The 144,179-nt window shown below is 40.7% G+C and overlaps 1 protein-coding gene across 1 annotated transcript; it reads right to left on the reverse strand.

Moving 5' to 3' along the window:
• Window positions 1–17,645: 17,645 nt before the first annotated feature.
• Window positions 17,646–94,989, reverse strand: LOC126094644 (histone deacetylase 11). The gene is made up of 8 exons (XM_049909139.1): window positions 94,662–94,989; window positions 75,420–75,570; window positions 75,197–75,307; window positions 73,713–73,804; window positions 69,805–70,009; window positions 42,842–43,008; window positions 25,478–25,586; window positions 17,646–18,389 (listed from the first exon to the last, which is right to left on the reverse strand). The coding sequence occupies exons 1-8, from the start codon at window positions 94,709–94,711 to the stop codon at window positions 18,225–18,227; spliced, it is 1,050 nt and encodes a 349-aa protein (XP_049765096.1). The 5' UTR covers window positions 94,712–94,989; the 3' UTR covers window positions 17,646–18,224.
• Window positions 94,990–144,179: the final 49,190 nt, after the last annotated feature.

The raw sequence follows: 144,179 nt of genomic DNA on the forward strand, positions 1-144,179 counted from the left end.
GACTGCTAGTGATACGAGGCCGTTGGGATCCAGCACGGCGTTCCGTATTACCCACCGATTCCATATTCTGCTAAAAGTCATTGGATCTCGACCAAAGCGAGCAGCAATGTCGCGATACGCTAAACCGCAATCGCGATAGGCTACAATCCGACCTTAATCAAAGTCGGAAACGTAATGGTACGCATTTCTCCTCCTTACACGAGGCATCATAACAACGTTTCACCAGGCAACGCCGGTCAACTGCTGTTTGTGTACGAGAAATCGGTTGGAAACTTTCCTCATGTCAGCACGTTGTATGTGTCGCCACCGGCGCCAACCTCGAGTGAATGCTCTGAAAAGCTAATCATTTGCATATCACAGCATCTTCTCCCTGTCGGTTAAATTTCGCGTCTGTAGCGCGTCAGCTTCGTGGTGTAACAATTTTAATGGCCAGTAGTGTAATATTGGTGACTTAAAGTCTTTATCATGTATGACTCGCGCGAACAAAGTTGACACTCGGCGCGCTGGCTGATGGGAGCGACTGTAAATGGGAAATGCCTTTACAGTCGCTTCAATCAGCCACCGCGCCGAGTGTTAACTTTATTTGCGCGTAGAATACATCTGTTGCGTTTACTAAAATTATGGAGAAACGCTACGGATTTATGCATCAACCCAATATTTTTGACATATCTTGGTTCCGCGCCTCGATACCAGGTTGGCTGTGTCATATAGAATACGGTTGATTCCTTCATTGCTTCTTGTCGATATAGATTAGTGTGCTATCTAGGTGTGGACCACACACACCAGACAAAGAAAACGGAGCTGTCGTACAAGAATAGACATGAATTCGTGCAACAGCATCATCTCGCCTGCCTTGCTAGTACGTCGATCTCGTTGTCTGGCGAAAAGCCAAAAGTCATAGCCAGGTTTCCTTACCCGCGCGTGAAAATTGCCCGTACGTAGTCCAGAGTTTTCTTTGCTTTCATCGCTCTCTCTTCACTGATGCTCTGTTCCACGTTACTTCTTTCATACACACCCCCTTCCAGGCTTTCACTTACGTAATGCGTAATAGTTCCTAAATAGTTCCATGGCTTCCGGTGATCTACTTAACAAAGCGGCTCACGCAGCTGGTATAGGCCGGCCTGCTTTGTCGGTGCACGTACGCGGAATCACGTGTTCGCCGTGAACTTAACGGAAAGGGGAAGACTCATCCATAAGTATACTGATGGCCTTCGCGAACGTCAACTGTAACTATCTGTCTCTCTACTAGCTAAAATTATGAAAGCTTCGTGGCGTATTGGAATCCTGACGTTTGATATCGATTTACATTTCGTTAATATCCAAAAGTATACACCAACAATCCAAAACATAATGACCACTGACCACCTAGACTGAATGCTGCCTGCTAGCGATGTGGGCATGTGACGGGGTGATAAGTACAGTACCCTGTATTCATTACACAGATGTTAATGAATCGTTGTTTCTTATTGTCGCCGTCAATCATCTACAGGAGTTCTTATATCCTTAGCATAAAATTCTTCCCACCAGTGAGACTCGCTATGCTCATAGCCAATGAGTGGCTTCATAGCTACAGACCTTCTGTAGCATGAGACCCGTCCGCTGTGGCCGAGCGGTTCTAGGTGCTTCAGTCCGGAGCCGCGCTGCTGCTACGGTCGCAGGTTCGAATCCTGCCTCGGGCATGGATGTACACACATCCGTGACCTTAGGTTAGTTAGGTTTAAGTAGTTCTAAGTCTAGAGGACTGATGACATCAGATGTTAAGTCCCATAGTGCTTAGAACCATTTGAACCATTTGTAGCAGGAGAAGCTAGCGCCGCGCTCGACTTACTAGTAAGTGATGTCAAAATGACGTGTCGTCCGATGCGTCCATGCTTTAGACGCTAAACTGATTTATTGGATTTCGCAGTTTTGGTTTTATAACCTGCAGTATGCCATTTCAAGGCATCACAATATCTGCTCGATTTCTTATAATAAAATGTCAATAATAACGCATCAGCTGTAAAAGCCTCAGCAGACAAACTTGAACGATAGTCTACTGAAGCTCCAGACTGGAAGTTCTCGGAGATGTGGCTGGAGATTGTGACTTATGGAGTATAAGGTATTAGGCTCATGTCCTGCTATATGCCAATACTTTTTTTCCTCTTAGCATTTGTAAGATGTTTATCGAATTTCTTTTTCATGATTTTGTGACTCCTGTCTGATAGAAATCACGGATTAAATTGCTGCAGATGACATGACAAGCAATGACATTCGTATTCTTGTTTGTCACAAATATTTGGCCGTTTTTTCCTAAAATGTCACGATTTCCGAAGGTATGATTACGAGGGAACCTAAGAACACAGCTGAAATTGCTGAGAGCGAAACAAACACGTGTGACCTGTGTATTCATTGCTTGCCACAGATATTTGGCGGTACACTTCTGAATATGTCGCAGTTTCCGAGGGTGCGGTTAGGCAGATATTCACTGCTTGTCACAAATATTTGGCTGTTTATTTTCGAATATGTCGCAATTCCCGAGGGTGTATTTATCCAGGAACCTTTTTAAGAGGACAGATTAAATTTCTGTTGCAAATGTTTGAACTCAGAACAGCGTCGTCTGTTAGGCCGTGACATGTTTCAAGATCACTCTTCCTAATGAGAATCTTCGACTGGGAGAACATATTGCTTGGAAAAACAGAGTTTCGGCTGGTTTCAGCTTTCTGCCTCGTAGCAACAGTATCTTTGCCCGGAAAGAATTTGCTGCTTGGGAAATAAGTGTACGTCTGATATACACTCCTGGAAATTGAAATAAGAACACCGTGAATTCATTGTCCCAGGAAGGGGAAACTTTATTGACACATTCCTGGGGTCAGATACATCACATGATCACACTGACAGAACCACAGGCACATAGACACAGGCAACAGAGCATGCACAATGTCGGCACTAGTACAGTGTATATCCACCTTTCGCAGCAATGCAGGCTGCTATTCTCCCATGGAGACGATCGTAGAGATGCTGGATGTAGTCCTGTGGAACGGCTTGCCATGCCATTTCCACCTGGCGCCTCAGTTGGACCAGCGTTCGTGCTGGACGTGCAGACCGCGTAAGACGACGCTTCATCCAGTCCCAAACATGCTCAATGGGGGACAGATCCGGAGATCTTGCTGGCCAGGGTAGTTGACTTACACCTTCTAGAGCACGTTGGGTGGCACGGGATACATGCGGACGTGCATTGTCCTGTTGGAACAGCAAGTTCCCTTGCCGGTCTAGGAATGGTAGAACGATGGGTTCGATGACGGTTTGGATGTACCGTGCACTATTCAGTGTCCCCTCGACGATCACCAGTGGTGTACGGCCAGTGTAGGAGATCGCTCCCCACACCATGATGCCGGGTGTTGGCCCTGTGTGCCTCGGTCGTATGCAGTCCTGATTGTGGCGCTCACCTGCACGGCGCCAAACACGCATACGACCATCATTGGCACCAAGGCAGAAGCGACTCTCATCGCTGAAGACGACACGTCTCCATTCGTCCCTCCATTCACGCCTGTCGCGACACCACTGGAGGCGGGCTGCACGATGTTGGGGCGTGAGCGGAAGACGGCCTAACGGTGTGCGGGACCGTAGCCCAGCTTCATGGAGACGGTTGCGAATGGTCCTCGCCGATACCCCAGGAGCAACAGTGTCCCTAATTTGCTGGGAAGTGGCGGTGCGGTCCCCTACGGCACTGCGTAGGATCCTACGGTCTTGGCGTGCATCCGTGCGTCGCTGCGGTCCGGTCCCAGGTCGACGGGCACGTGCACCTTCCGCCGAACACTGGCGACAACATCGATGTACTGTGGAGACCTCACGTCCCACGTGTTGAGCAATTCGGCGGTACGTCCACCCGGCCTCCCGCATGCCCACTATACGCCCTCGCTCAAAGTCCGTCAACTGCACATACGGTTCACGTCCACGCTGTCGCGGCATGCTACCAGTGTTAAAGACTGCGATGGAGCTCCGTATGCCACGGCAAACTGGCTGACACTGACGGCGGCGGTGCACAAATGCTGCGCAGCTAGCGCCATTCGACGGCCAACACCGCGGTTCCTGGTGTGTCCGCTGTGCCGTGCGTGTGATCATTGCTTGTACAGCCCTCATACAGTGTCCGGAGCAAGTATGGTGGGTCTGACACACCGGTGTCAATGTGTTCTTTTTTCCATTTCCAGGAGTGTACATCTATGGGGATACCAACATCGATAGCGCTGCTTGCAGGCAAAGAGTTGCTGGCAGGGACAGGAATATCTGGGCAGTAAACAAAGAATTCCGTGTGCCGTGACACATGCAGTCACGCTGTTATATCGTTCGATCGCAATAAAGTACTGTCTGCTCACAACCATCTTATCTCTGTTATTGGAACTTTCATTACACCCAGAAGTGAAATCTTCCATACATCAAAATCATGGCTGATGAATCATCTTACACGATGGGGAACAGATCGAATTGAGCTCGTATGCTCATAGATGATACTTTATGGGTAAATCAATGAGAAATATTCAGCATGATTTCACTATAACGTTTCGGAAACCTTTCCCATCGAAACCAACAACTTTTTGGTAGGAGAAAAAGTTTTACTTAAAAGATAAGCTCCGCTCACGACGACCACCAAGACGACTAGAAATCTGTCTGGGAGAAGCAGTGCCTGTCGAACGTTCGCCAAAAAGTCAATTCGTAAGTGGTCACAGGAATTGGGGACTCCATACTCGACATTACAAAAACAAATGAAGAATGATTTGAAGTTAAATACCTTTAAACCTTCCTTTGTAAAAGAAATGAGTGGCAATGACATAAGAAAACGTCATCAGGCTTGTGGGAGAATGCCCAATGTCTTTACAACTCTCCTTTCAAAGGGGAAGTGTTTTTCTCGGACAAGTCTGCGATATATCTTGTGCAAAAGCGAGAAACGTTTGTTTTTGGAGTATGGAAAACCCACAGTTTTATGAAAACCTTGGACACATCCCACCACATGTCGTGATCTGGGTTACAGTGTCTGCAACCCACTTGGGAGGTCCATATTTCCTCGATGCGTATCTCACAATGTTACTCTCAATCTGATATTTCCTGGTAAATGGATTTTACGTTGTTGAGTCCATTTGCCTAAACTTTTAGAGTGCCCCCACCCCCTAAAGTCCTAATTGGTAGTCTTGTGACAAAGCATTATGGGGTTCATTAAACAAAAGGTTGCTGCCACACATCAAGAGAGAGTTGACGAACTAAAGGTAAAGTATGCTGCTCGAGGTGCATCTACTGATCACAAGCACTATTTTGAGGAAAATTTCACATTGTACATGGAGGAGAATCATACGGCGGTGTACACACAAATTGGAACAAAGAGTCGTCAAGCTACTGTCATTATCTCACATTAATACAATGCAGCCTTGTATGAATATGTGGACATGATACAGGGGTTACCTAATGGGATTTTGTGATCATCCGGTATATAACCGGAGCAGAGGCCATTGGTAAATTATTCTAGTGATAACGTGGGACTCAAAGGGGTAATCTGCAGATATAAGTGACTTTGACTTAGCGCAAAATGTTATGGCTTGGCTCCTGGGAATGCCAAAACTGGTTGGCTATTCACGTGCTACTGTCGTGAGCATCTCTGAAAATGACTGAAGCACAATGAAACCACAAGTAGGAGACCAGTTTTTGTTTGTCCACATGCCTCGTCATAGCCAGTGGAGGATGAAGGCTTGCCCACTCCATATATCAGGACAAGAGGCGACCTGTGGTGCTGACGTCATACTACAGCGCTGTGCAGACACGTGTTTTGGACCACACCGTCCTGTGCTCATTGTTGAACACTGAGCCTGCAACAGACAATCCCTATGTATTCCCATGATGATCCAAAGACATAGTCAATAACTATTGCAGTGGGCACAAGATCATCGAGACTGGACTGTGGATCAATGGAGTCATGTCCCCTGGTTGGATGAATCACATATCTTGTTATATCAGGTCGACAGTTGTGTCCAGATATGTCATGACCTAGGCAAACAGTTGCTCGAAGCATGGACCATACCACTGACGGAGGTTGGTGTGGGGCATTCACCTGGGCTTCCTGAGATCTGTGGTAGTAATCGCAGGCACCATAACAACTGTGGGCTACGTGAACATTACTGTGGACACCTGCAACCCTTGATGCTTGAGGTCTTCCTCAATGGCGATGGTGTATTCCAGCAGGATAACTGTTCATGTCTTCACCACACCAAATTCGCTTAATCTGAACTGGGACGCCAATGGGCGCCACCTCTGTAGCTACGAACCACACGCCCATAATATGTGGAAACAGTGTAGCTTGTCCATAGACATCTGTTGCCACACACCTCCGGAAAAGCTGCCAAGAACTTGTCGAACCCATGCCACAGAGAATAGCTGCTGTGTCTGGTTTCAAATGTGGACCAACATGCTGGTAAGCAGGTGGTCATAATGTTTTGGCTCGTCAGCGTTAATTTGAATTATAACAGGATAATCAAAAACTTTCCATTTGAAGGCCGTATAGACTGGTATGTCAATCGAAGAAAATCGCCATGAGCACTGAAGCAATAATCTCAGCAACACACCCGGTTGATACCTAGAAGTCAGTAACTGCTGTTGCTCATACTTGTCAGGCAGGAATCATCGACCCTTCAAGCTTTTTTAAGGGACCCAGGCATGATAATCCAATGAGGAGAGATGAGGACTATAGGGCAGGCACTCGAGTGTCTCCCACTCAAGTTGGTGTAGCTTCTGCGTTACGACATTTGCGATATGGGCACCTGGGTTATCATGAAGCTGCAGCACACAATGTCACAATTTTTCCTTAACGGCATGCCATACTTTCTCCTGTGTTGCGCAGTACCGTTCCCAGTATTGGAGAACGAGAAGGCTGACTCTCAGATTGACTGCCGTTTTGTGTCGAATCGCGACCAGCATGGAACTTGGTGCACCATTCCACAACAGTGGATTTTAACAGACATGTTGCCCCATACGCATTCTTCATTCTCTGATGTATGTCTACAGTGTTTGTCCTTCGGCAGCCAAGAAAAAAATAACAGCACGTTGGTCCTGTTTCGACGCATTTGGTAATAAAATTGCCACAGTTCACGTTTCCGCATTTACCACACGGACGTCGGAAATACATGAGTGCCACAATAATCCTACATGTTGGTGCTTATACACCTGCATCGGATTCGTGTTACATTGCATACAAGCTGCAGCAACACTCTCAAACAGGAACTTTCTGATCACACCTTATATAAATGAAACACTGAGCTGTTAATAAACAGTGCTTAATTGTAACACAGTTTAATCAGAATCTTGGTCATCAACTAATTAAATATGTATTGCAAATTTTATTTCACTTGCTTAACTAGTGACACTGGTAGAATGCTGCACGGGCGAGCGAATAGTGTCTGTCCTCTCGAGCGCTAGTCATATGGGCTGCTGCGATTCTACATGACACTGAGTATGGACCCCAAATCTATTCAATATTTGCATAGCAGTTGCAGGATCCAGACCAGAGCAGTCTACTAAGATTCTGCCGCTGTCGAATTCTGACAAGTTTTTCCTCCACACATGGGGCATAACACAATCTCCTCACAACTAACCAACATTCAAATGCAATTCCTGAATGAGAAAAACTTTGCTTACGGTAATCTTTCTTCGCAAACAGAATGTTGATAGCGTCCTGTTGCACTGCAATACGAATTATTTGTATATCAAAGTATGCCAATTTTAACGTTTCTTGCACGGCGCCAACGCAGCGGTACAATTTTACTGGTCAGCAGTATATATAAGTAAGTTTCGAGAAGGAAACAAGCGGTGGGGTGCGAATAAAAATTCGGATGTGACCTGTACGGAACCATATTTCCACAATCTCAAGTGATCTACCGAAACCACTATAAACATAAATATCACCGAAGGGTATGAACACCACTACTCCTGAATAAAAGTCCACTGTACAAAATTACAGCGCTACTTCATCTGCTACGTGAGATAAAAACAAAGTATTTAGTGTACATATACTTTCATTCAGAATGTACATTTAAAACCAGCCTAGTGTACATATACTTTCATTCGGAATGTACATTTAAAACCAGCCACCAAAGATTAACAACAGGACTCATAATTTGTTGAAAAAATAGTAACACTTAGCTTTTTGTTATTATTTTAGCACTTTTCAGCTTCATACTCGAGTAGGCCAACTCTGGCTAAGGTCTTTATCCTATCCTATTTCCGTTTCCCTCGCTTTTCAACAAATGCAAGTTTGCTAGTGTTAACACCGGTCCCCGACAAATCTCCGAAGTTAAGCGCTGTCGGGCAGGGCTAACACTTGGATGGGTGACCATCCGGTCTGCCGAGCGCTGTTGGCAAGCGGGGTGCACTCAGCCCTTGTGAGTCAAACTGAGAAGCTACTTCATTGAGAAGTAGTGGCTTCGGTCTCTTAAACTGATATACGGCCGGGAGAGCGGTGTGCTGACTACATGCCCCTCCATACCTGCATCTAGTTAATCTGAGGATGACGCGGCGGCCGGTCGGTCCCGTTACCATTCCAAGGCCTGTTCGGACGGAGTTTAGTTTAGAAAATTTGCTACACTGGATTGGGCTTTCTGCCTAGAGAGGGCTTCTGCAGCACAAGATGATAGAAAAAAAAAAAAAAATCTCCTGAGTGGTCTACAAAAGTGAAGTGGATATTATTTTGATACAATACGCGACACTGAATTACGAAACTATTACCCTCAAAATTTCCCATGTTCCTTTTTTTAATTTTTTCTTTAATGTAGGCCTACTCTTTGCCTTTATTAATCGTTCGTCAACAAAATGCAGGCCTGTATACATCTCTTGGGCAAATTTCATTCGCTCTCAATACCTGCAACGTAGTGAACAAAGTACTGAACCATTCAATGTCATTTATGGATCTGCAATTAATGGATATGTAAATATAAGGTGAACTCACTGTTTTAAGTTTTTATATTACGTAATGTCATATTTCCGTGTACTCTGTTACTAAATTATGCCGTACGGTTCTAGGCGCTCCAGTCCGGAGCCGCGTTGCTGCTACGGTAGCAGGTTCGAATCCTGCCTCGGGCATGGGTGTGTGTGATGTCCTTAGGTTAGTTAGGTTTAAGTAGTTCTAAGTTCTAGGGGACTGATGACCACACCAGTTGAGTCCGATAGTGCTCAGAACCATTTGAACTAAATTATGGATGTGTAGAGGGTAATTCAACTGCCCCTCTCTATGCCGTTTCATGCAACCCGCAATGTTAATGTGACCAAAAACCACACGCGAGCGGTCGGTACGTGCAAACTTTTAGTCGTCCAGAAAAATAAACAAGGCCTTTTTGTAGCAAATTTTATGTAGTTAAATTTTGTTTGGGATACGTTTCCGCCAAAGTACAAAAGCGACCTTCAAACGTATCTCCACCCCACATTTCATCCCTCACGAGTCAAAATTTCTAGTATGTTGGTAGCACTCCCTCCTACGACAGTACAAATATTTCTGACTACGCGAACTATTCCCGATATTCGACCTTTTTTGGTCTCTATTGATTGGGCTATTACGCCACCAGCATAGTCGGCTATTTCGTTAACATTATTAATTTAAACGTGTCCGTGAGAGTAATGAAAAAAAAAGACTTTTGTAAACGTTAAGTTGAAACTAATTACATTCACTATTCGTCCAAAATTAACCCTTACAAGCATAGAAGTTTCGAAGTCAGAAGGCCTGACGAATACAACGATGCAATTTAATTTTACAATTTGCAAGTGCTCGATTAAGTCGGTGGCGTAGTACGGGCAATCAATGAAGACCAAAAAAGGTGGAATGTGGGAAATAATTCGTGCAGTCGAACATTTTTTGGAGAGTGGTAGGAGGGAGCGCCATGAGCAACTTATTAGAAACCCTGACCGGTGGAGGCTTTGTGTTGGATTAGGAGTGCGTCTAAAAATAACTTTTGTAAGTTAACTAAACAACTACGCCCCTAGCGAAAACGTCTCCCAGTACAAAATTCAGTACATTAAATTTCCTAATTTTTCTGCAAGACTAACTCTTAGCACGTAGCGAACGAATGAATACGATAATCTCGCGCTTGGTTTTTGAAGGCCAGATATAACATTGTGGATTGCATAAATCGACATCACCAGGGGCATCTGAGTAACCTTGCACACTATTCGGTGACGATACAGTAAATATGTTGAAAGGTAAATAAATTCTATGTGGATTATTAACAGCCATAGAAAGGTGTGTCGCTGGTTTCGCTCCACATTAAATTCAACGTTGTGTTATTCGCTGTAGCTTGATATAATTTCATGCAAATTGCATGTCTTTTTCTTCGCTATGTGTATTGCATGTTCGATATACAATGTCCTGTGTCGTACGATGATTTGCGGTCTCTGCGGTGATGCGGTCATCATGTCGTATCAAAGTCACTATCTACACGATCAAGGACTATATATATATAAGTGTAAAAAAGCATAAAAAGGTAAGATCATTTTACTACTTAGAAGACCCAGCAAAAAAGTTTCTCAAGTGGCGGAGTGGACGTCTCCCGTTCCCACAAAATGCGCACCGCATTACTGGCGGCTAACGCGGCACCGTACGGTGACCACAAAGATTTAGGATTATGAATGTGTCACGAAAGGTGTATCTTGTTTTTGGGAATATGAATTGCAAACCTCGACTACAAAGGCGCTTCTACACGCACCGTATAGTTTTGCGGATCACTAAAAAGTGTATGACAGCGCAGGTGGCCCTGCGAGCGCGAAGCTACCGGCAAGTCTGTATTTTGGATGAAAGACACATTGTTGCAGTCACTGAACGCTTTTAGGGTACAGCAGGGCAAAGCGGCATTATAACATGCGATTTGTTCTTGTAAAGTAAAGGAACCGTGGGCGGGAGTTCGTCGTATCATCATTGGAATTATAGCGTGTTAGCAGGAAAAGATGACAACCAGCTTTATTACAAAACATTAGACACAAATTCTACTCAATCCTGACTAATAAAATTCTTCTGACACTAATAAACGAGAAAACATAAGCACTGTTATGATATGCTCTGCGCGACACGAGTCGTACTGTCAGTGTTTCTTAGTCATGTTTATGAAATAATGAATCGTTTGTTATCCAGTAACTCTTCATTGCTTAATATAATAATAATACCATGGATTTTTAAAGCGAATAGTAAAACAGCAGACTCGTGCCACTTTCTAAACAAAAACGTAACAGCAGAAGAGAGATAGTTACCTTTTCTTCGTCCGTAGGGCCCGGCAAACGTCGTATTCTTCCCAATAACATTTTCATCGATGTATTTTATTAACTTCGATGTCTCTTCAGTTTTCTTTGGTGGGGTGGTGGAGCTAATCTTTCTAGCACGCAACGGATATTCTTCCGGCAAAGAATAAAATCTTCTATTCCCAAATGTTTTCTTAGAAGTCATTATCACACAGACTTCTCTTAAAACATAACACGTTCACTCACAAACAATAGCGCCGCGTTACCACGTCTTGCTTCGTTAACGGCGAACGAGTAAATTAACCTTACACGCGCTTCCAGCGAAAACGCAACACTGTCTGCGAACCCCAGCGCTGGCTACATGCTTCTGTTTTCTGCTCTGCAGTGCTGCCAACACAAACCGCTGTTGTCACTGACCTTCTCAACCTGTCGAGAATATCGCAAAAAGTGCAGCAGCTGTTTTCGGCGCGAAAGAAAAATGTTATAATTGCAGAGTTACGCGATTCTGCAGTAAACAAAATACACGGGATTAATGACGGGATGTCTGCGATAAATAAATGCACTTTAGATAATCGTAAGTAAAATACGATTACTGGAAGTTTAATTAACCCATAATACGTGCATCATCAAGGCAGCTCCCGAAAATAATAAACGGCACTCTGTACTGTTCGTCTATTAACAGATTGTAGTAAGCAGTATTCCGATTACAGTGAACACTACAGTAATTACCGTCTCCGCGATGGATAATCAGTGTTAAGGTAACTTGCGCACACGAGAGCTCACGACTCAGCAAAATGTTTACAGATATCTGCAAAACCATTAGAAACATTATTCGTTATATGGCATGATACAGTTGAAAACTCACATGTTATAACTGAAATAGTCAAATATAAGAAACTCCGAAGAACAGGCACTACACAATATGCATTATAATACTGTGCACAACATGTAAGGAAGCAAAAGTAAAGTTGCATAAAAGTTTGTCAGTGTGTGCAGTACGTTGGTAACAAGAAACTAAAAGCAGTATTCCTATGTGAAATACAATTCATTATGTGCCATTGAACCTGGGCTAACTGAGAGTCAGATATATAATTTGACAATGAAGGTCCTGCCTTGAGATGACTCGGCTTTTGCGTTGCCTTCATCATTCATGCAAGTGGCAAGATTGGACTGAGAAAAGGTTGGGAATTTGCACGAGTGCTGTTAACCGTGCACTTGAGCACCCCACAGTCCAAAACATCATCATCAATGAAAGACTTTATGTTATTCAGTCATTTCTGTAGATCTAAACATTAAGATGGTGGAGTTTGTGTATACTGGATATTAAAACAGAGAATCTCCTATTACAACTATTAAATATAATTTGAATGTATTAGCATTCCCCACAGTAGAGGGACAAGAAAAGCTGTTAGATGGATGAGTAATGAACCACTGGAACAGCTCAGGAAGCTGTAGGAACTGAAATGAATAGGTCTAGGTGAAAACTATAAAATGTTACAAAAAAGTGCAGAACAAACAGAGGCAAAAGTAAGAAAAATTAACACCAATATAATGAACTCAAGAAATAAGGTAAAGGCTTGGGATAAAATTAATGCCAAAAGAAAACAAAAAGATGTATCAAACAAAGAGGCAGGGGTAAGATCAGTGAAAATAGGTAACTCAACGTTTACAGATGGTATAGAAAGCAAACATGCTGAATAATAATTATGTAAATGTGGTAGACAACTGGAACGAAGAAGTCCAAATACAAAGGCAACTAGAATATAAAAAAAATTATACAGTGCCATGTTCTCAGAACCTGTCACAAAAGATGGACTGAATAAAACTGTACAGAAACTAAAGGGAAAAAAAGGTCAGCTGGTGATTATGAAAAATCAAATCACATAATATGGTCAGTAAGTGAACAGATAATCACACTATTGCTGGATGTAGCAAACAGGTCTTTCAGAGATACAATTTTGGCAGAAAAAACAGGGTTTTGCCTTTGTACAAGGAAGGGGAATAGAATAGGTTACAACAGGACAGAATCTTTATTGCCACATGACATGTCATGTACAGTCATTTGATTGAAACATTATGAAAAGGATAGTTGCTACTCACCATATAGCGGACATGATGAGTCACAGATAGGCACAACAAAAAGACTGTCAGAAAGTGAGCTTTCAGCCAAGACCTTTGCCAAACACACACACACACACACACACACACAATCACAGTCTCTGGCAGTTGAAGCTCACTTTCTGACAGTCTTTTTGTTGCGTCTATCTGTAACTCAGCATCTCTGCTATATCATGAGTAGCAACTATGCCTTTAATAGTACTGTTAAATTCCATCCTTGTTTGATAGAAATGTTAATGACTTGTCAGTGAGTTCAGTATATTCCTCCACAGGTATATATAAAAACAACATACTCATATGTTAAAAGAAAGTGTATGCACACACATGGAAGCATGTTACAACATAGAAATGACCTGAACAACTACTGACCAGTTCACAACTACAGAACAGTTTCACTGATATCAAGTTTCTCTAAAATCCTGGAAATGCTTATGTATAAATTTATTTCTTGTCTTTCTGGACAAAGACAACATTCTTGTACACATGGCCTTTTTGAGAAACAATTTGCCACACAAATGCCTCATTGTTTGCCTGTCCTCCTTCCCCTCCCTCCCACTATTTCTCTTGTACATTTTCACTCTGCCACTTTTTCCCCACTAGTGGTGATACATCTTGTATAAAAATCTTGCACCTGGGCACCCCAAGTGCCTCTGACAGTTTGGCACTCCAAGTGGTCACTACTAATGTGGTATACCCTGCACAGAAATCTTACAGTTATGGCACCCCTCTCCGCTTGGCGTCCCAAGCGGTGGATTGCGTCTTTTGAGCCTTAAACTGGCACTGAGTCAGCAATTGCCAGCCTGACAGAATATATTATACAGTCTAATGCCATAATAACTGTTAATTGACTGTGACTGTTTCAAAGGTATGAAAAGGTTTATTTTACAAACTGCTACCAGTCACAAATTTTTTGTTGACATACTTAAATTATTTAATAAAATAATCCTCATCCTGAGGCCATTGGAGATACTGAAACACGACTAGAAAACAGCCATTTCAAATGAACGATGACAACCACAGCACATGCTAACACTGTAAATATTGAGTTTTGCTTGCTTTTATTAAACATTATTGTATTTCCATAGTATTCTGTAGCCTGAAAATGAGGTTTGTACCTCAAAACACATTGCAGTATTAAATCATTTAAGTAATTCACCAAAAATTTATGATTGCTGGTGGTCACTGATAAACCTTTTCATGTTCTACAATCATTAGATGAAAAAAATGTTATATCTGCAATATTTTAAGATCTCTCCAAAGCATTTGACATCACAGCCCACAAAATACTGATTCAAAAACTGGAAAACTCGGCATTTGAGGGCAAATAGGAGAGTGGATACTATCATACCTGTGCAACAGGAAACTCTATATGCCAATAAGGAACTCATACCAATCAGAAATGAAAGCTACCAAATATGCAGTGTTTCAGGGTTCACAAACGGTGACATTGCCGTTCAACCTGTTTATAAATGATATGGGTGTCAAAGAGAAAGAGATTAAAATATTGTATATAGATGTCATGACAATACTGAACAGTGACAAAAATGTGTAACAGCTTGAGAGAAGAGCACATATTTCTACAAATGTTGCAACTCAGTGGGTCATGAAAAATGAAATTATTGTGCACCTGTAAAAGACTTTGTATGTGATGTTTAGAAAAAGAGAGATGTCTCAGCATGTGGATTATGAGGTGGGTGATACAAAGCTGGAAGAACTAGAATCCACTAGATTCTTGGGTATTATTGTGGATAATGAGCTGAAATGGAAACAATATATTTTAATTCTATCTTTAAGAAACTCAACTTGGTCATATTCGTAACGAAGTGGCTATCACACTATGAAGATGAACAGCTGCTGTGCACTGTGTACCAGCAGTATGGAAATGATGATTTCAGAAACTGCTTCAAAAATACCCGCATCTTAACTTTCATATCTCTGAATGTATGAAAAACATAACATGCATCACACAAGATAGTTGGGAGAGGATTACAATGGTAGTCTTTACACCCAGTTGAGGAAGAACAAGATACAAAGCATACCCCACCAACTGACAAACATTGAGGAAGGACCTCAATACTTGGCTATGAAGCTACTAAAAACAAACAACCTGTGAGTGATAATATGCATGACATGAACTTCACAAAGAAATTAAGAGACCATCTGGTGAAAAGCAATTTTGAACACAATATAATGGCATAGAATCAAATAAAATTCAATCCAGTCCAATTCAGTTCAACCCTTACTCATCTACATTTGCCATTTATTACCTGGTCTGCGTCATTCATCAGGTGTGGCTGGACAAACTGTGTCAAATTTACAATATTAGTAAATTACAATACAAATGATATATATTGCAACAAATTTAAACAAATTAAAAATATGCTTTTCACTCTGCACAACACTGTTCATACTGTCAGTGTTTCTTAGTAGTCTCTACCATGTGATGAAGTGTTTGTTATCCAGTAATTGTTCATTATCTAATGTACTGACAATACCATTAACATTTGTGTATATAGAGAACAACACATCCTATCACACTTCCCTGGGGCACTCCTGATGATACCCTTGTCTCTGACGAACACTCGCCGTTGAGGACAACTTACTGGGTTCTATTACTTAAGAAGTCTTCGAGCCACTCACATGTCTGTGAACTTATTCCATATGCTTGTACCTTTGTTAACTACCTGTGGTGGGACACTGTCAAATGCTTTCGGAAATCTAGAAATATGGAATCTGCCTGTTACCCTCCATCCATAGTTTGCAGCATATTGTGACAAAAGGGCAAGCTGAATTTTGCGTGAGTGATGCTTTCTAAAACCATGCTGATTCATGGAGATAAGTGTCTCAATCTGAAGAAAGTTTGATATATTCAAACTTAGAATATGTTCAAGGATTTTGCAGCAAACTGAAGTTAGGAATCCTGATCTGTATTTTGTGTGTCTGTTCTTTTACCCTTCTTATATACTGGAGTCACCTATGGTTTTTTCTAGTCTCTTGGGACTTTGTGCTAAGCAAGAGATTCACGATAATGCAGGCTAGGTAAGGGGCCAATGCCTCTGAGTACTATTTGTAAAACTTAATTGGGATTCCATCCCGACCTGATGATTTATTTGCTTTCAAATCTTTCAGCTGCTTCTGTACACAGGGATGCTCATTATATATCATCCATATGGGAGTCAGTCTGATGGTCAAATGACGTATGTTCGCATGATTCTTCTGTGTGAACAGTTTTTTGAATGTGAAATTTAAAACTTCAGTGTTTGTTTTGCTATCTCCAACTGCCACACCACACTGGTCAACAAGGGACTGAATGGAAACTTTAGATATGCTTAGCAATTTTACATAGGATCAGAATTTTCTCGCATTCTCTACCAGATCTTTTGCTGAGGTGTGATGGTGGTAGTTGTATGCTTCACGCATAGATCTTTTCACATATGCACAAATCTCTACTAACCTTTGCTTATTGTCTTTTGTATATTCTCTTTGAACTGAGAGTGCAACACTTTCTGCTTCCTCAGCATCTTCTGAATTTCATTATTAAACCACGGCAAATCTTTTCCGTCCTTTATCCAGTTACTAAGCACATAACTTTCCAGACCACGTTTTACGATCTGCTTAAACTTTGCCCATAATTTCTCTCCATCCATAGTACCGGAACTAAGTGATGTCAATTCACTGTCTAAGTGAGATGTTAAAATTCCTTTTTGTAATGTTACTCAACTCGCATGACACAATGGCTTGAATGTCAGTTTCGTCATCAGAGTGTTGACCCTTAATGTGAATGTCCACATTTTGTCATTTTGTGGCATGCTCATCACCCATGCTGATTTTTTTCAAGAAAAGAACTGTCTGTTTTGCATTTCAATCAAATCATGACAGGTGTCTGCATGTTGTTTTTGTTTGGGAGTCAAGGTGTACAGGACAAACTTTGCACACACGTTACTCTTTTTCAAAATATCCTGGAGAATGTCCTGAACACTTGATTCAGAAATGTTGCTTCATTGTGATTTATGATACAACAACATTAACACACAATAGTCACGTGTCCACTGCTATTTACAGTTTTTAGTTCAAGCTGCCACCATAGTTACTGCACCGACATCACTTATATACCAGGAATAAAATCACTCATGGAACTTTCTTGATTACCTCAAACAAAAACAAGTTACCAAAGTGGGACATATCAGACAATCTGTACAATTAATTAGTTGTTTTGTATTTCCATTGGCCCTCATAGAATGATCAATCAGGAAATAGATTCTTAACAGATAAGAAAAACAGGTTATGCAATCTACCAACATTTTATTTATTACAATAAAAATACAAGGATTTAAAAATTTGGGCAAGAATGCTATGGCTATTTCACACATAAGGTTTTATAAAATTATCTGTTGATACAGTCTATAATGTGCAATTAAAGTTTTGTCCTAATTTGTTAGGCCCATCACCAATTAGTTTTTTTCGTGTGTGAAACACTAAATACTGAAAATATATAAGGCATCATGTCAACTACAGGTTGGCCATTCCAGCCATGAGCAAACATTATGTTAACAAACTATTTATTGTGAAAATATCTACTACATTTATGAAATTTCACAACCCTGATGTAGATGGCAGAACACTTACTCTTTTATATTCAATAAACAACTAATTCTTTTGGATGATAAAGCTTTTATATCCTTCAATAAATTCTTGCATTTATGTAAACAATTCTATAAACATTAGTTAATATATCTGTGCAAGAGTGAGTTGCTGACACCAATATGTAATAGGTGAATATTAATGAGCCCCCTGGACTTTTTTGAAGGTACGGACTTTGGCACATTAATTACAGGCATAATTGAACAACAGAATGAAGACAGTGGGAACAAAAATTACACAGTAGGCCCTGAAATAAGGCCTTTATCATAGAGATTGATAATGGATTCAGCTATGATACGAGCAGTTCTCTTGAGGTAACCACCACTTGTCAGCATTACAACAGGTATGTGACGCTCATTAGCCTTCATGAATACCAGTTCATCTCTGCGTATAATACCCTGCAAAAAGAGACTGAGTATCACTTATTGCATACACAATTCATCAAGAACATTGGAATACTTGAAAATGATTACAAAACAGGATTATAAGTACATTATGAAAAGAATGCAGGTAGCATGGTGTCTAGTCTCACTGCATCTGAGATTAATATGTTCTTTCACAAAATAGTGCTGGTGTACGCACACCACTATTCCACTGGAAGTTCAATAAAGTAAGAAAGTGATTTTCACTATGGCACTGGAGAAATATAAGGTGGTCAGGAACAGTCTGAAAAGCTTGTAAGAGTGTTACAAGGTAGACTCTGCTGAGAAAAAGTGGCATGAAAAATAAATCCAACACATTGCACTATTTCTGAGTTAATTAGCATCAAAGTTAGCCAATCAGGCTGTTGTGTGTGCAAATTCAAGTGGCCCGCCAGATGCAATTTGTGTCAGTTGTTCACACAGTATGATGAGAATCCATGAAACCGCTCAGCCTTTGGCTCATGTTTGATCCTTTCTACCATACCGTGTCCAATTTTTGTATCACTCTCTTGTTCAGTTTTAGGAAACCAGACAAAGAATGTGTTACAACATTGGCTCTGACAGGTTACTTGAATATGCACGCGCAGCAGCCGGAATGGCCGACTTCAATGCTAATTGATCAAAAAATGGCACAATGTATCAAATTCTTTTCTTAACAATTATTTCTCAGCACAACCTATCCTGCAATACTCTTACAAGCTTTTTAGACTGTTTCTGACCACCTAGTATAAAAAAGGACTATGATAAATATATGTGATTAAAACTATCATTGGAGCCAGTGACCTTATTCAATGAAGAAGTACAACACCCACAGCAACAACTGATGAAGTGTGCCTAAATTTAATATTACTAGTGGCTATAGAAGTTTTTTGTTCATCTAAATTTAGAAGGTGCTACAGAGATGGTGATGTTACAGTACAGGGGTGGTTTTCATGGTTAGGAATGTTGTTCACTTGTTGTGCTTTAAAAAAAGCATTAAATGCATAAAGACATGAACACATTTGAGAAACTGTATACCACAAACGGTAGAGAAACAGTTTTGAGACGATAACTGTTTGTATCAGCCTGTCATTCCTCCAGACACCGACACCTCATTCAAAGTGTCCCAGGCAGAGTTCAAGCCACCAAAAGGGCAAATGGTGGATACAGCTCATACAGGTGTTCGTAATGGCACTGACAGAAAAGTGTGTGTAGTGGCACTCTGCTCTCGTCAAAGAGGCAAAAAATAAGCAGTTTGTTGTGTAAAGAATGTGAAAAGCGAGTGATGAAAGGTATTTTGTGTGTCAAGTGCATCTATTGGTTACATGAAAAGTGCACGAAAATAAACTTAAAATACATCAGTGAGGATTTTCCGTGGACGTATCATGCTTGTTTACGTGATGAAATGGCTGATCTTGTAAGTATAGTGGACTCCAAAAATGAAATTATAAAGTTACTACAAAATGACATTGAGGCATTAAAACCTGAAATACTACGTTTACAGGAAGAAAATGCTAAATTAATACATGAAAAACATTCCTGTGTGGGTGAAATCCATCAAACAAAACAGCAACAAGAATTGAAAACCACATTTGAAAGTGCAACTTCAAGTAGTGTCCCCAAAACTACAAAAAAATAGTCCTAAGGTTAAATAAGCTCAATTTCAGTGTAAAATTAATGTTAAAATTTATGGTGGTAGTCATGCATGCAATATTTCAGACTGTATATCTAACTCGACCACAGAAAACGTGCGAATTTCATCTGTTATTAAACCTGGGGCGAAGTTTGTTGATGTGACAAGCTCTGTAAACAATGACTGCACCGATTCTACAGAAAGTGATGTTATTGTTATTATAGCAGGTTCAAATGACGTTTATTGCAACGAGGCCAGTTCATTTATTAAAAAGTTGATATTTGATCTGCCTGATTGGTCGTGTGTGAACCGAGAAATCCGATCTACAAATAAAAAATTAAAACATTTCTGCTCCAAGTTAAAAAATGTGAGACTGCTGGACCTTAACAGTTATCAGAGAACCAGCTTCAATGTACATGGACTACATCTTAATCGTCTGGGTAAGAATACTCTAGCAACTGACATCAACAGAGCTATTGAGGAAACAAAAAACAATAATTCAAATCTGCTACCTTGTACCTCAGATGTCATACACGTGAAAGACGGAAGTGATAATTATATATGCCTGCAGAGCAAGCAAACGGAAATAATTCCCCACTGCAATGTCACGACTGTTGATTTTTTAGGAGAACAAAGTCCCTCAGTGTTCCTAATTTAGAAACTTTCAATTTGTGTGAAAATATTAACCATGACAAGGATATATCTTCTCATGTTTGTACTAACGTATCATTTTTACATTATAATGTTGACGGCTTGCGTAACAAAATCATTGTATTTGAGGCCTTAGTTACAGATCTAGCTCCACATGTAATCGTGGTTACAGAGCATCAAAAAACTAACCATAATATTCAATATTATAAGTTACAGGAGTATAATCTTACATTGTTTTTCTATAGAACAGAACATAAAGGAGGGGGAGTTGCTTCTTATGTAAGGAAATGTAAACTAATAAGTTCTGTAGAAAAAGTATCATGGATTAATGATTATTGTATTGAGAAAGATTTTGAAGCAGTGATAATTAAGTTAATGACTGTATCCGTCCCACTTATTGTGGTAGGTATATATTGAGCCCCTTCTGGTAATCTCAAGGTTTTCCTGGAAGCGCTGGATAGTGTATTGGGGAAGCTAAACAAGGGCGGCAATACAGTAAATATTATAATGTTAGGAGACTTTAATATAAACACACTAAGCGACAGCCAAGAATGCAAAGGTTTACAAGGCTGCATACGATCCTATGATATTAAAGATCTACTTGGTCATGTGCCCACTAGAATAACTGAGTCAAGCAGCAGTTCCATAGATCATGTTATGACCAAATATGAAAATGTTGTGTTGGCACAGACTGTAAACGGGTACATATCTGATCATCTAGGACAATTATTAGTGATTGGTTGTCTTAATAAACTTAAACAAAACAAAAAATATGAGAATAGAAGATTATTTTCTGAATACATCATCACCTTGTAGAGAAAACTTTGGGTCAAGAATCTTGGGAATCAGTTTATAGAGAAAGTGGAGTTGACAGCAAATGGGAAGTATTTGTAAAAATTTTAACTAGACATATAGATATTACTATCCTGGCAAAGATCAATGTAAATAAAAATAAACCACCAGTAGTCAAACGTGTAAAACTGGATGAAAAAACGAAAAGACTCAAAGAAGGAATGGAGTATATGTATAAGCTACACAGAGAAACCAGTCTTGATTTATATAAAGAGGCTTATAAAAAATATAAATATGAGTATCGCAAGGAAGTAAGGAGAAGGAAAGTAGAACATATTACCAAACAGATCAGAAATTCTGATTGTGTCTCAAAGTCTTGCTGGGCAGTAGTTAATGATATGAGGAACACTGATTCAAAAACTAAAATTAATAATATAGAATTGAGTATACATAATGATAATTTTTATGATCCTTATATAGTTATCAATATATTTAATGATTACTTTATAGATGCTATTGAAAATGATACTTGCATGAAACAGAAGAGGCAGTTTAAATATGATAAGGAAAAGGAACAGGACTCTTGTAAGCTACCTACAGTAACCATCAAGGACGTAACACAGCTAATTGACAGCCTAAAAAATAAAAGATCAGCTGGATGGGACGAATTTTCTCCTTTTCTACTGAAAAAATGCAAAGGTGAGTTAGCCAGACCGTTAGTCCATCTAATAAATTGTGTACTTGAAGAAGGTGTGTTTCCGAAGAAAAAAAGGGGAAAGAAAGCAAACACGGAACTACAGACCAGTTGCCTTAACCTCAGTGTTTGGTAAATTAATTGAAAAAAATAATGCTAGAAATCTTAATCGAGCCCTATAATACGAATAACTCAGTAGGAGATTTCCAACATGGCTTTAGAAGTGGTCGGAGCACCATATCTGCAGCAGTACAGTTTGTACACTGTCTGATGGAGAAAATAAATGAGGGTTACAAAACGGCAGGAGTGTTTTTAGATCTTTCCAAAGCGTTGGACAGAGTCCATCATGGCGCTCTTTTAAGTAAACTTGCTTGTAATGGTGTCAGTGGGAAACTGTTGCTTTAATAGAATCTTACCTTAAAGATAGACAACAATGCACAGAAGTTGTGTATGATAATGGAGAGGTCATCGAAAAAAGAAGATCAAAGATAAGAAATACAAATTTTGGTGTGCCTCAAGACTCTATCTTGGGCCCCTTCTTGTTTATTTGCTACGTGAATGATTTCCCAAAAGTATTAGACACCAGTCATTGTATTACTATGTATGCTGATGACACCTCTGGGGTTTGCTGGGCACGTAGTAATGATGGCCTAAATTCAGTGGTACAGAATTTTGTTGAAAAGCCCAAACACATTTTGAAAAAGAAAACCTGAGAGTCAATATTAACAAAACCAATTTAATTTATTTTAAGACACGTGGCTCAAATAAAAATACTGTTGTAATTGAGGACATTCAGGAAAATACCTGTTCAGAATGTAAAAATCTGGGGATATAGATGACAGACTTTTGTGGAATCAGCAAACAGATGATGTCTGTGTTAAAATAACATCTAGTCTGTATTTACTAAGGATATTAGTTCAATATCTAGATAATGAAGCAATAAAAATAGCGTATTTTGGGTTGGTGTATCCCCATCTATCTTATGGAATTGTATTGTGGGGTGGGTGTAGCCAAATACAATATAAGAAGGGTATTTGTATTGCAGAAAAGAGTAATAAGAACTATGGGAAAAGTAAGACCAAGAACTTCATGCAAAACCTGTTTATTAATTTTAATATTATGACTATCTATGCAGTATATACGTTTCAATCAACATTTCAGTCACAAAAAAGTGACAAACAGGAATATGGAAATCCATGATACGATACAAGACACAAATCAGACTTTCATATGGTGAGCAGAAGATTGAATCTAACAGCAATATTTTATAATTCTCTGCCAAACAACCTGAAACAGCTTTCTGGTAGAATTTTTAAAAATTAGTTAAAAAATGGCTTATACTGAAGTGCCCATACAGTATGGTGCTGACATGATTTGACCACTGGAATGCTATGTTAAATATACTTAAATGATCTTTTACTTAATAGCATGTAATCTATATATATTGTGTATCAATAATCTAAAAGTAATTACTGTAACATTGCCCATGCATGTTAAATACATGTTTCGAGCTGTAAGATAAATAAATAAATCAATTAATTAATTAATGTCCACTAATATGTGTCTGGATACTTTTGATTGGATGGTGTACAGTGATTTATACTTATGTTCAATTTCTCTTTTTCAAACCCCCCCCCCCCCACCATCTCTCCCTCCTATCATGTGTGTGCGCCTGTGCACCCACCCACCCGTGCGCGCGCGCGCCCACACCCACCCACCCACCCACACACACACACACACACACACACACACACACACACACAGTTTTATTCATTCAACCTTCCAAGAAAGGAGCAAGGTGTCTGTAATATTTATGGCACGTAAATCTGGCATGTTTCAGCAAAACATAATTACAGGAAAAACAACTTCTGCCACCTGTTCCACTCATTTTTTTAAAATTTTTGTTGCAAAAAACGCAAAAAATGTGTTTCTCCCTGTAAACCTGTCAGCAATAAATACAGCAGAGGAAAAAGAAAAGAGGGACAAAAACATTTTTTTTTCTTTGAAATAAAGAATTCATTTTCAGGAATGAGACAAAGCATCAAAACATCTGCTGCGACAGATATTTAAATGTTAAACATCCATATAGCCTCAGACATTCTGAAACTGTTTTTGCTCACATCCTGCAAACCATTACAACCTTGCATAATGGTTTGACTAAGTTCACACTCTGTTTGATAGAAAAAGCTCTAGAACTAACACTAAACCCCTAGTTTGTATTAAGGCATTCTCTGCCACATACTGCCTCCACCCCCATCCCCCTCCTTTTCCAGGTTAGTAGTGCAAACTTGGCAGAAGAACCGCTGTCACATCTGGTAGTACACACAAAAAGTATTGCCAAATCGGAGCTTTATGTCAATCTGTAAGATACATCAGCTGTACTGTTATCAGCAAACAAACTGACCAGTGTAAGTCAGAATTCCTAAGTGACAAATAAGCCTTACATGAAATATCAAAGAGATTTTACACGAGACAAGTTTGGTAGCCAGGTACTGACATACATTTAATTAATGAAGAATTAAACACCTGCCTCAGGGTAGTATACGAAGAAGACATTCTTTCCGTGCATACCTTGATTGCCTTCAATTAAATTTAAAAGTCTGCTATACAAGTGATGTAATTGTGGCAGCAACAGAGTGCATACTGAAATGAAGAGTAATTGAACACCGCAAAGTGCATTCTGCATCTGTTTAACATAGTCCTTGACATGGCATTCGTATGACCTAGGCATATGTTCGCAGATGGTTGACAATGAATTTGACAAGGTGTATCTTAAGGTACAGTTATTGCTCCATATTAGAGAAACAATCCTCAAAAACAGTTTAGCATCATTTCATGTATGATTTCTGTTTGGTCATTATTTGTAAATATGAGAATGAGGTGCCACACCTTCTGTAGTCCATTATAAGCTAACCTGAACATTAATGGATAACTGCTGTGAGTTTCAGAACAGATTCCTTCCCCTACAACAGCTAACAAAAATGAACATTGAATCCAAATTCTTCTGAAGAATTCTTGGGTTGCATGCATTCAATATATAGTGAATTGTTGCTGAAACTGTCAGTGCATTAAAATCATATTAATTCTGATTTGATAACTAGCACAGTGCTTCACAGAAGCATGTGCCTCCTATTACCACAAAATTATTGACTATTTCTAGTCTGCCAAATTTTGATGCTTTGTCACTCCACCTGTTGGGTCACTTGAAGTTTTAAATTTCCAAGATGTGTGTCCCCTGACCTTTACATTGTAGAAAGATATTTGCAACAACAGCTAAAAACTAAATAAATTACTGCTCCATTCACTTTACCTTACCTGTGAAGAAACAGACAGAAGACCAAGCCTATCTCCATCAAGGATATCTGTTCCTGCATTATAAACTATTATGTCTGGATGAAATTCTCTGAGTGCTTCCTCCAGATTACTGCAAAGAGATGGAATGTCATTTAGATAAATCCTCTGAACAACGGAACTCTATTAAACTTTACATCTAGTATGCTGCGTCATTCTGTGAGTACCAGAAGTACTTTGTGTACAAGAAGACTGCATATGAAATTTGAATATAATAAGAGAAATGAATAGTAATGCCAGTTGCTGTCATATAGAGTCAGTGTACTGAGGAAAGAAATATACCACTTTCACACAAGCAGACTGCTTGTGTCTGTATATGTGCGGATGGATGTGTGTGTGTGTGTGTGTGTGTGTGTGTGTGTGTGTGTGTGTGTGCGTGTGTGTGTGCGTGTGCGCGCGCGAGCATCTACTTGTCCTTTTTTCCCCCTAAGGTAAGTCTTTCCACTCCCGGGATTGGAATGACTCCTTACCCTCTCCCTTAAAACCCACATCCTTTCGTCTTTCCCTCTCCTTCCCTCTTTCCTGATGAAGCAACCGTTTGTTGTGAAAGCTTGAATTTTGTGTGTATGTTTGTGTTTGTTTGTGTGTCTATCGATCTGCCAGCACTCTCGTTTGGTAAGTCACATCATATATAGTTGGTTCTAGACATGTACAAGTAAACAAATAAAAATGAAGCACCTTATAGACTGATATCTGGTTTTGTTCATTGACACTGCACAGGATTTCAAACTGTTGCACATTTCACATGACACAATAAGTTGTGTGCACATCCTTTAATGTTCAACTATTATAAAGCAACATAGATTAAATTAACACTGAAATTTTTTACTAACACCAATATGTGCAGAAAGGACAAATATTCAACCTACAGGGAAGTAAGATTTTTCATGGGAAAAAATTATTCACAGTTAAACTGATTACATTATTTTGTTTAGTAGTTTCTAGTACATTAATACTTGTAGAATGGCTTTTCTGCACATTTTAGAGTATTCAAAGTTATGTACATAGAAAGAGAAAGAAGAACCAATGAAAGGAGCTCAGAAGCTATCAAGAGAGAACAACATAAGAAACAGGCAATAATTCCTCTCTTACTATTACTTTTTTAGGGTATCTGTTATCACTGGAATTAACTAATTTGTTTTTCTTCAGGTACCAACAGTGTGAAAAGGAAGTAAACAGTTGTATTACATAGTTACAATAACTTTTACTTCTTGATATACATGTCTTCAAGCAGTTGACACATGCACTGTAGGACCTTGTACCTCATTCTGAAAACTTGGAAGCAAGCTTTCAGACTTCCTTGGATAAATTTTTGTCCAGTTTTTTCAGTATAAATGGCCAGGGGAGTGTGATTTATTTCTAAATACGGGAGTGAGATTCTCTTCATTACATTTCTGCTGTGTTCAATCAGCTTTAAGCTATAGTATTGTCCAGAACAACAATTGGGATTGCTTACATTCTTTGGCAAAGGTACTGAGATGCTTTTACTCACTTCTTTGTTACATGCAAGATTGCACTTCTAAGTGTCTGCAAATTTTGCACTAATTCATATCCCACTGCCGTGATGATTTCCCATACACAACCACTAAACAAAGATAAGGCAACACTGATTCAGCTCACTGAATCATAAATATTGGCCTTGAACTTGGAAATTCTATTACTGTTTCAGTAATATAAAAATCATTTTATAGACAGGATGACATATACAATGAGCAGCAGGGTAGTTAATGTATAGCTTTTTTAAAGTACATGAAGGAGACATGTATGAAATAATGTTTTAACTCCTGAATAAGAATTTTGTTGTGGTGTTTAAGGATTTCTAATCATGTTTGTCACTTTTATGTGAAAATATTGGATGTATAGATAGACCAAAGCAGCATGATGGGATCTTCCAGCAAAAATAAACATAATTGCCTGGAGATGATGAACAGATGCTCCATGAAAATATGGGAAAGCTTCAGTGACATCAGCAAACTCAACACCTGGGAGCTTCAACAACACAATACTCGTTATTGCTCTGAATGATTCAGATAAAACTGTTGAACTTGAAACAGCTGGCTATGAATTCTTGGAGCAACTCCTTAACATAGCTTATCATGCTGATCAAAACAGTTGTTAGAGAGTTGTACCTGTTACGAATTTTGATTGGATCATCCTCGGTTATTCCAGGGGTGTCCCTACCTGTCCTCATGACTCGTCCTGTCTTATCCAAACTTATTCTGACTTGCTAGGCGGCGACATGAGATGGGAATTGGTGCACACATTACTCCTGAGGTAAGATAGACTAAATCTGCCTAGCCAGCCAGTCTCTCCCGCTCTCCACGTATAGTTAGGTTTTATTTTTGCCTGAATTAGTCTTTGTAAGTAATCAACTCACCAGCTTCTGTACAGATCTGTGGACAGAAGTCTGGGTGAAGTCAATGTCAGTAAATCTATTACTATGAATGATTCCAAAAAATAGTTTCCTTGAAAGCTGCCTGGTAATTCTAGTCCTAAGTAAATAGGGAGAACCATACCTGGCAGGTGGCGCAGTGGTTAGACACTGGACTCGCATTCGGGAGGACGTCGGTTCAATCCCGCGTTCGGCCATCCTGATTTAGGTTTTCCGTGATTTCCCTAAATCGCTCCAGGCAAATGCCGGGATGGTTCCTTTCAAAAGGACATGGCCGACTTCCTTCCCCGTCCTTCCCTCATCTGATGAGACCGATGACCTCGCTGTCTGGTCTCCTTCCCCAAACCAACCAACCATACCTGGCACATAACTTTTGAAATAATTTCCGATTTCGTGAGAATACCATTCTCACACTGAATGTAAGATAATCGAGTTAAAGTCACTGAAGCATAATTTTCCTAGTAAACTGAGTGGGATATTATATTTTTGAAAAACATAATATTATATGACTAGTTAAATGACTGTGATAATGGAATATATAATTTTATATTTGGTACAGAATATTTTATGGGATGTGACGTAGACAGAAGGGTTTGTATCGATTTTGAAAGGGGGTGGGTAGTGGAGTTAAAAGCATGATTTACACTAACAGATAAATCATGTCTAACACAAAAACACATCACACCTTTCAAACAACCCTCGCAAACAAGTGTGTCTGATTCTTCGCCATTTGCCCTTTCCATAGGGTTGCTAAGATTTTCTTCAGCGACCTCAAAGATGAAGGTGGGAATGTCCATTCTGTAGGAGATGGTTTAACACCATACATCCTCTGGCTTCTCACTCAAGTACTGGTGAGGTAAAGGTCCTGGGGAAGGGGGTGTGTGGGAAGTGTCTTTGGAGATGTCTTCTTTCTCTTCTTCGATCTTAGCAACCACATCTATTTTTTTCCTTTCTTAGTTCTCGTTTGTGGACCTATCTATTTCTCCCTCTTTCCATATTCATCTACTTCTATCGCAGAAGTCCTTCCTGGTTTCCGTAGTTTCCAATAACCTACAACTTATCTTCAGATAACAAGGCCGAAGAATCAGGCTGCACAAACACGCATCAGCATACACACAAAGATACACGGGTATGCAAACAATAAAACTACTGATTAGAAACCTGTCAAAAGGTGAGAACCGCCAAGTGTTGGAGGGGGAAGGTTAGTGTTCATTGGGAAATATGCACACATTGTTGTTTACTGTTACAGTTCTACATCAAACGTATATATATGAAAATATACATATACATATAAGAACTAAGATGATTCAACATCACATTTATATAAGCATATAAAAAACTAGAAGGATTCCATGTCGAGTATATAAGAAGGAGGCGTGAGTAAGGATAGAAAGCATAAACCTGAGAAGAATCAATTGTGACAATTATTAAGGAATGTCGAGTTGAAGCATAAGTAGACATAGTATCTGTTAAGAGTAAAGAAGTCGAAAAGTAGATGACTCCGGGGACTAAATGAAGTATCAAGAAGTGAGAGTGAAGTGTAAAATAGATTTTTATTTTTACTAGGAAACATTTAATTACAGTATACATACAGATGTATACTAGGGCAATGAACCCCGAGGCCTACTCACAAAGGATAAGGGGGGCATCTGCTAAGGATATAGGGCAGGCTACCTACTTAGAGATAGGATGACCTGTGGCCTGATGAATAGGGATTTGTTATAAAGGGGTGTACCTACTGGAATGTAAGAACGTATGGAGGAAGTGCATTCATAGGGTCAACCCACATGTAAGGTATAGGTACTGACCCTAGGGAAAAGGACAGTATTCGTGACAGAAGTCACAAATTTTATAGGAATTATTCTGGTAAGTTTGAATTCTGTATACCTCTAGCATTATTATGTGTTATGAGTGTCGGAAAGAACACTTTCAGTCGCCCAGAGTTCCTCCAGACTACAAACTACTGTGAATAATGAAACTAGTATGAGCTAAAGAAAAAATAGTATGAAGAATTAGAATAAAGGATGAAATAATCAAGTGTCTATGACACCTGGAGTTTACGATTGAAAATCAGAAATGTTGTCCACACGATTCTTAGATATAAAAGAACTTACTCCAACATTAGGTGAAATGCTCAAGTTGTTATTATCAAAGTAGAATTAAAAAAGAAGAGCTAAATAGTAAATAAAAGGATTATGCATGGTTAATAAAAAAAAGTGGAATGTATACTGTGGAAATATGAATTGTTGTTATATGTAATACTAATGTGCATAATGAGTATGTATAAAATATATGTTCAATCTGAGGGGGGGGGGGGGGGATATGTAGTGATTCAAGAATTACTGCGTAAATTCTAGAATCACTTGCCCTTCTACCATCTCAAACACATGATATTTTAAAAAATAAGTGTGAAAGAACGTACATACTGCGCGACACGTGTTTGTGTGTGCAGGCTGGAAAGGAGTCATGAGCACAAGGCAGATGCGACAGCCAAACGGCATCGACAAGTGCTTGCCACTCACGCCATGGAAGCTGTATTGGAAGAACAAGGAGTGTTTATGTATCTTATGGTGTTTTATATCGTTGACTATTGTTACGAGAAAAAAGATGAACAGTTGAAACATTGTTAATTGTACTTCACGTATTGGACTCGCTAGAGGCAAGATGGGCTCATAAATTATGTGGTTGTTAAACATACTTTATTGCAGATGTATTTTATCGAGTCTAATGTGAGATGAATCGGTTGACTTGTATACATTCAAATACTGATGTGAGAAATGGTGAATATATTATTTGTAGAAGTTGAAATATACCAAGACTGAACTAAAAGTATTCTTCGAGTACTAAATTATTTCAAAAGTAGAGAGACAGAGTCTTATAAATTCCTGTTAACCAGAAGTATTCTTCAGAGAAGTAGTTTTTGGAGATCGACATAGCCAGCATTCAAGAGAACAAGATCAGCTGTACATACCAAGTAAGTCAACCTATGAGAGAGAGGTGTGAGTTTTGCAATCCAACTTCACATCACTTCTTATCGTCAACATTGTTAGAGTAGGAGGAAACAAGATGAGTTAGGCAAAATTTCTAGTTCGTGTGATAAATGGTAGCTTGCTCTAAATGTAGAAAAATGTAAGTTAACACAGATGAGTAGGATAAACAATCCCAAAATGTTCGAATACAGCTTTAGTAGCGTTGCAAAGTGATATGAAAAGGAACAAACATGTAAGGATGGTAGTAGGGGAGACGAATTGTTGATTCCAATTTATTGGGTGACTTTTAGGAGAGTATAACTCATCTATAAAGGAGACCATGTGTCGAACACTAGTGTGACCCATTCATGAATACTGCTTGAGTGTTTGGGACCCCCACCAGGTTGTATTTAAGAAAGACATTGAAGCAATTCAGAGTCATGCTGCTAGATTTGTTATTGGTAGGTTCAATAAACATGTGAGTATTAAGGAGATGTTTCTTGAACTCAAGTGGGAATCCCTGAAGGGAAGATGATGTTCTTTTCGTGAAACACAATAGAGTAAGTTTAGAGAACCGGCACTTGAAGCTGACTGCAGAACGATCCTACTGGTGCCAACATACATTTCACATAAGGACCACGAAGATAAGATAAAAGAAATTAGAGGTCATAAGAAGGCATATAGACAGTCGTTTTTCCCGTGCTCTATTCGGGGATGAAACATGAAAGGAAATGATCAGTAACAGTAAAAGGTACCCTCTGCTGTGCACAGTATAGTGGTTTGTGGGAAATGTATTAGAACCAGATGTACATGCCTCATAAAGCTCTGGACTATTCAAACCAACATTCAGGTTGATAAAAGCTTTGCTTTCAAACTTCAGCAATGCAGGATAAAACTCACTAGACCAAATTAGAAAGTAGGACTGGAAACCAATTACAATAAAATTAAAATAACATGCAGTCAACATATCAAAAAGAAAATAGTACAAATCAATGTGAAAGCCACAGAACTAGGTAATGAGTATTTATGGCAGTTGAAGAAAACAACTAGATATGCAAAGAAAGAAATAATAATAATAATTGTAAAAATGACCTCAAAAACATTCGGTAAATTAAAAAGAGTTTTCAAAACCAAACTTTTGATGTACCTATAGGGATATAGTGTCTGTTCTTTCGGACATGTCTGAAAAAACAGACACCATTGATGACCTGCAGTTGTCTAGAACAAAATTAGAATTATATTAATACCTTCAGCTGCTAACGGGCGTTGATATATATCAACGGGGACAGGTGAAAATGTGTGCCCCGACCAGGACTTGAGCCCAGGATCTCCTGCTTACATGGCAGACGCTCTATCCATCTGAGCCACCGAGGGCACAGAGGATAGAGTGACTGCAGGGACTATCTCACACACACCTCCTGCGAGACCCACATTCTCACTTTGTATGTCCACACACTACATTCGTAGTGACCCACCCCAACACACTTATTACTCGTGGAAGACATTCTTACCAGATAGTCCCTTCAGTCACACTATCTTCTGTGCCCTTGGTGGCTCAGATGTATAAAGTGTCTGCCATGTAAGCAGGAGATCCCAGGTTCGAGTTCCGGTCAGGGCACACATATATCAATGCCTGTTAGCAGCTGAAGGTATTAATATAATTCTAATTTCGTTCTAGACAGCTGCAGGTCATCAATGGTGTCTGTTCAGACATGTCCGAAAGAACAGACACCATATCCCTATAAGTATATAGTTCTGGCAACACCGGCCATGACCTTCTTCTTCTGTGCGGATGCACACATATTCCCTGAATTCTTACGGGACGTGGTAAGAATGTCCTCCATGAGTAATGAGTGTGTTGGGGTGGAACACTACGAATGTAGTGTGTGGACATACAGGGTGAGAATGTGGGTCTCGTGGGAGGCATGCACGAGATATCCCCTGCAGTCATGCTATCCTCTGTGCCCTTGGTGGCTCAGATGGATAGAGCATCGACCATGTAAGCAGGAGATCCTGGGTTCGAGTCCCAGTCAGGGCACACATTTTCACCTGCCCCTGTTGATATATATCAACGCCCATTAGTAGATGAATGTATTAATATAATTCTAAAAACTTTAGATGTGTCTGCAATGGAAACTTTACAATTAGTGTGTAATCTGAACTCTGAATTATGCAATGAGATATAGCCTTTTAATATGAAAAACATTAAAAATTATCCAGATAATAGAGCTTACTTGTGGGTCTTGCTAGGAGAGACAGAAAACAAACAAACTGATAAAGAAAAAGAGTAGAGTGGAAGAGGTAATTGTAACAGTAATGGAAATGAAATAGAGAAATGCAGGACATTGAAGTATGTGAGTGGATGGTAAATGAACCAATGAAGTTCTTTTCAGAATTCCAAGAGGCAAGAAAAAACAAAAATTGTAAATCTGGGATCTAGCAACAACAATATGAACAGAGTAGATTGGCTTTCAGGTGTAGTAAAAACACACACACACACACACACACACACACACACACACACACACACACACAGATATGTATTCATATACATACAACTCATACACACTTAGCCACTGTCATCTCCAGGCACTAAGCCCCAACTCTTAACGTCTGGAGGCAGTAATTGTCGTGTGTGTGTGTGTGTGTGTGTGTGTGTGTGTGTGTGTGTGTCTGTGTGTGTGTGCACGCGTGCCTTTCTACATCTGAGAAAGGAAGCTGTCCGATAAGTTAGTCTACTTTTAAATAAGCCTCTCTGCTGCTCAGCACCTCTTCTACAGGGTGAATAGCAGTCCATCCTATTCCATATTGCTAAAGAGATTAGAAAAGACAGATACGATAACCTAGAGGAAAGTGAGCGGATTACAGAAAACACGCAGGATCACAGTGCATATAACTAGAATGTAATCCACTGAAAAATCGAGAAGAACAGGTGTGAAATTGCTGTCATTGGTGGTGATTTTATGCTCAGACAAGAGGTCATAGGTTGGCTAACCAGCTAAAGTGTAGTTTAGTACATGTAGACAAAAATGTGGCATGACTTCCACAATTTTGTAAAATATTTCACATGCTTCTTAAATTATTAAGAGTTGTCAGTCTGCCTGGTTCAAGTAAGTTTTTAGTATGAGATAAGCTGGCCACAATTTCCTGTTACTTTAGCATAACTTTGTCAATCTTGGTTGCAAGTTTGAGTTTGACTGCTTGTATATAGGGTGGACATGGAGGAATTGTCAATGTTCAGTAATATGAGAGGAACAATCATTTCAGGCTAAAAATTCCAGCAAGCATGGTCTCTAAAATGCATATCTTAAAAGGTACGAGCATTTCTTCATCTACATCTACATCTACATCCATACTCCGCAAGCCACCTGATGGTGTGTGGCGGAGGGTACCTTGAGTACCTCTATCAGTTCTCCCTTCTATTCCAGTCTCGTATTGTTCGTGGAAAGAAGGATTGTCAGCATGCCTCTGTGTGGGCTCTAATCTCTCTGATTTTATCCTCATGGTCTCTTCACGAGATATACGTAGGAGGGAGTAATATACTGATTGACTCCTCGGTGAAGGTATGTTCTCGAAACTTCAACAAAAGCCCATACCGAGCTACTGAGCATCTCTCCTGCAGAGTCTTCCACTGGAGTTTATCTATCATCTCCCTAATGCTTTCGCAATTACTAAATGATCCTGTAACGAAGCGCGCCATTCTCCATTGGATCTTCTCTATCTCTTCCATCAACCCTATCTGGTACGGATACCACACTGCTGAGCAGTATTCAAGCAGTGGGCGAACAAGTGTACTGTAACCTACTTCCTTTGTTTTCGGACTGCATTTCCTTAGGATTCTTTCAATGAATCTCAGTCTGGCATCTGCTTTACTGACGATCAATTTTATATGATCATTCCATTTTAAATCACTCCTAATGCGTACTCCCAGATAATTTATGGAATTAACTGCTTCCAGTTGCTGACCTACTATATTGTAGCTAAATGATAAGGGATCTTTCTTTCTATGTATTCGCAGCACATTACACTTGTCTACATTGAGATGCCCTGCACCATGCGTCAATTCGCTGCAGATCCTCCTGCATTTCAGTACAATTTTCCATTGTTACAACCTCTCGATATACCACAGCATCATCCGCAAAAAGCCTCAGTGAACTTCCGATGTCATCCACAAGGTCATTTATGTATATTGTGAATAGCAACGGTCCTACGACACTCCCCTGTGGCACACCTGAAATCACTCTTACTTCGGAAGACTTCTCTCCATTGAGAATGACATGCTGCATTCTGTTATCTAGGAACTCTTCAATCCAATCACACAATTAGTCTGATAGTCCATATGCTCTTACTTTGTTCATTAAACGACTGGGGGGAACTGTACTGAATGCCTTGCGGAAGTCAAGAAACACGGCATCTACCTGGGAACCTGTGTCTATGGCCCTCTGAGTCTCGTGGACGAATAGCGCGAGCTGGGTTTCACACGATTGTCTTTTTGAAACCCATGCTGATTCCTACAGAGTAGATTTCTAGTCTCCAGAAAAGTCATTATACTCGAACATAATACGTGTTCCAAAATTCTACAACTGATAGACATTAGAGATATAGGTCTATAGTTCTGCACATCTGTTCAACGTCCCTTCTTGAAAATGGGGATGACTTGTGCCCTTTTCCAATCCTTTGGAACGCTACGCTCTTCTAGAGACCTACGGTACACTGCTGCAAGAAGGGGGCAAGTTCCTTCGCGTACACTGTGTAAAATCGAACTGGTATCCGATCAGGTCCAGCGGCCTTTCCTCTTTTGAGCGATTTTAATTGTTTCTCTATCCCTTTGTCGTCTATTTCGATATCTACCATTTTGTCATCTGTGCGACAATCTAGAGAAGGAACTACAGTGCAGTCTTCCTCTGTGAAACAGCTTTTGAAAAAGACATTTAGTATTTTGGTCTTTAGTCTGTCATCCTCGGTCTTCAGTCTGTCATCCTCTGTTTCAGTACCATTTTGGTCACAGAGTGTCTGGACATTTTGTTTGATTCACCTACCACTTTGACATAAGACCAAAATTTCTTAGGATTTTCTGCCAAGTCAGTATATAGAACTTTACTTTCGAATTCATTGAACGCCTCTCGCATAGCCCTCCTCACACGACATTTCGCATCGCGAATAACAATAAAGGGAGAGAAACTAGGGCAGGTTACAGAATTTAACTACTTAGGTAGCAAAATAACAGCAGATGGAAGGAGCAAAAGTGACATTAAAAACAGAATACAACTTGCCAAAATAGCATTCAATGGAAAAAGAAACTTACTGACGAGTAGAAATGTTAGTTTAGACGTAAGAAAGAGAGTCATGAAAACCTATGTGTGGAGTACAGCCCTTTACGGATGTGAAACGTGGACTTGTGGAAAAGAAGAAAAGAGAAGATTAGAGGCATTCGAAATGTGGTGCTACCGGAGAATGGAAAAAATCAGCTGGCGAGACAAGGCTACAAACGAAGATGTCCTCAGAAGAGTGAAAGAAAACAGATCTCTTTGGCGAAATATACAGAAAAGAAGAATAACCTTCATAGGTCACATTTTACGGCATAACAATTTCATTAAGAGAATATTAGAAGGAATCATTGAAGGAAGAACTCGCCGAGGACGACCTAGATTAACCTACATTCAACAAGTAATAAATGACATCGGGTGCCAGACCTATGCAGATATGAAGAAGAAAGTTGACAAAAGAACGGAATGGCGTGCTGCTGCCAACCAACCTGTGGGTTGATAACCGAAGAAGAAGAAGAATTTTTGTTTGTCTGCAAGGCTTTGGGTATGTTTACGTTTGCTGTGAAGTTCCCTTTGCTTCCACAGCAGTTTTCTAACTCGGTTGTTGTACCACGGTGGCTCTTTTCCATACCTTACGACCTTGCTTGGTACATACTCATTTAACACATATTGTACTATGGTTCTGAACTTTGTCCACTGATCCTCAACACTATCTGTAATTGAGACAAAACTTTTGTGTTGAGCCATCAGGTACTCTGAAATCTGCTTTTTGTCACTTTTGCTAAACAGAAAAATCTTCCTACCTTTTTTATTATTTCTATTTATGGCTGAAATCATCAATGCAGTATCCGCTTTATGATAGCTGATTCCCTGTTCTGCATTAACTGTTTCAAATAGTTTGGGTCTGTTTGTCACCAGAAGGTCTAATATGTTATAGCCACGAGTCTGTTCTCTATTTAACCTCTCAAAGTAGTTCTCAGATAAAGCACTTTAAAAAATTTCACTGGATTCTTTGGCCCTGTAACCCATTATGAACATTTGAGTCTCCCAGTCTATATCCAGCAAATTAAAATCTCCACACAGAACATGGTTTGGAAATCTACTTGAAATTTTTTCCAAATTATCCTTCAGGTGCTCAGCCACAACAGCTGCTGAGCCAGGGGGCCTATAGAGACATCCAATTACCATGTCTGAGCCTTCAATACTGTGAAACTAATCTCTTATACTGCAAGCTCTTAGCTTTCCAGACTCTGGAAAGTGGTAGCATGGACCAAACTAAGAAAAAAACTATCTAGTAAACATGAGTATCTGTTCAGTCGAAGAAATGGGTTTCACAGTGCTCAAAGCTCTTAAGATATACATTTTAGAGCCCATTTGTACTAGACATTTTTGCTTCAAGTGATTGTCCCTGTCATATCTCTGAATATTGACAATTCCTTCTAGGACACCCTCTATGTTGTACTTTTTCCAGTTTTACATATCTTAAACAAATATACACTCCTGGAAATGGAAAAAAGAACACATTGACACCGGTGTGTCAGACCCACCATACTTGCTCCGGACACTGCGAGAGGGCTGTACAAGCAATGATCACACGCACGGCACAGCGGACACACCAGGAACCGCGGTGTTGGCCGTCGAATGGCGCTAGCTGCGCAGCATTTGTGCACCGCCGCCGTCAGTGTCAGCCAGTTTGCCGTGGCATACGGAGCTCCATCGCAGTCTTTAACACTGGTAGCATGCCGCGACAGTGTGGACGTGAACCGTATGTGCAGTTGACGGACTTTGAGCGAGGGCGTATAGTGGGCATGCGGGAGGCCGGGTGGACGTACCGCCGAATTGCTCAACACGTGCGGCGTGAGGTCTCCACAGTACATCGATGTTGTCGCCAGTGGTCGGCGGAAGGTGCACGTGCCCGTCGACCTGGGACCGGACCGCAGCGACGCACGGATGCACGCCAAGACCGTAGGATCCTACGCAGTGCCGTAGGGGACCGCACCGCCACTTCCCAGCAAATTAGGGACACTGTTGCTCCTGGGGTATCGGCGAGGACCATTCACAACCCTCTCCATGAAGCTGGGCTACGGTTCCGCACACCGTTAGGCCGTCTTCCGCTCACGCCCCAACATCGTGCAGCCCGCCTCCAGTGGTGTCGCGACAGGCGTGAATGGATGGACGAATGGAGACGTGTCGTCTTCAGCGATGAGAGTCGCTTCTGCCTTGGTGCCAATGATGGTCGTATGCGTGTTTGGTGCCGTGCAGGTGAGCGCCACAATCATGACTGCATACGACCGAGGCACAAAGGGCCAACACCCGTGCATCATGGGGTGGGGAGCGATCTCCTATACTGGCCGTACACCACTGGTGATCGTCGAGGGGACACTGAATAGTGCACGGTACATCCAAACCGTCATCGAACTCATCGTTCTACCATTCCTAGACCGGCAAGGGAACTTGCTGTTCCAACAGGACAATTCACGTCCGCATGTATCCCGTGCCAACCAACGTGCTCTAGAAGGTGTAAGTCAACTACCCTGGCCAGCAAGATCTCCGGATCTGTCCCCCATTGAGCATGTTTGGGACTGGATGAAGCGTCGTCTCACGCGGTCTGCACGTCCAGCACGAACGCTGGTCCAACTGAGGCGCCAGGTGGAAATGGCATGGCAAGCCGTTCCACAGGACTACATCCAGCATCTCTACGATCGTCTCCATGGGAGAATAGCAGCCTGCATTGCTGCGAAAGGTGGATATACACTGTACTAGTGCCGACATTGTGCATGCTCTGTTGCCTGTGTCTATGTGCCTGTGGTTCTGTCAGTGTGATCATGTGATGTATCTGACCCCAGGAATGTGTCAATAAAGTTTCCCCTTCCTGGGACAATGAATTCACGGTGTTCTTATTTCAATTTCCAGGAGTGTACGTCGAATACTGTTTTACCCAGGGGATGTATAATCTTCCACTGGAGCATCTCCATGATGTAAAAAACAAAATTCCTTTGAAATATCTTATTTATTCTGTACATTTTCTGTTTACTCTTCATTATTTGGTTTACTTTCAAAATTATTATATTTACCTTACCAGACTGTTATGATGGCATGGGGAATAAATTGCAGTTTACGAGTAAAGATTTCTGTCTGTTTTAGTACAGCTCATATTTTGCATAGTATTTTTCCACTTATACTGGGGACAGTGTTTTTTTCAGTACAGTAAAATCAGTCTTTTATGTGGAGATTTAAATATACTTCTAGTTCAGGATGAGGTAATCTGCAGCAAGTTGTCTAAATTTTACACAGGATTCTTCTATTTTTGTGGGCCTCTGAAAATGTTCCTAAAAAGATTCATGATGATCTAACTTCAGTTGACACAGATAATGTGAAATTTATGGATGTTTCCAGTATATACATTAGATAACTTTTTTATTCTGAAATTATGGTTTTGTTCTGCGATGAAACATAGAGCTGTAACTCTTGAATATTGATCTCAACCCTTCATGTCACTGCATGACAAAGCCGGTGAACCCTTCTCTCCCATAAATAACCTTTTTTTAAATTTACTCTTATTTGCAATAAGTTTCTTTATTGACATGCAGTTAGGCTTACCAGATTTCGTTGGGCCCAACTCAGGACATATTTAGAACTTCCTTAAAAATCTAACCAGTTCACAGAAACATTAAACTTTAATTATCCAGTGGAATTTATCAGTAGATAGCGCTTTTTTCAGAAAAGGTTTGTTTGTTTTAATTACATCATAAATTTCACAAGAAAGAAGTTCTCAATTAACTTTAACACTTAGCAGATGTTTAACAGAAGCTACTGAAAGTCTACTCCTTCCTGCAGATCAAATGTTCCTCATAACTGTTATCAGCAATATAACAAACCAACTCTTCTTCGAGTCTGTATTTTTCACAGACTGCACAAGACAGTTAGTCAAAATTTGAACAGGTTTGCCTGACACTTCATCAAAATTTAAAGTTTAACTTGAATTCACTCCTCCAGACAAATATTTTACAAAAATCATAACAGGTTTTACTTCACTTATGTTTGAGCTATCCATCACTACTGTTACATAATTAATGTTTTCCAAAGATCACAGCACATTAACAAAAATAAATGGTGAAATAATGTTAATAATAATTGCCTCACATTTGGTTCCAGCAGATGAAAGTTTAGGGTAATATAACTTTTTAACCAGTATAGATGTGCACCCTGATATTTTGCAACTGATTTGTGTCTACTTGCATGGCATGAAAATGTAGCCTCTTTAACATAACAGTTTATATCACCGTTATTTCCATCTTTTACTTTAAAAATATATCTTTATGTTTGATTAAGCAGAAGCATTAATAGCATCATTTTGTTTAGCTGTTTTCACCCAGTGTTTAATATCTTCTTTCCCTTTATTGCATCAGAAAATTCTCCAGTAAATAGTGTGCCATAAAAAGATTCAGTGGTACTGTGATTATGCACTTCCAAAAATTTGTTTCTAGTTGTACATTAATACTAAGAGCAAACTTTGTTTTGCCCATTGGTAAATGAAGAGACAAAAAACAAAAAGTGATAAAATGATAAAAATTGTGGACACAAGTTACTTCACACGTGAAGGCAACACATAAACACATTGCCTCTGTTGTGTTGCCAAATGACTGACTGGCAGAATCTGTAGCCACACCTCCCCCTCAACGTCAGTGCTTGCTTCAAGGTTTGCTGGGAGATGACAGCCACACGAGAATGTTTAAAAACACAGTGTTGAACATATGGGTCAAAGGTTTAAAAAAATCATTACCAGTCGTAACATTCTCAAAGCCCAGACAGCACTAAAAATCCACGAATGTCCGGGCTAATCCAGGACATACGGTAAGCCTACATGTAATATTTACCTAAAAATCTCAATATCCTATTTAGATTTTTCACTTAAATTTATTAAACAGATTGTTATTTCAAGTGCTCTGATTCATCTGTGTAATTAACTTTCATTAGGGCACAGTTAATTAAAAATTACAGTTAAAGTAAGCACTACATTCACTATATGAGCTAATCCTCATATTTGAGAAGGGTGACTTACACCATTCGAAAATTAACCATTCCTACTTTCTTGTAAAGCATCTTAAGTAATACATAACTAATTATCCTCTGGAATAATTAACTTAAAAGTTCATAACTTGTACCATTTTACAGAGCAGATTTTGTAATAACTATTGTTAAAGTCCACTCTTCAATGATATACTTTTGTAATCTTAATTTTTTGTACAGTTTGACATACATTCATTAATTAAAGCACTAATTAAAATTTCATGAAATTTACTATTATTTGTAATATGGCACTCATACAAGTAAATGACAGGATCCACAATGGAGAAAAATAGTGCCCATGCTTTTTTTTTTTTTTTAATTTCTGACTAGCAACAGTTTCTATATATCAAACATGAGTTATTGTAGTTTATCAAAAAATTTCAAAGCATATGTCCATTTACAAGCAGCCAGATATCACCCAAAAATGCATCTGCAGTTTGAAAGTAAAGGAGTAATACCTGTGCTGGACATGAGCTTATTGTGGATTCATGCCTAAGTTATACACATTTTATATGCAAAAAATACATGCACTAGCAACTGTGAGACTCAAGTACTGTAATGTTCAGTTACTTTCAAGTAATCTTTGTGGGCTAAATTAATGAATGTTTAAAATGAACTGTGTTATAATTACCAAGAGTGTTAAATGTAATATAAGTAAACTCTTGTTGGTCTTGGTGATTTATGTTATGGACTGGATTAAATGAACTACCAGAGTGCAACTGCCTGTAACAGGCATTGTGATAAGGGAGAACTGTTATAGTTATGTATAAATGTGGACAGCTTATTTTGTAAATGATATCACTTCTGCTTTGGCTGTTAAAACATGATTTATTGTGACTGCAATTTTGACATGATGTCATTTTCAAGCATTGTGGGATGTTGTAACCCACTCAGTAAAATAACCTGTGTCATGCTGTGTAAGAGCAGTTGCATGAAGTGTTGTGAATTTATTGGCTGTTACATATACTATATATGTTACAGAATAGGTGAAATATTGATGTAAACACTGAAGTTAAAATTTCATGAAACTCTCATGCAACTGCTGTTACACAGAATGGCAGAGTTTTATATTACTGAGTGGGTTACTGCATCCCACAAAGCTTGAAAATGACATTGTATTGAAATTGCAATTGCAATAAATAATGTTTTAACAGCCAAAAACGGAAATGATTTAGTTTAAAAATTTCACAAAAGTTGTGAACCCAGTTCTCATCAAACTTCTGTTTATTTTGTGCCACAATTGAATACTTCACCACTGGACAATGACTGTTAAGCATTGTGGGAATGGATTGTGCTCAACTGTCCTGATGATTTTTTGTAATGTATAAGCTGGTCCCGTTTACTTCGCATGGAATATAATGTGTTTTAGTGTCATCTAAAATAAGTGTTGTGTACATAAATGAACAATCATCATCACACACTCAATTACATATTCAGCTTTGCAGTGACCGGGACAGGTGCTATCGAGGAGAGACTATGGAATTCATGTCAATCCTGTCACAAAGTGAATTCCATACGGTGGCTTTATTTACTGCTGTAAAACTTATTTTTCTCAACAAATTGTTTATAAAAAAATCATATCTATGTCTCTCTCCAGCAATGTAACAGAAGCACAACAGTCTATACTTACTGCTCTACAAGATCAAGGTACTCAGCATCCTCAGTGAAATGTTCCAGCTGAACTGCTCTTCTAATGGCTTTCTTAGCTTCACCATCATTTGGATAAATGCCTTTGTTGTATATATCAAGAATATAAACACTGGAATCACCATAGAAATCTCTCTCATGGCCATTTCCCTGCCAAAAGGACATTTTTGTCAGTAAACAAGAATATGTGTCTGGTAAAAGCGTAATTTGTGTGTATAAGGCAGTTTCCATGTTTCATAATATTAATTGTTTTTAATTATTTAAATAAGATAGCTCACAAACAAACACTCACGTAAGATTAACTTTGGATGAGAATACAAACTACAAACCAATTTAAAGGATTGCAAATTATTTTTGCAGATTATGCAAAAATATATCATGTACTCAAAAAGAAGAATGGGGGAGGGAAATGATCTGATTTGTGTACACCACATAATAGTTTGTTTTATTCACCCATAATGTCATAATTTAGTGAGCATGTTTTCTGTTTGTTCATTCTAAGGCAGTTATTGTTCTCTTTGCTAGCTTGTGCTTTCCATTCCAATGATGAAATCATTCTTTGAGGCTATCAAGCAATCACAGCAACATTTGTTCCAAATAACCTCCGCTACAAGGTAAGACAGTATAAACTATTTTACATCCCCCCCCCCCGTGAAGAGTTTTTGAGATGAAAATAGTTGTTCCTCCTCTTATTTCACTGATATGCTTTTCACCAGGAGTCACTTACTCCATTGTTCACATTCTCTGCATGTCTTCTTATGTCTGTACATACAACTACTTACATGGCGGTTAGTTTTGGAAATCTAGGAGAGGAGTGACCTTGTCCTGATTCTAACACAGAAAATATAATTTATAAATAAGTAGATAAGTCACTGAAAATTTTTGGTGGGTATGGATAATCCTAAGAGGCTCATGAACAGGTGTATATCATAATGCGCCATGTGGACTTATGGTGCTACGTGATGTACATCTTTATAAAATCAGGTCTTCTCCTCATGTCAATATTTTCTGAAGAGATCATTTTCGACTGAATTTTTAACTTTCTGAACTTTATACTGTTATGTCTATACCCAGTTCCAGCAGTAAACTGCCCTTACTAGTACAAATGAATTTACGATCTCAGATTAAATTTCACATTAATATACTACCGAATTTATATTAGCAATTAAGCAGAGTAAACTGTTTGTTATTAATCCAACTTAGAAATTTTGTGATATGAACTGTGCAGTCATGTTGCACCACATATTCTTGAAAATTCCCTTCTCCCCTATTTCTGAAAAGCTAGATGTTTATTCATTATGATTATTTAAAATAATAACTCTACTTGAGAACAAACCAAAATATTGTTAACAATATTTTATTCAAAATGATTTGTTTATAATTAACTAAAATGTAATTTAAATTGTTGTACAGTAAATTTTATTGAAATTAAATATGAAATTAAGTAAGCTTTTCCAAATTGAATATCAGAACATGTTGGGCAATATGTGGCCCACTTTGTGATGTAACTAACTAAATTCATCTAATCTTGTAAATCTTACAGTTAACAATGTATTCGATTGTTTGGTTTTATATAAAAGAAAGTGGTGCATGAGCCACAAAGTCAGTCTGCATTATTGTCTTTCGGAGGCTGTCAGATGGCCAGATGTATATTCCACCAATGTACATGATAATCAGTCACAATATAAGACAAGAAAAGCAATATACTCTGTGTTTTATTTAAAAATTTGTACAACAGTGACGCTGAACTCTGAAACTTTCTGAAGCAACAACCCTCAAGGATATCAAAGTTGAGTACCTCATCAGCTGGAGCAGCTAAGTTATTATGTGAACTTTCATTAACTGTGATTGAAATATTCTAGTTTTCACTCGTCTTCGCATCTGCAAATGGTGTAGGCCCAAACTATCAAGTTTGGGTTTGCAGAAAAGGATAATCACAATGACCTCAAGAATTCCCAGACACTATATTTTCTTAAACATGTTGCAAACAAACAAGACTGCTGTCATAACTGTTCACATTGGAAACTACAGGAAACCGAGACTTTCTTGGTGATCCCAGAAGCATATCAACATTAATTTCCCAATAGATGGAATTTGTTTATGACAGTTATGTTCACAACAATATAAGGAGAAGGCAGGCCATAGTGCTTAATGATTTTTCAATCTGCAACTCAATGTGTCATCTTTACTGTGAGTGCAATCTACCTTTCCCTTATACTGTTGATATTATGACCTAGAGTTTTCAATGTTGCACAGTTATGTTTATTTTTCTTGGATTCTGGAGTAGAATTTAAAGCTACTTTGTCTGGTGACGAGGTGATGATAGACATTTCGTCCTCCTGCATATAATGCTCGAGATGTTTGTGTGGAATTATTTTGGATACTCAGTGACATGAAACCTTGCAATACCACAAGGAACAGTGAACAATATAAAAACTACTTTCATATGAACTGCAGTACTTGTGGAAAATAACATTCCAGCACAGGCGTCAAGACACTTCCTGCATAGCACCCAGCACACAATCTTGCCCACAGTGAATGAGGTACCCCTGACTGTTCGGTCATACAGAATTTTTCACTTATAATGAACATGATGCCAGTAATGAACATTTCTTAATGTGACACTACACCCTGTCCATCAGATGTACTTCCCTATGCATTCTAATGGGCACAGAAAGAGAATGGATGTGTTGAGCATACTACACATTTTTGTGAACCGACAATGATGCCATGGACAAGGCGGCTCCCCAGTGCTGCTGGACACACTGAACCATAGCTTGTTATTGTTGTCTACATAGCCAAACTTAAACTTAGGATGTAAATAAACAATCTATCAGTCTACATCTATATTCTGCAAAACACTGTGAAGTGCACAGCAGAGGATACATCCCATTGTACCATTTATTAGGATTTTTTCCTGTTCCATTCACAAATGGAACAAAGGAAGGATGATTGTTTAAATGCTTTGTGCATGCTGCTGCTAATATAAACCTCCCCTCACAATCCCTATGAGAATGATACACAGGGGTTGAAGTATATTCCTAGAGTCATAATTTAAAGCTGATTATTAAAACATTATAAGCAGACTTTCTCAAGATAGTTTATGTCAATCTACAAGAGTCAGCCAGTTTAGTTTCTTCAGCATCTCTGTGACACTCTCCCATAGGGCAAACAAACCTCTGAACATTTGTGCCTGGCCTTCTCTGTATTTGTTCAATATCCTCTGTTAGTCCTATTTAGTACAGGCCTCACACATCTGATCAGTATTCCAGAATGGGTCACACAAGTGATTTGTAAGCTATCTCCTTTGTAGACTGATTGCATTTCCCCAGTAATCTACCAATAAAATGAAGTCTGCCATCCGCTTTACCCATGGCTGAGCCTATGTGATCATTCCATTTCATACCCCTACAAAGTGCAACACACAGGTATTTGTATGAGTAGACTGACTACAACTGTGTCTCACTGACATTACAGTCATAGGGTACTATGATTTTTCGTTTTGTGAAGTGTACAATATTACATTTCGGAAAATAAAGAAAAAGAGTCATTCTAGTAATCAGATACACTTATTAGGAAAGAAGTAGAAGGTTTACACATGTCTGGTAACTATTGCCCCACATTTTGCTGCCACATTAGTTGATATGGCTTGTACATTGCTCAGAGGACACAGATACTGAAGCTTTCTAAATATCCACCCAGCTCAGCTAACATGATGTGAAGTTGTTGGACATCTGTTATAACTATGCAAGCTTGTATCATATTATCAATATCACATGCTCATACTTCTCCCTGGTATTATTAAGTAGCTGTTGTTTTATAAGTGTAATATGATGCACGTCTAATAACTAAACAAACTTAAATTTTCTCAATCAGAGTTCTGGCAAAAAGGTGGTACGAATTTTCACAAGGGAGGGGACATCTACATTCAAATGTTTCAATTTATGATCCAGCCCATATCGGTTGTGTCATCCATTACTTGGTGGAAGTTGCTTGAACAGCTGTACCACATTTTTGAGGGAGTTCCAGGTTGTTTGAGGTGACAATGAATTGAAAAAGGTTTGTCAGAACGTGGTGAAGCTCAAAATGACACATTTTGTAAGATTTGAGACACAGATGGAGGTGACTTCGTAGGAAAACACAAATAAAGAAGTGGTACAGCTAGTTTCAAGAGAACCAGGTATCAGTGGAGAATGACAAGCACTGTGGATGTGGAAAAAACTGTACTCGGTGCAGCTCTTGTTGCAAGTATGTGAAATCTGGTAATGAGATATCATTTGACCAGTTACAATCTATGATGATTCCGTGAATGCAGTTTTAGATAAGGTTTTCAACAAGTTCAGTCTGTCTGCATAATTTCTTCTCAAGTCACTGCCGGCATAACAGAAATAACACCATCCTGATGTTTCACTGGACATTGCCAACCCTGATTGTGTGTTCATGAACACTGGGATAACTGGAGACAAGTCTTGGATACAGAGCATAATCCAGAAGCAAAACCACATTCATTACACTGAAAGCCTTTCTCAATATTAAGAACAAAAGATTTGCAACTGATGCAAATAAAAATCTAGGGAGAGCGAAGTGTTGACTCTGATAGCTACAATATGTGGTCAAAAGTATCTGGACACCTGTCTGAAAATTACTTACAAGTTCGAGGCACCCTCCATCCGTAATACTGGAATTCAATATGGTGTTGGCCCACCCTTAGCCTCGATGACAGCTTCCACTCTCGCAGGCATACGTTCAATCAGGTGCTGGGGCACTGGAAGGTTTCTTGGGAAATGGCAGCCCATTCTTCACGGAGTGCTGCACTGAGGAGAGGTATCAATATCGGTCGGTGAGGCCTGGCACAAGTCGGCATTCCAAAACATCCTAAAGACGTTCTATAGAATTCAGGTCAGGACTCTGTGCAATCCAGTCCATTACAGGGATGTTATTGTCGAGTAATCACTCTGCCACAGGCCGTGAACTATGAATCGGTGCTCGATCATGTTGAAAGATGCAATCGCTATCCCCGAATCACTCTTCAACAGTGGGAAGCAAGAACATGCTTAGAACATCAATGTAGGCCTATGCTGTGATAGTGCCATGCAAAACTACAAGAGGTGCAAGCCCCCTCATGAAAACCACTGCCACTGGCAGTGGTTTTCATGGAGGCACTACACACACTGGCAGACGATGTTCACCAGCCATTCGCCATACCCACACCCTGCCACCGCATCACCACATTGTGTACCGTGATTCGTGACTCCACACAATGTTTTTCCACTGTTCAATCGTTCAATGTTTACGATCCTTAGACCAAACGAGGCGTCGTTTGGCATTTACCGGTGTGATGTGTGGCTTATGAGCAGGAGCTTGACCATGAAATCCAAGTTTTCTCACCTCCTGCCTAACTGTCATAGTACTTCCAGTGGCTCCTGATGCAGTTTGGAATTCCTGTGCAATGGTCTGGATAGATGTCTTCCTATTACACATTATGACTTTCTTCAATTGTCTGTGGTCTCTGTCAGTCAACAGACAAGGTTGGCCTGTACGATTTTGTGCTGTATGTGTCCCTTCATGTTTCCACTTCACTATCACATTGAAAACAGTGGACCTAGGTATGTTACAAGTGTGGAAATATCACTTACACACTACAACACAAGTGACACCCAATCACCTGACCATGTTCAAAGTCGGTGAGTTCTGCGGAGTGCCCCATTCTGCTCCCTCATGATGTCTAATGACTACTGAGGTCACTGATATGGGGTACCTGGCATTAGGTGGCAGCACAGTGCACCTAATATGAAAAATGCATGTTTTTTGGGGGTGTCCAAATAGTTTTGATCACATAGTGTATATGACTGACCATTATGAATCAGGACGAAGGCTGACAAATGGATACCATCAAGAAATTCTCTGTCCTCTCTGTGATGCACTTCAGGACAATGCTCCAGCTCATTCGTGACTCTTGATCCAGACTTTCTCCTTGGAAAAACCAAATTCTTGATCCCAAACTCCATCCTCTTTACACTGAGTTCCTTGGCTTCTACTTCTTTACAAAATTAAAAGGTAAAAATACTAGAAACCTGTTTTGGGAGAAGCGAAGAAAGAATGTGTAATGAAAAAGCAAAGCTGCAGGCAATTCAAATGGAGTTCTCGGTAATAGAAGAATCAGTGCTTTAAATGTGTGATTGTGTAAGAGACCTAGTTTGAAGAGTATTAGGGTGGCATGCAATATACTTTTCCAGTATGATGCTTTTTAGACATACATCATATGTTATTAATAACAGAAATACATTCCTTGTATGAGTCCATGATCATTATGAACTTTATAAAGGATGCTGTTTACAGTGGTTAATGATTTTTTTATTTATTACATTATTTCATGTGACATGCTTTAGCTACTGACATAACCAGATTCAAACAAAATACTTCCAAAACAAAGCCAATTAAGACATCTTTGAATTTAGCATTCTGGACAGTATTATTCTTCAAGATCTCATATGCCTAGGTGAGAACAAATAAGTTCAGTAAGATTATTTGGACACTATTTCATCTCAAGATACTGAATAGGGCCAACTTAAAACCTTCAATTTTGACTATGTGAAAGATGTATAAGTACTTTTGCTATGCCTGGATTAATGACCAAAGACTGCATGGTCTTCGAGAGGCTATGTTCTATGCTGTTCCTTCCACTGGTGGTAAACTGTACATAATGATGATAGTGTGTGGACTTACTAAGCCTTGTACACAAAAACAAAATTTCTATTTTAATACCAGAACACTACAAGGAATTTGAAAAGCTTCAAGTTAAATGTGAGAACCCCTGCAAAACAGTTATTTAAAGGCATCCATTTAAGAAAGAGAAAAGTTTTCATTCTCTCAGTAATCGTGCTGCTTGGTGGAATCGGTCAAGGTATACATCCAAAAAAGAAAACAACTTTCAGAAATGAATTATGTAATTCTATTAACAACTGCATTAATTTATTTATAGTCAAATAATTGTAAATGGAACCACATTTGAAAATTTTTGCTGCTTCTTGAGTTATACTAGGGGCCTGCTGTTCATCTACTGTGGTTTGCGCAATATTTGCAGAACTACAGTAGTGATTATCAAGTAATAATTTACCAAGATAATGTAAGAACAGAATGTTTGCAATGGACATTGTTAATTGTCATGATGTCAAAAGGAATACCACTGACAAAGTGTTTCAACAGCGTGCAGTAGTTTTAAGTTGTTGAATATAAATAATTTATTGCAATGCCTCATAAATCATGTTTATCTTTTAAATCTGCAGGTTCCCAATTTCTTGTTTCATGCCTGGTAGTATTTTGTTAAAGACCATTGTACCAGAATACAAAACCCACTCTTAATCTGCAACAAGGTGAGACTAAGTTATATATGGCAATTACTTTGGTTCTTTTTCTTTTGTTATGTAAAAAGCAATTAATTTAGGCATTGTGTGTTTATTAGACACCAGATCAATAAAGGGGTAAATGCAGTGGACAGAATGCATAAGAACTGTCCAATATCTAAAAAAGCCTCTAAAATTTAACATTACTCGTTTTGCCAAGTTAGACTTTACCTTAGCTACAATGATGTAAAAATGACATGCAGTAAAGTGAGCACAATGAGAGTGTGCAACAAATGTCAAACTAATTTTCTTGATTATGTTATCTGTGATTCCACTGTAGGCTGTGATCAAACTGCACACAAAAATACTCTGTATGTTTGAAATTGCAAAACATGAGTTTTTATGAGAGAATACTCAAACTGTTTGCTGTGGACCAGTTGTTGGCATGTTGTGTTACCGACTGGGAGTATCTGATGTGATGGAGTTTGGATCCTTTTTTAGTACTGCTTGATCAAAAGCAAACACAACAGTTTTTAACAGTCCTTGAATACGTCATGTTTGTTCAGTACTGATTGTGTGACTACTTTTTAATGGCCGGGTTTAGGCCGATAATAAATTATCTGCATATATATATATATATACATATATTTTACACTATCAATCATCACTAAAGTAAGAAGTATAAAATGAAAATTACAATATTAACAATTAAATAGACAACCTAACTTATTCATGTCCATGCTAGCTACAACAGTTGCATATCAAACTATATCTGTCAGATGGCAATACTCACAGCAATAGTAGGGACCACCACAGTGTCCTAATTAGATGGGTTAGCTGTCATGCACACTTCTATAATAGTTTACAAATTCTATATATCATTTTATGCCTTTCTGACCTGACACATGTATTTGTCGTTAGGTATAAGATCAAATTTCCTTTTCTTACAATATGTAATTTTTTAAAAAGCTTTCACCAGCACTAAGCATTTACAGATTTTTTTGTTTAATCTCTAAGCAATCCAAGAAATTCTTCACATGTATATTATGCTTCATACTATACAGCATTTTTATATAATTGTAAGCTGTGCACAATGAGTGACAGGTGTGTGTATAAGAACCAACAGAATTTAATAACACCCAAATGAAATTTAAATTGATTTCTTTTCTGAATGCATGAAATGTGACAACAGAGATATCTGTGGGGTTTATTGGGGGGTGGGGGTGAATTTAACTTCTAGTTAAATTTCCTAAATTAAAAAGCAGAAACTTCTTTTAGAACTTTAGTTGAAACATGTTCTTTTATACTTTCAATTTTCAAGAGACAATCTACGTTTGGCTAATCAGTTGTTGCTGCCTTGGGTCCAAAGACTGGTTTGATGCAGCTCTACATGCTACCTATCCTGCGCAAGCCCCCTTCATCTCCGAATAGCTACTGCAACTTACATTCTTTTAAACCTATTTACTGTATTTATTACTTGGCCTCCCTCTACAATTTTATCCCCCACTTCCCTCAAATACTAAACTTCTGATCACTTGATGTCTCAAAATGTGTCCTCCCAATCAATCCCTTCTTTTAGTCATGTTATGCCACAAATTTCTATTCTCCCTAATTACATTCCTGACCTTCTAATTGGTTACATGATCTACCAACCTAATCTTCAGCATTCTTCTGTAGCACCACATTTCAAAAGCTTCTATTATCTTCTGATTGTCCATGCATCACTTCCATACAAGGCTACATTCCAGACAAATATCTTAAGAAAAGGCTTACTACCACAAAATCTGTATTCAATTTTAAGAAATTCCTCTTCTTCATTAATGCATTTCTTGCCACTGCCAGTCTACATTTTATATTCTGTCTATTTGTTTTTCTCTTTTTTATATTTATCATAAATCCTTCTTTCAAGACTCTGTCTATTCTGTTCAACTACTCTTCCAAGTCCTTTGCTATCTCTGACAGAATTACAATGTCATCAGCAAACTTTAAAGTTTTTATTTTTTTCTCTCTGAACTTGAATTCCTTCTCTAAATTTTTCTTTGGATTCATTTACTGCTTGCTCAATATACAGATTGAATAACATCAGGGAGAGGCTACAACCCTGTCTCTCTCCCTTCCCAACCACTGCTTCCCTTTCATGCCCCTTGACTCTTATAACTGCCATCTGGTTTCTATACAAATTGTAAATAGCGTTTCGCTCCCTGTATTTTACCCCTGCCACCTTCAGAATTTCAAAGAGCGTATTCCAGTCAACATTGTCAAAAGCTTTCTCTAAGTCTACAAATGCTAGAAACGTAGGTTTGCCTTTCCTTAATCTAGCTTCTAAGATAAGTCGTAGGGTCAGTATTGCCTCACGTGTTCCAATATTTCTACGGAATCCAAACTGATCTTCCCCGAGGTCGACTTTACCAGTTTTTCCATTCGTCTATAAAGAATTTGCATTAGTATTTTGCAGCTGTGACTTATTAAACTGATAGTTCAGTAATTTTCACATCTGTCAACACCTGCTTTCTTTGGGATTGAAATTATTATATTGTTCGTGAAGTCTGAGGGTATTTCACCTGTCTCATACATCTTGCTCACCTGATGGTAGAGTTTTGTCAGGACTGACTCTCCAAAGGCCGTCAGTAGTTCTAATGGAATGTTGTCTACTCCCGGGGCCTTGTTTCGACTTGGGTCTTTCAGCGCTCTGCAAACTCTTCGCGCAGTATGATATCTCCCATTTTATCTTCATCTGCATCCTCTTCCATTTCCATAATATTGTCCTCAAGTACATTGCCCTTGTATAGACCCTTTATATACTCCTTCCACCTTTCTGCTTTCCCTTCTTTGCTTAGAAGTGGGTTTCCATCTGAGCTCTTGATATTCATACAAGTGGTTCTCTTTTCTCCAAATCAAAATGATAATATAAATAGTTCAAAATGTGTCAAAAGACCAAAGGTAGAAAACCACCTATGTCATTACATGTGCAGAATATACGAAAGCCTCTACAAGATACTATTGAGGGCGAACAACATTTATAAAATTTTCTCGGACTTCCAGCCGCATCCATGGTTTAAAAATCCACAAGCTTTTGGCCAATTTCTCCTTAGCCATTGTCAAGTGGTGACTGTTGAATGATTGTTGTTACCATCCTTATATAGCCGCATTGTCTTCAGTGACGGTGCTCACTCCAGCACCATATATGGTAATGTTTTCATTGCGTACTTGCTGTGCCCACTTTAACTTTGCATTGGCCAGGTTCCAAGCTGTGCTTAGCTGCAGACCACCATCTTTATTGAGGGTGTTGTCAGAAAATTTTAACCAGATGGGTGGCGTCTTGATGGGAAGCCCATTAGCTCCAGTTATAGCTAACCTCTTCATGGAGCATTTTGAGAACGTTGCTGTGGAGATGGCTCCAGCAAAGCCTAGTTGCTTTTATCGTTACATCAATGACACATTTGTTGTTTGGGCTCATCCATGATGTCAGATTCACAATGGTGACTTGCCTTTTCTAGATGTCCTCGTCCGCCAGAAAGAAACCCACACACACAGACCAATATCTGCATGCTACCATATATCGCCACACTTTGTACAGAAGTTCTGTTCTGAGGACATTGGTACATCGAGCGGAAGCCTTTTCAGATGGTGAAAGCCTTCCGAATGAACTGAAAGTCTTCAAAGAAAACGGCTACAACAACTGCCAGATTTTGCAAGCCATTTTGCCAAAAAAGGCCTCCTAGGAGAGCACGAAGAAGCTTGCATTCTTACCGTTCTGTGGCTCAATAACAAGAAAAATTAGTCGACTTCTAAAGAAGCATAAAATCGATATGGTTTTTAGGGCACCAGCTAAAATTCAGCAGCCAATGAGGCCTGTGAAAGACGATGTTTGACTCGGAACACCAGGAGTGTATAAAATACTGTGTGGGTGTGGACAGTTCTGTATCAGACTGTACGTACTATTGAATGGCGTCTTGTGGAACATGAGAGATTTTTTCGCCTACAGTATCCTGAGAAATCAGCAGTGGTCGAAAATGTTTTAGAAAATGGACATCGTATTGTATTTGCCGATACGTCTGTTATTATGTCGATTACTAGCTTTTTGGACAGTGTTATAAGAGTAGCGATTGAGTTAAAAATTTCTGACAACACCCTCAATAAAGACGGCAGCCTGCAGCTAAGCACAGCTTGGAACCTGGCCATCAGAAAGTTGAAGCAGGCACAGCAAGCGCGCATTGAAAACATTACCATATATGGTGCTGGAGCGAGCACTAGTGACGTCACTGAAGACAGCTCAGCTATATAAGGATGGCAGGAGCAATCATTTGACAGTCACCACTTGACAATGGCCAAGGAGAATTCACCGAGAGCTCAGGGATTTTAAACCACTGGACACAACTGGAAGCCTGAGAAAATTTTATCAGTATCTATCGCTGTGAAACTATGCATTCGTATACTAAAGATACTAAATATTATGTCGATGTATATTATTAATTTCTGCCATTTACATGAGTTAGATAGTAGTCCTTGTTTGTTTTATGACAGTACATGATATTTGGAAGCAGTCTTAAGTAAATGAGCTTTCATATATTCTGTATATGCTAAGATATAGGTGGTTTTCTACGTTTGGTCTTTTGACACTCGTTTTATGCATACGACAAATATGCTCACATACAGTTTTCACGGCAACAATTTATAACTTCAAGGTGACCTATTGCTATATTTATATTGTCATTTTGATAACTTTAGGTGTACTGACACTTTGATATTGTTGATGCCGTTATTTTGCAGTGACTACTTGCACACAGCAGCATATTTCTTTGGTTTACTTCTGTCTGCTGCTGCTGCTGATGTTGTTGTTGTGGTTGTTGTAGTTTCTTTCATAAAGCAACCATTTTAGTGGCTTGGTAGGCTACTTCAGTATTTTGCAGTTTAATGTATCATCTAACTGACCAAATTTTTAATAATGGAATATTTAACTAATGATTTTATTAATAAATAGCACATCTATACATTCTATTTCATGTATGTGACAGAGTATGTAACTGGTGGTTTTTATCAAATGATTACTGTAAATTCCCTTATATAGTATTGTCTTTGATTTTTATTCTGCATTTAATCTGTCTTTGTCATTGCATGGTAGGTAAGTTGTTGATGTTACCATTACTTCTTATGGATAAGGCCTGAAGATATTGTACTAAGTCACCGACAATGGTTGCAATATAACTTAATAACATCAAAACAACAGCTATTGGTGTTTCACTTTATTATGCAAGTAAATGGCTGGAGTCAGACATTGCAAAAATCAATGGTACATATTCCTCTATGGACTTTTCTTTCTCAAAATCAGTTTTAACTATACTAGTAGGGCATTTAAACCATCAGAAAAATTGTTTCTCCCATACATAGTCTTTACCATTATATATAGGGTAGTTATAATCAAACTTCCACTGCTTGAGTGAGTGTAGACAGAAAACTATTTACCGTATGGGTACTCAACTTTGTATGTACAATTTTCAGACTGTGTGCTACAGGGTTTGTATTGTTAATACTGTTAGTGTCATGACTTACCATTAGGTACTGATACTGGTATGGTGACATAAGGTTGAAATGCAAGCATCAGTGTGCATTACAGTTGCAGTCACTGTGTGTCCGGACATGGTGAACGGGGCTGTTCTATAGAAACAACAGCAATAGTGCTGCTGCTCTTCGTGAATATCAATGCATTAACGGAATACGGAGAGGTCCTCATTCTACATTGGGGTTGAAGTATATGATTCGGAAGCTCAAATTAACTGGCGATTTCGGAACTGCTGCTAGGAGAGGCTGACAGCCAGTTCTGACACAAATTCTTTAAGACATTACTGTTGCCATAGTGGAGAATGATGGACACAATCTGTGATCTTCCAGCAATGCAAGTGCTGTGTCACACAGCTGAACATTCCGTGGTCTACCTGAGATGTTTCGAGCAGCAGTATAGCAATCTCTAGTGTGGTTCCAGGCTGTTGTGGATGTAGTTGGTCATCATAATGAACATCATTTGTAACATTGAGTGTCAACATGGTACACAATTTAACAAATATTACCCTCTCATGTGGAAATTAAAATGTGTTAAAACATGTGTCTTTCAATGGTTTATTCATTATTTCTCTTTCTCATGTGTCGTCAAATGTTTTCCCAAGTTTCACTGTCCAATGATCACTTTTTTGTGGAGGCCCTATGAAATAGTGAAAGTTTAATTATAATCAACCTGTACATTTTAAAGAGCAATTGTACACACAATAATGACAATAATGTGCTGTTTGGTTTTCTTCCTCAAAGGAGGTTTCACAGAAAAGTTGTATTTATGGCCTATCAGCTCGTGATTAGGATACTACTATGGAACCTGAATTTTCAGTAACAGTAAACAAGGCTCAAGATCAGGTAGAGGGGGAGGAGTAGAGAGAAGGGGATAGAGGGAGCAAAAGGACATAGAGAGGGGGAAGGAGGAGATGGAGAGAGAGGAAGGAGGGGGTGGTGGAGAGAGAGAGAGAGAGAGAGAGAGAGAGAGAGAGAGAGAGAGAGAGAGAGAGAGAGAGAGGGGGGGGGGGGGGGAGGGAGGGAGGCTCAGGAAATGAACAAAGAGAGGGGGAGGAGGAATGGACAGAGAGACGGATGGGAGAGAAAGAGGTTAGGGCAGACACATAATTCCCATACATATTTAATAATTGTGAAGCATTGCCAGGTTCGCTAGGTTATTTACAAAAATATACAAACTTGGGGAAGTAGAGTCTAAACTATCTGGTTTCTTGTCTTTTGAGAGTCCATAACTGCATTCATCACTTACTACTGTCCACACACAGGTGTTCAGGAAGAACTTGTTATAACTACAGGTGCGCTTAACTTCTGGCTACAATTAAATATGTGTAGATTACAAATTTAGGAACTCTAGATGTGATACATAAACTCTAAATAAACAATGGGCTGTAGCATCTATGAGCAATAATTTGTAAAAAAAAAAAAAAAAAAAAAAAATGAAATCAAGAAGCAGAACGAGCAAAACTTTAATTGGCTTCCTCTACTGCATTTCGTAACATTTATTAAAATAAAAAAGTTATAAAAAAAAGTGATGGAAACTTCCAACTTCCCCATTTGTAATTCTTTCCTGCACTATTTCCAAACTCACTTTCATCTGATATTTACTCTCCTCGATGGAAAAGGGATAGCTAATTCATGTTCTGTCACCAACTTCACATGATATTTTGAAGTGAATTGATGGTACTTTTCATTTTAATGATTTTTGTTCAATCTCAGTTCTAATTTTTTTAGCTTCACGCTGATTGGTTTGTTAATGTTTTCCATTTTGTTAAATTTAATGCACTTTCAATTATTAAATTACAGGAGAAGCATATTAATTAGTATTACTTTTCTGTATGCTGACAGTCTGTGGTATGCTGTTTATAAAGAACTGTTTGGTCTTTTAAATATCAAGACATAAATTATATTGAGAAAACTTTATATAACATCTAGAATGTTTAATGACACTGATGTAGCAATCAAATAATTCTAATGCACTCTACAGTTTTAAATCTGGTGTGTAGTTTACATGTGTCAGTAACTATTATTAGTTTTCTTTTGGTGTCTTCCTCCATCAATTGTCTGTCAGCTTTTCCAGTTCACATGGAACAACAGGCAGAGATATTGGTTATCTCTGCTTAATCATCCAGTTATGGCATTTTCATCTTCAAATGAAAAGATTTATCCAACAAACACTTGAGGATTGAAGGTGTCTCACCAACACTGAAATTAGTACAGGATGATGATGATACAATGAGAAAGGAGATTTTAAGTCCACTTAGCTGTTTATTTATTCATGTTACCTTTTTACATCACCTCAAAGGGTTACATTAAAAACAGTATTATACATAACCTAAACCACTAAACAATCTATGACTTTTACTTTATTTCAGCCTTTTACTGTTAGTTTTTTTTGTTTTGTTTTTTTCAATAAATATATAGCAAAGCAAAAATAACACTCATGATAGTAACATAAGAAAACACTGTACTACCAAAATGCTGCTACAACTACTTCTAAAGATATTCCACCTGCTTCCTTATTCTATTTTTTTATTTTATGTCTTACTAACATAGAATCTACACTCATGCATAGTCAGCAGCAAAAGGCAAACTCATTATCAGTAGGTCATGAGCTACTCATTACCTACATCATTAATTCTGTGAAATGCTAATTTTTCTAACAAAATGTTGTGATGTGCATAATCAAATGTCTTACATTGGTCACAAAAATACAAACTGCTAAGACAGGATGTCCCACATAAAACCAGTATGCCTCACATAACGGTTAATCATTTCTAGTCAAATTGCATGTGAAGTGGCAACACTGTCAAAAGTTGGCTACAGTACTTTTTATCGGAAAGTTTAGTGCAACTGTGTGTTTGTGTGTCAGTGGTTGTGAGTAGTTCATATTATTGAGTTGTTACAGACAGGGGGCGTTTGCATTAGAACAGCAAATTGATATTGTGGAGTGTTATATAGATATAGGCTCCATCAAGGAATGTAAAGTGTCCTGGTATGAAACTTCCCACAGCCAGCACTATTCAAGATCTGTACAAGAAATTGAGAGTTGGGGGATCTGTTTAGAATGTGTAGAAGCACAGGTGGCAGACAGTGAGGAATCTTGAAACCACAGACAGGATTCGCATGGACATTTTGAGAAGTCCCCAGCAAGAGTTGAAATTTGAAGGGGGGGGGGGGGGGGGGAAGAAAAAAAGGTCCTTTACTGTAACTGGCTGTTAACATCAATGCTAATGGTTACTTGGATGACCTGCTTTATTTCATATTAGATGATGCCTGGTTTCATTTGTCAGGTTATGTAAACTCACAGAATTGCTGATACTGTTCACAGCACAACACATATATTGTGTGTGAAGAATCTCTCCACTCAGAGAAGAAAGATGTTTGGTATGTGCTGTCCGGCTCGTGCGTTATTGACCCCATATTTTTCAATTACAGCTTAAACAGAGCCACATAGCAAGGGATCTTTGACTATTTTTAAGCATCAGAGCCAAGGAAGCTGCATGCAGTATTCCAAGAAGATGGAGCAACCCCTCACACATCCAACCAAAGTATAGCCCACATCACCAATGTTTTCCATGAAGACAGACTTCAGCAGAAGCCTCTGGCCTCCAAGGTCCCCAGACTTAACCACTGTGTGATTTTGATTTATGAGACAAACTAAAAAGCAAAGTGTATGCTGACAATCTTCACATAATAGACAATTTTAAACAGAACATTACTAGGGAAATTAAAAACATCATGCCAGCAGCATAACAACATGTTGCTGATAATGTCGCCACACAAAGTCAGTGATGCCCGGATGCCCATGGCCAACACTTCCAGCATCTCTTATGAAAAGGTAAGTACATGTTTTTTTTTTTAATGTTAGTATTATCTACACTTTTTTAATTAGTTCACTGTTACTTGAATATCAGGTGTGTGGTGTAGCGGTTTTATGTGGTACACCCAGTATATTCAGAGTTGAGCTGCCCTTCTAATTATCAAATAGTGACTTACTAAATCTATTACTAGTGCTATTATTATTATTATTATTATTATTATTATTATTGAAGAGGAGCAATAGTATATTGTACATTACTTCCTCAATACTTCACAAAATGATGGTGAGAATGAAAGAGAACAGAAGTTATTAACAATGCTTATCACCTTACTTATACTGGTGTTTAATAATAACAATCAAAAAAGCCTTGAGTTAGTGGGGCATTATATGTTTTATAAAAAGGAATACTTATTATGGGAGGAGATTCCAAGTAATCTCACTCACTATAGCCTTTCACCACAAACATTTCTGAGAACTATTTCCTTTCTTTTCTTCAAACTGTCCACTCAACCATCATTCAGGAAGAAAATCATTGACTTTTGACCTGCCAGAAAAGCACTGAGATTTTACATCACCAAGATTTCATTAATAACTCTGATTACTGGAATATTATTAATGGCACTTTTCTTAAGTCATGTCACAATGTATTACTCAAGAAACTGCAACCAAATGTTCTTGTCAGTATTTTTATGAAGAATATTAAATACTTCACTGATCACTGTCAGCAGTCAGAACCACAACATTTTACTTCACAAACGTTCTTGATTTGAAGATGCTACACATGGGGAACATTCTCTCCTTGTTTATCTAGACTGTCCGTTTTCCATGTAAACATATATTGTATGTTTTGCAAAATTCTTCACTTGTTGGTCTATTTATATTCAAGCATTACTTTCAAATTTCCACGTGAAAATAATAATTTAGCCTCCACTAAGACATTTCAAACATGTATTAATAAAAATTCCTCAAAGCATTATCGATACAATATACTCAATTTACACTTACGGATCATAACATATCATGGGTGACAGTGTGATATTTTTCTTCTTTGGGAGAAAAACAAGGTTTAATTAGTGTAGAGAAACTTTCAGCTAATGCTACATTTTAAAAGTCATGGCAAGAGAAAGAAAAACAGTGTACTTGCAAAATTCACATTAGCTAGTGACTCAAAAGAATAAAAAAAGAAATATTCTGTGTATTTCCACACTGAAACAACATGAAGCACATTTGTAATGACTGCAGAATGTCACATCTTTCAATGATAGCAAATGTAACAAATTTTATGTAAAGCCCTAGGCAGTTCATAGTTACCTTCCCAGTCAGCACCAAATCCTGAACATGAAATCAATCAGTTATGTAGTTATCTAGCTGCAAACTGGCCTGTGTGTAGGCAATTTAAAAGAAGCCCCACTTCCCATTCTAAGCTTCAGATGATTGTGTGTTGGCTCAAGGCATCCTTGATAACGTCATCAATATAAAATTGTGTAATTCTCTTTTTACTTATTTTTAGAACACTTATACTATGGATCCTATAGTGAACATTAACATGATGTGTGCAATATGGAAAAACATGTGTTACTGATCCCAGACAGCGTAAGAAGATCACATGCATACTTTCAAGCGATAACAAGAAACAATGTTAAGTAAGAGTGTCAGTGCAGAAGTAAAAGTAAGAATGCACTTGCAAATTTCATTGTGTACAAGTTATTCAAGTTGAAAATATACACATATGAGGGTGTTCTGTAATCACACTCCAAAAAGTGGGTGGTGGGTGATGGAGGCTGTTAAATGCAAACTGAAGCAGTTCAACCAGCTTTCTGGTTGCTAGCAACCTAGCCCTTGTTAGTATATAGCACTGAGTTTTGTGCATCATCCACTTTTGTATACGAAAATATATGTGGCAATTGGGGTTAATGATTGCTTTATCTACCTCATTATTCATTTTCTTGAACAGCTAAAAGAACAGTAATCAATCACAAAACATTATACAGTCAAGGAAACGTAGAATCACAACAACAGTGGCAGTGTACACAGCATTATATGCTAGGCTAAGCATTATTTGTGACCCAATACATGTGAACATCACTCTGAAGACTTATAACTTTTTGCATCTTCTATCAGTTCCACTTCTCTCATCATCCACTGCACTGAGTGTCTTTGTGGAGGCATATACAGCACCATAAGAATAAAGCAGATGAGATGGATTACCTAAAACGTGCAGCTTTGCAAATTCTACAAGTGTTTCATATCCATAAAAAGAAAGAGCTGCCACTATTCAATCCCCTTGTCCCCTTATGTTTGATATCACAAGTCTTTGAGCCAACTTTAAAAAATGTGATCAGAATCTAGTACACTGGGATGACTCCAACAAATTATTGGCTGTAATTTGCACATAGCACCAAGAAAATTACACTTTTGCTACTGATGTTCTATCATCAATTAAATTTATATGTGAAGAGTCTTAAAAACTCTGTGCAAAAATTTATCCACTTCTATAATGTCAAGAAGTTGTCAGTTTCTACAGCTCATGGAAATTCACCAAGATATGGACTAACATAACTATTTGGGCATACTGATGTTATAAGTTCTAGATTGTATGCCAAGGTGAATAAAACTAACTGAATATTATTAGCTTATGAATGCAATTTTGTGGTCACATAATACAAGAATGTATTTTTATCTTTTCAGCCATATCAGAAAGATTAATGTACAGAATATTTTGGTGGTGTTCTCTTCCCAGTTATTTTGCTATATTTTCCCCAATTGTGCCTAATCATCATACTTCAACTTTGCAACAGCTCTGCCACATACCTCTCACAGCCACATATTGTCATTTCTACAGAATGTATCTGTCATTAGGGTATATGGGTTCCGCCTTTTTTGCAAACATGCTGTTTTTTCTTTTTACCCAAACAAGTCTCAGCACCTCCGTGGGTTTTAGAGATTGCTGGGGAATGCCTGGCTGTCATCGCTTTAATTTCTGTGACATATCTGACAGCACATTAACAAAAGCTTTCATGTTCCAATTAAAATAAAATGCACAATTTTGAGGTAGCACTTTCCTACGAGCATTGCTGCACAGTGTACCAGGTGAAACACCATCTGCACTTGCACAGTGTTCTGTATACAATTAGACTCCTGAATCTTGTATTATACTCTCAACAAATCTCAGAATACTTGTGAAAGAGTTCTGTCAACTGACTTAATACAACGGCTATATGAAGTCAGATAATCTTATATATCACTCAGCTGTGAAACTTAAGAAATACAAGGTTCTTGCTGTATTCTCCAAAAGTGCTCTTCCTAGAGTCATTTCTGAGATGACCTGAAATGTCTGCAGGTACCAACAACTTTTTGTTTCGAACCTTTTTGTATGTGCCTCATTTCTAGAGGCAGGTTTCCAGTACTTCTAAGTCTTTAACATAACAGGCTCCTATGCCAGTCTCTGGTTGCTCAGAGCATGCAGATGAAATTTTGTGTGAATTGGTTAACTGTGCTCTTCAGAATTTCATTGGAGACAGATGTAAAGACAGGGCAGGTTAGCATTTTATTCCACCTTCAAGTTGAACATTATGTGATCCTATTTAAAGTTATTGCTATTGGATCAACCATTATCAAACAGTAGTTTTTACATCTATACTCTGTATGTCCGTAGCTTGTGGTCTCGCAGTAGTGTTCTCGCTTCCCAAGCATGGGGTTCTGGGTTCGATTCCCAGTGAGGTCAGTGATTTTCACCTGCCTCAAGATGACTGGGTGTTGTGTCATCTTTACCATTGTCATCATTCATCCCCGTTACAGTTGGAGGAAGGCAATGGCAAACCACCTCCACTAGGACCTTGCCTAGTACGCCGGTACAGGTCTCCCGCATCGTTCCCCTTTGCTCTGTTGAGGAGTATGGGGCTTCATCATTATACTCTGTAAACCACTGTGAAGTGCATAACAGAAAGCATGCAACATTGTTTAGGGCTTCTTCCTGTTCCATTCACATCGGAGCATGCAAAGAATGACTGATTAAATACTTCTGTGTTTGTCACCTCTAAGGAAGTGACGGGTTGTGGTATGCTGCTAGATGCCCTGTTTAAGGCTAGGCATTGAAACTTCATAAATTCATTTTCATGGAATACTTGTAGTTGTCTACTTTCAATTATCTGCCAGTTCAACTTATTCAACATGTCTGTGATGCTCTCCCATGGGTCAAACAAACTGGTGACCATCAAGCTGTGCTTTTTTGTATATGTTCAATATCTCCTGTTAGTCTTATTTGGAAGGGTTCTTACACAATTGGGCAATAGCCTAGGACATGTTGGACAAGTGTTTTGCAAGCAATTTCTTTTGTAGACTAGTTGCATTTTCCCAGTGTTGTTTTTTGAAGTGCAAAATTCACATTTCTGGGTTGCCAATTTTTAAACCACCCTCAAACCTTGGTAGGGCCTGATTGAATATTTGTGCAGCTTTTATTGGACAGTACTTCATTATACACCACTGCATCACCTGTGAAAAGTTTGAGGTTACTATTGTCTACCAGTTCACTACTATACAATATGAACTGCAAGGGTCACAAAACAAATCTGTCTAAATATACATACATACTCCTCAAGCCACTATATGAGGATGGCAGAGGATACCATGTACCACAACTAGTCATTTCCTTTCCTGTTTTACCCACAAATAGAGTGAGGGAAAAACTACTGTCTAGACATCTCATATAAGCCCTAATTACTCTTATCTACCTGGTCCTTACATAAAGTATGTGGAGGCAATAAAATTGTTATGCACTCAGCTTACAATGCCATTCTCTATTTTCTGAATAATGTTTTGCAAAAAGTATGTTGTCTTTCCTCCAGATTTTCCCATTCAAGTTCACAAAGCACCTTTGTAACACTCGCATGCTGACTGAGCCTACTGGTAATAAATCTAGCAGCCTGCCCCCGAGTTGCTTTGATGTCTTCCTTTAATCTGATCTGGAGAAGAATCCAAGCACTCAAGCAATATTCAAGAATGGAACACATTAGTGCCCTATGTGTGGTCTCTCTTAAGAGATGAGCTACACTTTCCTAGAATTCCTTCATTTAAGTCAACCACTCACCTTACCTACTACAGACATTATGTGCTCATTCCATTTTTTATCACTTTGCAACATTATGCCTCCACATTTAATTGACAAGATTGTCACAAGCAAATTACTTATGCTGCATTTGAACATTACTAGCTTGCATTATCTTACACTTTTCTACATTTCGAGCAAACTGCCATTCACCACACCAACTAGATATTTTGTCTAGGTCAATTTGTATTTTCCTACAGTCACTCAATGATGACACTTTCCTGTACAACACGTCATCAGGAAACAGAAGACTTCTACTAACACTGTCTGTCAGCAATTTTATGGATCCTTTCTTTTATCCTTTTATATAACGAGTCACCTGTGCTTCTTTCCAGTCATTTGGGACTTAGTGAAGGTGGGAGATTCACGGTAAATGATGCCATGCCATAGACTACTCTCTGTAAAAATGAATCGGGACTCCATCTTTCAGTTGCTTCTCTACACCAGGGATGCCTATTAGTGTGTCCTTCAAGTGGGAGTCTCTATGACAGTGAAACGACAGAATGTTTGTACAATCCTCCTGTGTGAATGATTTTTTAAATGCAAAATTTAAAACTTCCGCTTTACTTTAGTGAACCCAACATAGGACTTTTCAATCTTCAGATCAAGGTAACAGTCAGTTCAGTATTGGTTGCTTTTAAGGAGGACCTTGTATGAAATGGGCAATAGTGATATTCCCTAGGTTGTAGACATTTTTATTATCTCCTCTTTAGTGCTGTTGATGACATTCAATCCAAAATAACCTGCTGCTCCTTAAATCCTCAATCCAGTCAAAAATTTTCCTTGGTAGCCCTTATGATCACACTTTTGCTAATAAGTGCCAGTGCGGTACTAAGTACTTTTCAGAAGCCAAGAAATATTTCATCTACCTGGTGCCATCGGTCTATTGCTTTAAAATGACATCATGTGAAAAATCAAATGTTGGCTTTCGCATGCTCTGTGACTTCTAAATCAATTCCGGTTGGCATTTGTCACCTTCCTACATTACATCTCTGGTAGTTTATGCAGTCATAATACAGTGATTATCATTAAAAATTATTAAATTCTTTCTTAGCTAAGAGATGACAAGGATGCAAATTTTGTGGTTGTCCGATTTGCTTTCTTAACGTTTGATCCTAGAACCTGCCATCAGAAACTGGGTACATTATTAAACGACAAAAATGTGCAAAGGAAAAGCCAACTTTGAACAGCATTAAGGATAAGTTCCACACTGAACAATGGCCCATCTCTGCTAAAGCATGCTTGTGTAGTGGTGCTCTACCTGGAGGTAATCAGGTTTGAATCTTGGTGGTGGAAAAATTTTCACCTCTAGTATTTTCCTGGCAAGGGGAGGAGAGGTGGTAGCATAAGAACCCTGACCACCATTCTTTACGCCAATGTCCTGGTTCAAATACCAAACCTCTCTGCAGTGTCTCACAAAGTTAGGGCATGTGACACTGCTGATGGTGAATTGGATGAGGAAGTTAAGCTAGGTGGCCCTCTTGGTGCTATTCATTAATAGTAAGCTATGCGCTGGCACCGGGTTTCACCCTACCCTTTCCATCATCATCTTTGTCATCATCATAGAACACTAATGATCACAGTCGACAACACACACACACACACACACACACACACACACACACACACACACACACACACACACACACACACACACACGTAGTATAACAAAAAGTGGTAATGGAGTGCATCATAAATAAACAAAACAAAACAAAAACAAAAAAACACTGAACAATACCCACAAATCAAATTTCTACCCAGAGTCAAGGAAGCAGGAAGGGAGAAATGTTGAGGTTTAACATTATACTGACATCGAGGTCATTAAAAATGAAGAACAAGCTTTGATTGAGCAATGATGGAGAAGGGATGAGCCTAAAGTCATTTAGGAAAACTGTGAACAATTTATATCAGGGTAGCAGATCAGGGATTAAAATTCCAATCCTCTCAAATTCTTGATGTATCAAGGGAAGAGATTCCACTGGGAGAGGCAAAGGAACTGGTCAAGGTGTATGTGTGAAATGAATATCAAGCAGGTTCCCAGAATTGGCTGTCAGCAGTTGTAAATCCTTAAGGGAGCACAGAGAGACAAGAGAAGATAAAAAGACAGAAAAGTAAATAAAAGTAAGAAGCAGGATAAGAGAGATGGAAAACAATGGAGGTCTTAAATGGAAAAAAATGAAAAAGTTGAGCAAAGTAAGTAAAATGAAAATTGTAAAAAATAAATTGTGTGTATACAGGGTGAGTCACCTAACATTACACTGGATATATTTCATCAAATACTGACGAATCGATTCCACAGACCGAATGTGAGGAGAGGGGCTAGTGTAACTGGTTAATAAAAACCATAAAAAAAATGCACAGAAGTATGTTTTTAACACAAACCTACGTTTTTTAAATGGAACCCCGTTAGTTTTGTTAGCACTTCTGAACATATAAACAAATACCTAATCAGTGTCGTTTGTTGCATTGTAAAATGTTAATTACATCTGGAGATATTGTAACCTAAAGTTGACACTTGAGTACCACTCCGCTGTTCGATCGTGTGTATCGGAGAGCACCGAATTACGTAGGGATCCAAAGGGAACAGTGATGGACCTTAGGTACAGAAGAGACTGGAACAGCACATTACGTCCACATGCTAACACCTTTTTATTGGTCTTTTTCACTGACGCACATGTACATTACCATGAGGGGTGAGGTACAAGTACACACGTGGTTTCCGTTTTCAATTACGGAGTGGAATAGAGTGTGTCCCGATATGTCAGGCCAATAGATGTTCAATGTGGTGGCCATCATTTGCTGCACACAATTGCAATCTCTGGCGTAATGAATGTCGTACACACCGCAGTACATCTGGTGTAATGTCGCCGCAGGCTGTCACAATACGTTGTTTCATATCCTCTGGGGTTGTATAAAAGACTAAGGAAATAACAATAGGAAAGGCAAATGATGAATGGGCACATACAGAAACATAGATCTAATGGCTATTCAGGCCACCAAAGGAGATGAAAGACAATTCTTAACACACAATCAGAAGAACCAATACTCAATATGTAAGGTTATATAGCATGATTCAACAAGCTGTTTATATTGTTCTGAGAAGAATGATCACTATTATTCTTAAGTATAAATGCCAAAGAATGATTTGACAAAGAATGTAAACTATCTACATAAGTCAGGAAAAATAACAAGAATGAAATACATGCACATACAGGGATGAATGAGAGCACTACTTTGTGAGACGCAAAATCTAAAACAACAATATACAACAAAAACTGTATCGTTTGAAAACGTAAAAAAGGAAAAAATAATAAGGACTGACAGCAAGCCAGAACAGAGAAAGTAGAATAATTAAGGGAGAACAAACACAATTAGAGTTGGGCCGAATACTCTGAAAATAAATGGAATGCCAAGTAAGACCAAATATCTCACAGTAACCGGTAGAGAATACACAGCCAAGAAAAGAAAAAGGACAACAAATACAGAGGATATAATGGAAGAGATGAAACAGAGATGAATGGAGGAACTTTGGGTCCTATGAATAAAATGGAGAATGTACTTTATAACTGGAATTTTGAACATTCTCAGGTTTGCATGAACAAAGTGAGTCAGACAATATACTTCACTTGAGAATTTTCTTAGCTTGATTGAAAGGGTGGAGGAAGTTGCTGAACCCAAAGAACATTTTTTGATTTCATATTCAAACTAGATAAGTTTCTTAGATAAATTTCTCACAAGCAGAGAACATTTCTCATTTTTTAAAGGAAGCTCTGTAGCATATTCAGAGATGAGAAAGTTCTATTGAGGCTAAGTTTCAGAACTTATGGTACATGCAAAAAAGGACATACCTACCCCAAAGAAATACTGAAGAGAGAAACTGTAGAAGTTTATACAGGTTTAACAATAAAAACATTACTTGGCTTGTGAACTTTCCTCCCAAAAATCATGAAAGAAGTAGGCAACCTTTTAAATGACGTTAAAATGAAAACGTTTTTGTGTTATTTAGCAGACCATTGTTCAAATTTGGAGTACATGGAAATGTGATGTATTCGTAAAATTTTGTTTGCATAATGTGTTCACCTAACTTCAATTACAAAAAAGTTACCTGCATGTAAAAAATTCAATAACATCGTCAGAAAATGCATTTTTGTACACTGTCAATAATTGTCTTAATAACTTGTTGCTGCACATAAAAGAAAAATCGAAATGTGCACAAACTCTTGCAGCACACAGTGATACCAGTTCCATATTTATACAATGAATAGTTTACCTGTTTGAGTGAGGTGAATGAAATGTAAGATTACACATATGTTCTATGCCAGACGCAACAGATGACACAAGAAAAAACTTCCTCATCATAGAATACACTTTGAATTTTTTATTTATATGAAATTGAGAATTTTCTGAGAGAATGTTCTTTTGCTTTGAGAACCTTCTTCGGAGAATGTTCTCTTTTTTATTCATATGGCCTGCTGAGGTAGCCAACATTTATTAATAAATGTAATACTGAAACAGAAAAGAAGAACTATTCAAGTAGAAAACTGATTGCAACCATGTCCACATGGACTGTTACTCAGTGACTGCAACAAATTTCTTGCATGATGTAAGTGCTTTGACAGAAAACATTTTAGGACATGGGTATGTTTGGTGGCAAGTGAGTGGGGTATCTCTCAAATCAAAAGCTGTTCGTGGAGTGTGATGGGCATCAACACACCACCCAAATGTCCACCGCCTCTCTACTTCAGTCTTTCTAGCCCCGTCCTACATCCTCCTCTGCATCTAATGAACATTTTCTATTTACCGATGTTAATATGACTTTGGACTTTTATGCCTGTCACTTTCTGTTTATTGCTCAATTTTTGTGGTAGCTTCAATTTTTCTGCCTCCTTGTTTGTAGATCTGACCATGCCTTTTGTTATCCATGTACTCCAATCAACCTCTACTAAGAAGAGACAGAAAACCAATCATTGTATCAAGTGTATCTCTGATCTCTTCATATCCCTGACTTTTGCAAATTAAATAAAAATAGTAAAGGAAGCTAGACTGAAAAGAAGAAGAAAGAAGGAGAAAATAAGTGATAAAAGAACATCGCAGAAGCCAATATTCTGTACAATACAATATACCTGGTGTGCATCCAGGTCAACAATCATAGCTGTTCTGGCTCGCCCATGCCGAAATAAGAAACGTATGAGAAGAGTAATGTCAGCATATGGACAAAACCCACCACCTTTCTGTCCACAGCAGTGATGAAAACCACCACCTATGTTTATGGCCCATCCACGTTCCAGTGCTAATTTCCCAGCCAGGATACTCCCACCCACCTGATACCTGTAACAAAGAATGCATTATTAACAAAATAATCATATACTTGTCACTAAAGCTGACATATACATAATTTATACTTGTCACTAAAAGTTTAAAGATTAGGTTAGAAATTTGATTATTTCTTTTAAACATACTGTTTTCTGTATGTCAAACAATGCAAAATCCAGGATGGAAAAATGACAATACTATGAAAAGGATGGATTACTACTCGCCATATAGTAGAGATGTTAAATTGCACGTAGAAACAACAAAAAGACTATTAAACGCATAAGCTTTCAGTCAGAAGGCCTTCTTCTGAAACAGACAACAAAAGCACACGCATTCACATACACATGACCACTGTTTCTAGCTGCAGAGACCAGTCTGAGAGAAACTGTGCATGATGGAAGAAGCAGCATGGATGTTAGTGGTAAGGTGGTGGTTTGGGGGGGGAGGTGGGGGGGGGGTAGCAGGGTATGGGTGGAGGAGGGTGAAGTGCTGTTTGCGTGAGCATACAGGGACGAGGTGAAGAGAGGGTAGGACAGATAGATTGTGAGGTTACACGGAGCGGCACATAGGGAGAGGGGGAGGGGAGGGAAGGAGAGAGAAGGCTAGAAGTAAAAAGACTGTGGATGCACTCGTGGAACAGCAGGCAGTGTAGTTTTTGGAGTGGGAACAGGCGAGGGGATATGTGGGTGAAGGGAAATGAGTAATGAAGAATGAGACCAGGAGGGTTACGGTAATGTAGGATATATTGCAGAGAGAGAGTTACCACCTGTGCAATCCAGAATAGCTGGTGTTGGCAGGAAGGATCCAGATGGCACAAACTGTGAAGCATTCATTAAAATGAAGAACATTGTGTAGGGCAGCATGCTCAGTAACAGGGTGGTCCAGCTGTTCCTTGGCCACAGTTTGTCAGTTGCCATTCATGCAGACAGGCAGCTTGTTGGTTGTTATGCCCAAGTAGAATGAAGCACAGTGGTTGCAGCTTAGATTGTAGATCACATGACAAGTTTCACAAGTAGCTTTACCTTTGATGGGACAGGTGATGCTTGTACTGGACTGGAGTAGGTGACGGTGGGAGGGTGTTTGGGACAAGTCTTGCCTCTGTATCTATTACAGGGTTTTGAACCATGAGACAAGGGGGTGGGAGCAGGGGCTGTCCAGTCATGGATGGGGATACTGTGTAAGTTTGGCAGGTGGTGGAATATGACTGGGGGGGGGGGGGGGGGGAAGGTGGAGAGGGATAGTGGGTAGGATATTTCCTCATTTCAGGGCACAATGAGAGTTGATTGCAGACATCAGCTTTTCTGAACTGCACAAATGGAAACTCTCCCTGCAATATATCCTACGTTCCTGTAACATTCCTGGCCTCAACTTCATTAGTCATTGTCCTTCAATGGCTGATTCCTTTCCCTGTTCCCATTTCAGCACTACACAGAGCACTACACAACCTTCTATTACACAAGCACACACACACAGTCTTCCCCACCCCCTCTGCCCTGCCCTCTGTCTAACTTCCCAATACACCCAGCTACCCTACCTTCTCTCCACCTCGTCCCTATATGCTACCACAAACACCACTTTAGATGCCGCTGTATTCCTACCATTCTGAAGATGGAGTCAATTTTTTCATTGCAGTACTCCTTATAATTATCTGAGGAAGGATTTAATTTTATGGCAAGTCTGATTTTCAACTAGGTTTTTGAATCCAACACATTTGTCGACAACTTCTCTTTTATATAAGAGGAAATAGATTTGACACTATCTCTTATGGTTGCCTATAAAAAGGTAACCAAAAATCTCACACCACCTCGACACGTTTCTCTCACTGGCCCACAGAATTAACTCCAGAAGTTCACTGAGTTCTCTTCTAATTTGGTATAGGAAGTGGTCATGATTTTTCCTTTGTGACATACAGAGCACCCACTGAGAATAACATTACTTGAATTGTAAACATGTGATATACTCATTTTTGATAATTATGATCATATCTCATGAGTTCTAATGGCCTAAAGCAGCAAGCCAGAGTTGCATATCAATTTTCATAACTTTTGGCTCAGCAATGACACCGCCACTGGGCCATTTTCTTGGTTGTAAATAAAACAGGTTACCAACTGAATGCAACTGATGTGAACCATAACTTGCTCTCCCTCCCCCTTACCACCACCAGTCATGTTGCTTCTCCCATCACGCACAGTTGCTCGCAGTCTGGCATTGGCAGCCACAGACAACGCTTGTGTGTGTGTGTGTGTGTGTGTGTGTGTGTGTGAGAGAGAGAGAGAGAGAGAGAGAGAGAGAGAGAGAGAGAGCTGCTTTTGCCTGAATGAATGTGTGTATGTTTCCTATTCATGAAGAAGGCCTTCTGGCCAAAAGCTTATGCATTTAGTGGCCTTCTTCTTGTGCTTGCCTGGGACTCAACATCTCCACTATATGGTGAGTGGCAATCTATCCTTTTCATAATATTGTTTTCTCTATGTGCTACTTGATGGCACAGTTAATTAAGTACCAACTGTGTCAGTTGTTTTAAGATATTTGTGACACCATTCAGTACAGATGTACCATTATTTACATTAGTGTTGCATTGGCACTAATGAATGTATAAAAATTTCACTTGTCTACAAAAGCCTCTTAAAAGAATGTTCTCTGAAACATTGTTGAGTATTGGTCTTTTCACTGCAATCCATAGCAAGTAAAACACACACACACACACACACACACACACACACACACACAGAGAGAGAGAGAGAGAGAGAGAGAGAGAGAGTGTACACAGAGGAACAGCAGAGTTCACAAGTTTGTTCAGTGAGTACCACAAATATGCTCTGCAGACCCTCTTGACCATTACAAGAGTCTTAGTGTCATAACTACTACACAACCTCACTCTTTTAGAGAAGTGTGGAATACACTATTACTTTTATCATGCACACAATGGTCAGTGGTAAAATCATAGAAATTCAGAGAGGCTTACAGCTAGTCTTTCTTTCCATGCATTAGCCTTAAATGGAACAGCAAGAGGAGCAAAACTATTGGTTGTATTGCTTATCTTCTGGCATACAATATAAAAAATTAACTTCTCAGAGTAGTAATAAAAATTTTGAAGTTTTTACAATTCCACATCTAATGTAATCCCAAGCTGAGCAGATGAATATATTTAATGACTGCTTTATGGATCACAGACTTACTTTCATTCAATGTGTTAATTTTGAAATGGCTTGCTATTTCTGCCATAAATATTGAAAACCAGCAGAAAATACAACTGTAATAAGGCTACATAATTTTCATATCAACAGCAGTATGCGTGTTTCATGCCTAATCACTCAAATTTATGTAGAGTGTAAGAGACGGAAAATAACAGGCATACAAATAATATAGGTTATCTGTTTTCCCTACAAGAGTGGGTCAAAAGTCTTAATACTGATGACATAATACAATGTAAACAAATATTAAAAAGTTTTAATGATATTAAATAAAATGTATGTCTTATGCTGTCTCTTAGCCAGAACTTAACCTATACTCCACCCTGAGTATCCATTTCTTTCTTACTGATCACAACCAAAAACTGAGCAGACCTTAGGAAATGCATAACTCTCCCTTTTCTCATATATAATAAGAACTATGCCAGTTTACAATAAATAAAATATTAACAACAAATGTGTCAATAGTATCTAATACTTTCACTACAAAAATCTGAAAATATAATAAACTAATACTGTATTTATCATACCTCATAGGCCGCAAGTAATGTGACTGGACAAAAAAGTTGGGTACCAAAGCTAGCAGTGGAATCTCAGCTACTGCTGCGACATTAAAACTGAACTGTAAACATGAAAGATAAAAGGTTAAAGTCCATGATATGAAAAATGAACAATTAATAATAATCTAATAATCCTAGCTACTAAAAGCTCTTTGAGACACTCACTTTTTTTTATTTTTATGGGAAATTAAGCTGTAATGTTAGTCCAATGAATTATTCAGACCTACTAATATTTGTATTACGATATGTGTCACTAAAACTCTTCATTAGTCATTTTTACATAGATATACAGTGATTATTTCAAATTAAATGTGCTGACATTTTATGTCAACATATACGTAACACAACAAGCTCTCTCAAGACAAGGAATCTGACATGGAAAAAAGTAAAGAAATAAAACCAAAGGAATAAGTTGTACTTAGTCTAGTCATATGCAGATTCAGAGCTGGATAAACAGTAGAAAGTTTACAAACTTTAATTCTGTAACTCACATTTGATTTCCTAGCAATAAGAAGGAAAATACACAAAAATAACAATAAAATGAAAAATATGAGAAAAGTAACTAGGTCACAAGTGGATACGAGCAGGAAAGAATTCCTGGGAAATAAAATTTTCTGAGAAACAGAAAATCATTATGATACTCATAAGAGTCTGTGACAAGAGGTATTGCAGAAATAATAAGTGATAAGAATAGATTATAATGCTGAGAGGAATCTCAACTGGATTATTAAGAGTTTTGATGCAAACATGCAGATTCCTGCCACTTACTTCCAGGGTTCTGCAACAGTATGGAAGAATATCGTGGGGCATCCATGGAGCAAACCATATGGCAACTTCTTACAAATCACATATCAGTTCATGGTTGTTTTGATACTGGTAAGAAAACTATTGAGCTTTCAGAAAGAGAAAATGAAAACATGGTGATGTGTGTAGTATTTAATTCAGCAAGTGACTGTGGAGCAGACTACAGCTGAGGTTAATAGAGTGACATGACAACAATGAACACAACAGTAAGTGCAACTAAGCACCTTTCCTCATTGGTTGTTGCTATGGCGGCTGTTCTCTAAACAGCTACTGTCAATACTATCATCACGTTATCTCATTCAACTTCAAAACATCACGTTCAGGTCCAAAATCATAAAACTTACACAACTATAAACTATTTATAAACTATTTTGATGTGGACCTTGGCAGCTAAACTAATGTTTAACTCTTTTCAGAGGCACATGATAAAGTGCAGAATTTGCATTTCATTCACACATCTAACAACATCTCAAACATGTACGCACACCAGAAACACAGTGCTGTAAGTAGTCAGCAAAAAATATCAACATATATACAGAGAAAAAAAAGACTGTAATAAAGCGTTCCACATGAAACGTAGACATGTATGCAATGAAACTAAAATCGGATGTAAGTGGTGAAGAATGAGATTTAAAATTCAAATTATGTACCTTCAAACTCTGAAGATACCGTGCAGTATGAACTACCAAGAGGTCCTCTTGTGACGCTTCATTTGGTTGTAACACCTTATCCTCTGATAGGTGCAGCTCATCTTTCAGGTACTACACAGATAAAAATATAGCATCAAATTCTGATAAAGCACTGACTAGTTGTACTCTTCAATAGTTACATTTAACACCATGTTTCAAAGCTAATACACAGACAGTATTATACCTGGAATATATTACCCCATTTATTAGCATCAAATGGATGAAGTTTTTCTACACCAAGAAAATGGACATTGTATTCTTTCCTATAAACAATAGGCCATTGGTTATGCCGAATTTCAATGTACAGTCTAGTATGCGGAGTTATCTGTGCTTGGCTGAAATTAAAAAGGGTCGTCAATACACAATATACAACACAATATGAATGCTTCGTAAGGCTATGTGCAATCACATTACATTAAATAAGATGATAACTTCCTCTCTCAGTGAGATGATTAAAATGGCAGAGCTGATCATACAGGCCAGAATGAGAGACAACCAGCTATAATTCTTATAATAAGTTTTTGTATTCTGAAAATAATATCACTGTAAGTTGAGTTTACACCAAATACAGCTCTGTAACTCATTAGTGAATGGAAAGGTACACAAGATGAAACTGAAAAGGCACTGAGTCATTTGGTTGATGAAATGAAACCTACACTAGTTGATGGCTACAATATGCACATAAACAAACATGAATCTATGGTAAGGATGTGTGTCACAGGTGTACATATTGGATGGCTATTTCTTAACTTGGCTCTTTGAGAAGTGAACAATTCTATGGAACTCAAACATATAGAAGAAAGGTGTAGGAAAGCAGCAAGTGCTGCAAATGGCAAAGGGCTTCCGATAAAAAGTTTCATGGAAAGCTATGTTTCGAATGCAAAAAAAAAATGTAAACAGAGAAGAATGAAATTACTTTCAAATATGCCATTACAAGAGACTGTTTACGATCCAATGAATTGATCAAATATGGAGTGAAGACAGTACATCTGGATCAGTTGGTTTGGGGCTTAAGGGAATAAACAGTGAGGTCATTGGTTCCTTAGTTAAGTAAAAGGTCATCTGGTGTTATGACGTTACACACAAATTTGATTGAATTACGGAAGTATGTAGGAGTAGTAAAATCAAGGCACTGAAAGTACTGTCATATCAGTGCCAGCTTATCTATGGCGAGAGAAATTTCACCACTTGCATCTCCCCCCCCCCTTCCCCCCTGCCAACATGATTAAGAGCTAAGACAGTTATGGAGTACAGAATCTCTTCTGGCATCTCAGATATTCATAGGCGCTTACAGAATGTCTACAGTGATCTGGCAGTGGACAAAAGCACGGTGAGTCGTTGGGCAAAGCGTGTGTCATCATCGCCGCAAGGTCAAGCAAGACTGTCTGATCTCCCGCGTGCGGGCCGGCCATGCACAGCTGTGACTCCTGCAATGGCGGAGCGTGCGAACACACTCGTTCGAGATGATCGACGGATCACCATCAAACAACTCAGTGCTCAACTTGACATCTCTGTTGGTAGTGCTGTCACAATTGTTCACCAGTTGGGATATTCAAAGGTTTGTTCCCGCTGGGTCCCTCGTTGTCTAACCGAACACCATAAAGAGCAAAGGAGAACCACCTGTGCGGAATTGCTTGCTCGTCATGTGGCTGAGGGTGACAATTTCTTGTCAAAGATTGTTACAGGCGATGAAACATGGGTTCATCACTTCAAACCTGAAACAAAACGGCAATCAATGGAGTGGCGCCACACCCACTCCCCTACCAAGAAAAAGTTTAAAGGCATACCCTCAGCCGGTAAAGTCATGGTTACAGTCTTCTGGGACGCTGAAGGGGTTATTCTGTTCGATGTCCTTCCCCATGGTCAAACAATCAACTCTGAAGTGTATTGTGCTACTCTTCAGAAATTGAAGAAACGACTTCAGCGTGTTCATAGGCACAAAAATCTGAACGAACTTCTCCTTCTTCAAGACAACGCAAGACCTCACACAAGTCTTCGCACCCAAGAGGAGCTCACAAAACTTCAGTGGACTGTTCTTCCTCATGCACCCTACAGCCCCGATCTCGCACCGTCAGATTTCCATATGTTTGGCCCAATGAAGGACACAATCCGTGGGAGGCACTACGCGGATGATGAAGAAGTTATTGATGCAGTACGACGTTGGCTCCGACATCGACCAGTGGAATGGTACTGTGCAGGCATACAGGCCCTCATTTCAAGATGGCGTAAAGCCGTAGCATTGAATGGAGATTACGTAGAAAAATAGTGTTGTGTAGCTAAAAGATTGGGGAATAACCTGGCGTATTTCAATGCTGAATAAAACAACCCCTGTTTCAGAAAAAAATGTGTTGCATTACTTATTGAACTGCCCTCGTAGTAAAAGTGAGAAGACTAAAATCGTAATGGACATCAGTTGGATCTACAGTAGTAAAGTACAACGAGAAATAATCAGGTCAGTAGGTGGGTGGGGTGTGACTCTGGGGCATAACATGCAGTGGGGTGTGACCCTTCCACAACTGTTCCAAAATGTTATAGTTCAAATGATAAATATGGGAACATCATCCACTGCGAAAAAAGAGCTAACTGCATCCAAAAGCAATTAGAACACAGTAAAAGAGGGGCGACCAAGGCAGCTGGCAGAGGAAGTAGGATCAAGAGTCCCCCAGCCTACGCATGCAATGGGAGACACCCGAACTCCAGCCACCTTGTCCCTGCTCCAAAAAGTAGTCTGAAACATTGTATCTGAAATAAGAATCATATTCTTGGAGAAAATGAGGAACCAGTTAAACTGTCCATATGCCAACCATCAATATTAGAGGCAAAGAATCTAGAAGACCATGCTTGCTTAGTATGGAGAGCCAGAAAGAGGGGGAATTTCACCAGGATGTGAGCTCCTGTCTGTGTGGCTCTGCAACCACAATGTGGGGGTGGCCCATTACATAATAGAAATCTAAGGATTAATCTGGTACTACTAGTAAAGGGGCAACAGAATGGTTGATCTCTTCCAGGAGGAAAAAGAAGAGGAGCACCAAGCAGCAGCAGCAGTCTCCTTGATAGTGCAGAGTTTATTAGAAAGGGCAGTAGTCCACAAGACGGTATTTCATCTTCGAGTGAGGAGAGATCTTATTTGCATCAGCAAAGCTGCATCTGGGATCAACTCAATGAACATTGGGTAAGTAACTGGTTCTCTAGCCAGACAGTCAGCCAGTTCATTCTCTGGGATAACCACAAGACATGGGACCCAGAGAAAGACAGCTGAGCATGTAGTAAGACAGGACACAGAGAAGCTCGCAAACAGCATATATCACATGATGACAACAGTAACCCTGATCAATAGCTAGGAGACTAGTCACTGAGTCACTACAAATTAAAATATGGTCGAGGGTGGCCTGTTTAATAAAATGTAGGGCCTGTGCACAGCTGTCAATACTGCTGTAGAAACACTACATGTTCCCAGCAACAAATGTTGTTCTGACCAGCAACAGATGTAAAAGCATATCACATCCTATTAACTGTTTTACAGCTTTCGGTGTAAATGGCGGTAGCCCCATAATATTCTTGAACAAGTGAGAGGAGCAAATGCTGAAGGGTGACTGAAACTTTAAGCCCTTGAAATAATTGATCAGTCTTAGTTCATAGAGGGGTGGGGTGGGATGGGGTGGGGGGAGCCGAAACACGAGGAGAAAATTGGAAGGAGGTTACACACAGGTTCCAGTAGAGGGCCTTGAGACACATACCAATGGCTAATCCAATCTGAGGGCAGATGACGGGACCAATGCCTCCTGTGTGCAAAAAGAACTGACATATTGTATTATTAGGAACATGGTGATCGTCTAAATGAGCAGGAGTTGGCACTATCAGAATTAATGAGGTAAGATGTCAGATTCTGCAAGGAAATTTTCTATGGGACTAGTCTGGAAAACACCTGCAGCCAGTCTTACTTTACAATGACGGACTGGGTCCAGTAGTTTCAAAGCTGAAGAAGCTGTTGAACCATAAACCTGACAACCATAGTCCAGTGGTGACAAGAACAGGGCCCAGTAAATATGAATTAGAGCTGGGTGATCTGCACCAAAAGAGGTGTGGGCAAGAAAACGGAGAGCATTTACCTTTTACATACAACTGGTATTTAATTGATGAACGTGGCACGGCCATGTCAGCTTTTTATCAAATAGCACTCCCAATAATTGAAACTGTGCAACAACATCCAAGTACTGGTTATCCAAATAGAGTTCTGGTTCATAATGGACTCTGGTATGATGACAGGAGTGGAGGGTAAGTAAAATGTGATAGTCCCACGCAGTGTCGTATGCTTTATTTAGGTAAAAAATCACTGCAATGAGAGGCCGACTCAGAAAAAGTCTGTCAGATTGAAGTTTCCAGCTAAATCAGATGGTTGATTGTGAATCATTCATCACAGAAAACACACTGATAGAGAGAGAATGGTCGATTCACATCCCAGTATAATCATTGGGCTACCATCCTTTCAAAACAGTTTGCAGAGCATGTGCACTACTTGGTGGTAGCTGTCGATGGACATTGGGTTTTTGCCTGGTTTAAGGATTGGGATAGTGATATTATCTTGCCACTGTGATGGGAAAACATCTTTGAGCAAAATGCAGTTGAAGATTATGAGTAGATAGAATCTACACTCAGGTGCTGGGTCACCTGATAATGAATCCAATCAGGACCTGGTGCTGCATCATCTGAGTCTTTTATGCATTTGAATGGTAGAAAGGTAAGACAAGGTTGCCCACACAGTTACAAAGTGGGTCACAAGGTATTCAACAAGAACCAACACATTGGTAGAGATACTACCGCGAAGGAGGACATTTGGAACAGTTTTTGTTCTTTGGTGGCCTAGTAGACTATGGAACTTGGTACACACCTGGAATAAAGCGAGAGAGCTATACATCTCTTCCACAGGAGGAGATAAGCATTCCCACCATAGGTTAATTAGCTAGCAAGTCTTTGCACCAAACCACTTAAAAGTGATGAGAGTGGTCTGTGAAGTGTGTCAGTTCAATGAACCTGAAAAGCTGCTGCAATGTCTTTGACCCTCCATGTGACCAGCCAACAGCAGAGGAGACCAGTAGGAAGGGCTGGGTAATAGTGTTGGATATGTCTCCCACAACTTCATCAATACAATTTGACAGTGGGGACAACAGCAATGACATAGGTATATGACTGCCACTTGGCTCTTCAAAGAGCTCAGTTGGTAATCGATCTGCCTGGAGGTTAATCATTTTTACAAATGGTGGTAATTGGAGTGTTTTGCACTCAACACTGCTATTGCTTTCAATGTGGGGTACAGGAGAATCCATTCACTGACATCATTGTGATCCAATGTACATACATGTCCACAGTTCCTCAAGGGCCAGTACTGTTCTGATACAATGAACAATAACTTCAAAGGTATGGAAATGAATATCAGTGAAATGTGTTTCTTGAAGACCATAACAGATCAAAGAACACGAGGTAATAAGCTGGTGATGGTTGGTTGGTTAGTTTGTGGTGTAAAGGGAACAAACTACAAGGCCACGAGTCCCTTTTTCCTGATGCAAGCAAGGCTAAAGGTACAAAAACACCCAATAACACACCTACAAAGAAAACAAATGGAATGAACAAAAATGGGGAAAACATACACCACAAGGAAAAGTAGAAGAAGGTATTAAAACCATACAGCATATGGTCTGGGCTGGCTGATCACAATAACAAAAGAAGATGAACCAGTCACTCTGCAACACATTAAAATGTCCACCCCAGAAAGACAAGGCGAGATGAACACATGTACAGAAAAGACAACCACCAAGACAAACAAACGCAAAGAAAGTGCGACAGAGTTAAAATGGAGGGAGGGTGGCAACTTCAGAGAGAAGGCTAAATGCCCACCTTCAGATGGTATGATAAAACCCCCGTCACGAATAAAATGTAAAACTAAATCTGCTGTTGAGGCATTGTCACCCAACACCGAAGGTAGGGCGTTGGGAAGGTTAAAAGTTTGCCACAGAGTGGCTAAAAGAGGGCAGTCCAGCAAGATGTGGACGACAGTCATATGTGAGCCACAGTGACACCTAGGTGAGTCCTCGTCACGGAGGAGGTAGCCATGTGTTAGCCACATACGCAGCCAGCAGAGTACCACAGAGTCCCTGTGAGAGGCCCACACAGAGGTCTTCCACACATTCATATCTCCTTAACAGCATGCAGTTTGTTGTGCGTATTGAGGTTATGCCATTGTCTCCCAAAGCTGAAAAACTTTGTGGCGCAATAATGATCGCAGGTCAGTTACAGGGATGCTGATCTCCAGAAGAGGTTGTTGGTCTCCAGAAGAGGTTTCCGTGTAGCCTGTTTGGCCAGTTCATTTCCTGGGATTCCAATGAGGCCTGGGTTCCACACAAACACCACAGAATGAGTAGACCATTCCAGGGCATAGATGGACTCCTGGATGGTCGCTACCAAAGGATGGCGGGGGTAGCACTGATTGATAGCTTGTAGGCTGCTCAAGTAGTCAGTACAGAGGAGAAACAACTTGCCAGGGCAGGAGCGGATGGGCTCAAGAGCACGAGAAATGGCTGCAGCTCTGCAGTGAAAACACTGCAGCCATCTGGCAAGGAGTGCTGTTCAATATGTCCTCGATAAATATATGCGAAGCCAACATGACTATCAGTGTAAACCACCTCATGGTCCCGATACATGTCAAGAATCGAGACGAAGTGACAGTGGAGAGCTGCAGTGTTAACTGACTCCTTCGGACCAGGTGAAAGATCCAGACGAAGCTTCAGCCTAGGTGTACACCATGGAGGTGTACGTGAGTAGACATCGAGTATAGGTGGTAAAGGCAAGGACTCCAATTCAGACAGAAGAGATCAGACGCGAACCGCAATCTTAAGCCCTGACCTGGGCCTCCCATGCAGAAAATAAATCGCCGTGGATGCGAAAAGGAGACGGTAATTTGGATGCTCAGGAGAACTACGAATGTGTGCAATGTCAAGGGAGGGACTCCGGCCCCCACCAGGATGCTTGTCACCGGACTCACCCTAAAAGCTCCTGTTACCAATGCAGTGGTGCACTGGGTCAAGTAAATGCAATGCTGAGGGCATCACTGAACCATAAACCAGACTCCCATAATCAAGGAGGGGTTGAACAAGGGCTCTGTAGAGCTGCACCAGCGTAGAGCAATCTGTATCCCAGTTGGTGTTGCTCAGGCAGCAGCGGGCATTGAGGTGCTGCCCGAACTTCCGCTTCAGCTGATGAACATGAGGAAGCCACGTCAATCGGGTGTCGAAAACCATCGCTAAGAATTGATATGTCCCCACTACAGTGAGTGGATCATCATCAAGGTAAAGTTCTGGTTGCGGATGAACAGTATGACACCGACAGAAGGGCATGACACACGCCTTCAAGGCTGAAAACAGGAAGCAGTGGGCTAGAGCCCATGACTGCGCCTTGTGGATGGTTCCCAGTAAGTGTCACTCAGCAACAGCAGTACTGGAGGAGCAGTACAAAATGCAGAAGACGTCTGCATACAGAGAAGGTGAGACCAATGGCCTGACAGCTGCTGCTAGACCATTAATGGCCACTAAAAATAGAGATAAACTCAATACATTCTCTTGGGTATGGGGGGGGGGGGGGGGAACTATGGGACGCACCAGCTTGGACACAGAAAGTATGGAGTGATAGGAAATTTTGGATAAAAACTGGGAGCAGGCCCTGGAGACCCCACTCCTATAATATGGAAAGGATATGATGTCGCCAGATCGTGTCGTAAGCTTTCCGTAAACAAAAAAAACAAAAAAAAAACAACAACAACCAGGTGTTGGCATCTGGAAAAGACTGTTCAGATGGCAAACTCTAGGGAAACTAGATTATCAATGGTAGAGCGACCCTGGCGGAAACCGCCCTGGCATGGAGCCAGTAGGCCACATGACTCCAGGACCCAACACAACCACCGACTTACCACACATTCTAACAGCTTACAAAGAATGTTGGGGAGGCTGATGGGCCGTTAGCTATCCACATCAAGTGGGTTTTTACTGTGTTTGAGCTCTGGAATGATGGTGCTCTCCAGCCATTGCAATGGAAAGACGCCAATGCACCAGATCCGGTTGAAGATGACGAGGGGATGTCGCTTAATCATCTGACTGTGGATCCGATCTGCCCCAGGAGCTGTGTTGAGGCAATGTGCAAGGATGCTGAAGAGCTCTCACTTTGTAAGTGGAGCATTATAGGGTTCGCTGTGATGTTCAGTGAACAAGAGGGCTTTGATTTTCACCCGCTGTTTGAGGGTGCAAAATGCTCGGCGATAATTCTCTGACACAGAGGCTCGGGCATAGTTCTCAGCAAAGTGTTCGCCAATTGCGTTTGTGCCAGTAAATAACACGCCATCTGTCATGGTCTGGTACCCACAAACATGTCTGATCTTCGTCCAGACTTGGGAAGGTGATGTATGGCATCCACTGGTTGAGAAGTACCTCTCCCAACACTCCTGTTTCCGTCTTTTTATAAGTTGGCGAATGCAGGCATGGAGTTGTTTAAAAGCTATTAGGTGTTGTAGGTAAGGGTGCCACTTATGTCACTGTAGATCTTGACAACGCTCTATAATGTCCTCAGCGATTTCCGGCGACCACCAAGGTACTGACTTTCACCGGGGGCACCCTAAAGAACAAGGGATCATGGCAGAGTGTGGTACAACTGGTACGTGTGAAGGTGGCGATAATGTAGCTGCAGCGTATGTGGACGTCAACCGAATGGGGTGTTGTTATTCAAATTTACGTTTAGCCTCTTGGTAAGTCAATCGGTCCAGGGTCTTGTACTGCATGATTTTTTGCTCCTTTTGGAGTACTGTGTAGTCTGGCGAGCAGTGGAAGTGCTGCTCTCCGCACTTGATACAAGTGGGAGGAGGTGCACAGGGAGCATCTGGATGCAGTGGAAGTCTGCAGTCTCAACATGTGGCGTTGGAAGTTCTGCGGGAAGACATGTCCCCAAATTTCCATCACTTAAAGCACTGCATAATGGGAGGGACGTGTGGGTAAATGTCACAGTGGTAAACCATCACCTTGAGCTTTTCAGGCAATGACTCACCCTCAAAGGACAAGATGAAGGCACCGGTAGCAACCCTGTTGTCTTTGGGTCCCCTGTAATTGCGCCACATAAAATGGACACCCCGCCATTCTAGATTGGTGTAGAGCTCGTCGTCAAGACTGCAAGAGGAGGTCGCAATGGAAAATAATCCACTGGACCACGTTGAGGCTTTTATGGGGAGTGACGGAAACAGGAATATCACCCAGCCGGTCACAAGCGAGTAATGTCCAGGATTGGGCTGGGGATGCTGTCTGAATCGAGACTGCACCGTTTCTCATCTTGGATAGCGCTGTCAGTTCCCCAAACTTATCCTGAAGATGTTCAACAAAAAAAACTGAGGCTTCATAAGTAGAAATGAGTTCCCATCCATTCTGCTACAGACTAAATACCGAGGTGAACATTGCTCTCTTCTTTCTGTAGCTCTACATTCCTCCCATGGTGTAGTGAGGGAGGGAAATGATTTAGGGTCGTATCTGTCAGCATTGTACTCGATCTTGCCCTTCTTGGAGACTGCTGGCGCCATACGGTCACCAGCAAGAAATGACTTAGTCCGCTTCATTGTGGGTCATCCGCCCTGATGCCACCCACTCCGATCAGGGGCTCTCTCCACGGGCACCATCCAGTCACAGCAAAGGCCACCTGGCATGATGGCTTTTGCTGGGAGTCCTGATGCCCCAGGAAGACAGGCATCTACTCCTTGGGATACCTGGGGAGTTTACAGCTCAGGCATCAGCAGCGCAAGACCTGTGTTGTCAGGGAGCTCCCACCAAATGGGTACATGACGGCCCCCCCCACAACGAACTGGCTACCATGCTGGATATTGGACACAGAGAAATCCAATACTGCCATGGGGACGAAAGAGGACAGGAGGCAACGGAAGAAGACTACATATCCAAGGGAGTGTACTCGCCCAAATAGTTGAATTGCAGGTGGAGAAGCAAGGCCACGACAAGAAGTTCAGGAGATCGAATCTAAGGGCACAATTGATAACTCATGCACCACGTAAAGCTTCCTTCCCCATATGGTCCGCACTTCTGTAGAGTTTGGAAAGTGGCAGGTCAAACCATAAAATGGGACCTGAAGCTACAGGGCCAAAAAGTGAGAGACTTCTTTTAGTTGCCTCTTATGACAGACAGGGATACCTTGAGCCTATTCTAACTCCTGGACCCGCAGGGGGAGGGTTTGCCAATGACACTGTAATTCTGTCAGAGACAGCAAAGGATTTGGAAGAAGAATTGAACGGAATGGACAATGTCTTGAAAGGACGATATAAGATGAACATCATTGGAAGTAAAACAAGGATAATGGAATATAGTCGAATTAATTCAGGTGATGCTAAGGAAATTAGATTACGAAATGAGGCACTTAAAGTAGAACATGAGTTTGTTATTTGGGCAGTAAAATAACTGATGATGGCCAAAGTAAGATGATATAAAATGTAGACAGGCGACAGCAAGAAAAACATTTCTGAAGAAAAGAAATTTGTTAACATCAACTACAGATGTAAGTTGTAGGAAGTTGAGACGAAGCAAGCTGGGGTATTTTTACTTCCCCTTTTGTTTTGCCATCTGCCTCCTTACATTTGTTTTTGTCATTTTTACTGATTACCATTAACATACGCGAGTATAATCTGCATTTCCATAAAATACAAGGGTTGGTGCTCAGTTTCAAAGAATACAGCACCAGAACTAATTTTGTGCTTAGGTTTATGAATGTAATTGCTTTTCTAATTTATTTTGACTACTCCTAGTTAATATCTTTCGTTATAGGGTGAAATCAGTAATTGCTTTGTAACTGAAATGCTATTGTTGACGTATAAACAAATCAAATTCTGTATTAATTATAAACATTTGGGAGATGAACTAATAGTATTGTTAAAGGAAGGGGTTGTGAACAGTGTAAGTAAAAGACTGTGAAACACAATTGTGCATCTGTCGGCTACATCATTTACAGTAGACAGTAGTAGTACTTCCACAACCCACTTTTCAGCCAGTGTAGCAGCTAGTACATCAACACAGGACAACAAACAAACAGATAAAGTAGGCGAGTGTTGTCACAAAGTTTTCTGAAAGTATCTGTCTGGAGTGTAGCCACATATGGAAGTGAAACATGGACAATAACGAGTAGATAAAAAGAGAATAGAAGCTTTCGAAACGTGGTGTTACAAAAGAATGTTTAAGATTAGATGGATAGATGACTTGACTAATGAGGAGTTACAGACAAGAATTGGGGAGACAAGAAATTCATGGCACAACTTGACCAATGATAACAATAATAATAATAATAATAATAATAATAATAACAATAATGATAGTGGCAGATATAGAAAGAATTTTTAGGTGTACAAGATATGTTTTCTGATATAGTGAGTTCTGGGGAAAGGAAATTTAAGGAGAATGCATCACCTAAGAATACTGGGAAATGACGAAGTTCTGGTTGAAAAAAAGGATGTATAAGGGGAACGAGTGTGTACAAGGACAATGGTAATCCTTAATGTTGCTTTGGTAGATATGTCATTATATATCTTCTGAAGCTGGAGATGTTATTCAGTTCTCTAATATAATGTGGGAGGTTACTCCAGAATCAGGTTCTTCATGCTGAGAAGGACTGCAAGAAAGTGGCTGAATTGAGTGATGGAGTGGGACAGAAAGGATTTTACTTTGATGGGAATGGGTGTTTCTACCATGTTTTTCAGACAGGAGCGTTAAGACTGAGGAGAGATATGAGGAACAGCGTCTGTTGGTAAGAAAGACGAGAAGATGGAGGGTATGGAAATCTCTGTACTTGTTCGCAACCAAGATAACTGTGCATATGATGGTGAAACATGATCAAACAGTTGAGTATCAAAGATATAAGAAACACAGGCATTCATAACCCGTTCCAGATACGGTGAGCTTTCCTGAGAAAGGCACTGGAGGATAACATCACTGTAATCAATAATTGGATGTATAAGTATTTGTATAAGTTTCTTCTTCAAGTCAAGATGGAAGAGCTTTTTATATTTTTGTAGAGCTTGGAGAGATGCGTATGCCTTCTTGCACATTGCAGTGCTCAGTCCAATTTAGATTTTCATCTGTTATTACTCCTAGATCCTCTGCTGATGAAGAGATGTTGATACTTGTCCCATTTAGGGTTAAAGATGATATTCTGGGCTAATCAGTATGGTTAGCGTTTTGGATGGGTTGAGCTTCAACCCTATATCCTGCACCCATTTTGATACTGGACATAGGATGAGGTTCCCGATAGCTGTCCTCAGGTTTATTGGTTTTGAACTTAGATAGAACCAAATGTCAGCTGCCTTTGTGTGGTATTTGCACCAGAGCAAAACGTCGTGACTCATTTACATACAATGAGAAGAATATAGGACTTAATACTAAACCCCAAAGACACTGAAATTACCTGTCTCTTTTGTGACTTTATGGTGCTGGACATGACATATTGCCGAGAAGATGTCAGGCATGAATCAAACTATTGCAATGCTCTTGGTGAGAAATTTAGGCTGCTAAGTTTGGCAAGTAAAATGCAAAGGGTTTGCTGAAGTCTAAGAAGAAAATGATAGTTGCCTCTTGTGCATCCGCGGCAAGCTTCAGGCCATCTGTTATCATTATTAGCTTTATTAAGGCAGATGATGTGCAAAGATGTTTATGGAAACCTAGCTGGTATTCCTCTAGTAGATTGTTTGTAATTAGGTGGTTTGTTAGTTGGTTGGACTATGTATTCTAAGACCTTGGACAGAGCAGAAAGAATGCAAATGTGTCAGTATGCAGAGGGTGCTGTGGCAATGTCCTTTTCAGGCAGTGACTTAACTAGTCATTGTTTCCAGGTCTCTGGGAAAACACTTGGGGTTAAGGAGTGATTGAAGATACAATTATAGTGGGCCACTAATAAGATTCATCATTTGCACTGTGATGCTGGTCTGATATGCATGATGGTTTTTTTCCCAGGGATTTGAAGTAACATGCTTTAGACTGCATTTTTTTATGGCTACAGGTAGTTACCCCCATGAAGTAATCAACGGGTCTCTGTTTCATTTGTGGTTGTCGGTGATGTACGCAGTGGTTCAGATCTCCAGATGGGACAATGGGATCATCTGATCTTTTACTTTGCTTATACCAAGACCACACAGCAGCCTCTATAGGATAGCCAGTCTGTTTCTGTTGTCAATTAATGTATGGGCATCCCTGAGTTTTGCATTTCTCACAGCTTGACTGACTCTGGTCCATTTCTGCTTGTAAACAGTATGATTTTCAGGTACGGGGTGTAGTTTGTATGCACATTGTGCAGTGTTTCTGAGTATTCATGATCTGTTTTAGTTCTTCAGTCAGCCAAGCCTCAGGCTTCCTTCTTCCAGTTTTGGTCTTTAGTAGAGTATATTTGTCATATAGTTGAATAAGTTTGTTAGTAAATCCATGAAGTTTTTCATTTATGTGCGAGATGGGAATAGATAATTGCCCCCCCCCCCCAAACTATTTCTTGCACCTCAGTTGCAATTCAGATAAATTAATGTGTTTGAACTCTCGGTGTTTAGCCAGCCACAGTTTCTTTCTGGGAGATTCTAGTGAGTACATCATGGAAATTATGTAAGGGGTGGATGTGTTAGGTGCAGATATTTGAGAGGTACAAATTACTCTGCCTATCTTCTGCATATGTCTATGCCAAGTGTTAGGGTAGTCACTAATTTTACCTGCAGCTGGTTCTGACCCCAGGACCTGTCAGGCTGTCTCATTACTTATGATTTCTGCTCCTGATTTACATTCATTTCTCTGATATTTCATTTCTGCTCTTTGATTTTTTACCTTAAGTAATTTTTATAAACAATGCTCATTTCTTGTCTTGAGATATATATATATATATATATATATATATATATATATATATATAATATAGTTATAATAGAAGGAAACATTCCACGTAGGAAAAATATACCTAAAAACAAAGATGATGTGACTTACCAAATGAAAGTGCTGGCAGGTCGACAGACACACAAACGAACACAAACACACACACAAAATTCAAGCTTTCGCAACAAACTGTTGCCTCATCAGGAAATAGGGAAGGAGAGGGAAAGACGAAAGGATGTGGGTTTTAAGGGAGAGGGTAAGGAGTCATTCCAGTCCCAGGAGCGGAAAGACTTACCTTAGGGGGGGAAAAAAGGATGGGTATACACTCACACACACACACACACACACACACACACACACACACACACACACACACACATCCATCCACACATATACAGACACAAGCAGACATATTTAAAGACAAATTTAAAGACAAATCTCTGCCCAAACTCTTTGTCTTTAAATATGTCTGCTTGTGTCTGTATATGTGTGGATGGATATGTGTGTGTGTGTGTGTGTGTGTGTGTGTGTGTGTGTGTGTGTGTGTGTGTGTGTGTGTGTGTGTGTGTGTGTGCGCGCGCGCGAGTGTATACCCGTCCTTTTTTCCCCCTAAGGTCTTTCCGCTCCCGGGACTGGAATGACTCCTTACCCTCTCCCTTAAAACCCACATCCTTTCGTCTTTCCCTCTCCTTCCCTCTTTCCTGATGAGGCAACAATTTGTTGCGAAAGCTTGAATTTTGTGTGTGTGTTTGTGTGTCTGTCGACCTGCCAGCACTTTCATTTGGTAAGTCACATCATCTTTGTTTTTAGGTGTGTGTGTGTGTGTGTGTGTGTGTGTGTGGGGAAACATTCCACGTGGGAAAAATATATTTAAAAAGAAAGATGATGAGACTTACCAAACAAAAGCACTGGCAGGTCGATAGACTCACAAACAAACACAAACATACACACAAAATTCTAGCTTTCGCAACCAACGGTTGCCTCGTCAACTCCTTTGGTTCCATCAGATTCACCTGGTCCTACTCTAAATCCCATGCCACTTTCCTTGACGTTGACCTCCACGTGTCCAATGGCCAGCTTCACACGTCCGTCCACATCAAACCCACCAACAAGCAACAGTACCTCCATTATGACAGCTGCCACCCATTCCACATCAAACGGTCCCTTCCCTACAGCCTAGGTCTTCGTGGCAAACGAATCTGCTCCAGTCCGGAATCCTTGAACCATTACACCAACAACCTGAAAACAGCTTTTGCATCCCGTAACTACCCTCCCGACCTGGTACAGAAGCAAATAACCAGAGCCACTTCCTCATCTCGTCAAACCCGGAACCTTCCACAGAAGAACCCCAAAAGTGCCCCACTTGTGACAGGATACTTTCCGGGACTGGATCAGATTCTGAATGTGGCTCTCCAGCAGGGATACGACTTCCTCAAATCCTGCCCTGAAATGAGATCCATCCTTCATGAAATCCTCCCCACTCCACCAAGAGTGTCTTTCCGCCGTCCACCTAACCTTCGTAACCTCTTAGTTCATCCCTATGAAATCCCCAAACCACCTTCCCTACCCTCTGGCTCCTACCCCTGTAACCGCCCCTGGTGTAAAACCTGTCCCATGCACCCTCCCACCACCACCTATTCCAGTCCTGTAACCCGGAAGGTGTACACGATCAAAGGCAGAGCCACGTGTGAAAGCACCCACGTGATTTACCAACTGACCTGCCTACACTGTGAAGCGTTCTATGTGGGAATGACCAGCAACAAACTGTCCATTCGCATGAATGGACACAGGCAGACAGTGTTTGTTGGTAATGAGGATCACCCTGTGGCTAAACCTGCCTTGGTGCACGGCCAGCACATCTTGGCACAGTGTTACACCGTCCGGGTTATCTGGATACTTCCCACTAACACCAACCTGTCAGAACTCCGGAGATAGGAACTTGCCCTTCAGCATATCCTCTCTTCTCGCTATCCGCCAGGCCTCAATCTCCGCTAATTTCTAATTTCAATCTGCCGCCGCTCATACCTCACCTGTCTTTCAACATCATCTTTGCCTCTGTACTTCCGTAGCGACTGACATCTCTGCCTTTACAAATGTCTGCTTGTGTCTGTGTATATGCGGATGGATATGTGTGTGTGTGCGCGAGTGTATGCCACAATCTAGCTAGTTTTACAGCCAGATCAATCTGACAGATCACTGTACCATTTAACTAGATGATTCAGGTGGCCATGTGCTTAACTGTTAGTCCCATGAAAATATATGTAATCCTTGGGAATGATGATTCACACAATCAGGTATGTTGGCTAAAACCAATACAAAGGCGACAGGTGACATTTTGTCATTTAAAATTTACATTATGTGGCTAATGCATGTCTAACTACCAGTTCTGATAGAAAGTCATTTTGAAATCCAAATGGGTTTTACAGTCAGCACAAACCACGCTGACACTTGGCGCATTGGCTGACGGGAGTGACCGCAAAGGCATTCCCCATTTTCAGTTGCCACCATCAGCCACTGCACTGAGTGGCAACTTAGTATACATGAGCAGTATCTCATTATTGCGATGGAGGTTAAGAATTTTTTAAATATAAATTTTTCAGATATTATTTCAAATGTAACTTGCTTAAAAAATATTCTAATAATAGCAGAACAGTATACGCAGATAGTGAGATGTTGCCAAATGAAGATGGCAACTAGAGATTAAAGCCATGAGACACAAAGTGGGACAATTCCCTTTAGGCTTTACAGTGATACAATGCCTCTACAGCTCTGCCAAAGCCACTGTTGAATCATTTTTGCTACAGTAATCCTGAAACTTCATTCAACACTACAAGACTGATGCTTAGATTCCCTTGCTGATGTTATAGGTATTGCCACCATTCCTCTAAGATTAGTTAACAGCATGCAATGGATTACTGAAACCATCCATGTGGACTCACTGAAGCGTAGCCGTGTAACAGCTGTTGAATGAAAACATGTTTGGGATGGAATAAAGTTGTTCACCGGACCTGTACCAGTCTTCCAGTTCCACATACACCAGAAAACTGATCATAAGGGCTTAACAATTTATGAGTTCATTACACAACGATGGATCCATCTATTCATGCGTCTACTGTCGTTCCAGCAGTAAATGCTTAAAAAAAGATCTACAGACACAACAGAAGCAGCAATGAATACAAAAATGACAAAATCAGCAAGTTCAATATCGGATATAACAAATGCACCAACAGAGCAACTGTGTAAACTCCTACACAATCACTTTCCAAAGCCTGCAGAGAAACTGCAGCTTCTGAAACTCACACATCAACTTTGCCAGTGTGTTACCTCCATTTCCTGATTTTTGTTAATTCAGAGCAATATTCCTGTCCATCAGTTGCAACAGTTTCAAACTTGTCGCATACAACTAACAATAAAAAGCCTGTACCTTATCACTGTAGGCTCAGATGATTCCACATTTTTATAGACACTTTAATCCTTAATTTGAAGTTTGTAAGTTGTGAAGTTACATTGGACCCTCCTCCCCCCATGCATTTTTCAATATGGGATGGACATAAACATTGGGTTCACGACCTGTCAATTTGTTAACACGTCCACATATTCTCCTTTCACATTTGTTGGCTTTGTGAAGTCACAACGAAACTGTCACCTTCCAACCTAATCTAGACTTTGGGCTGTGCTACAGATCAGTCAGTCACAACCACCAAGATCATCACTGTAGACACGATACGGGAATGACGATATGGCAAATAAGGAGATGGAACCTTAGTTAGGTGTTCATTCACCAATATGTTATTAGCTACATGTGCTAACTAATTCACACACAGAAGCGAAGAACAACAGGCAGAGTTTGACAAGGATTTATATGCTGTACACATGCTTATTTTTACACATGTACTTCTGAAAAAGTTGGTAAATAATATCAAAACTAATGTTATATTATTCTATCACATCTCATCACTTGACACTGCATGCAACGGAAATACAAACAAGACTTTTGGCTGTCATTAAGGTGATGACAATAATACTACCTTTCTATAACATATTTTGTGTTAAAAAAATGGGGGTTTTCTACAACCAATAGGAAAAATTTCTCAAAAACCCTTCATTTTATATCATAGTATGAGGTCTACATGCCAAATAATATGTTTTTGTGCCTTTGGAAAACAAGAAGATCCTTAAACACGTAATGGTATTACATCATACTTAAACAGTAGCCAAGGCTAAAGAATCCATCTTCACTTTTAAACACCACCACTTATACACCAAATAGGTTGGTTGGTTGGTTGGTTTTGGGGAAGGAGACCAGACAGCGTGGTCATCGGTCTCATCGGATTAGGGAAGGATTGGGAAGGAAGTCGGCCGTGCCCTTTCAGAGGAACCATCCCGGCATTTGCCTGAAGTGATTTAGGGAAATCACGGAAAACCTAAATCAGGATGGCCGGATGCGGGATTGAACCGTCGTCCTCCTGAATGCGAGTCCAGTGTCTAACCACTGCGCCACCCCGCTCGGTACACCAAATAGGATCATCAAGAAACTGACAACTTTCAGTGGGCAATCAACCAAAAACGGGGAGGATGTGGGGTGTGTGGGTATTTGCACAAACAAAGGAAGCAAAACAACAGTTAATGTACCTTCAATTAGTGACATAACACAACTTAAGAACTTAAAAATATGGAGAATGAAATTGGCAGCGTCCTTTACACAGGAACTATTCTGTAATTCTCTATTAACTGCTTCAAGGCCACCAAAATACCCTCAATCTGGAAGACCAGAAGGAGACTTGAGCTTTGTTCCCACCACATGAGAGAGAGTACTACATCATGTCAACAGCACCACCTTAATTAGCACAGCTGTACATAGCCTGCATTATTCTGCTGTGTGACACGGTACATCTGTATGGTACATGGAGAATAACTTGCCATCATTCCAAACAAGCCAGCTGGAATTATCATATGATGCCCACTACTAAAGACAAAACTGGTGCAGAAAACAGCCTTTACAAAAAGACTGCTGTACAGAATTTCACAGTGATCCTTCAAACTTGACGAACTATCAACAAACGTGTTATGTATGAATATAGCAAATAAACTAAAGAAATGCAAGGGGGTCTATTACCGAACTTTTACCAGTGAAGCCAATGAGTATGTTATGACAAATTTTTTTTAGATGTAACTGCAATCTGTTGTTAAATCGAGGAACCGATTTTCTCACTGCGGTCTGATTAAAAGCCTTCAATTTGTTTAAAGGCGTTAATAACGAATACATACCCACGCAAAAGCTCTATATTCCAATGAGGGTCCCGATAATAGGAAACAGAGGTAAAGTTAAAAATACCTGTGATTGTACATTAGTGCCACTGATCATATCTGACGGACTATATTCTAGTATCAGTAGTTCCATTGCATGTATCCCCCTACATTGTAGCACGGTACATGGTATCAGTACAACATAACAAGTAGGATTGCTTGCATGTATTTTAAAAATTATCTGCAATATACATCACCTATCTTCAACATGTCTCCTCTTAGGCTTGATAAAATCCTTCCCCATCATTTATGATTCAACAATAAATGTATATGCTTCATAGAATAGAATCTGCATTCGGGATCATCTCGAAAATTAGAAACAACAGTTTCCAAATGAAAGATAATGTCACTTTCTGGTTGGAATTCCATTTCATTTATTAGCATCGTATATACAATTTACTGACATGATTCTCGCAAGAGAACAATACAAAACCGCTTTCACCAGCAGATTCATCTATCAAAATACTCAAACCCGATCCATATCTCATGAAAATAAACATATATCACATGACCAAAGTCAATTAACTGAAAGAGAACTGAATCTGCATCATACGCTGTAAAAGTGAAATGCTTTAGACACTTATTGTTGGTGCCAATTGACTGTCACCACTCTACCATCATTTCAGTAAACTCAGTTCATATATTCTGTGCGTTATTGAAGGTTTTAACTGTGTCACTTGTAACATACAACCATGTATTTTACTAATTTATGGTTCATAATGTGTCTCATGGTCGATCTGAAAAATGAGACTAGCTCACTAATTAGTCCAAATCTGACGCAACCAGTTGCGTAAATGACGGCGAGGAAGCCTACTCATTGTGGTGGTGAGCCATGCTAATCCCCGCCCCCGTATTGTGGGGATGCTCAAAACTGATTTTAGTGATTTACTGAAAAATGTATTCTTATAGGTCTATTCATTTATCCACGGAAACATTTTAAGGAGAAGCGAACAGAAGCGTGCCAGTCAGCATGTCGTACCCTTTCTTGTTTAATGTGAACGACCAGCATTGCACGCAGCGCACAGATTCAGTTCCACTTTTTACACTAACAGTGGACGGTACGTTTCCTTCAATTTGTATTAACAACAATAGGCTCTGCTACCAGCAATCCCTTAAGTTTTTTGTTTATTGTGAAGGACAGTGTTTCAGTACAAGGAGAGTGCTGATAGATAATACCTCGGACATTGCAATTGTGCACATCAGTTATCGGCATAATGCAGTTTATTTCGTCTTCATCTTAGCTGTGCTTGCGTGAATGAAAACGTATTGCTGGTGTTTCTTATATGGGCGCACCTTAAACGTTATCAGTAAGTCAAATAGATAAAATTTATGCGGTGTTAAGAACAGGAATTTAAAAGCTTGCAGGGACGAAAAAGTTAAAAAACAATGAGCATAGATAAAATCTTGTAGTGAACAACTACACACTCTGAACAGGAAAATACTAGAATTAGTAATGGAAGTTAAATTGGAGTGACGTCTGACGATTTAAGAGTCGAAAGAGGAAGTCAATACAGTCGCAAAAACGAAAAGGAGGAAGACTGTGACAGTTTGTAAGTTCATAGGGGACACAATACGAGCTACAGTGACCAGCCAGAGCATTATGACCACCTACCAAACAGATGGTATGTCCACCTTTGGCAATGATAACAGTAGCGAAGCATCATGGCAAGGAAGCAGTGAGGCCTTGGTAGATCGCTGGAGAGAGATGGCACCACATCTGCACACACAGGTCACCTAATTCCCATAAATTCACGAGAGGGGGGCGATGAGACCTGACACCACGTTCAATCACATCCCAGATGTGTTCGGTTGGACTGAGATACGGTATCTTGTGGGGCCACCACATGAATTAGAACTCACCATTGTGTTCCTCGAACCACTCCATAACAGTCCTGGCGTTGCGACATAGCTCATTATCTTACTGAAAAATGTCACTGTTGTCAGGAAACATGATCATTGTGAAGGGGTGTACATGATCTGCAACCATTGTACGATACTCCTTTGTGTCTTTGTGCTTGCATGAGTTCCACTGGACCTACGGATGCTCACACGAATGATTCCCAGATCATAACCGACCTGCTGCCAGCTTGTTTCTGTCCTGCTGTACGGGTTTCAAGGAGCTGTTCCCCTGGAAGATGACGGACTCACTCCCTCCCATTGACATTATGAAGAAGGTATCAGGATTCGTCAGACCATTCGCTGCTTTGCCACTGCACCAGCGTCCAGTGTCAATGGCCATATGCCCAGTCGTAACTGCTGATGTCATGATGTTAACATTGGCACATGCCTGGGTCGTTGGCTTTAGAGGCCCATCGTTAGTAGTGTTTGGTGCACTGTGTATTCAGACACACTTGTACTTTGCCCTGCATTAAAGTCTGATGTTAGTTCTGGCACAGTTCGCTGCCTGCCCTGTTTTATCCAACTGCCCAGCCTCCGACGTCCGATGTCTGTAATGAGGGGTAGCCACCCAACCCCAGGACGTCTGGGTCTGGTTTTACCTTGGTTTCACCACGTGTTGAACACACTCGCCACAGCTCCCTCGAACACATGACAAATTGTGTAGTTTCTGAAATACTCAGGCTGAGCCTCTGGACCATTACATTCTGCTCTCAGGTAGATCGCACACATTTCCCATTGTACACACAGACAACACACTCACTGATGCTACATGACTATAATCCGTTCATCATAAGAATAAACCTGATGTAAACAAAAACAAAAGCAATGGTTGGTCAGAAACAGTAGCACACATACACTAGTATTGTTACACTCCTGGAATTAGGTCCTAATTATGTACTGGATATCTTATTATAAAGTTACATCGAAAGAAACTGACAGGTTTCAGATAGATTATATAATATTAAGACAGAGATTTAGGAACCAGGTTTTAAATTGTAAGACATTTCCAGGGGCAGATGTGGACTCTGACAACAATCTATTGGTTATGAACTGTAGATTAAAACTGATGAAACTGCAAAAGGTGGCAATTTAAGAAGATGGGACCTGGATATACTGACTAAACCAGAGGTTGTACAGAGTTTCAGGGAGAGCATAAGGGAACAATTGACAGGAATAGGGGAAAGAAATACAGTAGAAGAAGACTGGGTAGCTAGAAGTAGTGAAGGCAGCAGACGATCAAGTAGGTAAAAAAACGAGGGCTAGTAGAAATCCTTGGGTAACAGAAGAAATATTGAATTCAATTGATGAAAGGAGAAAATATAGAAATGCAGTAAATGAAGCAGGCAAAAAGGAATACAAACATCTCAAAAATGAGATTGACAGGAAGTGCAAAATGGCTAAGCAGGGATGGCTAGAGGACAAATGTAAGGATGTAAAGGCTTATCTCACTAGGGGTAAGATAGATACTGCCTACAGGAAAATTAAAGAGACCTTTGGAGAAAAGAGAACAACTTGTCTGCAAAGAAGGGAAAGCAGAAAGGTGGAAGGAGTATATAGAGGGTCTATATAAGGGCGATGTACTTGAGGACAATATAATGGAAATGGAAGAGGATGTAGATGAAGATGAAATGAGAGATACGATACTGTGTGAAGAGTTTGACAGAGCACTGAAGGACCTGAGTCGAAACAAGGCCCCTGGAGTAGACAACATTCTATTAGAACTACTGACGGCCTTGGGAGAGCCAGTTCTGACATGACTCTACCATCTGGTGAGCAAGATGTATGAGACAGCCGAAACACCCTCAGATTTCAAGAAGAATATAATAATTCCAATCCCAAAAAAAGTAGGTGCTGACAGATGCGAAAATTACCGAAAAATCAGTTTAATAAGTTATGGATGCAAAATACTAACGCGAATTCTTTACAGACGAATGGAAAAACTGGTAGAAGCCGACCTCAGGGAAGATCAGTTTGGATTCCGTAGAAATATTGGAACACGTGAGGTAATACTGACCCTATGACTTATCTTAGAAGCTAGATTAAGGAAAGGCAAACCTACGTTTCTAGCATTTGTAGACTTAGAGAAAGCTTTTGTCAATGTTGACTGGAATACTCTCTTTCAAATTCTAAAGGTGGCAGGGGTAAAATACAGGGAGCTAAAGGCTATTTACAATTTGTACAGAAACCAGATGGCAGTTATAAGAGTCGAGGGGCACGAAAGGGAAGCAGTGGTTGGGAAGGGAGTGAGACAGGGTTGTAGCCTCTCCCTGATGTTATTCAATCTGTATATTGAGCAAGGAATGAAGGAAACAAAAGAAAAATTCGGAGTGGGTATTAAAATCCATGGAGATGAAATAAAAACTTTGAGGTTCGCCAATGACATTGTAATTCTGTCAGAGACAGCAAAGGACTAAGAAGAGCAGTTGAACGGAGTGGATAGTGTCTTGAAAGGAGGATATAAGATGAACATCAACAAGAGCAAAACGAGGATAATGGAATGTAGTCAAATGTAGTTGGTTGATGCTGAGGGAATTAGATTAGGAAATGAGAGACTTAAAGTAGTAAAGGAGTTTTGCTATTTGGGGAGCAAAATAACTGACGATGGTCGAAGTAGAGAGGATATAAAATGTAGACTGGCAATGGGAAGGAAAGCGTTTCTGAAGAAGAGAAATTTGTTAACATCGAGTATAGATTTAAGTGTCAGGAAGTCGTTTCTGAAAGTATTTGTAGGGAGTGTAGCCTTGTATGGAAGTGAAACATGGACGATAACTAGTTTGGACAAGAAGAGAAAAGAAGCTTTTGAAATGTGGTGCTACAGAAGAATGCTGAAGGTTAGATGGGTAGATCATATAACTAATGAGGAGGTATTGAACAGGGTTGGGGAGAAGAGAAGTTTGTGGCACAACTCGACTAGAAGAAGAGATCGGTTGATAGGACATGTTATGAGGCATCAAGGGATCACAAATTTAGCATTGCAGGGCAGCGTGGAGAGTAAAAATCGTAGAGGGAGACCAAGAGAGGAGTACACTAAGCAGATTCAGAAGGATGTAGGTTGCAGTAAGTACTGGGAGATGAAGAAGCTTGCACAGGAAAGAGTAGCATGAAGAGCTGCATCAAACCAGTCTCCAGACTGAAGACCACAACAATAACAAATGAAACTTTAAGATATTCAAATGTTTTAAAAGCCATCAATGATTTTCTTGATCACGCTTTAGTCACGTAGTTTTTATTTCAAAAAACGTTTACAGTCACAGCCTCTGCAGCGTTGTACTTTAATTCTAGCTCTGTTAATGCGTATTATGAAAATGGCTGAGACTGCATTCTGTTCCGTAGTGAAACACGCACGTGGAACACGGTTAAAAAGTGCCGAGAAATAGGCTGTTCTTAATGTTTTCCATAAATTTATGGAGACAATGGGCTTTGACGTTTTGCCAACTTAAATGGCTCTGAGCACTATGGGACTCAACTGCTGAGGTCATAAGTCCCCTAGAACTTAGAACTACTTAAATATAACTAACCTAAGGACATCACACACACTCATGCCCGAAGGAGGATTCGAACCTGCGACCGTAGCTGTCGCACGATTGCAGACTGTAGGGCCTAGAACCGCTTGGCGACCACGGCCCGCGTAATTATGAAACTCATCATCATTTTTTATGAATAATGCACGTTTTCTTGCTTCTAATTACATATTGGACGCGAAATTCCTTTTTCCATTTCAAATACAAATTCTTAATTATCGATGTTTTATGAAAGACTGTTCATAAAAGTTGGTTAAATTAAAAAAAAACATAACAATTTAATTTTTAGGGCAAAAATGAAAAACTAAATCCTCTTTATTTGGACTATGTGCATCGTTTTATAACACAGAAGTAGATAACTATCATAGAAACATGAAAAACAATCATTTTCACAGCATCAAGCACATCATACAAGTGCTGCATTTTTACATTTGTTACTGTACCATTACAATATGAACCCAACAGAACTGATCTGGAGCCAAGATGCGGGATTTGGCCTGAGAAGTAACAAGACAATCTGCCAGACGTATTTGAACTAACGCACCCAGCTTTTTCACACGTCACTGCCGAGCGCTGGTGGGATGTAGAGCGGCTCGTCATAAAAGAGGAAGAAAAAATTCTGCGCCTGATTGGCTTCGTGGATTCTGTTGTTGATAGGCTCGTTATCCACGTAGCAGGTGACACTTCCAGAATTGAAATGTATTTCTCGCATTCGGATAAGGAAGGATCTAGATTACCAGACGACTGACTAAGTAATACCTTCAGTGGCTTCAATATTTAACTATATGGGGAAATCCTTGAATACTCTCTTACATTACACACAGCTTATGCAGAAAAATTACCCTGTGGTTAAGTCAGGAATTTTCATCATTCTTGTTTTTAGTTACAATAGTACGTTAGCTAAAACCGATAACGTGTTGCGGTTTTCGTCTAATCGTCTAAGGAGCGTATTGTGGGAGATTCGCAGTGTATTATTTCATGCTGTTCAAAAATTAAATGGCATTCGAAGCTGTATTGCTCCTCTGCTCGTCTCGTTTTAAGTGTGAACTGCAGCTGGCCATGTCACTGCAGGCTAGCTGTAATCAGCTGACCGGCCAGTGCTAAGTTAGATGCACCAGTAAAGCTGTTGTCCCGTATCATGCTAAGTCGATGTGTGCATAACGCACAGCACAAAACACCGCTGTTATCGTACTTGACACTACTTGTGTCAGCTTGGCTGCAGTCCCACGTGAAACTGAAATCCAATGAGGTTACAGCAAATGCGGAAGAATACATAGTGCAATGTTTACATCAGGTTTATTCTTATGATGAACGGTTTTTAGTAGTCATTCCTCGTCAGGTGACGCTGCTATAACCTGAACGGGTTTATATCGACAGTAGGTCGGTGGCCAAGATGTTCTGGTTGATCAGTGTACAACTGGATAGGTGCAGAGGTCACGTGTACGATGGTGTTACATCTATGAATAACAAATACTCAGGTTTTCAGTCAGGAATTAAAGCACATTCCCAGATGCTGAGTTTTTAGTGAAACGCCATTGGCTCCAGAAAATGCGTTGGGCAGTTGAAGCAGGTCGAGGTAAGGAGGCCGTCCAACCACCATCCCACATGTGGGTTGGTAGCAGATTGATGAGTTGATTCCTGTCTGCTGCCTCAGGCAACAAATATATATTGTTCAGACAATACAATGTTCGAAGTATTGACGTACCAGGCAGCTAGCGTTGGTGTATCTGTCTGGTATATGCTAATGTAGATGTGGTGCATAGCAGTGGCATCAGTTGGAGTGACGTCATGAGGCCTGCAGCCATGCACCACAAGTGTGCAGTATTGTCTGCCCTGTGCAAAGTGGCTTTCAAAGTGGGGGACCAGTGTGCTCATCATCACGCTGTAGACTACATGCAGGAAACGCTGCCACCAGCCACTGTCTTCACACATACCAATTGTCTTTCAGCTTTCCAATTCATTGGGTAGGGATGTATTGTGAAGCACTGGTAGTGTACATCCATACTCACCACTTGGAATTGCACCAGTCAATGTAATCTTGCCCCATGTGTGCAAATTCCATCTATTAACATGTGGTAGAGGAGCGACAGAACTTAGTTCTCTTGGTTCCAGTACGTGTTGTACCTTTGCAGCTAAGCATTGCTGTACTTTTTACAGTGAGAATCAAACAATGGGATGTCCACGTTGGAGTGTCAACAATATTATGAAAAGGACAGATTGCTACTCATCATAAATATGGCATGTTAAGTTGAATATAGGCACAACGAAAATACTTATGCATAGAGCTTTCAGTCAGAGCCTTCCTCTGAAAGGAAAACACACACACACACACTCACACACACATCCGCACAATCAACTACATCTCTTGTACATGTGAACACTAAATCTGGCCACTCCAGTTAGGAGTTGTTTTTGTTTTTGTGGTAGCAATGTAGGACTTAATGGTTCATGTATTGTGTGACGAACTGCCTCTTGCAACGTTGCTACTTCAGCTTTTGCATTGCTCAAACTATTCCCCAGTGAGTGTAGGAACCTGCCTGCAACCATTACTTTATCCAGCAAATTTAGTCGACTTTGCACTCAATTTAAGTCGCTATTTATTATTCCCAACATTTGTACATGCTGAAATTGGTCGGGATGGGAAAATGAGCTGCAAGTGGGGAGTCCGGTGGAGTTGGGAGAAAACCTTCGAAAGAAAAGACTGTTTCCAGTCACTAATGGAGGTTTCACTCATGCGAAAGCCTACGCCTAAGAGGTACAGTGAACTCAAACTCGCTACAGCAACAGGTCGCCACAATTAAATCAAGACGCTCTGCACCCCAAAAGCAAGGAACTAGTGGCAACATCTGGTTGCGAACCAAGCTGGCAGTAAAAGAGTGCTCTGAATACCGACATACTCTCACTAACCTCTATGGTGCTGCCCATGTGACTGCCCCCCCTCCCCCAGTCAGTCCTATTGGTGGGCAGAGAGTATTTCAATGGACATCCCTCTTTCAGCAGTACTGAACATAGTGTCAGCAGCATAACCCTGAGATAATGTTCACATAGATTGAGCACAGATGTTACACAAAACATCTGGTACTATGCCGGCCCAGGCTCAGTCAATGTCTTACCAAAGAGGCAGTGCCACACATCATATGAAAGGCAATTATAATGGAAAACTCGAAAAAATTTTGAACATCCATTTTCCCTTTCAATAAAATTTTTCACTGTACACAAATTGTGTGGCGCATCATCGGCCTAAATTTTGGGGAGGCCAGGAAACGTAACAGGAAATCCCCTTTACTACACTTTGAATGTACAAATGCTTAGTGTACCTAATGATCACCACCACCACCACTACCACTACTATCACCGCTAATATTGCTGGTAGCAACTCCTTAAATTCTAAAATTTCATGAGTCTCACAGTCTGCCCCAGCAGACAAGACTTTCTTCTTAAAGTCATACCGAGATGCTCTCCAGAGTATCCATGCCATAGTGGACACATACTGACTAGAACACCTTTCCCCCACTACTGCAATCTGTCTATGGGTGGTTCCATCCAGAATTCCCACCTGCATGAAAAGCAAGCATTATTCAGTGTGCGCAAGGAATGAACAGTCAGCGTAACACCTGTCTGAATGCTCCTCTTTTCGTTGTGAACCACTGCTGCTATTATGTGAACCAGTTCGTCATTTGTGGAAAAGTGCTTTCGTTTTGGACTAGCGCTTTCAACGAGTACTGAAGGACCGTCGCACATCGACCATTTGAGGACAGATTGGGTGAGTTGGCCTTGTGCACTGATAAATTGAGAACCTTTGCTGTGTAAGTCACTACTAAATTTTGTACAGATCGCATATTCCTCATTTTGTTTTTGTTAAATGAAATGTTGTAGTGTCTACATTAATAAACAGCCTGTGTTGTCGAAAATTTGCTCTCCTTCATTTTCGTTGCTTCACCGGAATATTCTCTCCACGTCATTTCCCGCTTTCTCCTTCTTTTCCCCTTAATTCCCTTCGCCCGATAGCTGTGGTATACATTGTATAATGAAATACTGTATTTTCAGCGTTGCCAGCGTTATCACAATACTACATCTACTAAGACGACTACTGCTAATATTACTATTACTACTACTAATACCACTGCTGCTGCTAATAATAATAATAATAATAATTAAGCCCACTTGTATTTACAAAAAAAGTAGTAGGTTCGGCGTTTGAGAGTTCTCACTTGTAAAATAAATGAATTCAACGATCCTTCTTCTTCCCGAATCTTTCGGTGATATCGTTATACCACATGAGTTATCTTCCAAGTATTCGCAGTACTGGTTTTACAATCGAAGTAGAGCAAGAGTTGATAAGCTATCCTGGACCATACTCTTCTTCAAATACGTTTTCACGCGTAAGACAAGAATAACTCCATTCAACTGAAGCAGTTGTTGTAGGAATTATAGAAATTAGAGAGGAAAGTTTGAAAGCATCTGAAAGAATTTGTTCCGTTTCATTGTCAGTCATTCTTTTGATTACGTCTCCCAAACTGACAGAGTGACTTTTTTTTGTGCTGGCTGAAAATACAGTCCCCAGGTCTCTACGAAACTGCAAGTGACTGAAAGAAGTACCAAACGATTGTAGTAATGGATGCTCACTGTCTACAAGGTAGTACTGAGAATAACTGGCGAACTGGGCGGTATTGCTTAATTTAATAAGAGCAGTTAATCACAGTATGATCATCTTGTTTCCAGTTGTGTTAACAATGTTATTCAATACCTCGAAGAACACCTGTTTGTATTTGAACATCAATGGATTGTCAAAGTATGTATCCGTCATTTCAGATCTATTCAAGGAAGCTTCAGGCTGCGAGTTAGTCGAGCCTTTCGTGGAATTTAAAAAGTCGATCAGTTTATCTTCATTCTCAACTTTTTCATGCAAACAAAATTGTTGCAAAATTGTGCATCGTTTGTATTTTTCCTCAAACATGTTGAAAGGCAGTTCTCTCTTTAAAAATATGCTTTGAAAAACAGAGAGAAGAAAACAAAGTAAGGGTCTAGGAGCTATTTTTGAAAGTGTGGTCATTGCACAACACTCTGGGCTATCAGTTACGTTCGAAGAGAAGAAAACCGACGCACCACGAAGGATTTACCTGAATGGGACGGAAATGTGTAGATGTGATGTGCATGTGCAAACAAACAAATGATTACATTTTCAGAAAAATTAGATGACTAATTCAATAGATAGAGCTTCACAAACTAGGCACAGCAATAATGCGTCGGTCCACCTTTGACTCCTGTACAAGAAATTATTTGACTTGGTGTTGATTGACAGAATTGTTGGAGGAATATCGTGCCAAACTCTGTCCTATCGGTGCGCTAATCGTCAAAATACCGGGATGGTTGGAGAGCCCTGTCCATAATGCTCCAAAAGTTCTCACTTTGGGGGAGATCTGGTGGACTTGCTGGGCAAGGTAGGGTTTGGCAAGTTCAAAGACTAGCAGTAGAATCTTCGGTCTGTGCATATGGGCATTATCTTGCTTAAACGTAAGCCCAGGATGGCTTCCCATGAAGGACAACAAATTCGGGCATAGAATTTTGTCATCATACCGCTGTTCTGTAATGGTGCCATGGGTGACAAACAAAGGGCTACTGCTGTGAAAAGAAATAGCAGTGCAGACCATCACTCCTGATTGTCGCGCTGTATGGCAGGCTACAGTCAGGTTGGTACCCCACCATCGTCCAAGGCGTCTACAGACACGTCCTCAGCCTGGAATCTCATTGACTGGAGTAGAATTTCTTCAGTGATGAGTCCCACTTCGAGTTGAGTCCCGATGATCAACGAAGATGTGTACGGGGACACCCTGGACAGTGGTGGGATACAAATCTGTCTATCACCTGCCATATGGCCCGACAACCAGGAGTGATGGTCTGGGATGCTATTTCTTTTCATAGTAGAACCCTTTTGGTTGTCATTCGCAGCATCCTTTCAGCACAGCGTTACGTCGACGATATTCTACATCCCGTCTTCTTGTCCCTTATGGCAGTGCCTTCTGGACTTACATTTCAGCAAGATAATGCGCACCCACACATGTCGAGAGTTTTGTACTGTTTGTCTTCGTTCTTTCCAAACCCCACCTTGTCCAGCGAAGTCACCAGATTGTCTCCAATTGAGAACTGTTGGAACATAATGGATAGGGCTCTCCAACCAGCTCTGGGCCCTCCAACCAGCTCTGGATTTTGATGATCTAACACTACGAGTGAACAGAATGTGACACGATATCTGGCAGAAGAAAATCCTACAACTCTATCAATCAATACCAAGCCGGATAACTGTTTTAATGTGGGCCAGAGATGGACCAACTCGTTTTTGACTTGCTCAATTTTTGAAGCTCTCATTAATACGTCATCCAGTCTTTCTGAAGTTGTAATTATTTGTTTGTCTGCACATGCAAATCACATCTGGCAATTTGCATCCAATTCAGAAAAACACTGGACTCTCATTTGAGAGGATGACGGTTCAATCCCGCATCCAGCCATCCTGATCCTGATTTAGGTTTTCCGTGATTTCCCTAAATCGCTCCAGGCAAATGCCAGGATGGTTCCTTTCGAAGGACACGGTCGACTTCCTTCCCCATCCTTCCCTAATCCAATGAGACCAATGACTGTGCTGTTTGGTCTCCTCCCCCAAATAACACAATCCAATTCAGATAATTCGTTCATGGTGCATCTTTGTCTTAGTGTGTATTTCATTTAAAACCGCAATTACCCCAGATGAATGGCTGATATGATTATGATGTTACAGTTCCATCTTGTTTCACTGTTTGAAGGAATGTGTTTACCAACAATACTGTGGAGAATTGCTGTGTGTTTGAAAAACTGGTGGAAGGAAGCAAAAATACCCTGAAGGCCCCTTACACACTGGCGATTTGGTCGAGCGACTTGCCCGCTAGGTGGAGCCACGTCCGTCCTTTAACACGCAGTTCCCATAAGGCCTCTCACACTGGCGATATCGCTGCGGACCCGCTGTGCGCCCGCCGGTCGCCGCGACTGGTCGCGGCGATTCAGGCGCGTTTGAGCCTTTCACACGAGGCGATCTGGCAGCGCCGCTGCGCAGCTGTGGAGGGGGTAAACAGCTGACGCCTCGCCTCGCCAGTGTGATTGTTGACTTGCGTGCTATTGTGCTATTGGAACTTTACATCATAGAAGTAGAACATCGCCCTGCAATTTGGGATTCAAGAAACAACGATTACAGTAATAAGGTCGAAAAACGTAATGTTTGGGAGGAGATGTGTGAGAAATTTGTTCCTGACTTTGAAAATAAAATAATATCGGAGAAAAAGGAAAGTGGTATGTATTATTCTGTTCATTTCTCATTGGAATACATATTATATCCTTGGGAACATTTTGGGTAAACTGTGCTCTTTTCCTCTCACAATTTTTATAAGAAGCAGTCTAGAGCGCAAACTTTGTTTCAGTTTTCATAAGTTGTAAAAGCACCTGGAGGCATCCTTAGCACCTTCTCCATTCCATGCCAACTGTGGTATTGCCTGAAGATGATCCACCTATAGACTGAAACTGTTGTTGTTGTTGTGGTCTTCACTCCTGAGACTGGTTTGATGCAGCTCTCCATGCTACTCTATCCTGTGCAAGCTTCTTCATCTCCCAGTACTTACTGCAGCCTACATCCTTCTGAATCTGCTTAGTGTATTCATCTCTTTGTCTCCCTCTACGATTTTTACCCTCCATGCTGCCCTCCAGTACTAAATTGGTGATCCCTTGATGCCTCAGAACATGTCCTACCAACCGATCCCTTCTTCTAGTCAAGTTGTGCCACACACTTCTCTTCTCCCCAATCCTATTCAACACCTCCTGATTAGTTATGTGATCTACCCATCTAATCTTCAGCATTCTTCTGTAGCACCACATTTCGAAAGCTACTATTCTCTTCTTGTCCAAACTATTTATCATCCATATACCACTTCCATACATGGCTACACTCCATACAAATACTTTCAGAAACGATTTCCTGACTCTTAAATCTATACTCGATGTTAACAAATTTCTCTTCTTCAGAAACGCTTTCCTTGCCATTGCCAGTCTACATTTTATATCCTCTCTACTTCGACCATCATCAGTTATTTTGCTCCCCAAATAGCAAAACTTCTTTACTACTTTAAGTGTCTGATTTCCTAATCTAATTCCCTCAGCATCACCCAACTTAATTCGACTACATTCCATTATCCTTGTTTTGCTTTTGCTGATGTTCATCTTATACCCACCTTTCAAGACACTGTCCATTTCGTTCAACTGCTCTTTGAAGTCCTTTGCTGTCTCTGACAGAATTACAATGTCATCGGTGATCCTCAAAGTTTTTATTTCCTCTCCATGGATTTTAATACCTACTCCAAATTTTCTTTTGTTTCCTTTACTGCTTGCTCAATATACAGATTGAATAACAAACCTGTCTCACTCCCTTCCTAACCACTGCTCCCCTTTCATTCCTCTCGACTCATAACTGCCATCTGGTTTCTGTACAAATTGTAAATAGCATTTCGCTTCCTGTATTTTACCCCTGCCAGCTTTAGAATTTGAAAGAGAGTATTCCAGTCAACATTGTCAAAAGGTTTCTCTAAGTCTACAAATGCTAGAAACGTAGGTTTGCCTTTCCTTAATCTTTCTTCTAAGATAAGTCGTAAGGTCAGTATTGCCTCACATGTTCCAACATTTCTACAGAATCCAAACTGATCTTCCCAGAGGTCGGGTTCTACCAGTTTTTCCATTCGTCTGTAAAGAATTCGTGTTAGTATTTTGCAGCTGTGGCTTATTAAACTGATTGTTCGGTAATTTTCACATCTGTCGACACCTGCTTTCTTTGGGATTGGAATTATTATATTCTTCTTGAAGTCTGAGGGTATTTCGCCTGTTTCATACATCTTGCTCACCAGATGGTAGAGTTTTGTCAGGACTGGCTCTCCCAAGGCCGTCAGTAGTTCCAATGGAATGTTGTCTACTCCTGGGGCCTTGTTTCGACTTAGGTCTTTCAGTGCTCTGTCAAACTCTTCACGCAGTATCGTATCTCCCATTTCATCTTCATCTACATCCTCTTCCATTTCCATAATGTTGTCCTCAAGTACGTCGCCCTTGTATAGACCCTATATATACTCCTTCCACCTTTTTGCTTTCCCTTCTTTGCTTAGAACTGGGGTCCATCTGAGCTCTTGATATTCATACAAGTGGCTCTCGTTTCTCCAGAGGTGTCTTTAATTTTCCTGTAGGCAGTATCTATCTTACCTCTAGTGATACACGCCTCTACATCCTTACATTTGTCCTCTAGCCATGCCTGCTTAGCCATTTTGCACTTCGCGTCGATCTCATTTTTGAGACGTTTGTATTCCTTTTTGCCTGCTTCATTTACTGCATTTTTATGTTTCTCCTTTCATCAATTAAATTCAATATTTCTTCTGTTACCCAAGGATTTCTACTAGCCCTCGTCTTTTTACCTACTTGATCCTCTGCTGCCTTCGCTACTTCATCCCCCAGAGCTACCCATTCTTCTTCTACTGTATTTCTTTCCCCCATTCTTGTCAATTGTTCCCTTATGCTCTCCCTGAAACTCTGTACAGTCTATGTTTTAGTCAGTAGTTGCTAATAAATTCAAAAGTTTGCGCTTTAGACTGTTTTTTTTTTAGAAAAATTAGAATACATTTTACATCTTGCTCATTTGACAAGTAAGAGCACCTTCACTGCTGACAAAATAATCAGCAAATTTGTCTCGAACACTCGTGTCATAGCGGCTTCTTACAGGCATGATGCTCTGTACATCGCCCAACCGAATTATTTTATAAAGTTTCATCCAGTTTGAACCCATCTATTTTGTGAACGTAGTTGTGCAGACGGCAACATGCTATAATTATTTCTGCATAGTAGTCCTCATCCACATTTAAAGGGCGATGAAAAATTCGCCGTTTGTTGGATAGGATTCCAAAAGTGCCCTCAACGTAACGTCGCGCCCTCGATAACCTGTAATTATAAACCTTTCTTTTCTCTGTCAAATTTTTTCCACTGTGCGGATGTTGCATGTTTCCTTCAAGTGCAAATGCTTCATCTCCAACAAAGCAGAATGAAAGAGACTCACCTGAGTCAGTCAAAGGTCGACGCTCTGGCAAATTTAAATTACTGTCTTTCATTCTGTTGTAAAGCTCACTGATTTTGTAAATTTGTGAGTCCCCACTTTTGCCATATGAACCTACGTCTATGAATGTAAAGTAATAATCAGCGTCACAAACTACTAGTTACACTATTGAGAAAAAGTGTTTATAGTTATGGTAAAAAGAGCCACTGTGTTCAGGTTTAACAATTCTTACATGCTTTCCGTCAGTTGCACCAAGACAGTTCGGTAAATCAGCATACACTTTCTGCTTTATTAATCTAACCTTCTTCTGATGCGGGTGGCATGCATATGCTTTGTAGATTATCCCATATCTCCTGACAAGTGTCTTGCACGATTTTGGATATAGTTGAAATGCCACATTTGGAAGAATAATGTAGCTCTGTAAATGTACAGCCTGTAGCAAGGTACCTGAAATCAGAGAGTTTAATTTTTTTTTGCAGCAACTCAGTTACAGAAGAAGTGGAAGAACATTCGTGACTGTTACACAAGAGAACTCAACAAGAGAAAAGCCTCAAACAGTGGTTCTCCTGCAGAAACCCACAAAAATTATGTATATTTCGATATGCGTAATTTCCTATCACCTGTAACTGCCACTAAACCACCAGAGTTGGTTGAAGCTGATGCACATACTGATGAGGCAAATAATTCTGATGTACAGGATGGAATTACCTCCAATTCCCATTAGAGACAAAAGACAGGTGAGGAGAAATTATTTCAGGTACTTGCAGCAAACATCAAGAAAAAAACGATCAATGGCTGAAGCAGATGACCCTGACATACATTTTCTACTATCATTATTAGACAATTTGAAATCTATGCAACAACATTTGAAAATGGACGCTAAATTTGAAATAATGTCAGTTTTGAGGAAGTACAGCAGTTCTTACAGTTGACTAGACAACTATAATTTTAAGTTCACTTCACAAATACCAATGCCTGTATATTCAAATTCACCCATAACTGTACCGGCATCTAATCCAAGCCCATCTACATGAAACTGTGATGCCACACGTTCACCTGTATCATCTGATTCATCAGTTGTTACTGATTTGTTCTCTGGGTAGCGAAATATCACATTTTTGGCTTACTCCATTTTAATATTACACATTGGAGCAAATTACTGTTAAACCTACTTTAAAAATAAAGGTATATGTAAAATAAGCATTTTATTTACCTTAAAGTAATCATTAGTCTTTCCTCTGGTGAAATACTGTTCCCCATTTGCGTATTTTGCTGTGTGAGATTTGGTCTCAGCATAGCACATAATTCATCAAAAGATGTCATAGACATTCTGAAATAGTTCATGAATTTTGCAGGGTTTTCTCTTAATTCATAATAAATTGTAAAAAAATGTCCATGTTTCTCTCGAGTATTAAGTAGAGGATGAATCTAGTATTTTCTTTGATGTCGGCGGCGTCTGTATTTCCTTTTCAACAACAGAGCGAAAAGCAACACTTCGTCGTCATAATCCATTTCGGAACTGGCAGGCACAAGCACACAGACAGCTTCCACCACAGAGCTGCTGCCGCACGGTTGAGCCGCGTGCATGGCGATTCTGTCGCACGGTTCAGCAGCGCGATAGTCGCGCATTGCAGCGATTGAATCGCGCGGTTGAATCGCGGTGACGAAATCGCCAGTGTGAAAGCAGCTGAAGTGTGGAGAAAAAGCTCTTACTGGTTTTTTTACAAGAACTGCTCTGCTGCAAAAGTAAGTTTAAACACTGTGCGGAACAGTGAGAAAAAAGAGCTTGGGGGATGCCCATATTTCATGCACCTTCTCTGGCCAGAACGGAAGCACCATCATAGGTTTGGGCCACTAGTTCGTTCTTCATATCATAATTCTGAAACATGCCACTCAGCACATAGAATAAAGCAGCAGCAGTACTAGCTTGGCTAACATCATGAAAACATAGAAAATGTACTTGAATCTCGCCATTGGAGACCACTAGCCTCACAACAATAAAGCATTGTGATTTGTCTGAAACGTCTGTTCCTTCATCCACAATGCAGCCATAAAAATGAGGTTCTATCCAAACTTGAATATATATGTTCACATATCTCCTCATTTATACAGTCAATCAGTTCATTCTGTATAGTTTTTGAAAACCCCAGAAATAGCACATTTTCTCGCAGTGTGCTTTCAAATATACTTTTCTGTTTAGCCCAGTTTTAGAAATGGCTCTGAAATTTCGGAGATCCAGAGAATCTGCTGACTTATTATGAGCACTGGATGCTAACTCCTACTTGTGACTCCTGTTAGAATTTTCGTAAGCTCTCTGTTAGCTTTCAATTTGTTGTTGTGTCTGATCTTCGTCAGTTCGTGATGTTCATTAAGGAGTTGTGAAATACCAAACACTTGTTTGGATCGTTCTTCGAAGGAAACAAAACTACTTAGACGATCTTTAGAAGAAGCATACCATGCTAAACCTCTAGACAGACCTTCAGCAGACCATATAGTTTTTACTGTGCTTAAGAGCAAACGTGGCCAGCAGAATTATTTTCGTTTTGTGAGACTACCGCATGAACACTTGTGCTGCTCGTTCCGTGAACTTTGGATTGCACGTATTTTGAATGTATGTTTCTGCAGAAGGTGTAACACTGATGTTGGGCTCCTTTCTTCAGAAGTTCATGTCATTCAGTTTCACATCTACCCGAAAACGAAAGCTCCTGCAAGGAAGTAATGATGTCCTCACTCGAAAGCGTTACATCAGTATTTGTGCAATTATGGACTTCATCCATGTTCAGAACACATGACACAAGCGATGATGTACTCACTCAAAAGTGTTACATCAGTACTTGTACAAGGCTGGGCTTCATCCTTATCCACTGCACACAGGACAACTAATGTAAGAGAAACCAGAGAGGCTGCATCACAACTACTGGCGTCTGATGGCATGGAGACACAGGACAGCACGACTAGGACAGCCTATACTCTACCACCTGTTTTTAGTAGTGACACAATTGCTACTATGGCCACTAAGCTTTTACAGGTGGACTGGCATGTGTCTGGTCTCCTCGCCATATGCTTTGCATCAATGTCTGATTTATGTTAGGGTTAAGCTTTCGCACACTGACTTGCTCTCTAATGCCAGCGGTTTAGAAGAAATAATCCAAGTTAACGTCTTTCGTGCTCACTGACAGAAGTGTGTAAAGGTTTATTGTAAAAATAATTACTACTACTGTTACTACTACTACTACTACTACTACTACTACTACTACTTCTACCACTGGAAAATGAGCTGTTCTGGCGTCTTTTTCCTCCTTTGATCAGCTGCCACTGATTCCCATAGCATCCTTTGTTGGACGTCCCAATTCCATATTCAATTCCTCTGCTATCCAGGTGCTATTCAGTACATTGTATTCCAGATTTGTGAGTCGTGTGGTAGGCCATTCCTTTTATACCCTACATCCATCTGCTATCGCGCTTGTACTTGCCCTACCATGCTGAATGTCATCTGTCACTGGACTCGCATTCGGGAGGACGACGGTTCAATCCCGTCTCCGGCCATCCCGATTTAGGTTTTCCGTGATTTCCCTAAATCGCTTCAGGCAAATGCCGGGATGGTTCCTTTGAAAGGGCACGGCCGATTTCCTTCCCCATCCTTCCCTCACCCGAGCTTGCGCTCCGTCTCTAATGACCTCGTTGTCGACGGGACGTTAAACACTAATATCCTCCTCCTCCTCCTGAATGTCATCATTGTCCTCTATACTAAATACTGTATTCAGCAGCTTGCCACCTGTATCCAGCCATCCTCATTTCTTTCATATCAGCGACCCTGATTCCATGCTTGCCAAATACTGTAACTGCTCTTTCATCTTACCTGACATTTCACTTGCGCTTCTCTCAACCCTCTCCCTTTTTTTGACTCCTTTTGCAACTTCCCACGTATTATAGATCAATCTCAATGACCACTGGTGGCTAGGAATTATGACGTCGATTCGTCTGGCAAATAATACTGCTGCATCAAGCAGCTGATCCTATAGCTCATCCACTACTCCTTCCCTGAGGAGGTGTAGAACCGTCAGGATTACATCTCCCATCCTAGATACGCCAGAGATACGCCACCTAGGAGAAAGAAATTTACTTCACATCCCTCCCCTTTCAAAAAGTATCTGTATACAACGCACTATTACAGTCTCACTGCTGGAAAACACCAAATGTCCTATCCTTACAATACATAAATGTCACAAAAAACAAAAAAGTAACATTTAAAAGGAACAAAAATGAACTTCTAGTGTACTCCAAATACATCAAAACACTGACACCAAAAATTATCGTACATACTTGCGAAAAAAAGCCCATGTCATATCGCCATTCACCAGTGTGGTCTATGTGCATAAGGCACCCCTTGCATTCTTCCGTTACTGACTTTTGATTTCTCCCTCTCTCTCCTAGACTTATCATTCAGTGCTGGTGATGATACTGGCATTTGCAACGAACTGTCAACAGCCTCTTTAAATGATTTAATAAGTCTCACATGCGCAATAGAGGTCACTTTTGGCAGTGGAAACTTGTTGCTGATAGGTGATGTCATCTCCATGACCTGATACAGTCCTTGATATCTGGTCAAGAACTTCTGTACCTTATCTATATGTGTGTATGGATTCATCAACAACATACATTGTCCAACTCTATACTGGTGTAACTTACTGACAAAATGTCATCTTGTCTGTTTCTATCGCTTGAGTGCTTTAGTTTTTACTTTTTTCTCCTTTTGCCACACATTGTGCAATATTTTTACATCTTATTTACTGAGTACCCATATTTTCAGAATTTAGGTTTTGTTTCCTCAAATGGCGAAGGCATTTTCCTACCATATATCACTTCTTAGGGTGAGAGCCCAATATGCTGCGTATCCTAGAATTATGAATATATGCTGACATGATGTACAGAATGTATATATTGCAGTCATAACATTTTAACAGTTGTATGATGAACATGTTCCTTTTTCTATTTGACTGAGAATGGAAAGAGCTAGTCCAAAGATTTGAATGTGTAGCACATGGTGAAACTGTTTCATCAGATTGGTCATAAAATAAAAGCCCTGATGTGTACTTCTTGTGTTGACAGTGTCAAATTTTAGTAGCAAATTGTTCACATGGCTGGACCCACTGTATTCACCAACCATTGTGACAAAACATGAAATGTGAGCTGTCATGGTCAAAATATAAAGGTTATCCCCTGGTTTTTGGTTGAATAGTCCAAGAACATTCATCTCAAACATTTCAAATGGTTTGTGTGCTTCTGACAACCTTTTTAGTAGCACCTGTTGATGACTGAGATTGGAATGTTGTATTCACTGTATATGGCAACGGCCTTGCCGCAGTGGATACACCGGCTCTCGTGAGATCGCCGTTGTTAAGCGCAGTTGGGCGTGGCTGGCACTTGGATGGGTGACCATCCAGCCGCCATGCGGTGTTACCATTTTTTGGTGTGCACTCAGCCTCGTGATGCCAATTGAAGAGCTACTCGACCGAATAGTAGCGGCTTCGGTCAAGAATACCATCAAAACGACCGGGAGAGCGGTGTGCTGTCCCCATGCCCCTCCTATCTGCATCCTCCTCTGAGGATGGTCCTGGTAGGCCACTCGTGGCCTGAAGACGGAGTGTGCACAGTATACAGTACATATTGTGCAACATTGTGTCTCCTTGCCCTCCACCAAATTTTTTGGCTACTCCTCAGTCAGTTGCTCTCCAACCCCCTTGATCTGCCAGGACGTGGCCATGTACTTGTCTTATACTTCGTCTTTGAAAGCTGCAGGTGCCACCAGCCCGCACTTTGTCATTCTACACAAGTCTTTGTGTGTAGTAAACTGTGGCTGTGCCCTGAAGATTTAGCATTCTGCATCAGCAGACTTTTTACCTTGTTCGTGCACTACCTCATACATGCTGCATAGTGTATTTATCAGTAAACACTGTTAAATTTGCTGTACATAGCCTTTTGAACACCTCCTCCAAGTGATGTACATGCTCTTACATGTCTTTAGAAAACACAGTTATATCACTGAGATGAACCATGCACTGCTTCGGTTTTATTCCTCAGAACACTCCATCTAACAGTCTTTGGAAAGTAGATGGCACGCACATTCTTGAGGCCAAATGGCATCCAACGATTTTGACAGCACCCCCATGGGACAGTGAATGTATACTTTGTTGGTTCTTCAGGGACTATTTCTAACTGCTGATAATCACTTTTTAAATCCATCTGTGAAAAGTATTTACATCAACTCAAGTTGTCCAGAGTCTCCATCATATTTGGTATAGGATAAATGTGAGTGATAGTTCTTGTGTTTAGATATCTGCAATCACAGCAAAAACTGTTCTTTTTTGCACCATATGTTGACTTTTTGGGATTAATTACAACAGATCCAGCTTATGGGCCATCAATATGCTCAATAATGCCATCAGCCAACTGCTGTTTGAAGAATTCTTTCGTTGTTAGTTGTAGGTGTTTTGGGGTCCTGTCTTGTTTTCTGTATACTGGAACATTATTGCCCACTGTTATCCTCTATAGCCCTACTGGTGTTGCTGTTAATGGCCCACCAGAATTAAATAGATTTGTGAATTGTAGTAATAGAGCTTTCATCACTGCTCTATCCTCCTCAGTGCTTCACCATTTCACATAACACAGATGCAGTGGTTGTCAGCTTGAGGCAAAGGTCTCTGCTCGACCTATCTAAATCATCATCCTCCAGGATGCCAATGTTGGCAATTAGTAAATCCTTTCTCCGACCAACCTCATCTGCGCCAAAATCATACACACTTACTGGAACCACATAATCTCCATCTGTTTTCCTTAGACATACTATACCACCACACACGAAACATGCGACATATCCATCTAGTCATTGTAATCTGACAGCTCTACAACATCTCACGTGGTAGGTCAGTTCTTACACACATGCAGACTATCTTTCCTATAGCTCTCAGTATCGTATTGTGCAAATTGAGCTTTAGTACATGCATGTGTAGTTAGTTTTGTTCCACCTTCTTGACAGGTGAACCTTGCGACTATGTAGCATCTGCAGTGGTCATTCCCAGTTAGGATAATGTCTGACTGTGAAAGATCAGTTTTTACTTAATGATTATCTAGAGAACTAGTCTGAGGATTGCACAGTATCCTTGTCAACTTGTGGTGATACTTCCAAATACTCCAACACCGAAACTAAGCAATGTTGCTCCTAATGATGAAGCATCATTGTCCCCTACTCCACCGAGTCTACCTTGTGGAGTCTTCAGTCTCCTCATACCTAAGAGGTCCAAATTAGCTAGCAACACACGAGCCCCTGTGTTCAGCAAGAATATATACTACATCCCTTTTACCATTCTTAACAAGCAGTGTTCCACCTCTGCATACATTTTTTCAGTATTTCATTTTACTGGGAGCTCCGTTTAATGAATGCTTGTCCCTATGCAGTCTATTCTGTCTCCTGTTTCGATAATCACACGCCTGAAGCTCTACTTCTGTGCATTTATAACATTGAGGTTGTGGCACTGCTTCTTAACATGCCTCATATGCTTCAGAGGAGAACACGTTTCTGTTGTCATGTCCTTGGCCTTGGGTGGCAATGTTGATTTCCTCAACTTGCATGGCAAACATAATAGTAATGGCTAAGTTCTCGGTTGTCATTCTGAATCGAAGTCCCATCAAAAACACGATGAGCACCCTGGTTTGCACGCCTTGCAGAATAACCCTAACCATTCTGCATTTTACATTAATCATAGGCTTGTGCACCGATTTTTCTAATCCTTTCCAAAAATGCTGCTACAGCTCATTGCCGTTCTGTGACGAACATTCAAGTTGATGGAGCCTAGTAGGGCACTAAAAGCATGAGGTATTTTTATGATTCTTAGCTTGCAAACGGCATGTTGGGAGTTGAAAGTAACTGCCGGCGAGCCCATCCCTTAGTAAAGGGATGTTATTCTCAATGGAGAGAAGTCTTCCGAAGTAAGAGTGATTTCAGGTGTGCCGCAGGGGAGTGTCATAGGACCGTTGCTATTCACAATATACATAAATGACCTGGTGGATGACGTCGGAAGTTCACTGAGGCTTTTTGCAGATGATGCTGTGGTGTATCGAGAGGTTGTAACAATGGAAAATTGTACTGAAATGCAGGAGGATCTGCAGCGAATTGACGCATGGTGCAGGGAATGGCAAATGAATCTCAATGTAGACAAGTGTATTGTGCTGCGAATACACAGAAAGATAGATCCTTTATCATTTAGCTACAAAATAGCAGGTCAGCAACTGGAAGCAGTTAATACCATAAATTATCTGGGAGTACGCATTAGGAGTGATTTAAAATGGAATGATCATATAAAGTTGATTGTCGGTAAAGCAGATGCCAGACTGAGATTCATTGGAAGAATCCTAAGGAAATGCAATCCGAAAACAAAGGAAGTAGGTTACAGTACGCTTGTTCGCCCACTGCTTGAATACTGCTCAGCAGTGTGGGATCCGTACCAGATAGGGTTGATAGAAGATATAGAGAAGATCCAACGGAGAGCAGCGCGCTTCGTTACAGGATCATTTAGTAATCGCGAAAGCGTTACGGAGATGATAGATAAACTCCAGTGGAAGACTCTGCAGGAGAGACGCTCAGTAGCTCGGTACGAGCTTTTGTCAAAGTTTCGAGAACATACCTTCACCGAAGAGTCAAGCAGTATATTGCTCCCTCCTACGTATATCTCGCGAAGAGACCATGAGTATAAAATCAGAGAGATTAGAGCCCACACAGAGGCATACCGACAATCCTTCTTTCCACGAACAATACGAGACTGGAATAGAAGGGAGAACCGATAGAGGTACTGAAGGTACCCTCCGCCACACACCGTCAGGTGGCTTTCGGAGTATGGATGTAGATGTAGATGTAGAAATCTTGCTGGACAGGTCTCCAGCTGTATAGCTGTATAGCTATCTGCCGCGGTGCTGGCAGAAGCCTGGGCTAGGGCGAAGGTCTGAAGCAACACGTCTACACAGTGGAGCCGTAAACCATGCACTGTGTGCAGAGCCACGCGTAATAAAAATTCATCTGTTTTCGTGTTCGCTGGTAGTGCAAATAGGCCAGTGAACCACTTCCCCTGGCTGCCTCGGTTGTATAAGAAAAATCCGGCGTCTGAGAAACGTTTGGAGATCTTAATTACACCTCACAGATACGACTAACAAGCTCCAAGGCACAGACGATTTAGATAAAGATCTTTGAGATTGTATCTGTTCGCTTGTTGCTGTGGGAGGAGACACGACTTCGAGAAAAATAAGGTCATGAGTCCCCTAGAACTTAGAACTAGTTAAACCTAACTAACCTAAAGACATCACAAACATCCATGCCCGAGGCAGGATTCGAACCTGCGACCTTAGCGGTCTTGCGGTTCCAGACTGCAGCGCCTGCAACCGCACGGCCACCTCGGCCGGCCGAGAAAAATAATCTTCCCCCTCTGTGAAATCTTAAAAAAGCCAGTAATTGGCGGTTTCTTTTTTTTTAAGAGACGCAGGTTTCTTAGCTCTTGCCCTGGCTCGATATGAGTTTGTGCTGTCATGTGGGAGGGGAGATTTTTAGCGCCTCTAGAACCCTGTGATTGGCTCAAGACGGGGTGAAGGCGGTGTCATTCGTGCACTTTGCGGAAGATGGATTTTTTTTTTCCGGAGAGGTGCGAAGACTTTGGTCTGGTAAGCACTTCTGGTCGAAGCTCTGGCATGTGTGGTTGGTACTTGGGACCTGATTTGAGACTGACTTCACTTGCGAGTGGTTTAGATTGGGGAGCCTGTGGTGAAGTTCTTACTGTACGGAACCGACAGTGTGACTTCAAACATCTCCGACTACTCGTTTACCGAGGGCACACTTATTCGTTTTTGGTTTACCAAAAAATGGTTCAAATGCCTCTGAGCACTATGGGCCTTAACAGCTGAGGTCATCAGTCCCCTAGAACTTAGAACTACTTAAACCTAACTAACCTCAGGACATCACACACATCCATGCCCGAGGCAGGATTCGAACTTGCGACCGTAGCGGTCGCGCGGTTCCAGACTGACGCGCCTAGATTGGTTTACCAGTATTCACGTTTGGTAACCTAGTTCGCTCTGTCGTATAAGTGAGCCATATTTGTCCTTGGTACGACCAGCAAACGGTGTGTCACATACTGAAATCTATCGTGATTTCAGGGCTATGGTAGAGAGTAAATTGCGATTCGTTTGCCTGATCGCTAGACAGTGAGATTTTTGCATTTCTTTCGTGGCCGCGATCGATTCACAGGTGCTGCCTTCACGTCTCACCTCCAGCTCACACATCTCGCCAGCTGCAAGTTAGAGCAGCGCACGAAGCAAGCAGGGTAACATACTGCTGCTCCGGCATTGTCAGGGCGTACAGATCTCAATCGCCACTTGCGCTCAGCTGCACCTATGTAGAGAAACTTCAGAAGATTTGATCAGTCAAAGTCTGCTCAGCGTCAGATCAATTCAGATTGCGTTATCTACATTTTTAGGGCCAGAGTACTTGACTCACTCCACTAGTTAAACTGTCTCTGCCACCCAGGATCCTTGTCCATTGCAGTCTTAAATCACCTATTACAGTATTCACTCAATAACTTGTTTAGCATAATTAATGTCTGTTTTGGGAAAATAAATGTTGTTAGAACATTAAATTTTGCCTACATTCTCAATCATTTATATAGTCCCCCACAGAGTTACCTTTCAATGTAACTGACATATTCTAAATCTTCCCTCTCATTTACACCCTCTTCCTCTTCTTCACTGTATCCTCTGTCATCTACACACTTTACCATTGTGGCTTGATTATTACTACTTATGCCATTTACAATGATCAATTTTGTTTGAGAAGAAATTCCACTTCTTGGTTTCATAAAATATAAGTCCTTATTTGTCCAACAAAATCTTACTTTAGCTTTCACAGTTCAATTCATACCAAAAATAATTTCCTCACTCAAACTGTGTATCAAGAGAAAACCTTGGATAAATTGTATGTTATTAACTCTAAATTACAATAATATTTTTTCACTATTTTGCTATGTCCTCCTGTGGTTCCTCTAATCTTAATCCATATTACAGGTAACTCAACAAAATCTGGACTTTGTTTTATTCCATCCCTTAATTTTTCAGGTACACCACAAACTGGACTCCCTGTATTAATCAGATAGCTACTTTCCCACATACCAGTTTGAACATGAATGTATGGATTTCCCTATATATCACTATTATCTTTATTTTCTGCGTCATACAAAAGATCTTCCTAAATGTCATTGAACCGCGTATCTTTAATTTCATCTTTCTTTATGTGGTTCTACTCTTGGTTGCACGGTACTCACAGGAGTATTAGTTTTTTCTAAGTTCTATAAATAATCCTTATCTTTTCCCACCATTCTGGATGATAGGTTTGTATCGGTTAAGACTCAAATCATAGGATGAAGCAGCTTGGTGTGCTGCCACATACGGTACGTATTTTTCTGTGGAGGTGGAGTATGAGGCCGTAGGGTCACTTTCACAGCTGTCAAAGAAGCGTGGAGGCATTCAGAGCTGGCACACACCGTAAACGGACATTGCTCGTGATGTTGAGCATTCTTTCCTCAGGAGGCATAACAACACGTACCAAGTCCTCGGAAGCGCAGTCTTCTAGATGCTTTGCTAAAAACTCGCTTCAGGCATTGAGGTACCTTAAGCAAATTTGCTTTTTATGTTCATGTTTACTCATGTTGGAGGCGAGAAGGCGGGACATGTCTTTGATCCAGACGTAATGATAATTCCAGAATGAGATTTTCACTCTGCAGCGGAGTGTGCGCTTGTATGATAACTTCTTTTCTCCATATTTTGCTAATTGGAGAACAGCAGGGCGTTTTATCCAGCAGTCATTGCGCGTATGTTGTTCGCAAGATAATTCTTGTTTGTGAACGATTAATTGTAATTATGTGTACATATCTGGAGAATCAGCTTAACCACAGAAAATGTGCGAACCCTGCAGAACGTAGCATTTTATCGTGTAGCCAAAGAGGTATCATGATCTCTATGAGTCGATGACTTCGTATGTAGAAACAGTTTATTTCGTTGCACTGTGGCCATTATTCAGTCTCATTTGGGTGGCAGGAATGTGCATTTGTATATGTCGTGTCTGAAGTTGCACACCATTCATAACTGACCGCTCTGTAGGCCTTTTCTGATGCGTTGAAAAATATATCACATACAATCCCCCATTTGATGGCAACGAACTTTTTTTTTTTTTTAAATCTGAATGATGAGGCATATAAAATGCGTCGTGTAGTGTCTGTCCAGAAGGAGTGAATTCCGTATGCCTCTTTTCGATGTCGTCTATCATTTGCGTCTAGAAAATGTGTTTTTGGATACTGTCCTTCGTAATTTTTTCCTCCAGTGATATAAATCTCTTCTCTGTTTGCTGAAGATGGTTAAGCACCATAATGCTCGGTTTTATGGGAAAAGAAACAACTTTTCTTTTTGCCTTCCACGCAGTGTTTTTTGAAGCATCTTGCAATACGAGGTGCATTCAAGTTCTAAGGCCTCCGACTTTTTTTTCTAATTAACTACTCACCCGAAATCGATTAAACTGGCGTTACTTCTCGACGTAATCGCCCTGCAGACGTACACATTTTTCACAACGCTGACGCCATGATTCCATGGCGGCAGCGAAGGCTTCTTTAGGAGTCTGTTTTGACCACTGGAAAATCGCTGAGGCAATGGCAGCATGGCTGGTGAATGTGCGGCCACGGAGAGTGTCTTTCATTGTTGGAAAAAGTCAAAAGTCACTAGGAGCCAGGTCAGGTGAGTAGGGAGCATGAGGAATCACTTCAAAGTTGTTATCACGAAGAAACTGTTGCGTAACGTTAGCTCGATGTGCGGGTGCGTTGTCTTGGTGAAACAGCACACGCGCAGCCCTTCCCGGACGTTTTTGTTGCAGTGCAGGAAGGAATTTGTTCTTCAAAACATTTTCGTAGGATGCACCTGTTACTGTAGTGCCCTTTGGAACGCAATGTGTAAGGATTACGCCCTCGCTGTCCCAGAACATGGACACCATCATTTTTTCAGCACTGGCAGTTACCCGAAATTTTTTTGGTGGCGGTGAATCTGTGTGCTTCCATTGAGCTGACTGGCGCTTTGTTTCTGGATTGAAAAATGGCATCCACGTCTCATCCATTGTCACAACCGACGAAAAGAAAGTCCCACTCATGCTGTCATTGCGCGTCAACATTGCTTGGCAATATGCCACACGGGCAGCCATGTGGTCGTCGGTCAGCAATCGTGGCACCCACTTGGATGACACTTTTCGCATTTTCTGGTCGTCATGCAGGATTGTGTGGACAGAACCCACAGAAATGCCAACTCAGGAGGCGATCTGTTCAACAGTCATTCGGCCATCCCCCAAAACAATTCTCTCCACTTTCTCGATCATGTCGTCAGACCGGCTTGTGCGAGCCCGAGGTTGTTTCGGTTTGTTGTCACACGATGTTCTACCTTCATTAAACTGTCGCACCCAGGAACGCACTTTCGACACATCCATAACTCCATCACCACATATCTCCTTCAAGTGTCGATAAATTTCAATTGGTTTCACACCACGCAATTTCAGAAAACGAATGATTGCATGCTGTTCAAGTAAGGAAAACGTCGCCATTTTAAGTATTTAAAACAGTTCTCATTCTCGCCGCTGGCGGTAAAATTCCATCTGCCGTATGGTGCTGAAATCTCTGGGACGTATTGACAATGAACGCGGCCTCATTTTAAAACAATGCACATGTTTCTATCTCTTTCCAGTCCGGAGAAAAAAAATCGGAGGCCTTAGAACTTGAATGCACCTCGTAATACTGAGTGAGGTACTGCAGTGGATAGCACACTGGACTCGCATTCGGGAGGACGCCAGTTCAATCCTGCGTTCGGCCATCCTGATTTAGATTTTCCGTGCTTTCCCTTCATCGCTCCAGACAAATGCGGGGATAGTTCCTTTGAAAGGGCACGGCCGACTTCCTTCCCCGTCCTTCCCTAATCTGATGAGCCCATGACCTCACTGTCTGGTCTCCTCCCCCAAATAACCCAACTCCCCCCCCTCTCCCCTCGTTACACTCTTCCCGCAGTCTTGAAATAATTCCAGCTCCTTCGGAATCGGAGTTCTTTTTGGCCATATGTGATCCCCATTGTTTTTAAATTCCAGGTGAGTCGTGGAACATTGTCTGTTGGCGTCACTGTCTCTAAACCGATGTAGTCTGCCATCCCAAGGTTTGCCGTCGTGCTTGATTTGCTCCCGCTAAGAATCCAACCTAGAACGGAGGGTATAACTACAATGGATGATGATAGTTGAATCGGAGGACAATCTTTAACGATCTTGATGGGAAGGTCATTTCATCTTTTGGGTCCGCTAACTGAAGTCTCTAGCCATAGTGCTCAGAGCCATTTGAATCGTTTGAACAAAACAGATGTGTAATGACGACTATAAATCCAGAACCTTACAGGATCATAGTTTCGTCCTAAATGTGGTCGATAGAGGTATTCGTTTAGCTCGCTAGGCACAGAATCAAATATTGGTTTTTCTTGCGTGAGTGAGCTTTGGGACAACAGTTTCTTATGTCATGTCCAAACCGAAGGCTTGTTAGAGTCTTCTTGTGTTACATCTGGAGCTTTGTGTTCAAGAGACAACTGTCCCATCCGTCTATGCTCGGAACGAATTTCCTTAGTTATTTCCGCTATTGGAGCTGACACTGCAAGGCGAGAGTCAAAGTGAATGCACTTGAACCGGTGATCCACTGTACCTATAGCTAGAAAAGAATTTATTCCAAAAGTCGTAATCTCCTGTGAACAGAGAATATTTTACAGACGCTCCAAAATCAATTGAAGGAGTTGCGTGCCCCATTTTTTGTCGAAGTAGGATTGTTGTGGGAATGCCTAATCTTGCAGTCACGTAGTTAGCGCCACCGTTCTGGGGAATATTGTTGGTGCCAGGCATACCTGACAGGTGAAAAGGTGGTAGAAGCGAAATGTCTAACGGAAGAGAATCTCGGGAGTGAATCATTTCTGATATGTGTTCTGAGAATGAAATTTTGTACTTACCATAAGCATTTCAGAAAACAGAGTCTATTTTCCATCAAATACCAGCGCAGTAATGTCTGTGATTTTTGTTTCGAGTGTCCGTTCCTTTTACAGTGCGTTCACCTATTATTGATCGAGGCACCGAGGAGATAAGGGGAGCGCACATTCTGCCTCTAGTTGGGAGCAGGAAGTGGTAATTTCCTCCATTCTCATACAGTGCTGTCACCAAATGTGTGTATTTTGCACCTTGTATCTATCATCTACAACGGTAGAAACGACACACGAAAGTAACAAGCTTTCGTAAATATACAATATACCGGGTGATCAAAAAGTCAGTATGAATTTGAAAACTTAATAAACCACGGAATAATGTAGATAGAGAGGTAGAAATTGACACACGTACTTGGAATGACATGAGGTTTTATTAGAGCAAAAAAAAAAAAAAAACACCCCATATTGATAGACGCGTGAAAGATCTCTTGCGCGCGTCGTTTGGTGATGATCGTGTGATCAGCCGCCACTTTCTTCATGCTTGGCCTCCCAGGTCCCCAGACCTCAGTCCGTGCGATTATTTGCTTTGGGGTTACCTGAAGTCGCAAGTGTATCGTGATCGACCGACATCTCTAGGGATGCCGAAAGACAACATCCGACGCTTATGCCTCACCATAACTCCGGACATACTTTACAGTGCTGTTCACAACATTATTCCTCGATTACAGCTATTGTTGAGGAATGATGGTGGACACATTGAGAATTTGCTGTAATGAACATCATCTCTGCTTTGTCTTAGTTTGTTATGCTAATTATTGCTATTCTGATCGGATGAAGTGCCATCTGTCGGGCATTTTTTGAACGTTTGTATTTTTTTTTGGTTCTAATAAAATCCCATGTCATTCCAAGCATGTGTGTCAATTTGTAGTCCGCAGCTCATGGTCGTGCGGTAGCGTTCTCACTTCCTGCGCCCGGGTTCCCGGGTTCGATTCCCGGCGGGGTCAGGGATTTTCTCTGCCTCGTGATGACTAGGTGTTGTGTGATGTCCTTAGGTTAGTTAGGTTTAAGTAGTTCTAAGTTCTAGGGAACTGATGACCATAGATGTTAAGTCCCATAGTGCTCAGAGCCATTTTTTTGTCAATTTGTATCTCTCTGTCTACATTATTCCGTGATTTATTCTGTTTTCAAATTTATACTGACTTTTTTATCACCCTGTAGATACATTCATGTTCAGATCAGGTGCTCATTTGTAGTACTGAATATGAAATTAAGTTAAACACATTGTAAGACCTTTACTGTACGACTACAGAGGTCGGTAGTAGATGCAATTGGCAAGAAATCTGCCGATGAGAACCATACTGCCTATGAGCCAAGAAAAGACAGACCACAAAAAATATCTCTTTCTATGTCATTATACAGTAATTTAAATATCGGCGGTATTAATCGGTGTTGTAACGACAAATATCGATATCACGATGTATCGATATTTGTAACTCATCCCTAGCCGAATCCCGGCTTTTCCCAGTTTGTTCGACGTGCATAACATACGTAACACAATCACACTATCGCGTATCCTTTGCATTTATACATATGCTTTCCACCCCACAATTTTGTAACCCTTTCCACGAACTCGTCCATACACAAACTACCTTTTACACCCAACAACTCGAGAATGCAGGAAAGTTTTTATTGTATCACAGAAGTGTGCAAAAGCCCTCGCTGCTCCCGCGGCATGTCAGAGCGGACGCGCTGCCCACGAGTGCTTCAAAAAATTGTTCAAATGGCTCTGAGCACTATGGGACTTAACATCTATGGTCATCAGTCCCCTAGAACTTAGAACTACTTAAACCTAACTAACCTAAGGACAGCACACAACACTCAGCCATCACGAGGCAGAGAAAATCCCTGACCCCGCCGGGAATCGAACCCGGGAACCCGCCCACGAGTGCTGACAGTGATAAATAACTGATAAGACTTGGCGCAGATCAGGTATCCTTACAGCGTCGCCCGTTTACTGCACGTTAGAAATTACATTTATTACGCCTCACACATTCTGTTCTACAGGTTGTCACAGGAGGAATGGTCAATATTCAGGGGCAGGATAGAAACGAACATTTGAAACAAAAAAGTCTAGCAAACATGGACTCTAAAATGCATACCTTAAGAGTTATGAGCACTTCCTCATCTTCTATACTAGAACAAAACTCTTCTAATGTAAGCTTTTTGCTTTCCACATTTTGGAGGAGGCAGCATGATGTGAAACAACGAAAAAATCTAGTAAACATCTAGTTTTGTTTCGAAGTATAGAAGATGAGGAAGTGATTATAGCTCTTAAGGTACGCATTTTAGAGCCCATGCTTACTAGACTTTTTTGTTCTAAAGTGCATAGCTTAAGAGATGTGAATACTTGTTCAGTAGAAGATCTGTGTTTCACAGTAATGAAGGTGGTTCAAATCTCTCTGAGCATTATGGGACTTAACAGCTGATGTCATCAGTCCCCTAGAACTTAGAACTAATTAAACCTAACTAACCTAAGGACATCACACACATCCATGCCCGAGGCAGGAGCAATGAAGATGAACAAGTGCTCAAACCTCTTAACACTTTGCCGTCCGCATGTCTCGGGCAAATTTATTCGCTTGGCGCCGGCAGTGCTCATTCGGATTATTTGACTTGTCACCGGCCGTTCTTGACATTATCGGATGATTATTAATTGTTACTTTTTACTAATCTCATTGTTAGTTCTCTTAAAATCTCAACCCTGTTCCCCTACTTTCATGAAATTTCGAAGATATACATACGTGAATAAATACAAAATTTTTTAGTTTCACGTATTTGTTTATTTGCATTGTCTTTGGCACTCTTTTCTCTGTCATACGATAAGCAGCAAAACAGACTCCAAGATGTAACGCAACTCCACAGGACTTGCACAGTAAGTTTGTTGTTCTTTTTTTTGTTTTTGGAACATACATGTACGTTTCTTCGTTTTCATTTATTCGTTTCGGAAATACGTAGGCCTATTAGTTGGTGTTGCTTTATGTGACCGGAAAGTCTGTCAACCGGATCATGATGAGTCGTACACGTTGTAGTGGCAACCTCCAAGTTTTGCTCGGCCCATTCAGGGTAAATAATCGTATCGTCTCTTTCGTCTACCAAGATGAAAGGGCACAAGTACTTATAAAAACAAAAAACTTGTTGATGTGCGTAACTTATTGTTCCCTAAACAACACACCAACAGATTGCGAAAGATACTAAAGTGTTGTTTCCGGCCACTGCGCGACACTATGCTCACGACGCCACTGTGGTGTCGCCGGGCGGCAGAGTATTAAGATATGCAACTTGGAGCCCATGTTTCCTGTACTTTGTTTCCTTGATTTGAGTCACATCAACACATCTTAGAATATGGGAAGCAAAGAGCTTGCAGTAGAAAAGATTTGTTTAACAGCATCGAAGTTGAAGACATGTTCATAGCTCTTAAAGTGTGTTTACTAGATTTATTTGCTTCGAGTGATAGTTCCTGTTATAGGCGGAAATTTTGACCATTTCTCCTGGCACACCCTGTGTCACCTGTAAATAAATAAACTGAAAGATTCGCTCTGGCCATATTGCAAGGGATACCTGACCTGATTTGTACTCGCTTTCGCAGATCACGAGCACACCGATTGTGACCAGTATGGTGTTTACTGGTACTCCCGACCAAATCTAATGTGTCTCAGCTGATGGATTTCTTGGGATATTCCTGGCCTCCCAATTAACACGACAGTAGTGTGGCCTGGAATTCTAACGCTAGTGGTGTGTGGGATGTACTACGCCCCATCTGGTTTTTTTACGTATTTTGAATATTTTGAAACTGAAATTAGTGGTTTAATCAACTGTAAGTTATTACTTTCGATTAGTACAGCATGTCTGGGAAGTAGGGACGAATATTAAAGTGCTATATAGAACATACAAAATTTATTAAAAATGTATTTTTTAAAATGTGATTTCTTAGTCTTCTTCCTTTCTTTTTACAAATACACTCATGCTCATTAAGGATAATGTTGATACATGGTGAAACAACGCTCTGGTGAGCGGTTTGGGGGTTTAAATCACCTCGGGTTATAACCATGCGGTTCATTTGACCTGCGGTCGCGCACTGTGGCGCTGGCAGCACACCACATACGCAGAGGTGTGTTGGTGCATGTCAGAGTACGGTGCAGCGAGTAAGTGTGCAGACGTTTTAAGACATGCTAATGGCGACTGTGTGTTGCAAATGGCTCGAAGAACACATATTGATGACGTTATGAGGCGTAGAATCTAGGGCGACTGGAGGCTAGTCAAACACAGCAGGTTGTAGCACAGGCCCTTCGTGTGCCACAAAGTGTGGTCTCAAGATTATGGCAACGATTCCAGCAGACAGGAAACGTGTCCAGGCACTACAGTAAGGGGCGTACACAGTGTAAAACACCACAAGAAGACCGATATCTCACCATCAGTGCCCGCAAACGGCCACAGAGTACTGCAGGTAGCCTTGCTCTGGACCTTACCGCAGACACTGGAACAGTTGTCTCATATACACAGTCTACAGACGACTGAACAGACATGGTTTATTCGCTCGGAGACCTGCAAGGTGCATTCCACTGAACCCTGGTCACAGGAGAGCCCGTGAAGCCCGGTGTCAAGGACACAGTACATGGTCATTGGAACAGTGGTCCCAGATTATGTTCACAGACGATTCCAGGTATAGCCTGAACAATGATTCTCGCAGGGTTTTTATCTGGCGTGAACCAGGAACCAGATACCAACCCCTTAATGTCCTTTAAAAGGACCTGTATGGAGGTCGTGGTTTGATGGTGTTTGGTGGGATTATGATTGGTGCACGTACACCCCTGCATGTCTTTGACAGAGGAACTGTAACAGGTCAGATGTATCAGGACGTCGTTTTGCACCAGTATGTCCGCCTTTTCAGGGGTGCAGTGGGACCCACCTTCCTCCTGATGGACGATAACGCACGGTCCCACCGAGCTGCTATCAGTGAGGAATACCTTGAAACAAGATATCAGGCGAATGGAGTGGCCTGCCTGTTCTCCAGACCTACACCCCATCGAGCACGACTGGTATGCTCTCGGTCGAAGTATCGCTGCACGTATTCAAACCCCTACAACACTTCATGAGCTCTGACAGGCACTGTGCAAGAATGGGAGGCCATACCCCAGCAGCTGCTCGACCACCTGATCCAGAGTATGCCAACCCGTTGTGCGGCCTGTGTACGGGTGCATGGTGATCATATCCCATATTGATGTCGGGGTACATGCGCAGGAAACAGTGGCGTTTTGTAGCACATGTGTTTCGGGACGGTTTTCTCAACTTATCACCAATACCGTGGACTTACAGATCTGTGTCGTGTGTGTTCCCTATGTGCCTACGCTATTAGCGCCAGTTTTGTGTAGTGCCACGTTGTGTGGCACCACATTCTGCAATTACCTTAATTTATGAGCATGAGTGTACATTAAGAAACTTCTCTCACTTATGTATGAAAAATTATATCCTTCAGTTGACCACCCAATGCGCACGGCAACGAACAATGCGTTAATTGAAGTTCTCGATGACGCGTTGATAATCATCTGGTGGGATGCCGTTAATAACACTTCTAATTTCATCCTTCCATTGGTGTACTGTTTGTGAGTTGTTCATGTACACTTTTGACTTGACAAATCCCCACACTAAAAAGTCAGAAGGCGTAAAATGGCATGATCTGGCAAGCCATTCCTGGTCGCCAGGCAAAGAGATAATTTTTTTGTGGAAACAATTCATTCAGCAGAGTAATCGCTTCACGGGATGTGTGACAGCCGCACCATCTTGCTGAAACCAAAAATCGTAATTTTCATCAATAAGAGAGAAAAGCGAATTAGAACGGATATTTCGGTAACGATCGCCGTTCACAATGACGGCGGCTCCCTCATCACTTTCAAAAAATTCTGGGCCGTTTACTCTTCCTGCCCAGAACCCACACCACAGTCGTGCGTTGTAAATACATCTCATCTTCCATAGTCATTCGCAGATTTTCGTTACCCGAAATTCTGTAGTTCTGCTTATTGGTGACACACTTAGGTGGAAGTGCGCATCATCTGAGAAAATTATTCTTTTTGTGAAGTTATCGTTCTCCGCTTGTCGAGCCAAGAGTCATTAAGCAGACGAATGTCTCTTTCCATGATCCGCAGGCTTCAACTCTTGTGTAAGTTGTATCTTGTACACATGCATTTTCAGATCTTTTGAAAGGATTTCATACAGTGAAATTGGTGATAAATTGGATTGTTGAGCTCGTCAGCGACCCCATTTTCTGGGGTTTACGGTCGCATTGTCACGCACGGCAGCAATGTTTTCTTGTGTTCGAACAGAAAGCGGTCATCCTGTTTTCTTAACGTTTGAAACAGAACTTCCGGATCAACTTCCGAACTGATGATTCGTTGAAGCAGAATTACGTCCGAGTGTCGCAGGCAATTCGCGAACGGTTGCCGTAGAACTTACACTGTTTCCGTAATAATTTTTTATCACTTGGATACGTTGCTCAGTTGTCATCTGCTCCATGACGGAAATAAACATCAAACAACAATGCACACCACACAAATATTATCAGGCTACTAATGGGAAGGATCGTACATAAAAAACGATGAAAAGACCACGGTTGCCAACCGTTATATGACAAAATTGCGCAAAATTCAAATTCGACCTTACGTCGCGGACACCCGTTATTATTGTATACTATTAATATATGGTGACAATAACAAAATGAAATCTTATTTATTAATTATTATTCACATATCAGTCACAAACATTGAGTCATACGCTTCTAATTTCTCACTGAATGCACATATTCACTAGCAGAGAAAAGCTTCTTACATTTACTCGTAAACTGGTGAAGAACATCTCTAATTGGAGCCAATTTTCCTATTTCCTTCCTGGCTGATCGAGTATCTTGGTCAAGAAAATGAGGACAGCGCAAGAGTAAGCTGAATCTTTGGAGGGGCGTAGCAGCCCAAAAAATCTTCATCCCAGTTTCATCAGAGGCCCAACAGCAATCCAAAGTCAATCTACTTGCCTTGTAGGTTGCTCCTAAACACGGGAGCCCACTGCCATCATTTCGAGCTTCGTAATAAGTTTTGGTACGTTTTCTTTTGAATACGCCTCTTGCTGACTGTCTATGGTCTTTTCTGTAAACAAAACAAACTATTCAATAATATCAGAAAGTATAAAAAAGGTTGCAACACACTGATGGTGTATCACATCTTTGGCATCACCAACGACGCCTGGAAGATGGGTAATAACATCCGACCTTGCTCTAACATTGTACCGTGAAAATTCTTTTCTCCATTTAGTTGTTCCATCTTTTCCCAAGCTGTAACTATCACTGACCGCATCTCCATCGTTTTCATCTCCTTCCTTCTCTGATGATGTGTCATGATCACTGACAATAACAACACCCTCTTCGTCTCCATCGTCGGAATCAATTGGCTCCTCATCAAGTACATTATCAACCAATGCTCGCACTTGTCCCTTCCTGCTCCATAACAATCCATATACAACAATATTTGCTATTACTTGTACGAATAAATATCACACGTTATGTAAAATACGCACAAAAATGCAATGAAATAGCTACCGTGGCTTTCTCTTCTTATGGAGCGGGAGTGGCGTGTTGGCGTTTTACAAATCCTAGCATGCTCGAACTTGTTTCAACAGCACCTCACGAAGTCCTACTCTCAACTGAAGTTACAAAAACGCACTTGTACCACTCTATTGACTTCTAGTAGCAGCCATCTGGAACCACAAAACAGAGTGAAATGTCGTCTATCATTTAACTATAAAAATTGGTCATAAAGGGTGTACCACACTCCTACACACTATTGCCGAGTTAACTTCTACTGCCCACTTTTATAACACCATACAACCACACCAATTTATTCCAAAAATCTGCTACTCTAAGATTTGTGTTAAGCTTAACACAGTAATAAATATGTGAACGGTTATCTGCAGCAAACAGTTCCTTGCCAATACAATAGTCAATCAAATCACGCTCTTTGTTAGGCAGTTTAAAGTAAAGGGATTTAGCACCGACACATCCTCTGTCTACTGTTACAAAGAAGCAAGGCTAGCCTGGAGGACGTACGACGATGAACCATTCACTAACTTCAATGAGAGTAATTTGTTATGTATTGTGCGTGTTTCTAGTAAGGAAGAAACGGTCGTGGATATTGCATCTTCGTCACAGGAAGAGAATGAAACAACGTTCGATACTGAGGTGGAAGTCGCTACGCGTAAGCGTATTGTTTCATCTGTACCACGTTTCGGACCTATGAAGCGTTGGATTACAAAGTTAAGTAATACATTTAATTTTACATCTGAATATGGTGACAAGAATAAATGTGATTTTACACTAAGAATTATCCAGCATTTTCGCATAATGAGGTAAACGATGAAAATTAGTTCTTTAGGAACATATATGATAATGTAATCATGAACAAAATTAAAATGTATGTACGGAATACGCTTACGTATTTTAAGGATTACTATTGATATCACTGCACATAAAAAGGTTTTTGAGAAACAAGGTTCCCCTGAAAAAACTAGTGCTTTTAGTAGTAAACAGGGTGCACTTAACACTGCATGGGTTCCATTTAACAGCTGTGCCCTGGCGAATATATAAAGGTAAGAATCGGTATGTATTTACAATATATTCCAAACCGAAGAATTCTATAAAAGCAAGTGATATGACAAACTGACCTGACTTAGAAAAACAGTGTGAAGCAAAAAACTGTATATTTCAGGGTAACAATCCGTTTTACTGTGGTGTTCATGTGTCAGGTACAGAACCAAAAGCTAATGATACAGTCCAATGTATAGCAAAATACCTTGATTTTATGTGTACAAGAAAAGCGCGTTTGACTGTCAGAAGAAGCAGAAAGTAACATACTAAATAAAGTTCTTCGTATTGAAGTCGGTGGCTTCATTGACGTTCTTTTATTCTAACTGGGACCATCTTCGCTATTGCTCTGCCGACCTAAAGACAGTCTTCCTCGCACCTGATGAAGACAGGATCCAGTATGTTGCACTGACTTTCTACGGAAATAACATAAATTGTTCAGCTGCTGTATTAGAAATCGGCATTGCGAATTTTGTATTGAATCGGGGTGCAATTTCTGTGTTTCATCGCCAATGTCATGGTCTAAGGGTAACAGTAAACCTGCTGTGGTGCATCGGAGTCTAACACTGGGCCCCCAGGGAAGAGCCAAAGTAGATACTCTTCTAAACCGTACTCCTGTGGACAGAAATCGGCATAGTGAATTTTGTATTAAATCCGGATGCAATTTCTGTGTTTCATCGTCAATGTGATGGTGGAAAGGTAACAGTAAACCTGCTGTCGTGCATCGCAGTCTAACACTGGGCCCCAGGGAAGAGTCCAAATACGGGCTCCCCGAAACGTTACTCTCGTCAATATAAATCGACATTGCCAATTTTGTATTGAATCGGGATGCAATATCTGTGTTTCATCGTCAATGTTATGGTCGAAGGAATACAGTAAATCTGCTGGGGTGCATCGGAGTCTTACACTGGGCCCCCAGGGAAGAGCCAAAGTACATACTCTTCTAAACCGTACTCCTGTGGACAGAAATCGGCATAGTTAATTTTGTATTGAATCCGGATGCATTTTCTGTGTTTCATCGTCAATGTGATGGTCCTAGCGTAAAAGTAAACCTGCTGTGGTGCATCGTAGTATAACACTGGGCCACCAGCGAATAGCCAAAGCAAATACTCTTCTAAACCGTACTCCTGTGGACAGAAATCGACATTGCGAATTTTGTATTGAATCGGGATGCAATTTCTGTTTTTCATCGTCAATGTGATGGTCGAAGAGTAACGGTAAACCTGCTGTGGTGCATCGGAGTCTAAGTCTGGGCCCCCAGGGAAGAGACAAATTACAAACTCTTCTAAACCGTACACCTGTGGACAGAAATCGGCATTGCGAATTTTGTATTGAATCGGGATGCAATTTCTGTGTTTCATCGTCAATGTGATGGTCGAAGGGTAACAGTAAACCTGCTGTCGTGCATCGCAGTCTAACACTGGGCCCCAGGGAAGAGTCCAAATACGGGCTCCCCGAAACGTTACTCTCGTCAATATAAATCGACATTACGAATTTTGTATTGAATCGGGATGCAATATCTGTGTTTCATCGTCAATGTTATGGTCGAAGGAATACAGTAAATCTGCTGTGGTGCATCGGAGTCTTACACTGGGCCCCCAGGGAAGAGCCAAAGTACATACTCTTCTAAACCGTACTCCTGTGGACAGAAATCGGCATAGTTAATTTTGTATTGAATCCGGATGCATTTTCTGTGTTTCATCGTCAATGTGATGGTCCTAGCGTAAAAGTAAACCTGCTGTGGTGCATCGTAGTATAACACTGGGCCACCAGCGAATAGCCAAAGCAAATACTCTTCTAAACCGTACTCCTGTGGACAGAAATCGACATTGCGAATTTTGTATTGAATCGGGATGCAATTTCTGTTTTTCATCGTCAATGTGATGGTCGAAGAGTAACGGTAAACCTGCTGTGGTGCATCGTAGTATAACACTGGGCCACCAGCGAATAGCCAAAGCAAATACTCTTCTAAACCGTACTCCTGTGGACAGAAATCGGCATTGCGAATTTTGTATTGAATCGGGATGCAATTTCTGTGTTTCATCGTCAATGTGATGGTCGAAGGGCAACAGTAAACCTGCTGTCGTGCATCGCAGTCTAACACTGGGCCCCAGGGAAGAGTCCAAATACGGGCTCCCCGAAACGTTACTCTCGTCAATATAAATCGACATTACGAATTTTGTATTGAATCGGGATGCAATATCTGTGTTTCATCGTCAATGTTATGGTCGAAGGAATACAGTAAATCTGCGGTGGTGCATCGGAGTCTTACACTGGGCCCCCAGGGAAGAGCCAAAGTACATACTCTTCTAAACCGTACTCCTGTGGACAGAAATCGGCATAGTGAATTTTGTATTGAATCCGGATGTAATTTCTGTGTTTCATCGTCAATCTGATGGTCCAAGGGTAACAGTAAACCTGCTGTGGTGCGTCGTAGTCTAACACTGGGCCCCCAGCGAATAGCCAAAGTACATCCTCTTCTAAACCGTACTCCTGTGGACAGAAATCGCCATTGCGAATTTTTTATTGAATCGGGATGCAATTTCTGTGTTTCATCGTCAATGTGATGGTCGAAGGGTTACAGTAAACCTGAAGTGGTGCATCGTAGTCTAACACTGGGCCCCCAGGGAAGAGCCAAATTACATACTCTTCTAAACCGTACTCCTGTGGACAGAAATCGGAATTGCGAATTTTGTATTGAATTGGGATGCAATTTCTGTGTTTCGTCCTCAATGTGATGTTCGAAGGGTTACAGTAAACCTGCTGTGGTGAAACGGAGTCTAACACTCAGCCCCCAGGGAAGAGCCAAAATACATACTCTTCTAAATCGTACTCCTGTGGACAGAAAACGGCATTGCGAATTTTTATTGAATCGGGATGCAATTTCAGTGCTTCATCGTCAATGTGATGGTCGAAGGGTTACAGTAAACCTGCTGTGGTGTATCGTAGTCTAACACTGGGCCCCCAGGGAAGAGCCCAAAAACAGGCTCCCCGAAACGTTACTCTCGTCAATATAAATCGACATTGCGAATTTTGTATTGAATCGGGATGCTATTTCTGTGTTTCATCGTCAATGTGACGGTCGAAGGGTAACAGTAAACTTGCTGTGGTGCATCGGAGTCTAACACTGGCCTCCGGGGAAGAGCCCAAAACGGGCTCCCCGAAACGTTACTCTCATCAATATAAATCGACATTGTGAATTTTGTACTGAATCGGGATGCAATTTCTGTGTTTCATCGTCAATGCGATGGTCAAAGGAATACAGTAAACCTGTTGTGGTGCATCGGAGTCTTACACTGAGCCCCCAGGGAAGAGCCAAAGTACATACTCTTCTAAACCGTACTCCTGTGGACAGAAATCGGCATTGCGAATTTTGTATTGAATCGGGATGCAATTTCTGTGTTTCATCGCCAATGTGATGGTCGAAGGGTAACAGTAAACCTGCTGTGGTGCATCGGAGTCTAACACTGGGCCCCCAGGGAAGAGCCAAAGTAGATACTCTTCTAAACCGTACTCCTGTGGACAGAAATCGGCATAGTGAATTTTGTATTGAATCCGGATGCAATTTCTGTGTTTCATCGTCAATGTGATGGTGGAAGGGTAACAGTAAACCTGCTGTCGTGCATCGCAGTCTAACACTGGGCCCCAGGGAACAGTCCAAATACGGGCTCCCCGAAACGTTACTCTCGTCAATATAAATCGACATTACGAATTTTGTATTGAATCGGGATGCAATATCTGAGTTTCATCGTCAATGTTATGGTCGAAGGAATACAGTAAATCTGCTGTGGTGCATCGGAGTCTTACACTGGGCCCCCAGGGAAGAGCCAAAGTACATACTCTTCTAAACCGTACTCCTGTGGACAGAAATCGGCATAGTTAATTTTGTATTGAATCCGGATGCATTTTCTGTGTTTTAACGTCAATGTGATGGTCCTAGCGTAACAGTAAACCTGCTGTGGTGCATCGTAGTATAACACTGGGCCACCAGCGAATAGCCAAAGCAAATACTCTTCTAAACCGTACTCCTGTGGACAGAAATCGGCATTGCGAATTTTGTATTGAATCGGGATGCAATTTCTGTGTTTCACCGTCAATGTGATGGTCGAAGAGTTACAGTAAACCTGATGTGGTGCATCGCAGTCTAACACTGGGCCCCAGGGAAGAGCCAAAGTACATAGTCTTCCAAACCGTACTCTTGTGAACAGAAATCGGAATTGCGAATTTTGTATTGAAACGGGATGCAATTTCTGTGTTTCATCGTAAATGTGATGGTCGAAGGGTTACAGTAAACCTGCTGTAGTGCATCGGAGTCTAACACTCAGCCCCCAGGGAAGAGCCATAGTACATACTTTTCTAAACTGGACTCTTGTGGACAGAAATCGGCATTGCGAGTTATGTATTGAATCGGGATGCAATTTCTGTGTTTTATCGTCAGTGTGATGGTCGAAGGGTAACAGTAAACCTGCTGTGGTGCATCGTAGTCTAACACTGGGCCCCCAGGGAAGAGCCCAAAAACGGGCTCCCCGAAACGTTACTCTCGCCAATATAAATCGACATTGCGAATTTTGAATTGAATCGGGATGCAATTTCTGTGTTTCATCGTCAATGTGATGGTCGATGGGTAACAGTAAACCTACTGTGGTGCATCGTAGTCTAACACTGGGCCCCCAGGGAAGAGCCCAAAAACGGGCTTCCCGAAACGTGACTCTCGCCAATATAAATTGACATTGCGAATTTTGAATTGAATCGGGATGCAATTTCTGTGTTTCATCGTCAATGTGATGGTCGAAGGGTAACAGTAAACCTGCTGTGGTGCATCGGAGTCTAACACTGGGCCCCCAGAGAAGAGCGAAAGTACATACTCTTCTACACCGTACTCCTGTGGACAGAAATCGGCATTGCGAATTTTGTATTGAATCGGGCTGCAATTTCTGTGTTTCATCGTCAATGTGATGGACGAAGGGATACAGTAAACCGCTGTGGTGCGTCGGAGTCTTACATTGGGCCCCCAGGAAAGAATCAAAGTACATACTCTTCTAAACCTTACTATTGTGGACAGAAATCGACATTGCGAATTTTGTATTGAATCGGGATGTAATTTCTGTGTTTCATCGTCAATGTGATGGTCGAAGGAATATAGTAAACCTCTTGTCGTGCATCGGAGTCTTACATTGGGCCCCCAGGGAAGAGCCAAAGTACATACTCTTCTAAACCATACTCCTGTGGACAGAAATCGGTATTGCGAATTTAGTATTGAATCGGGATGCAATATCTGTGTTTCATCGTCAATGTGATGGTCGAAGGGATACAGTAAACCTGCTCTGGTGCATCGTAGTCTAACACTGGGCCCCCAGGGAAGAGCCAAAGTACATACTCTTCTAAACCTTACTCCTGTGGACAGAAATCTCGCATTGCGAATTTTGTATTGAATCGGGATGCAATTTCTGTGTTTCATCGTCAATGTGATGGTCGAAGGGATACAGTAAACTTGCTGAGGTGCATCGGAGTCTTACACTGGGACCCCAGGGAGGAGCCAAAGTACATACTCTTCTAAACCGTAATCCTGTTGACAGAAATTGGCATTGCGAATTTTCTATTGGATCGGGATGCAATCTCAGTGTTTCATCGTCAATGTGATGGTCGGAGGGTATCAGTAAACCTGCTGTGATGCATCGGAGTCTAACACTGGCCCAAAGGGAAGAGCACAAAAACGGGCTCCCCGAAACGTTACTCTCGTCAATATAAATCGACATTGTGAATTTTGTATTGAATCGGTATGCAATTTCTGTGTTTCATCGTCAATGTGATGGACGAAGGGTAACAGTAAACCTGCTGTGGTACATCGGAGTCTAGCACTTGGACCTCAGGGAAGAGCCAAAGTACATACTCTCCTAAACCGTACTCCTGTGGACAGAAATCGGCATTGCGAAATTTGTATTGAATCGGGATGCAATTTCTGTGTTTCATCGTCAATGCGATGGTCGAAGGGTTACAGTAAACCTGCTGTGGTGCATCGGAGTCTTACATTGGGCCCCCAGGGAAGAATCAAAGTACATACTCTTCTAAACCTTACTATTGTGGACAGAAATCGGAATTGCGAATTTTGTATTGAATAGGGATGCAATTTCTGTGTTTCATCGTCAATGTGATGGTCGAAGGGTAACAGTAAACCTGCTGTGGTGCATCGGAGTCAAGCACTTGGACCTCAGGGAAGAGCCAAAGTACATACTCTCCTAAACCGTACTCCTGTGGACAGAAATCGGCATTGCGAAATTTGTATTGAATCGGGATGCAATTTCTGTGTTTCATCGTTAATGCGATGGTCGAAGGGTAACAGTAAACCTGCTGTGGTGCATCGGAGTCTTACAGTGGGCCCCCAGGGAAGAGCCAAAGTACATACTCTTCTAAACCTTACTATTGTGGACAGAAATCGGCATTGCGAATTTTGTATTGAATAGGGATGCAATTTCTGTGTTTCATCGTCAATGTGATGGTCGAAGGGTAACAGTAAACCTGCTGTGGTGCATCGGAGTCAAGCACTTGGACCTCAGGGAAGAGCCAAAGTACATACTCTCCTAAACCGTACTCCTGTGGACAGAAATCGGCATTGCGAAATTTGTATTGAATCGGGATGCAATTTCTGTGTTTCATCGTTAATGCGATGGTCGAAGGGTTACAGTAAACCTGCTGTGGTGCATCGGAGTCTTACAGTGGGCCCCCAGGGAAGAGCCAAAGTACATACTCTTCTAAACCGTACCCCTGTGGACAGAAATCGGCATTGCGAATTTTGTATTAAATCGGGATGCAATTTCTGTGTTTCATCGTCAAGGTGATGGTCGAAGGGTAACAGTAAACCAGCTGTGGTGCAGCGGAGTCTAACACTGGGCCACCAGGGAAGAGCCCAAAACGGGCTCCCCGAAACGTTACTCTCGTCAATATTATTCGACATGGCGAATTTTGTATTGAATAGGGATGCAATTTCTGTGTTTCATCGTCAATGTGATGGTCGAAGGGTAACAGTAAACCTGCTGTGGTGCATCGGAGTCAAGCACTTGGACCTCAGGGAAGAGCCAAAGTACATACTCTCCTAAACCGTACTCCTGTGGACAGAAATCGGCATTGCGAAATTTGTATTGAATCGGGATGCAATTTCTGTGTTTCATCATCAATGTGATGGTCGAAGGGATACAGTAAACCTGCTGTGGTGCATCGTAGTCTAACACTGGGCCCCCAGGGATAAGCCAAAGTACATACTCTTCTAAACCGTACTCCTGTGGACAGAAATCGGCAATGTGAATTTTGTATTGAATCCGGATGCAATTTCTGTGTTTCATCGTCAATGTGATGGTGGAAGGGTAACAGTAAACCAGCTGTGGTGCAGCGGAGTCTAACACTGGGCCACCAGGGAAGAGCCCAAAACGGGCTCCCCGAAACGTTACTCTCGTCAATATTATTCGACATGGCGAATTTTGTATTGAATAGGGATGAAATTTCTGTGTTTCATCGTCAATGTGATGGTCGAAGGGTAACAGTAAACCTGCTGTGGTGCATCGGAGTCAAGCACTTGGACCTCAGGGAAGAGCCAAAGTACATACTCTCCTAAACCGTACTCCTGTGGACAGAAATCGGCATTGCGAAATTTGTATTGAATCGGGATGCAATATCTGTGTTTCATCGTTAATGCGATGGTCGAAGGGTTACAGTAAACCTGCTGTGGTGCATCGGAGTCTTACAGTGGGCCCCCAGGGAAGAGCCAAAGTACATACTCTTCTAAACCGTACCCCTGTGGACTGAAATCGGCATTGCGAATTTTGTATTAAATCGGGATGCAATTTCTGTGTTTCATCGTCAATGTGATGGTCGAAGGGTAACAGTAAACCAGCTGTGGTGCAGCGGAGTCTAACACTGGGCCACCAGGGAAGAGCCCAAAACGGGCTCCCCGAAACGTTACTCTCGTCAATATTATTCGACATGGCGAATTTTGTATTGAATAGGGATGCAATTTCTGTGTTTCATCGTCAATGTGATGGTCGAAGGGTAACAGTAAACCTGCTGTGGTGCATCGGAGTCAAGCACTTGGACCTCAGGGAAGAGCAAAAGTACATACTCTCCTAAACCGTACTCCTGTGGACAGAAATCGGCATTGCGAAATTTGTATTGAATTGGGATGCAATTTCTGTGTTTCATCGTTAATGCGATGGTCGAAGGGTTACAGTAAACCTGCTGTGGTGCATCGGAGTCTTACAGTGGGCCCCCAGGGAAGAGCCAAAGTACATACTCTTCTAAACCGTACCCCTGTGGACAGAAATCGGCATTGCGAATTTTGTATTAAATCGGGATGCAATTTCTGTGTTTCATCGTCAATGTGATGGTCGAAGGGTAACAGTAAACCAGCTGTGGTGCAGCGGAGTCTAACACTGGGCCACCAGGGAAGAGCCCAAAACGGGCTCCCCGAAACGTTACTCTCGTCAATATTATTCGACATGGCGAATTTTGTATTGAATAGGGATGCAATTTCTGTGTTTCATCGTCAATGTGATGGTCGAAGGGTAACAGTAAACCTTCTGTGGTGCATCGGAGTCAAGCACTTGGACCTCAGGGAAGAGCCAAAGTACATACTCTCCTAAACCGTACCCCTGTGGACAGAAATCGGCATTGCGAAATTTGTATTGAATCGGGATGCAATTTCTGTGTTTCATCGTTAATGCGATGGTCGAAGGGTTACAGTAAACCTGCTGTGGTGCATCGGAGTCTTACAGTGGGCCCCCAGGGAACAGAAAAAGTACATACTCTTCTAAACCGTACCCCTGTGGACAGAAATCGGCATTGCGAATTTTGTATTAAATCGGGATGCAATTTCTGTGTTTCATCGTCAATGTGATGGTCGAAGGGTAACAGTAAACCAGCTGTGGTGCAGCGGAGTCTAACACTGGGCCACCAGGGAAGAGCCCAAAACGGGCTCCCCGAAACGTTACTCTCGTCAATATTATTCGACATGGCGAATTTTGTATTGAATAGGGATGCAATTTCTGTGTTTCATCGTCAATGTGATGGTCGAAGGGTAACAGTAAACCTTCTGTGGTGCATCAAAGTCAAGCACTTGGACCTCAGGGAAGAGCCAAAGTACATACTCTCCTAAACCGTACCCCTGTGGACAGAAATCGGCATTGCGAAATTTGTATTGAATCGGGATGCAATTTCTGTGTTTCATCGTTAATGCGATGGTCGAAGGGTTACAGTAAACCTGCTGTGGTGCATCGGAGTCTTACAGTGGGCCCCCAGGGAACAGCCAAAGTACATACTCTTCTAAACCGTACCCCTGTGGACAGAAATCGGCATTGGGAATTTTGTATTAAATCGGGATGCAATTTCTGTGTTTCATCGTCAATGTGATGGTCGAAGGGTAACAGTAAACCAGCTGTGGTGCAGCGGAGTCTAACACTGGGCCACCAGGGAAGAGCCCAAAACGGGCTCCCCGAAACGTTACTCTCGTCAATATTATTCGACATGGCGAATTTTCTATTGAATAGGGATGCAATTTCTGTGTTTCATCGTCAATGTGATGGTCGAAGGGTAACAGTAAACCTGCTGTGGTGCATCGGAGTCAAGCACTTGGACCTCAGGGAAGAGCCAAAGTACATACTCTCCTAAACCGTACTCCTGTGGACAGAAATCGGCATTGCGAAATTTGTATTGAATCGGGATGCAATTTCTGTGTTTCATCGTTAATGCGATGGTCGAAGGGTTACAGTAAACCTGCTGTGGTGCATCGGAGTCTTACAGTGGGCCCCCAGGGAAGAGCCAAAGTACATACTCTTCTAAACCGTACCCCTGTGGACAGAAATCGGCATTGCGAATTTTGTATTAAATCGGGATGCAATTTCTGTGTTTCATCGTCAATGTGATGGTCGAAGGGTAACAGTAAACCAGCTGTGGTGCAGCGGAGTCTAACACTGGGCCACCAGGGAAGAGCCCAAAACGGGCTCCCCGAAACGTTACTCTCGTCAATATTATTCGACATGGCGAATTTTGTATTGAATAGGGATGCAATTTCTGTGTTTCATCGTCAATGTGATGGTCGAAGGGTAACAGTAAACCTGCTGTGGTGCATCGGAGTCAAGCACTTGGACCTCAGGGAAGAGCCAAAGTACATACTCTCCTAAACCGTACTCCTGTGGACAGAAATCGGCATTGCGAAATTTGTATTGAATCGGGATGCAATTTCTGTGTTTCATCGTTAATGCGATGGTCGAAGGGTTACAGTAAACCTGCTGTGGTGCATCGGAGTCTTACAGTGGGCCCCCAGGGAAGAGCCAAAGTACATACTCTTCTAAACCGTACCCCTGTGGACAGAAATCGGCATTGCGAATTTTGTATTAAATCGGGATGCAATTTCTGTGTTTCATCGTCAACGTGATGGTCGAAGGGTAACAGTAAACCAGCT

Source organism: Schistocerca cancellata, chromosome 8 (genome assembly GCF_023864275.1).
Source record: "Schistocerca cancellata isolate TAMUIC-IGC-003103 chromosome 8, iqSchCanc2.1, whole genome shotgun sequence".
Taxonomy (NCBI): domain Eukaryota; kingdom Metazoa; phylum Arthropoda; class Insecta; order Orthoptera; family Acrididae; genus Schistocerca; species Schistocerca cancellata.

Coding starts and splice junctions, on each gene's coding strand:
- LOC126094644 (XM_049909139.1), bottom strand. CDS start 94,711: ATGATGGGGAAGGATTTTATCAAGCCTAAGAGGAGACATGTTGAAGAT. Junction 70,010..73,712: donor CATTACTTGCGGCCTATGAG/GTATGATAAATA, acceptor TCTTTGTTACAG/GTATCAGGTGGGTGGGAGTA. Junction 43,009..69,804: donor TTGACCTGGATGCACACCAG/GTATATTGTATT, acceptor TCCTTTTGGCAG/GGAAATGGCCATGAGAGAGA.